This window comes from Felis catus, chromosome A1, assembly GCF_018350175.1.
Source record: "Felis catus isolate Fca126 chromosome A1, F.catus_Fca126_mat1.0, whole genome shotgun sequence".
In the NCBI taxonomy this organism is placed as follows: domain Eukaryota; kingdom Metazoa; phylum Chordata; class Mammalia; order Carnivora; family Felidae; genus Felis; species Felis catus.
The window spans coordinates 116,888,734-117,009,406 of record NC_058368.1 but is presented as its reverse complement, the minus strand read 5'-3'; the positions used below and the strand labels follow the sequence as shown (position 1 = coordinate 117,009,406).

Below are 120,673 nucleotides of genomic sequence, written 5' to 3'. Positions count from 1 at the left end.
CCTTGTAGTTAGGCATGGCCAATTGAATTAAGTTCTCACTAACATTGTGAATAGAATTTTTGTTTGCCACTCCTAGGTCTAGAATAGAAGACACCTGGATGTGTTTCCTCCCTCCCAGCCAACTAGAACCTAGATGTGGCAGTGACTCAGCTACAGTCATGCAGATTATGACATTGCAGTAGGAAATGTAGGAGCAATTACTTGGAACAAAGGACTGTAATGAGCAAAGCTGCCTCGTATACCTAGTCATTTACACTTGAACTGTTTTAAGGAGATACACACTTTTACAAGCCACTATGTAATTGTACTGCTTTGTTCAGCAATATAACCTTATCTAACTTGTACAGAAATCTTCAATCACTTTTACAGTAGCGGTTTAGAATGGTCACAATGAAAATCAGATTGCACTTGGTTGAAAAGAGAGAAGGATAAGGAAGTAAAGATGACAATCCTTTCAAATTTAGCTCCAAAGAAAAAAATTGATAGTCTCTGGAGGAGTCTTGAGACTCAGTAGGGTTTTTTTTTAAACCTAGGGAAGTCTGAACTTATTTAAAATGCTGATTTGTAGTATTCAATAGAGAGGGAGAAAAGAGAAGACTTAAAGTGAAGCCCCTAGAAGGTGGTTAAAGATAGGATCCAGAAAACAAATGAAGGGATTGGACTTGGGTAGAAAGTCATTATAAGTACCGATGCTATCCAGTATGTAGGTTTGGGGCCAGAAATTTAAGAGAATTCCTATCTGATAGATTCTATTTTCTTGATAAGGTATTAAGCAAGTTATCTGCTGAAAGAGGTGGGTAAGTAAGTAGTAGAGTGAGAAATTTAAAGTAAGATAACTAGGTTTGAAGTAGTTGTTATCAAGAATAGAAGAGAAAACTGATTAGGAAAATATAAAATGATTTCTTGGTCTTGAAAGCCCAATTAAGTTTAGATGTGATAAAATTAGTGTGATAGTAGTGATAATTCTCTAACTTTCCACTTAGGGAGTGCAGCATCCCTGACGTGACAGAAGAGGAAGGAGACAATTATATTCATCTGGAGTGGATTTTCATCAGGTGGTTTTTGTGAAGGAAAAGTGAACAAGGGAATAGAGAATATGGGCATGAGGATGATTAGAAGTGGTAGACCAGGGAATCAGCTGAACAGGAGAGAAATTAGAACATGAAGGGAGTTAATATATAGTAAAAGCATCATGGAATAAAGATTCTAATAAGGTAAAGACAAGATGTGACAGGAATAGCAGAATGAGAGGGTTAAAGACATAGTGAATTATATTCTCAGAGAGATATCTGAAATTTTTATTTCATATAAAGAACCAATTTGGGGTGGTGGAAAAGTACAGCACATGGCCAGGGCATAAGGATTGAGCCAGAGGAGAGGTGACTATCTAGGGATTGAAAAGCCATGTTGTTAGATTAACCAGTGGACCTGGGAGTGGTAGCAGGACTTGAGGTAGAAAGGAGATGAGCAGAACAAAGTGTTTGTAAGCTAAAATGTCTTTATATCCTTTCTCATAGTGAATCCCAACATACATTTTTACTTGATTTTTATTGGTAAGGATTTTCAGGGAAATCATCTCTGGGAGGCTGGGCCATCTCTCACATCTCTGTTTTGTAAATGACCTTTTCCCCAGTGGACAATGTATAGTCCTTTGATATAAAATTGGCTGATGCAGTTTGAATTCTATGCATTGGCTTAAATTTAACTATAAATGAGTTATTTGATGCATAAGAACAAAATTTGTTTTTAGTTATACCTTTGAAGAGAATTGGTTGGTTGCTTTTATCTGGGCATCTGAGCTCCTGAAGGCCTGGCCACTCTCCGTTAGAGTCAGGAAACACATAGTTCTTTTTATAAATACACAAGTCCCAAGTCCTCCTGTTCAGATTTCTGGAAAAACTTGAAGCAAGAAAACCTAGTCTTTTTTTCTGCTCTTGCAACACATTAGATTTTCTGCCTGAGCTATTTGAAATTTTTTAATTTACATTTATTTATTTTTGAGAGAAAGAATGAGACAGAGCATGAGCAGAGGAGGGGCAGAGAGAGGAGACACAGAATCTGAAGCAGGCTTCAGGCTCTGAACAAACATTCGGCACAGGGTCTGAGGTGGGGCTCAAACCCGTGAACTGTGAGATCATGACCTGAGCCTAAGTCAGACACTTAACCGACTGAGCCACCCAAGCGACCCGTGCCTGAGCTATTTGAACTGCACTTTCCCCCTCCCATATTATAGATGACAGAAGGCCCATCTAACTTGGGACACAGGCTGCTAGAACCACTCTCACCACTGCTATTAATAGCATTATTGACATATCACTTACATACCAGAGAGTTTTCCCATTTAAAGTGTACAGTGCAATGGTTTTTAGTATATTTCCAGAGTTGTGCAATTATCACCACAGTCTAATCTCAGAACACCTTGCCCTAAAAAGAAACCTGTTACCCTTTAGCCATTCTCCATCCTATACCCTCCCTCCAGCTGTAGGCAACCACTAATCTGCTTTCTGTCCCTATAGATTTGCCTGTTCATAACATATCATATGAATGGGATCATACAATATAGGATATTTTTAAAGTTTATTTATTTACGAGAGAAGGCACAATTTGGGGAGAGGAAGAGAGAGAAGGAGAGAGAATCCCAAGCAGGTTCCATGTTGTCAGCACAGAGCCCAATGTGGGGCTCAAAAACAATGAGATCACGACTTGAGCTAAAGTCAGACACTTAACCAACTGAGCCACCCAGGTACCCCAAGAGAGGAGGTAATCTTAATACTTTACTTTGATTTATAAATTTTTTTATGAATCTTTATTCTCTATGTAAAGCAGCTTTCATTTAGGGGAGGAAAGAACTTGCTCCTAGTTCCACTTCTAAAAATAGGAAATTAGAATTTAATTAGCCTGCAGAAGAAACTTCTGTTCCCTCCATTTGTCTTGAATTCAAAGCATTATGAATCAGTTCATGCAGTTCAGAAGAACTGGTAGTGAAATTGTAGCTTTCAGAAAGTGTGAACATTATTTTGGATATGCTAGAGCAAGAGATTCTGCTTCCCGACATTAACTAATACCTAGCTCTGCTAATTGATAAGATAAAGTTTTTAAATTTATTAAAGAGGCAGTTTCTGGCACTGATTCTAGAGGTACTAGAGGTAACAGAACAATCATTTTCCTCACCCTCACCCATTTCACCCTTTCTGTGCCTACTCTCTCTCTCTCTCACACACTTCCTTTCCTCGATAGCCTCACTCATTTTGTTGCTCTACACGTTCCTTCCACAATGTATAGACTTTGGGCTTATTGATGAGATTCACTGGCAAACTCTTGCCCCAACAATGAAAGCTTTCTCTTCTGTAATGTAGTCACATTACTAAAGCCAAGAGTAGTTTGTTGGTACCTGTGCTGCATTAGACAAAACTTTCTCTTACAATGTGTTCGAGAAAAAAAAAAATGTTTTGAGGGGCCCCTGGGTGGCGCAGTCGGTTAAGCGTCCGACTTCAGCCAGGTCACGATCTCGCGGTCCGTGAGTTCGAGCCCCGCGTCAGGCTCCGGGCTGATGGCTTGGAGCCTGGAGCCTGTTTCCGATTCTGTGTCTCCCTCTCTCTCTGCCCCTCCCCCATTCATGCTCTGTCTCTCTCTGTCCCAAAAATAAATAAACGTTAAAAAAATTTAATAAAAAAAATGTTTTGAATTAGAACCTTAAAGGATTATCGTTTGATATTTCTCAATGCTCTCCAAATACTTACATATATCTCTGAGAAAAGTGGTTTTCACACTTTGGATTACAGTCCATTATTAGTAGGGTCATGAAATCACTTTAGTGGATCATAACCATGCTTGAAAATTAATGAGAATGGAATAATATGGGCAATTTCAGACTTCATAAAAAATCTAATAATTATTTACAAAACATTTCTTTCTATTATGTTTGTATATTACATAATATATACAACATAACTTTTCTGTTGGCTGTCATTTTACGTTTAGAAATTAGTACCCAGGAGCACTGGCTGGCTCAGTCGGTAAAGTGTGCAACTCTTCATCTTGAGTCATGAGTTCAAGCCCCACGTTAGGTGTAGAGAGGACTTAAAAATGAATTAAAAAAAAAAAAAGAAATTGGTGCCCAGTGTGTGTGTGTGTGTGTGTGTGTGTGTGTGTGTGTGTGATTCTGGGAGGATACAGAAAGCAAAAATTATAAATATTAGCACACAGTCCACTTTATGCTATACAAATAATTATTCAGATGGATTCAAGTGGATTGTATCATAGCTTTGTAATATCAACAAGAAATCTGGAAAATTATAACTTCATATTCCAAGACTCTCTGGGTAGCCACAATATTGATATGCTTTCACAATCACTCTCCAGGATGCATGAAGAAGAGATGCTAAAAATTTGGCTCTGGCCCTTTCTAACAAGGTGATTACACTTACAATTCTATTAAGGACATGATTTTTCAGATGTATTTTAAACAACAATAAACATTTTTAAATGTTAATATAAATGCAGTGAATTTAAGGAAACAAAAATTACATTTCTGAATAGTAACCATTACTACACCGCAAGAAAAAAATGCAAGAAAGAATGAAGAAATACTTGCACACTTGAAATACTCTGAAAATGGTCTGCTTTATTTTACCATAAGCATAATTGTGGGTGAAAGTTCAAAATTCAACTGGAGAGAGGGTCATGGACAAAAAGTGATTTGGTTATAACCTAAGGACGCAAACTCATTACACATTAAGACGCCTTGGATTACAAAATAAATTACCATCTCATTACAATCACAAAGATAAACATTCTCTTATTGGGCGCCTGGGTGGCGCAGTCGGTTAAGCGTCCGACTTCAGCCAGGTCAACATCTCGCGGTCCGTGAGTTCGAGCCCCGCGTCAGGCTCCGGGCTGATGGCTCGGAGCCTGGAGCCTGTTTCCTGTTTCCGATTCTGTGTCTCCCTCTCTCTCTGCCCCTCCCCCGTTCATGCTCTGTCTCTCTCTGTCCCAAAAATAAATAAAAAAAAAAAACGTTGAAAAAAATTTTTTAAAAGTAAAAATGGGTAGAATTTGTGACAGTATAAATGTACACTGAATACAATTTAAAATACACACAAACTAGGGGAAATAGCATTGATTTGGAAGGGGCAACAAAAAGTGTCATATGTGGAATATAAAAGCTACTTATGTCACTATATATTGAACCCAAAGCTATTGCCGAAGGTAGGATTTTCTTCCGTTTCTTTCCCAGAGCACTGGGATGGGAGGTTCGGGATAATCGGCTTCAAGAACTTGAATTCATTGGTTCCAGATCCTCCCCGCAGACACACCTCGTACTGGTAGCTCTGGGACAGCGTCCCCGCGCCGCTGACGTCCACCAGGTGGCCCGGAAAGTGGCCCTCGGGCCCCGAGCAGCGACCCGCAGACGCCGCCCGGCTCCGCCTGCACAGCCGCACCGCCACGAACACCAGCACCGAGAACAGGAAGAGCGACGACACGGACGCCAAGGCGACGACCAAGTAGACGGTGAGCGGGTCGGCCCGCGCCTCGGCCGCCGCCACCTCCGGGAGCGGCAGGTAGGGCTGCGAGAAGCCGTCCACCAGCAGCACGTGCAGCGTGACGCTGGCCGAGCGCGGCGGCTCGCCATTGTCCCTGACCAGCACCACCAGCCTGTGCTTGACGGCGTCGCGCTCGCTCAGCAGCCGGGCCGTGCGCACCTCGCCGTTGTGCGCCCACACGCCGAACAGCCCGGGCTCCGTGGCCTTGAGCAGCTGGTACGACAGCCAGGCGTTCTGGCCCGAGTCGCCGTCCACCGCCACCACCTTGGTCACCAGGTAGCCCGCCTCGGCCGCCCTGGGCACCAGCTCGGTGCAGGGCGCAGAGCCGTTCTGCGGCGGGTACAGCACGAAGGGCGCGTTGTCGTTGTCGTCCAGCACCAGCACGCGCACCCGCGCCTGGCTGCTGAGCGCGGGCGAGCCGCGGTCGGCCGCGCGCACGCCGAACTCGAACGCCCGCAGCGCCTCGTAATCCAGGGACCTGAGCGCGAACAGCTGCCCGTTGTCCGCGTTGATGGACACCAGGGAGGCCAGGGGCAGCTGCGGGTCCGCGGGCGGCAGCAGCGAGTAGGTGACCTGCGCGTTGGCGCCCGAGTCCCTGTCCGTGGCGCTCACGCTGCCGATGTGCAGGGCGGGGCTGTTGTTCTCGCGGACGCGCAGGGTGTAGGTGGTTTGGCTGAAGGCGGGGGCGTTGTCGTTGACGTCGGAGACCGTCACGGTTATGTTGTGCTGCGTTTTCAGCCTGGGGGTCCCCAAGTCGGTGACGGTGATGGTGATGTTGTACTCGGCCTGGCTCTCTCTATCCAGCATTTTCTCCGTTTCCAAAGTGTAATAGTTCTCAACTGAAGATTTTAGCATGAAAGGGAGGTCTTCTGGGATAGAACAAATCATCCTCCCATTGTCCCCAGAGTCTCTGTCTCGGATGCTAAAAACCATAACCACAGTCTCAGGCGAATTTTCTGGGATTGGACTGGTAATTGACGATATGGCTATTTCAGGAGCATTGTCATTCACATCCATCACCTGAATTCTGACTGTTGATTTTCCAAAGAGACCTCCCCCATCTGTAGCTTGAATGATTACTGAATATGATTCAATTGTTTCAAAATCCATGGATGCTGTTAAACTGACTTTTCCAGACTTTTGATTAATTTCAAATGTCTTGCGAATATCTTCTGAGGCATGGGAGAAAGAATATGATATTTCTCCATTTTTTCCTGAGTCTAAATCCCAAGCTGAGACGGTGACAATGAGTGAGCCTAATATGCTATTCTCTGGAATCTTCACCTCATAAAATGGTTGCTCAAACTCGGGGGAGTTGTCATTAATGTCCACAACCACCACCCGGACAGTTGCAGTCCCAGACCTAGGTGGAGACCCACCATCCAGAGCAGTAAGGATGAAACTGAGCTCCGACTGCTCTTCATAATCCAGTGCCTTGTCCAGAACCAACTCTGGGTATTTCCTATTGTCCGGATTGACTCGCATTTTAATGTGAAAATGAGAGTTGGGGCTTATTATGTAGTTCTTCAGAGCATTGATTCCTACATCTAAATCCTTCGCACTTTCTAGTAAGAACACAGCACCAACAGGACTATTCTCTGGGATTTCTAGGAGCATTTCTTTTTCTAAGAATATGGGAGAGTGGTCATTTATGTCCGTGACCTGGAGCTCAATGCGTAAAAACTGCAAAGGGTTTTTCATTAATACCTGGAAATGCAGCACACAAGGCTCAGTGGAGCCACAGAGCTCCTCCCGGTCTAGCGATTCGCTTAAGAGCAAATCCCCGGTGTTTTTGTCCAGCTGCAAACGGTTTTTATTATCATTAGAGACCACCTGAGCCCCCCTTGAGACCAGCTCACCCACTTCTACTCCCAGGTCCTTTGCCAAGTTGCCTACAAAGCTCCCACTCTGCATTTCCTCTGCCACAGAAAAGCGCCCAGACTCGGAACCCGCCTGAGATATTCCTAGCAAAACAAAGAGAAGCAGGACTTGCCTTATCTGCAGAGTGTCTGCTCTTCCGTTCTCCATAGCTCCTTTCCTGAAAGCTTCCTGCAGAATCGCTTCAGCTACCCTTCGCAGTTCTGGGAAATGTGCCTCTGATAATGTCCGTCGAATCTTCGGAGGCCTAAGGATTTTAACCCCGCTGAATAGCCTGTGGTTCGCCCTTTGAAGGTGTGTTCTTTTTGTCTTCCCAACGCTCTGTGCGCACTGGGTAACAGGGTCCAGAACATCATCCAATTCAGTTTCTTTTCCCCCGGCGCGGTGTTATCCTGCAGCGCCACCATGCGTCTCCACAGATTTTCAGTTAGATGAAAGCTACCTAAATTCCACTAATATAAATGTCCCTTTAGAAACAAATGTTGTTTTACTCATTGTGTGTAGTGATTAAAAATATATTCTATCTTCCATAAGAATTGTTTTATACTCTTTACAGTTTCTGATGTTGTTAGTATTGTTTTAAAAACAAGATGTGATTCCTGGCCCCCAGAAGTTTGTAGTATTTCTGAGAGGACGGAAAACCTGCAAGAAGATTGCATCATTACTTGGCCTTCTTTCGGGTGTAATGCAAAGGGAAAGTATACATGAGTCACTTTGAGAGTCTTCTCAGAGGATATGAAATTGGATAAACTGTAAGATGGAACACAAATAGATAGTTATTATAGTACAAGAAGGCATCTCTGTAGATTTCCTTAACAGCAGTGAACTGTGAACTGGGAGAAAATGAAGTAAAATATTGGGGTGGAACGCATTATGTAAAGTCATAATTTAGTTCCAGCTTCTCATAATTTACCAAAGTATTTAATAAGCACACAAACATGCTAGTTTTGTTTAAAGCAGGCTTACTCCTAAAGCCACCTTCCCTTAGGTTCACAAGATTTATTCCACCTACAACTATGGTCACCTGCTTTCATTTTCCGCCCCACAAGAGATTCCCATTCCCAGTCATAGAGCAAAACTTAGTTTTACTCTGATTAGACTAATTAAGGTCGTATACCTGCTATTGAAGCAATCATTATTTCATGAGGCAGAGAATTATAACGTGGAGATTTTAGTCTCAGAATCTGAAGACCCATCTTTGGCCTTGCTTTAACTGTCTGGGACCACCTCAGAAGCTTTGGGTGGTCTGAGTCCTAGCCAAAGTGAAAGGTTGCTACATAAGGAGGGAAATTGTTTGGAATAGATGCTATAAATTCAATGATCTCAAAAATGCTCTCAAAAATGGATTAAGGAGGGATCTAAAAAAATTTGCATCTAAAAATGTTAAGTTCAAATTACATTTAAAAAATGTAAGATAGATACGTTATTGAAAAATTGACCACTACAAGGGTAGAAATAGAAAAGTAGGTGGGTTGACTACTCTTAGTTATTCTCCCTCCTTTAAAAATACTCACTAAGGGGCTCCTGGGTGGCTCAGTCAGTTGAGCATCCTATTTCTGTGAGTATGAGCCTCAAATCTCTGCTGTCGGTGTAGAGCCTGCTTCAGATCCTGTCCCTCCCTCTGCCCCTTCCCCAATTGTACTCTCTTTCAAAAATAAATAAACACAAAACCCATAAAATACTAACTAAAATGACAGAAAAGAGGAAAAGTGGTATGAACACATAAAGACTAAGAATGCACAAGTGGACACCCAAAATTTTGATGACAGAAAGCCGAAAGAAGAGCAATTGAGTTAGCAGTTCTAAGAAACATGTAAAGTGCCTGCATTGGAAATGTTCATACAAAACTAGTGGGTTTGTCCTACAGTATTCCATTTAGGTACAAGATTTAGAGGAACCATGTGTAAGAAAGCTGAAGTCAGTTGAGAACTAAAAAGGAAAGTTGGATAGTCTAACCATTTCATCAGCCTATATAGACAGGAAAGTATCTCAGAAGCAGAGAATGGGAAGTTACTTCTTTGGAGAAATTAAATGGGATGACCCCTAGTTTTGGAGACCTTAGGCAAAGCTGAGTAAAAGTTGAAGCGTGAAACTAAAAATAGAGAGGTGAAGCAAAACTTTGCATCCTGAATGATGAAATTTCCAGATCACCCTTATCATGCAATACTCTCCAATTGTAGAACACAGGGTATATACTGATCTCCTGTCTAACTTTCCTTCACACAGCAGATATTGTAGAATTCTAACCTGGAGAATATGAAAAGCTTAGATAAAGATTTACACATAATGGGGCGCCTAGCTGGCTCAGTCAGTAAAGCATACAACTCTTGGTCTCTGGGTTGTGAGTTCAAGTCCCACATGAGATGTGGAGATTACTTAAAAATTAAAAAAATCTTATAAAAAAACATTTACACATACTAATATTCGGAAGGGTCTCCCAAGATAATAGTCTTATCCTAGCATGGTTACATTAGAGTGAAGTCCTACCATCAACAGGCCTCACGCACTCGCAAAGAGCTGACAGGATGGTATCTCTTCGTCCTTCCATCCAAACTTCCTTCCTTCCTTCCTTCCTTCCTTCCTTCCTTCCTTCCTTCCTTCCTTCCTTCCTCTGTCTCTCTGTCTCTGTCTCTCTTTCTCTCTTTCACTGATGCTGGGATGGGCTCAGTCCCACAACCGTGAGATCATGACCTAAGCCGAAATTGAGAGTCAGAGGCTAAGCCATCTGAGTGACACAGGAGCCCCTCTCATCACTCTTAAATATGAGAGCATCATCCTTCTTTAAAGTTTATTTATTTATTTTGAGATAGAAAGAGCACAAATGGGGTAGGGACAAAGAGAGAGGGGAGAAAGAGAATCCCAAGCAGGTTCCACACTGTCAGCACAGAGCCTGATGGGAGGCTTGAACTCATGAACCATGTGAGATCATGACCTGAGCCAAAATCAAGAAGAGTTCGATGATCAACCTACTGAGCCACCCAGGCGCCCCTGAGAATATCATTCTTAATAATGAAAAGATAGCCCAGGACCACAAGAAATTTGAAGAAATACCTATGACATGACATAGCAAGGTAAAACAAAAACAAAAACAAAAACAAGAGGAAATAGACATAATAGAGAAAACAGAAGAAAGTCTTTAAAAATGTCTAATATCCCCAGAGTAGTAAAATCTCATAAGAGCTAACACTTACTGAAAATTTGCTCTGTGATATCCATTGTTCTAAGTGACACATATGCTTTTATTCATTTAATATTAACAGTAACTTCATGAAGTATGTGTTCTTACTATAAGATTGAGAATAGATTATGGCTTAAGTCCCCCTTACTAACTATATAACCTTGGATAAGTTCTTAACTTCCCTGTAACTCACTCTCATTTTAATAATGGATGTAACGGTTTCTACTGCATAATGCATTTTGTGTATAATGTATTTTAAAAGAATAAATTAATTATAGATGAGAGAAGATAATACATTTACATATCTACAAAAGGATCCTATGCAAAACACTCAGAGAACCAAAAGAGCTATTAAAAATATAGTCAGCCAAAAAGAAAAACTTAAATATAAAGGTTGGATTATAAAATAAATTGTCCAAAAAAGTAGAGCAACAGACAGAGAAAATAAGGAAAAAATTTAGTGTCTTAGTGTATCAATCTAGAAGATCCAATATTTAACTAATGAAATTCTGGATAAAGTGAGAATGTAGAAAATTCAAGGGAGAACTTATTATCAAAAGCATAACAAGAAAATTTCTCAGAACTGGAAGTGAGAGTTTAAATGTTAATAGAGTACACCCCTGTGACCAGATAAATAGATAAGTGATAATAGAGTATTTTCAGAATATGAAGAAAAAGTTTCCGATTCTTCCAGAATGAAAAACTAGGGGTGACATTAAAAGAGGTCAGAATTAGAAGGGACTCAGTATTCTGAACAGGAACTCTAATTGCAATCAGTAAAAAGAACACTGCTTTCAAAATGTGAGGGAAAATTATTTTCAACTTAGAATTTTACACCCAAAGTACCACTCAAAAGAAAAACAAGAGTGCTTTACTAAGCAAATTGTCAAAAACTTTCACCTCCTCTGAATCATTTTTATGAAACTAGTGAGAGATGTGTGTTAGTTAAGTAAAGAATACACTAATAAAAAAGAATATATTGGATCTTGTAAAAGGGGACCAACACAAGAAAGTAATAAAGGAAAAAGTTCTAGGGTGACAGCCATTAGAACAACCAATATTGGAAAAAATTAACAAAACTAAAAGGCAACCTAAGTGATGGGAGAAGATATTTGCAAATGACATATCTGATAAAGGGTTAGTATCCAAAATATATAAAGAACTTATACAACTCAACCCCCCCCCCAAAAAAAAAAAGTTTAAAAAGGGGCAGAAGACTGAATAGACATTTTTCCAAAGAAGACATTCAGATGGACAACAGACACCTGAAAAGAAGCTCACCATCATTCATCATTGGGGAAACATAAATCAAAAGTACTGTGAAATATCATCTCATACCAGCCAGAATGGCTAAAATTAACAAGACAAACAACAGGTGTTGGTGAAGACACAGGGAAAAGAGAACCATCTTACACTGTTGGTGGGAATGTACACTGGTGCAGACACTCTAGAAAACAGTGTGGAAGTTTCTAAAAAAGTTAAAAATAGAACCACCTTATGATCCAGCAATTGCACTACTGGGTATGTATCCAATGAATACACAAATACTAATTTGAAGGGATACATGCACTCTCATATTTATGGCAGCATTATCAACAATAGCTTAATTATGGAAAGAGCCCAAGTGTCCACTGACTGATGAATGGATAAAGTAAGATGTATGTGTGTATGTATATATGGAATGGAATATTACTCAGCCATAAAAAGAGTGGAATCTTGTCACTTGCAACCACATGGATGGAGCTAAAGAGTATTACGCTAAGCGAAATAAGTCAGAGAAAGACAAATACCATATGATTTCACTTGTAAGTGGAATTTAAGAAAACAAACGATCATAGGAGAAAAAAACCAAAAAACAAACTCTTAACTATAGAGAACAAACCAACGGTTACCAGAGGGGAGATGGGTGGGGGATGGGTGAAATAAATGATGAGGATTAAGAAGGGCACTTGTACCAATGAGCACTGGGTGTTGGATGGAAACACTGAATCACTAAATTTTACATCTGAAACTAATATTTACTCTGTATGTTAACTAACCAGAATTTAAATAAAAAGTAAAAATTAAAAAAAAGAACAACCAATGTTAATGAATCAGAGATACAAAAGGTTCTGGGTGAAAGATCTAAAATAAATTGATAGGTATCTGGCATTTTTTAATATTTAAGAGAATTATTGTTATTGAAATGAGACTTAATGTGAAAAATCAATAAGAGTAAATAGAAAATGATGCAAGTAAAAACGAGGATCAACTCTAGGAATTAAGTTTTTCAAGAAAAGAAATGTAATCATTACACTAATGTGTATTTTGAAGTAATTTTTGCAATATACATAAAAACTACTAGTTTAACCTAAAAAAATGACAGCTCTATTGGGAGAACAGGAGAAAGGGCACATGCAATGTTGTATGTGTATTAGTTGGAAAGTAAGGAAGTGAAATCGTCTTTTGTCATATGAAGGAGTGATTAAAGTATAAAACTGTTAAGATATAGTGCCATACATATTACTTCAAAAGATGATCAATTCTAGAGAAACTACTCCATAAGAGGGGCCAGACATTGAAGAATTTATTGTTTTTCTTTGTGATTTTTAGTTCATCGTGATTTAAAAATTTCATAACAACTAAAATATATTTATAAAATGAAATGAAAAGTGAGTACCTTTCCAACAGTCCACAAATATTCTTCACAAATTTTCAAAATGCTTTTATTTATTTTCATGCAGGTTATTACATTTTGTTGCCATTAAGAGACACGACCTATTTTTTAACACATGTCAGCAAAAGTGAACACTAGAAAATAGTAAGAGTAGTGTATTTAAAGGAAATGGAATAATAATATGACTACAAGATATGACTGTAGTCCCATATCACTCACAAAATGATCTCTCTCATTTTCTCACGAGCAGAGTAAGAGAGAAATATCTTTAAAATGCTAGATGACATGATTTTTTTTCACATGATTAAACAGAATGTTAGAGAAGATCAGAAGTGGAGGGATGTCTGCTGACATGAAGGAAGTACAAGGCGATGAGGACAGAGATTAGTCTATGAAATATACTAAAAGGAAAAGACAAATTTCGATTTTCTAGGTAAGAATAACTACATCCTTGTACATTTTGAAATGATTAAACCTTAAACTATTATTTACAAATGGGTGCTAATTAAAGCTACCTATTGATTAAATGCAAAAAAGGATGAAATGACATTGTAAATCAGAGATATATAGTACTTAAAATTAGGCTTAAAATAACTAGGAATTTTAAAACTAAACTGATATTGATATGATTGTACACCACTTAAAAGTGCGTGAAAATATAAAAAAGAATTTTTACTCTAAGTTAAATCCAAAGCTATTTCGAAAGGTGGGATTTTCTTCGCTATGCCCCCCAGAGTCCTGTGCCTGGATATTGGGGATAATGGGCTTGAGGAACTTGAACTCACTGGTCCCCGAGCCTCCCCGCAGACACACCTCGTACTGGTAGCTCTGCGACAGCGTCCCCGCGCCGCTGACGTCCACCAGGTGGCCCGGAAAGTGGCCCTCGGGCGCCGAGCAGCGACCCACAGACGCCGCCCGGCTCCGCCTGCAGAGCCGCACCGCCACGAACACCAGCACCGAGAACAGGAAGAGCGACGACACGGACGCCAAGGCGACGACCAAGTAGACGGTGAGCGGGTCGGCCCGCGCCTCGGCCGCCGCCACCTCCGGGAGCGGCAGGTAGGGCTGCGAGAAGCCGTCCACCAGCAGCACGTGCAGCGTGACGCTGGCCGAGCGCGGCGGCTCGCCATTGTCCCTGACCAGCACCACCAGCCTGTGCTTGACGGCGTCGCGCTCGCTCAGCAGCCGGGCCGTGCGCACCTCGCCGTTGTGCGCCCACACGCCGAACAGCCCGGGCTCCGTGGCCTTGAGCAGCTGGTACGACAGCCAGGCGTTCTGGCCCGAGTCGCCGTCCACCGCCACCACCTTGGTCACCAGGTAGCCCGCCTCGGCCGCCCTGGGCACCAGCTCGGTGCAGGGCGCAGAGCCGTTCTGTGGCGGGTACAGCACGAAGGGCGCGTTGTCGTTGTCGTCCAGCACCAGCACGCGCACCCGCGCCTGGCTGCTGAGCGCGGGCGAGCCGCGGTCGGCCGCGCGCACGCCGAACTCGAACGCCCGCAGCGCCTCGTAATCCAGGGACCTGAGCGCGAACAGCTGCCCGTTGTCCGCGTTGATGGACACCAGGGAGGCCAGGGGCAGCTGCGGGTCCGCGGGCGGCAGCAGCGAGTAGGTGACCTGCGCGTTGGCGCCCGAGTCCCTGTCCGTGGCGCTCACGCTGCCGATGTGCAGGGCGGGGCTGTTGTTCTCGCGGACGCGCAGGGTGTAGGTGGTTTGGCTGAAGGCGGGGGCGTTGTCGTTGACGTCGGAGACCGTCACGGTTATGTTGTGCTGCGTTTTCAGCCTGGGGGTCCCCAAGTCGGTGACGGTGATGGTGATGTTGTACTCGGCTTGACTTTCCCTGTCCAGCCCTCCTTCTGTCATGAGGATGTAAAAATTTTCCACAGAGGGTTTCAGAAGGAATGGCAGATTATCTTGAATGTAGCAGTGCATTTTTCCATTTTCTCCAGAGTCTCTGTCTTTAATTCTAAAAACAGCCAGTACCGTCTCAGGAGAGTTCTCAGCGACATGGTTGGAAAGTGATGACATGATCAGTTCTGGGGGATTGTCATTGATATCTAATACTTCCACCAAGACGGTACATGTTGCAGTAAGACCCCCTCCATCCATTGCCTGTATATTTATTTTGTAAGACTTTACTAGCTCATAATCAAGCAACACTATGAGGACAATTTCTCCAGACAAAGGATTGATTTGAAAGGTTTCTCGAATATCTTCAGAAGCATCAAAAAATGAATAGGATATGTCTGCATTGACTCCAGAATCTATATCTCCTGCAGAGACTTTTGCAATAAGGGACCCTACTGGGCTGTTTTCTGGGGCCTGGGTCTCATACATTGTCTGAGAAAACTGGGGAGCATTATCATTGATGTCCACAATCACAATTCGTATTGTGGTGGTCCCAGACCTGGGTGGAGACCCACCATCCAGTGCCGTGAGTGTTAAACTGAGTTCGTGCTGCTTCTCCCGGTCCAGTGCCTTATCCAATACTAGTTCTGGATATATCATGCCTTCATCACTGTCACTAATTTTAATATGGAAAAAAGGGTTTGGGTTGATGATGTAGCTTTGTATACCGTTAAGTCCTCCATCTGAATCCTCCGCTCTTTCTAGTCGAAATGCTGTCCCTTCAGCTGTATTTTCTAATATTTTTAAGACTGTCTCTTTGTCCCGAAACATTGGTGAATGATCATTTATGTCCCTGACCCTCAGCTCAGCCCGGTAAATCTGAAAGGGGTTATCCATTAAAATTTGGAAATACAGCAAACAGGGCTCTGTGAGGCCACACAGCTTTTCCCGGTCCAGTTTCTCATTTGTGAGCAAATCTCCAGAATGAGGATCCAGGAGCAAGTGTTGTTTGTTATCAGACACCACCCGGGCTCCCCTTGAAACCAATTCCTGGTCCCCTAGCCCCAGATCCTTTGCCAGATTAACCACAAATGATCCTCTCTCTGTTTCCTCTGTCACAGAATATTGTCCAAACCCAGAACCTGCTAAGGATACTCCCCCAAACATAAAGAGAAATAGGACTTGCCTTTGTCTTGGGCAGCACAACATTCCAGCCTCCATTGCTTTTTCAGAACACGTCTTTTGTCAATGTTGGTCACAATCACAGCTCCCAGCCTACAGAACCAGCAGTTGCAACCCCCAGACCTATGCCATTTGTAGCAGGAGTCTGGGTTTTTTTCCTTTTCCAATCTTGGGCCAGTACAGGTTTTCTCCCAGCTCATCTGCCTTGATCCTTTTTGCTAATGCCTTCCGCAGCATTCTCAGTTCATGGTCGATTTTTTTTTTTTTTTTTTTTTTTTTTTGTCTTTTTAGCCTGCAGCGCCACCGCGTGGCCTCCAACAGACTCAAATGGCTCTACCCAATTTGTGTGTGTATTTTCAATTTTTTTCTTTAGTGGCTCATTTAAGTATTTCATTTTTCTTTTCTTTTGTTTGGTAGAAAGTAATGTTGAGATAGAATACTGCTCACATTGTTGAGATTTTTCACTGATTCATGGGAAAAGTTAAAAATTCAAAATTTGGAAAATGTTTCTAGCAGTTAACTCTGTCCACCTCAATGTGCCACATTTAGTTCTGTAGTAGGCCTTTCACTCCTGAAACTACTCCCATGCAATGTCATGAACCAAAGTGGAAAACAGTGGTGACCTCTGGGACCAAAATAACAGATTTTACTTTTCCAAAAACATTGACCAAACTGAAAAAAGAAACTTGTTTCACACATTCTTCAACAATTTCCTTAAAATCTAATCATATTGCCTAAATATAATCATCCAGAGGGAAGGGTTTAGGCTTTCCCTCCTCTGTGCTCCCATAGAAACTTGTATAATTGCTCTGTACATATTACTGCTTCCTGTTTCATGCCAATTTGTCCCTTATTCAAGTCAACCTGTCCCTATGTAAGGATGGAAGGATGCCTTAATCATCTTAAATTCACAAATCAGACACTCAATGCTTGCTATATTAAGGAATGGATAAATAAGCTCTACTTACTAGGATATGAAACGACCTTCTGTGCCTTAAATCCATACCATTTGAAAATTGTATTCTTTCACTTAACTCATTCTTATCAACTTGTTTCTTTTTTTCATGTCTTTGTTTTTCTTATATTAGCTTTAAAATTACTTACAAAATTAAAGAAGGGACTGGTCTTTATTTTAAAGTTCCTCTTAATTAAAATCTGGTGGGATCTAATTTCTCTGTACCAAATAAAAGGGAGGGAAAGAATAGACCAGCATAATGCCTATCCAAACACTACCGACAGTAAGAAAAGCATAACATCTACCTCATAGAGAATTTTATTCAAAGGCCTAATATCCAGAAATAACTCTGTTTTTCCTCTAATAAGCAAGAGATAGAGATTAAGCTGAAGGACATTGTAGAGGGAAAGGGCTAGATACTGCCAAAAACTCTAACTGCTAAACGAAGAATCTATACCATATAAACTTCTGACGATTTCTACAGTTTTTTTCCAACTGAATGGGACTGCTTTGTTAGCCATTAAAAACTTAACAGGAATCTCTGTTTTTTTTCATACAGGATTTAAAACAAATGATTAAATATTTCTACATGATGCTATAAAACACCTAAACATTGTTTTTGTCTCCAAACTTAAATACATACACACACACTCAGTATCTTACAGAGGTGTTTCTTCTTATTTTACATAAGACTTATTAGGGATTTATTTATCTTATCACACAATGTAAATACTTTAAAGATGCAAATACCAATAACGGGAAAACAACTTTAAAAAAGTAATAGTTTTAAAAATCGCTATAATAAAAATTGAGGTCGATAAACCAACAAAAATACCAGTTTTAAAATGGAAGAGAAGAACTACCAAATAGGAAATGCATAGATCACATGCACATTATTTTCATAACTGAAGAAGCTCTGGAAAGAAAACTAAAATGAAAATTGTAAGTACAAAGCCAATAAAGACACTTATTCATAAAGTAGTAGAAAATGTTAATGGTATCATCTTTGAAAGTAGAACTTATTTCACTTACTGGGATTCTACTGAAAAATACTTCACTGGACTAAAATATGAGGGTAAAGAAACCTGTGAAGACAGGTATAAAATTGGAAATTGAGGATGAACCAAATAGAGAAAATTAAACAACACCTTATTTGTGGTGGCAGGCATAAACAATTTAGTCAAGAAAAAAATTAGAAGTTAATGTCTTTATTAAATAGGTTCCTAGCAATAATTAAATCCCAAAATTATTCTGGAAGGGGGGATTTTCTTCCACTTCCTTCCCCGTGCTCTGAAACTGCAGATTAGGGATAATGGGCTTGAGGAACTTGAACTCACTAGTCCCCGAACCTCCCCGAAGACACACCTCATACTGGTAGCTCTGGGACAGCGTCCCCGCGCCGCTGACGTCCACCAGGTGGCCCGGAAAGCGGCCCTCGGGCGCCGAGCAGCGACCCGCAGACGCCGCCCGGCTCCGCCTGCACAGCCGCACCGCCACGAACACCAGCACCGAGAACAGGAAGAGCGACGACACGGACGCCAAGGCGACGACCAAGTAGACGGTGAGCGGGTCGGCCCGCGCCTCGGCCGCCGCCACCTCCGGGAGCGGCAGGTAGGGCTGCGAGAAGCCGTCCACCAGCAGCACGTGCAGCGTGACGCTGGCCGAGCGCGGCGGCTCGCCATTGTCCTTGACCAGCACCACCAGCCTGTGCTTGACGGCGTCGCGCTCGCTCAGCAGCCGGGCCGTGCGCACCTCGCCGTTGTGCGCCCACACGCCGAACAGCCCGGGCTCCGTGGCCTTGAGCAGCTGGTACGACAGCCAGGCGTTCTGGCCCGAGTCGCCGTCCACCGCCACCACCTTGGTCACCAGGTAGCCCGCCTCGGCCGCCCTGGGCACCAGCTCGGTGCAGGGCGCAGAGCCGTTCTGCGGCGGGTACAGCACGAAGGGCGCGTTGTCGTTGTCGTCCAGCACCAGCACGCGCACCCGCGCCTGGCTGCTGAGCGCGGGCGAGCCGCGGTCGGCCGCGCGCACGCCGAACTCGAACGCCCGCAGCGCCTCGTAATCCAGGGACCTGAGCGCGAACAGCTGCCCGTTGTCCGCGTTGATGGACACCAGGGAGGCCAGGGGCAGCTGCGGGTCCGCGGGCGGCAGCAGCGAGTAGGTGACCTGCGCGTTGGCGCCCGAGTCCCTGTCCGTGGCGCTCACGCTGCCGATGTGCAGGGCGGGGCTGTTGTTCTCGCGGACGCGCAGGGTGTAGGTGGTTTGGCTGAAGGCGGGGGCGTTGTCGTTGACGTCGGAGACCGTCACGGTTATGTTGTGCTGCGTTTTCAGCCTGGGGGTCCCCAAGTCGGTGACGGTGATAGTGATGTTGTATTGGGCTCTTTCTTCTCTGTCTAGTGCTCTCTTGGTTACCAAGGTGTAAAAGTTCTTGACTGAAGGTTTTAGAAGAAAAGGAAGGTCATCCTGGATGGAGGAAACAGTCTTCCCGTTATCCCCAGAGTCAGGATCAGAAACACTGAAAACAGCAACTACAATCTCAGGTGAGTTCTCCAGGATAGGGCTGGTGAGTGCAGACATGGTCACTTCTGGGGGATTATCATTTACATCCACCACCTGGAGGAGAAGAGTGCATTTTCCTGAAAGGCCTCCCCCATCTGTGGCCTTGATGTCCACCTCATAAGATTGAACTGTTTCAAAATCTACTTGTTTTCTCAGTTGAATTTCTCCTGTTACAGGATTCACCTCCAAAGTTTTGCTAATATCTTCTGAAGGCTGAAAGAGCGTGTAGGCTATTTTTCCATATACTCCGCTGTCTAAATCTCTGGCAGAGACAGTGACAACCAAGGAGGCTACATGGCTGTTCTCAGGAATTTGCACCTTGTAGATGGGCTGCTCAAACTGAGGGGCGTTATCGTTGCTGTCCACCACTTCAATGCGCACCTGAGCGGTCCCATACCGAGGTGGAGAGCCGCCATCCAGAGCCGTTAGAGTTAAAACGATTTCGGGCTCCTCCTCCCTGTCTAGCTCTTCTTCCAACACCAGCTCAGGGTATATTCTGCCGTCACTGAGTTTGCGGGTTAGAACCCGGAAATGGGAGTTGGGGCTGATTTTATAGTTTTGAACATTGTTGCTTCCTACATCCAAGTCCAGAGCATTACTCAGAGGGAATGCAATTCCTAGAGGACTGTTTTCAGGTATTCTTAGAATCATTTCTCTTTCGGTGAACACGGGAGAATTGTCATTTATGTCTTTCACCCTCAGTTCAGCCTGAAATATCTCTAAGGGCTTTTCCATTAACAGTTGGAAATATAACAAGCAAGGGTCAGCTGGACCACATAGCTCCTCTCGATCTAGTTTCTCGTTTATGAGCAAATCCCCAGTCTGAACCTTGAGCTGCAAATGCTCTTTGTTCCCCTGAAAAATGATCCGAGCCCTGCGGTTGTACATCTCTGTCAATCCCAACCCCAAGTCTTTTCCTAGGTTTGCCACAAAGGAGCCTTTCTCCATTTCTTCCACTACTGAATAGGGACCTAACTCGGCACCCACCCCAAACATGCTCAGCAAAACAAAGAAAACTAGGACTTGCCTTTGTCTCAGATAGCACATCCAGCCAATCTCCATTGCTCTTTCATGAAAATTTGGTTTACAGGAGCTTTGTGTATGTCCAGGATCCTGGTAGTCTGGTCCTGCAGTCCAGATATCAAAACTATGCCACTAAATATAGTTTTAAAGAGATTTCAGATTCACGTTTGCTGTGGCCAAGAAAAACGTACTTTAGCTTCCAGGCAATGTGAAATTGTTTGGCTGGATACTGGAGCTGCATAGGCAATTCTGTTTTTCATCATTTAACCTGCAGCGCCACCATGTGTTCTCACTGAGTCTTATATTTTCCACAAAATACTCCTAAATGTACCAAATAAGTTGTGTAAAATGTGTTCTGTAATATAAAACAATGAGCTCTATTTTCATGTGATGTGTGTGTGTTCAGATAGAGCTCTGTGTTGTTGCACAGGAGGAGTACAAAGATCAAACTCACTTATGTTACTGTTAAAACCTGTTGAGAGTTCATGATTAAATAAAATAATTAACATTTAAGCTGAAAACAATGTACATTTAGGAGCAAAATGTTTTTGAATTACCATGGGAAAAGTTTCACAAGTAGATCATTTTCATGGTACACATTACAGAATTACAAATGAATGGACACTGCAAAATTGCAATTAGTGACAGTTCTAAAGATATTATTTAACCAATGCGTTATTAAATTGCATACTTCCTCTTCTTTACAACACTGAAGACTGAGAGCTGTTTTTGCAATTTTCAAGTTATTGAAAAATTATTTCCCAAATACATAGATCTCAAGATTAGGCCTGCCATGCTTTTGGATTCTTTTAAAATATATATATAACAAGAATAATTTGTTATATTTAAAAAGCTTTAATGACATATAACTCACATACCACACAGTTCACTCATTTAAAGTGTACAATTCAGTGAATTATAGTATATTCACAGAGTAGCACATCCATCACCATAGTCAATTTTAGAACATTTTCATCACCCCTCAAAATCCATACGCTTTAGCAACAACCCTAATACCCTATCCCTCCCATGCTGAGCCCTAATCAATAACTAATTTACTTTCTATCTCTATAGATTTCCCTATTCTGGACTTTCATATGAACAGAATAATTTAATATGTGGAGTTTTGTGACTGGCTTCTTTCACTGAGCATGTTTTCAAGGTTCATGTTGTAGCATGTATCAGTACTTCATTCCTTTTTATGGATGAATAATATTCCATTGTATAGATATATATCACATTTTGATTATCCATTCGTCTGTTGATAGACATTTGGTTTGTTTCCACCTTTTCACTATTCAGAGTCCTGCTGCTGCAAACATTCATATACAAGAGTTCATGTGGACATAAACTTTCATTTCTCTGGCAGAATTGCCAGGTCATATGGTAGCTCTATATTTTCCAAGGTGGCTGCACCATTTTACATTCCCATCAGCTTTGTATCAGCATTCCAGTTTTCCCACATCCTTCCAACATTGGTTATCTGACTTTTTGATTCTACCCACTCTAGTGGGTATGAAGTTGTATCACATGATTTTAATTTGTATTTCTCTGATGACTAATGATGTTGGGCATCTTTTCATGTGCTTATTGTCCATTTGCATATCTTCCTTAGAAAACCATCTATTCAGATCTTTGTCCATTTTAAACTGGATTATTTATCTTTTCATAATTGAGTTACAAGCGTTCTTTGTATATCCTAGATACAAGTCCCTTTCAGATTTGTATGTATTTGTTCAGACTTTCCATTTCTATAATTTGAATTGAATTGCAGTAAGCTTCATATCTTTATCAATTCAGTGTTTTTCTTAGTAATTCTTAGAAGTTTGTTAAATACCTTGTCTGGGATTAAAGCATCTAATCAATGAGGCCTAAATTCCTGTTATAAAGACCTTTATGTGCTTTCCATTGGCTACCAGTGGTATTGCTAGACTGAATGATTTTCTTCCAAGCAGCCAATCTGTGGTAGATAGAATAATGGCTACCCACCCAAAGACATCCGAATTCCCCAAATCTGTAAATATGTATCTTACATGACAAAAGGTTTATAGATGTAATTAAATTGAAGATCTTATGAAGGGAAGATTATCCTGGATTATCTGGGTGGGAAAACTTTTGTTGGGAATGGTCAAAAGGAGATATGATTATGGAATAATCTGTTTAAGAGATACAATATTTGGTTTTGACAATGGATGAAAGGTGACATGAGTCAAGTAATGTAGGCAGCATCTAGAAGTTGGAAAAGACAAAGAAACAGATTCTTTTTTAGAGCCACCAGAAAGACATGCACTCCTGCCAACACTTTGATTTATCCCAGTGATACCTATACCAGACATGAGACCTAAAAAGCTGTAAGGTAATACATTTTTTTTGTTTTAAGCAACTTTGTGGTAATTTTTTATAGCAACAATGGAAAAAAAAATATGGTACACAAGTATGGATATTCATGCACCTCACAGCTGAGTCAACAACAATTTATCACTCTACAAGAATAGTTTCCCAAAGCAATTGCTGGAAGATGTCTGATTCAGCTCCAGTAAGCCATCCTTTCAGAATAAAGTCATTTATGACTCTCTAAATTTTTTGCAGCATAATTTTTTTCTGGAGTTGCCAAAGATGTGGTTAATTTTATTTTTTTTTTTAATTTTTTTTCAACGTTTATTTATTTTTGGGACAGAGAGAGAGCATGAACGGGGGAGGGTCAGAGAGAGAGGGAGACACAGAATCGGAAACAGGCTCCAGGCTCTGAGCCATCAGCCCAGAGCCTGACATGGGGCTCGAACTCACGGACCGCGAGATCGTGACCTGGCTGAAGTCGGACGCTTAACCGACTGCGCCACCCAGGCGCCCCAATGTGGTTAATTTTAACAGAACATAGCTGGAGCCTATCAGTTTTGTTCCTACTAAATTTCCAGAATCTCTAAATTATTCAGTGAAAAAAAATCTTCCACATCATTGCCTATACTTCTCTGAAATTAGTTATTTCATTTAAAATTAATGCTAGAATATGAGGGGCACCTGTGTGGCTCAGTTGGTTAAGCATCTGACTTCAGCTCAGGTCTCATGAGTTCAAGCCCCCCATCTGGCTCTCTGCTGTCAGCACAGAGCCTGTTTCCGATCCTCTGTCTCCCTCTCTCTCTCTCTCTCCCTCTGCCCCTCTGCCATGCTCATTCTCCCTCTCTCAAAATAAAAAAATAAGCTTTAAAAAATAAAATTAATACTAGAATATCAATTGCTTTCAAATAATAGTGTGCTAAAATAAATACAGTGTATTTAATCTGCATAAGGGACTTAGAAAAAATGTAAATAATAAAGTGAATTTCAACTTTCTAAGGAAAATAAAAATTTTATATTAGGACTGACAGAAAACAGACTGAAGGGCTAAGTACAAGAAACTCAAGAAACATAACCATAAGGTAACTTTATTCCTTATTCAGGGCATTCATTACTGCAATAATGAATGGGATATGTTGAGACGGTACAGGAAAATGATCAGGCTGTATTACTCCCAGTGAAGATTAACTGTGGTGTCTCACCCAGATAGTAGGTCAGTGCTTCTATAAGAACTTTGGATCTACTGGTCCAGAGTAGTATTTTAGTCTATAGTAAAGAAACAAGTACAAACTGTAGACTAAAAGCTACATTTCTACATAAGGTTCAGTTTATGGAATAGATGGATTTCACTTTCCTTAGTTAGGAAGACAATGCTACCAGTTAATGCCTGCCATTATAACACATGGATTAAGAACTGGAGTATTCAGTTAAAACAGATATTCAAATTTCTCCTTTTATTACTTTATAATTGCTAGCAAGTTACTAACCTTTCTAAGCTTCAGTTTTCTCATATGTAACTTAGAAAGTTTCACTTTATTACATACATTTTTTCTAAGTCCCTTATTCAGACCTTAGAGTTTGGCAGAGGACTAAAAAGATAATGAATGTAAAGCATTCTAGTCTACTATTTTTTTTTCTGTACCCTACTTTGAACTAAATTAGAAATCATGAATAAGAGCTTTAAGAGATCAGTTATATCAAATTATACACTTAAGATCTGTGCATTTTACTGTCTTACATAACATTTTAGTTTTAAAAAATCTTACTGTTAAAGCCTTAGGATTGGATTCCACTGGAGGTAGCACAAAAACTAAAATGATGGTGCTGAAATGAGATAGAAGTTCTTTCATCTCTGGGGCGCCTGGGTGGCACAGTCGGTTGAGCATCCGACTTCAGCCAGGTCACGATCTCACAGTCCGTGAGTTCGAGCCCCGCGTCGGGCTCTGGGCTGATGGCTCAGAGCCTGGAGCCTGTTTCAGATTCTGTGTCTCCCTCTCTCTCTGACCCTCCCCCGTTCATGCTCTGTCTCTCTCTGTCCCAAAAATAAATAAACGTTGAAAAAAAAAAAAAAAAGTTCTTTCATCTCTCAAGTAAAAAAAGAAATTCAGAAGTAGGCACTCCAGGGGTGATATGATGACTCCATAGTTACCAGGGACCCTCATTTCTTTTAAGTTTATTCTACACTGACTATCTTTGTACAATATTTCCATCCTTAGTGTTGTTCTATGGTCCAACATGGCTAATTGTGTTTCAGCTATTACTTACACATTCCAAGCCATAAGAAGCAGTTAGAGAAGAACAAAAAGGTACCTCTCCCTTTAAATAGCCTTCTTGGAAGTCTCCTACAACATCTGTATATACATTCCATTGGCAATAACCTAGTGAAATGCTCCATTCCAGCTGCCAAGGAGGGAAAAAGTATTTTTTTTTTTTTACTAAACTTGCTAATGCTCTACATGTAATTTGTGATGTTACTAAGGAAGAAAAAATAAATGGATATTTGGTGGCCAATGCATTTACTGTCATCCATGCTCAATGTTTCTCAAATAGAAAAAGTCCATTTCACTACTATGCTATCTTATGTCACTGGATGAACACAATGTAGCTATTTTTCCTCCAGTTAACAGCAATGAAACTTAATAGAAAGCAATTAAAATAATTATATTAAAATTAACACTACTATATGAATGAAAGGAAGCACAGTTAGTATAACATTTAAGAGAAAACAATATCAGAGTTAAGAGCTATGAGAGCAGCTTCCCTGAATGCGCAGAGTCTGTTTGGGATTCTCTCTTTTCTGCCCTCTCTCTGCCCCTCCTTCGCATGCATGTGTGCACACATCCTCTCTCTAAGTAAATTAAAAAAGAGCTATGAGAGCAGAATAAAGCAAGAGCCAGATTCTCACTGTACCAGTTATTTCCTTCTCCACCAGGCATACTTCATGTGTTAGTGTATTACTGCTTTTATTTATCTAATGATTTAAAACAAGAAAAGGGAATACAATTGATTGTATAAAATGAACTTTCCACTATTTTTTCCTAATCCATTTCTTTTTTCAAGCTCTATTTAAAAAATGTTTAGTCCTTTTTGAGGGGGAGGGGCAGAAAGAGAAGGAGACAGAGGATCCGAATGGGGCTCCCACAGCATCCAGCCCTATTCTGGGCTCCAAGTCTGGAGCAGTGAGATCATGACCTGAGGGGAAGTTGGGATGCTCACCCGGGCTACCCAGGTGCCCCATCCTAATCCATTCCTAAACTATTCCACAGCAACAATTTGTACAACTAATGACCTCATCAGTGTTTTGAGGGCAAAATTTAAGACCAATCATCTCATAGTGATGAAAAAAAGACTATTCTTTATAACAAAGGGGTAATATAAAGTATTTTGCAGGCAAGTTTAGTGTGATTTAAAAAGTCTTAACGGATTGCCAGGAAAGCTATATCTTGAACTTACCAATTTTAAATATCTGGAATATGAAAAACAATACAATCACTGAATACTAAAACCAAAGTCATTCCTAAAGTTGGCGTTTTCTTCTATTTCTGGCCCAGGGGAGTGGCCCTGGAAATTGGGCACATTTGGCTTGAGGAACTTGAACTCACTGGTCCCCGAACCTCCCCGAAGACACACCTCATACTGGTAGCTCTGGGACAGCGTCCCCGCGCCGCTGACGTCCACCAGGTGGCCCGGAAAGCGGCCCTCGGGCGCCGAGCAGCGACCCGCAGACGCCGCCCGGCTCCGCCTGCACAGCCGCACCGCCACGAACACGAGCACCGAGAACAGGAAGAGCGACGACACGGACGCCAAGGCGACGACCAAGTAGACGGTGAGCGGGTCGGCCCGCGCCTCGGCCGCCGCCACCTCCGGGAGCGGCAGGTAGGGCTGCGAGAAGCCGTCCACCAGCAGCACGTGCAGCGTGACGCTGGCCGAGCGCGGCGGCTCGCCATTGTCCTTGACCAGCACCACCAGCCTGTGCTTGACGGCGTCGCGCTCGCTCAGCAGCCGGGCCGTGCGCACCTCGCCGTTGTGCGCCCACACGCCGAACAGCCCGGGCTCCGTGGCCTTGAGCAGCTGGTACGACAGCCAGGCGTTCTGGCCCGAGTCGCCGTCCACCGCCACCACCTTGGTCACCAGGTAGCCCGCCTCGGCCGCCCTGGGCACCAGCTCGGTGCAGGGCGCAGAGCCGTTCTGCGGCGGGTACAGCACGAAGGGCGCGTTGTCGTTGTCGTCCAGCACCAGCACGCGCACCCGCGCCTGGCTGCTGAGCGCGGGCGAGCCGCGGTCGGCCGCGCGCACGCCGAACTCGAACGCCCGCAGCGCCTCGTAATCCAGGGACCTGAGCGCGAACAGCTGCCCGTTGTCCGCGTTGATGGACACCAGGGAGGCCAGGGGCAGCTGCGGGTCCGCGGGCGGCAGCAGCGAGTAGGTGACCTGCGCGTTGGCGCCCGAGTCCCTGTCCGTGGCGCTCACGCTGCCGATGTGCAGGGCGGGGCTGTTGTTCTCGCGGACGCGCAGGGTGTAGGTGGTTTGGCTGAAGGCGGGGGCGTTGTCGTTGACGTCGGAGACCTTCACGGTGATGTTGAGCTGCGTTTTCAGCCTGGGGGTCCCCAAGTCGGTGACGGTGATGGTGATGTTGTACTCGGCCTGGCTCTCTCTGTCCAGGGGTCTCTCTGTTACCAGGGTGTAAAAATTTTCTAAGGAAGATTTCAGGAGAAAGGGTAGATCGGCCTGAATTGTGCAATTTATTTTCCCATTTTCTTCCGAATCAAGGTCTGAAACACTGAGAACTGCAACCATAGCCTCAGGCGAGTTCTCAGGTATGTGTCTAGTAAATGCAGACATGGTGATTTCTGGGGCATTGTCGTTCACATCCAAGACTTGAGTCAGGACGGTGCATTTTCCAGAAAAGCTGCCAGAATCTCTGGCCTCAATATTGACTTCATAGAACTGTATTCTTTCAAAATCAAGTTGTTTTTTAAGTCGAATTTCTCCCGTCATGGAATTGATTTCAAAGGTTTTGCAAATCTCTTCAGAAGCCTGGAAAAGTGAATAGGAAATCTCTCCGTTGACTCCTATGTCTGCATCCGTAGCAGAGACTGTGACAATCAGGAAGCCTATCGGACTGTCTTCAGGAATTTTCACCCTATAGAGAGACTGCTCAAATTCAGGGGCGTTATCATTGATGTCCACGACTTCAATGTTGATCTGAGCGATGCCAGACCTGGGTGGAGAGCCGCCATCCTGAGCTGTAAGGGTTAACCTGAGCTCCGGTTCCTGCTCTCGATCTAGCGCTTTATCCAGCACCAACTCAGGATATCTGCTGCCATCACTGCTCTTGCGGGTGAGGACGCGAAAATAAGAGTTGGGACTGATTATATAGGTCTCAATATTATTTCGGCCTACGTCCACATCCTGAGCGTTCTTCAGTGGAAATGTAGTTCCAGGTGGACTGCTCTCTGATATTTTTAGCAACATATCTCTGTCTACGAATACTGGGGAATGGTCATTTATGTCTATTACTTGTAGCTCAGCTTGAAAAAACTGTAAGGGATTTTCTAGCAACACCTGGAAACGCAGCACACAGGGGTCTGTGTGACCGCACAATTCCTCCCGGTCCAGTTTCTCATTTAGCAACAAATCTCCAGTCTCCCGATCCAGCTTCAAATGTAGTTTGTTCCCTTTGGAAATAACCCTTGCCCCACGCTTGGAGAGTTCCCTCTGACCCAGACCTAGATCCTTTGCTAAATTGGTTACAAAGGAGCTACCCTCGGTTTCCTCCACCACAGAATAGCGCCTAGGTTCCATACCCGCCTGAGATAAGCCCAAGAGGACAAAGAATAAAACGACTTGCCTTTGTCTGCAAATGAACTTCCCACTGGCCTCCATTGTTCTTGTCTGGTAAAGCCTCCCTCCAGGGTGGTTCTGCTGAACTGTAACGACTTCAGTATCCGAGACTGTGGCTCTGTCACAGGATACCTCAGAAATATTCCAGTGAGTGGTCCTTATCAAAGGACCCAGTCCTCCTCCAGTGGCATCCAAGCTTCCCGTGGGCTTCCAGGTTCTGTTGCTTAGTTTTGCCTGTTAATGGTGCTGCAGCTGCGGTGCTGGTTTGTACCGTCTTATCCTGCAGCGCCACCAGGCGTCCTCATAGGATCTTACATTTTCTGGGATGAAAAATGATGCAGTATTCCCAACTCTTGCCTGTATGTACTATACTGAGTCTTACCTTTACTATCCCTGGACTTTACGGTGCAGACAACTGTCTGAGAGCCAAAAAAGAGAAATAACACTAGTAAGAACTTTCTACTTTCAATAACGCTAAGTGAATTTGGAGCAAAAAGAAAATATTTATGTAACAGCCTGGCTAAGAAGAAAACATATACAATTAAAATATACAACTGGAGGGGTGCCTGAGTGGCTCATTGGTTGAGCGTCTGACTTCAAGTCATGATCTTGTGGTTTGTGAGTTAGAGCCCCACTTTCGGCTCACTGCTGTCAGCACAGAGCCTGCTTCAGATGCTCTGCCCCTGCCTCTCTGCCCCTATTCTGCTTGTACTCTCTCTCAAAATTAAACTCATATATATATAGTATATAGTATATGTATTATGTATATATATATACACACACATACATATACATACACACACACAATTGGAGTCATACAGAAAACTCTCAGAGTTACATATTTTTATTGCCAAGAACTATGGAAACTGCTAGCTATGAAACTTGGACAAATTATTTAACCTCTCCCAGTTTTCTCACTTGTAGGATGGAGATAGTAATAGTGTATACCTCATAGGGCCGCCTTGAGTTTCCTCACTTTACAGATGAAGATACTGAGACAGAGAGAGATTAACTTTATACACACACACACACACACACACACACACACACTAAGCATGTAATTTGATGCCATCAGGTAGCAGAGTTTACATGAGTCCATTGCCGTAACTTGAAAACACCCAAGATTCATGTGGTAGAAGAATGTATGAGCAGGATTACTCAGAAATTATCATCTCAAATGATGAAACAAGGAAAGGCTGGAGAGTTTATCTAAGAAAGATATAATCTGTAACTGCAGTGGTGATTCCACATCTCAGATGGATGTCCTAATTTCATTAACTTCCCTTCTTACAGTGTCAATTGTAAAAACTTTTTATTATGAAAAATTTCAAACCCCATAAGGAAGAACTGTATGATGAATCTCCAGGTACTCATCACTAGCTTCAACAGTTCTCAATATTTTGCCATTATTGCTCACTCTATCTGCCCATCATTTTCCGATCCCAAACTAAGTTTTCACCCATAAATACTTCATTATAGATCTCCAACTTTTAATACTTAAAAAAATAAAACAACTATAATGCCATCCCCACACCTAAGAAGTTAGGTTAGCATTATTTAATATCCACTTAGATTCAAATTTCTCTAATTCTTTCAGTTGTTATGGTTGTTTGAATCAAGACCCACCAAGCATTATATTTGCTTGGTATGTGTCTTAATTTCTTTCATTGTGTAGAATTCCCTCCTCCCTTTTTCCATTTCATTGATTTGTTGGAAAAAGGATAATTTTACCCTGACACCATGAAAGCAATTTAGGATTTTACTGCCATGAGGGGTTTTTCTTTTGCCCTTAGACTTTATCCCATTAGTAATTCATAGTAGCAGTACTATTTTAAGAGTTACCAACTTAGCATATAATACATTCAGAATACAGCTATGTAGAAATTATCTGAATAGTTGTTAAAGAAAAAGCAGTGGCAGATTATTATAGCAAGCAAAACTTCTCATTAACTTTCCAGAATCTCTAAGCAATTTAATGACAATTTGTTTCTTTAATATGACATATTTAAAACTATTCTTTTTCTTATATTTCCCTGATTCATCACTGCAATATATTGAATAGGAAGTTTTAAAAATTAACTTTAAAATTAAGGAAGGAAAATGTGTTTTAAAAGTAGGTAGGATGGGGCGCCTGGGTGGCGCAGTCGGTTAAGCGTCCGACTTCAGCCAGGTCACGATCTCGCGGTCCGTGAGTTTGAGCCCCATGTCAGGCTCTGGGCTGATGGCCCGGAGCCTGGAGCCTGTTTCCGATTCTGGGTCTCCCTCTCTCTCTGCCCCTCCCCCGTTCATGCTCTGTCTCTGTCCCAAAAATAAATAAACGTTGAAAAAAAAAAAAAAAAGTAGGTAGGGACCACTGTAGAAAAGTTATTGCAATGTGAGGAAAAATAAACTAATGAAGCAATCAAACTGATGTATTATTTCTATTCAGAGTCATTAAGTTTTCTGTGATATGAAGGTCATATGTTCAGATAACAAGGAGAAAGCACAAATGGATCCTTCAATATTTTTTAACTTAAGCTTTGGTCAGATCACAGCTCTAATAATAATAGTTGAATAATTGATCCAGAAAAGCTGGCTTATTGGTATATGAGAACATATAACCACAGACCACTACACACATTATTATCTCCAAACGTAGAAAACACTCAACAGGAATACTAACCTGAGAAGATTCTTCTCCTTAATTAGGAGAAACTTGCCAGGTGATATCTAATGACAGAAAGCTGTATAGCATCATAGCAAGATCCCAGAGTCAGACAGATCTAGGAGAGATGCTCAGCTCTACTATTTATTAGTTGCTGACCCTAGTGAACTCGCTGGGCCTCTATGAATATCTATTTGCTCATTTCTAAAACACCTTACAGATTTACTTCTAATATTAAAAGTGTTAAAATTGTGTATGATGCATAGCAAGCGTTTTTTAAAAAGCTTTAAAAGATACTATCTATACTTCTAAAACTAAGAGTAGGTATACTACAACACTCCAACTCAGAAAATAAGAGTAGCAAAATTTTAAAGACAAAACCAACTTAAAACATCATAAACAAGATTAATCACGTAATAGGCTGCAAAAAATGCACAATTGTTTGAGATAAAATATAACACATATACATTGCCTGCTTTGTGGAAGTTTCCTAGGGCTAAAGCTGGATCCGTTTCTCCGTAAAGAAATTTACCCTGACTTTAAATAATATTAAAGCACTCCTCTACAGGTAACTCAGGACGAATTTCATAATAGAAAAATATTTACAGACACAATATGGACATTTATGTTCCATCCCTTATCAGAAACCCAAATCATTCTGAAATGAGGGATATCCTTCCACTTCCGTTCTTGTACTTTGAAACTGCAGATTAGGGATAATGGGCTTGAGGAACTTGAACTCACTGGTCCCCGAGCCTCCCCGCAGACACACCTCATACTGGTAGCTCTGGGACAGCGTCCCCGCGCCGCTGACGTCCACCAGGTGGCCCGGAAAGCGGCCCTCGGGCGCCGAGCAGCGACCCGCAGACGCCGCCCGGCTCCGCCTGCACAGCCGCACCGCCACGAACACGAGCACCGAGAACAGGAAGAGCGACGACACGGACGCCAAGGCGACGACCAAGTAGACGGTGAGCGGGTCGGCCCGCGCCTCGGCCGCCGCCACCTCCGGGAGCGGCAGGTAGGGCTGCGAGAAGCCGTCCACCAGCAGCACGTGCAGCGTGACGCTGGCCGAGCGCGGCGGCTCGCCATTGTCCTTGACCAGCACCACCAGCCTGTGCTTGACGGCGTCGCGCTCGCTCAGCAGCCGGGCCGTGCGCACCTCGCCGTTGTGCGCCCACACGCCGAACAGCCCGGGCTCCGTGGCCTTGAGCAGCTGGTACGACAGCCAGGCGTTCTGGCCCGAGTCGCCGTCCACCGCCACCACCTTGGTCACCAGGTAGCCCGCCTCGGCCGCCCTGGGCACCAGCTCGGTGCAGGGCGCAGAGCCGTTCTGCGGCGGGTACAGCACGAAGGGCGCGTTGTCGTTGTCGTCCAGCACCAGCACGCGCACCCGCGCCTGGCTGCTGAGCGCGGGCGAGCCGCGGTCGGCCGCGCGCACGCCGAACTCGAACGCCCGCAGCGCCTCGTAATCCAGGGACCTGAGCGCGAACAGCTGCCCGTTGTCCGCGTTGATGGACACCAGGGAGGCCAGGGGCAGCTGCGGGTCCGCGGGCGGCAGCAGCGAGTAGGTGACCTGCGCGTTGGCGCCCGAGTCCCTGTCCGTGGCGCTCACGCTGCCGATGTGCAGGGCGGGGCTGTTGTTCTCGCGGACGCGCAGGGTGTAGGTGGTTTGGCTGAAGGCGGGGGCGTTGTCGTTGACGTCGGAGACCGTCACGGTGATGTTGTGCTGCGTTTTCAGCCTGGGGGTCCCCAAGTCGGTGACGGTGATGGTGATGTTGTACTCGGCCTGGCTCTCTCTGTCCAGGGGTCTCTCTGTTACCAGGGTGTAGAAATTCTGTACTGAAGGCTTCAGGACGAAGGGGAGATGGTCTTGGATGGAGCACACCATCTTTGCATTGTTCCCTGAATCTCTGTCTCTAATCCTAAAAACAGCTACTACTGTCTCAGGTGAGTTTTCTGCAATTGGGCTAGTAAGTGATGACATAAGCAGTTCCGGTGGATTATCATTTATATCTGTTACATGGACCACCACTGTACATTTTCCAGAAAGCCCTCCGCCATCTTTGGCCTGAATAGTTAATGTATAAGTTTGTATTGCCTCGTAGTTCAATTCGGCTTTAAGATAAAGCTTGCCAGATGTTGAATTGATTCGAAATGTTTTGAGAATTACTTCAGTGGCATAAAAAAATGCATAGACTATTTCTCCATTAGTTCCGGTATCTAAATCTCTAGCTGACACAGCGACAACCAGGGAGCCAACAGGGCTGTCTTCAGGCACCTGCACCTTGTAGAGGGACTGTACAAATTCAGGGATGTTATCATTTATGTCCAAAACCAGGATGCGTATGAGGGCAGTCCCGGATCTGGGCGGAGACCCGCCATCCAAGGCTGTGAGGGTTAAATTGAGCTCAGAAACCTTTTCACGATCCAGCACTGCATCCAGGACCAATTCAGGGTAAACATTCCCCTCCCCACTATCACGGACATTAATATGGAAATAGGCATTGGAGCTGATGGTGTAGTTTTTCAGGTTGTTGATTCCAACATCTGAATCCTGTGCACTTTCTAGGAGAAATGTTGCCCCTGGATTGGTACTTTCTAATATTTTCAAGGTAGTCTCTCTATCTAGAAATACTGGAGAATGATCGTTGATGTCTCTGACCCATAGTTCAGCACGGAAAATCTGAAAAGGCTTTTCAAGTAACAACTGGAAAGGTAGCACACACGGCTCTCTGGGCCCACACAGTTCCTCTCGGTCTAATTTCTCATTTAGAAGTAAATCACCAGTAAGCGGCTTGAATAGTAAAAATCGTATGTTCTCATCTGAAATGACTCTAGATCCCCGAGCTGACAGTTCCCCCACCCCCAACCCCAGATCATTTGCTAGGTTGGCCAGAAAGGTCTCTCTCTCCGTTTCCTCCGCTACAAAATACCGAAGCGGTTCTGTGCCAGCCCAAGACATTCCCAGAAATACACAAAGAAAAAACACTTGCCTTTTCTGCACTTCAGGCATCACTCTGGCCTCCATTCTTCGTTTAAACAATCTTTCAAAACCACGTTCGCTCGGCCTCAAGCAGTTCTCAGAAATGGCAGAAACCGAATCCTTAGAAATGAGTTGGTATGTTTGTGGGGAGGGGTCCTACTTTTCCCCAACTCCAACACCACGGTTTCCTTTCTTCTACTTTTCTTGTCTGGCCAGCTTTCCTCTGAAAACTGGAGTCTGTAACATCCTTTGTGCGAATATTTCCCCCTCTTTTTAAGCCTGCAGCGCCACCTTGCGTTTTGTGGATGTTATTCCCACTTTCAAGAATAGAACAAAAAGATGGCGGATTAAAGGAACTGCAACAGGAGTAGCTTCCCCCCCCCCCCCCCAAGTGTCTTTGCGGTTTTATTACCATTTACCTTAAATGGTCACAGTAATGTTAGTAAGGGCCTATATTGTTTACCCCTCTGATAGTCTGAATTAGTAGAAAAGTAAATTTGTTGTTTTCCTTAATCTGGGAACAGGAAATTAAACTCTGGCTTCCCACCAGAAGTAAATCTTAAACCTTTCTCCAATTTTTTAATGGATTGGGGGTTTGGTGGCTTTGCTGGTGGTAAATCAATGACTATCTTTTCCATTTCACTTTTGGTTATCTGTCCAGGTTTTGTTTAGTTTTAAAGTAATTTGTATTTAATTTTAAAAACTAGTCATTTTATCTGGATTTGCAAAATTCATTGTATTTTTTATCTTTGGTTATAGCCTTGTTCTTATTAGTAATGTTTAATTTTTTATCTCCTTTTTATTCTTGGGGAGACTTGTAAGGTCTCTATTTTGCTGATCTTTTAAAATGCGGTTCTTTTTTCAAAATATGTGACCCTTGGTTCAAAATCAAATAGTACTAAGTGGTTTAGAATAAAATCTTTGTCCTCCTTTGTTTCCTTACTTTCCTAGATCCCTTCCCAATAGGCAGTCATTTTAAACTCCTTTAGTTTTCTCTTCTGCCTTATTCTGTATTCTGCTGTATTTTTATTAATTTTAGGCATTATCAATTGACTCATTATATTGGATTAGGTTTAGCTCTTGTACACTCAAGGCCCTTTCATGCCTTCCTTTAGTTGTAGTACTATTTCAAACATGGTTGTATACTAATTATATTTTCTTTTTCACTGTTTTCTTGAAGTTAATAATTGCCTTGCTTTTTCATTTACTTGATTTTCTTTATTATTTATCACATGTTCTTCCCATACTTCCAATTGCCTCTCAGTAGAATTTTCCACATGGTCATTCCCATATCTCCCGAGATACCAATTTTCTTTAAATTGAGTGTTTGTTTTCTACATCTGCTGCATTGCTATCTTCCTGGAACTTTCCTTTGCTGTCATTCTTGGAGTTCTCTTTGTCTTTTATTCTCGTTGGATTTCCTATTTTAGGATTTTATTTCTTCCTCTTTTTTTGATTTACTCCATGGCTTTAATAGATTCATCCTATAATAGTTTCATCTGAAAAGATGTCAGGAGACTTGATGATGATATCCTCCAAAATGCCTGTCTCTTGAGTTACACAGCTCCAAATTGGACTAGTTTGCACTTGAGACACAGTTGTCATCCTGGGATTATTTTTGGACATCATTTGAAGATTCATTTCATTTCTTTTTTTCAATATTCTCTTCTCTTTTTATTCTGACTTCCTCTCTTGGATTACTCTATCATTTTAATAGATATATTCCAGTAGTCTCCAGAGAAGAATGTATGAGAGTTACATTTTGTTGTGACCTTGAGGGTATTAAAATATCTTTAGTCTGCCCTCAAACTTGATTGGAAATTTGATGATAGAGTTTGAGGTTGGAAATATTTTTCTTCAGAATTTTAAAATATTTTGTCAGTGAGCTCCCTAAAATCAATGTGCTTGCTAAGAAGTCTAAAGGAAACCTTATTTTATAGTTTCTATATAACCTGTATTTTTACTTCTTGGAGTATTTCATCATTGTGCTATTTTCAAATTAAACACTGATGTGTCTTGGTTTGGGTTTAAGTTCATGCATTGACAATTGGTAAGCACTTTCTACTAGGAAACTAATTTTCTACAGCTTTTAGAAATTTTCTGGAATTAGTTCATGGGTAATGTTATTTTTTTTTCTCTCTCTCTCCTCTCTCTGTCTCTCTCAATTACTACAAATAAGATGTTGGACCTCTGGTATGATCTCTAATTTCCTTATTTTTTCTCACCTTTTTGCCATTTTAAAATACTTTTGCAATATTTCCTGGAATACTTTCTCAACCTTACCTTCAAGCTCTTCTATTGAGATTTTCATTTATTATGTTCATATTTTACAAGAGCTCTGTTTTTTAAGGAATTTTTCTTTTTTTTAATTTTTTTAACATTTATTTATTTTTGAGACAGAGAGAGACAGAGCATGAACAGGGCCGGGGCAAAGAGAGAGGGAGACACAGAATGGGAAGCAGGCTCCAGGCTCTGAGCCATCAGCCCAGAGCCAGAGGCGGGGCTCGAGCTCACGGACCGGACCGCGAGATCGTGACCTGAGCTTAAGTCGGAGGCTTAACCGACTGAGCCACCCAGGCGCCCCTTAAGGAATTTTTCAAGAGAGTCCTCTTTTTGTGCTTATTTCATAGATGCAACAACTTATCTGATGATATTAATTTTAGGGTTTTTTTTTCAAGTTTTCATCTCTGAAAACTTTATTTTGTCCAATTTACCTTTTTTCCCTCTTTGCCTGGTTTTTGTTTCAGTTTTTCTTTTTAGAAGCTTTCTTCAGGGGTTTCATTCAGGTGTCTGTTCTTAACTTAGTTTGGTAGCCTAAGGAGTTCAGTGCTAGCTCTAAGCATGTTGGCAGGGCTTGTCCATTTTGATGTGTGCTCTAAGGTGAACTGGAAGCACTTGTGGTTGGGGAAACCCTAGTGTCAGTCGGAATAGGTCTTTGCCACTTGGACTGGTTAGATTCTTCAACTCTATAAAATCTCCTACTCAAAAGGAAAAGGTATAAGTTGAAAAGGTAAAGGACTGATGGAGGAAGACGAGTGGATATCTGCATCACTCAGGATATGATAGGTAATGCTTCAATATCAAACAACCCCTCCAAATCTCAGAGGCTTAACACAATGAAGGTTGATTCATTTCTCACACTATATATCCTATACAGTTCAGCATGGAGTCCTCATGGTGCTCAGCCAGGGATCCAGGCTTCTGGAGACTCCATCTCTAACTATGCTTTCAGGATCACTGTATTGGAGAAAGTAAATGTGTTAAACCATGTGCAGTCTCTGAAAGCCTTAGCCCAGAAGTAACATATATCATTTATTCTCACATTTTATTGGCCACATGTAATTTAAAGAAGAAATACAATTAAAATTCTGCCATGTGTCTGAGAATGGAAACATCTGTAATTGGTCCCAATGACTCTCATTGCATTTTAACAATCCGTCAGCATACAATGTTTAGATGGTCATTTATTTCTACTACCCATATGACCCCTGCTCTCAACTTTGCCAGTGGAACCTCTAATATAATGACTCTCCTTTTTTGTGGTGATGAGAAATCAAAACTCTAGAATTAATGCTAGGATCAGAGAAAGAGGTTGCTCATTGACTACTTGGGGAAAAGTTATCTGCTGTAAATTTAACCACTTTTCAGGCAATTTTAATGTGACCCTCCATATTTGGCATGCTATCATCATTTCCATAGTATCTAGGGCTGATGGCTCTGATGCTTCTGAAAATCCTGCAGCCTCAACAGGATTGGTTCTCAGCTTTTCACACTTCAGGATTTGGTAGTTGGTTTGTCATTCCACTAAGTCATTCATTTACTTTCCAACTACTAAGATTTTTCCCTGTTGTCCTCTACCTTCTTCTTTCCATTATTATAAGTTTATATTTTTGAAAATATCTCTTTACTTTCATGTTAGTGCATATTTAGAGGAAGCCAAATTAAAGGTATATGTCCAACCCACCAATTTAACTCAAAATACCCTTGAATTTTTCAAAGAAATAGACTTATGTTTTATTGGTGAAATCTTCTGTGGTTATTATTCTACTTAATTAATTTACTTTTATTCCTATAATCAATTCATTTTTAAAAATTATTTTTCTTAAATCTTGAGCTGTTCCTTCTTTGATTATCTTAAATATCGTTTTGTTAAAGAAGCTTACTATAACAGCAAGAATTATGTTTTAGGTAATTTCTATATATAAATATGTTCTCTATAATTTCAACCTGATATTATAGAAGAAACCATAACAACAATGGCTTCTCCAAAATATAATTTTATTTTCTCTTATAAAAGGATAGTGGCTTGAAATGCATTCAGTGCTATCTGGGATAGTCACTTTCCATCTTGTTGTTTTATCACCTTCAAATCATGGCCTTCACTTTACAGTTCAAGACCGCTGTCTAATATCCACCCTTTATAGCTCCATTAAGACCAATAAGTAGGAGAAAGGGAAGGCTTTGTCTTCATTTTTAAAGACTACTTCCATGAAATATTCCATGGCACTTGTAGTCATGTCTCAGTGGCCATAACTTTGGTACAAGACCACTTCCAATCACAGCAGAAGTTGGGAAATATAATTTATAGCCCACATATCCACATGAGCAACTAAAAAATGAGAGGTCTATTAGTAAAAAAAAAAAAAAAAGGGGATAACATATATTTGGGTGAAATGAGTAGTCTATGTCATACCCACTCAAACCACACCAATAGTTCCCATTGTTCACTAGAAGCAGATAGGGTCAACTAACTTGCCTGTTTGGGTTGGTTATTAGAGGAGCATATGATTGCATTTCTACATATTGGTGGTGTGATTTGTAGCCAAAAGAATTTTTGTTCCACTGAAAACTTAGCCCCAAAGCAATAAATGAATTCATTTGCTGAGACAAGATTCTCTTTGAACTAATGATGCTTCCTCAGTGGGCTCTTGGCAACTGTCATCCATTCCTACTTCTTTTTATGATTTTTAAAAAATTCTGGGTCCAGATATCTTAAAATTTAATTTGAAGGACTCTGAATTATTATTCTGGATGAAAATTAGGTTTTACCAATGAGATGGCTTCAGATGATGAGCCTGAGAAGACAGGCAAAGGTCATCTACCCACTGTCATTGCTATTAATCAGCAAGGTCAGAGAGATGTGAGTGCTTGCAGCCAAGTCAGCATTTCTGTGTCAAGCCATCAGTTTCAGAAGTAATTGGAGGCCATTGTGGCAGCTAGACACTAGGTTCCCCTGAATTTTCACCAGTTTTAGAGGTGATGACGGGAGAGGACATTGTAGGAGCAACAGTTTTGATAGTAGCAGTAGCAGTGGCTTCCTGATTTCTATACTACAAAAATGGTAGTATGGCTTCAAAACCAGGAGTTAATTGCAGGCTCTCTCATTTCTGCTTGTCCAGTTCTTCTGATTCTGTAAGCATCTAATACCTTCTAGCAAATATCTGTTATTGGTTAGATATACATAAAGTGGTTTCTATTTTTTTATTGTGCTGAATTCTGAATAATTCACTCAAAGTCACCCAAGGTCAAAGTCAAAATTGCATACCTTCACTCAAATTATAAGGAATAGGAGATTGTCAGAGTTTGTAAAGGAAAAGAAGTAAGGTATAAAATCATCAAGCAATTAAAGTGTTCCCTTATGCTAACACATCTTGGTTCAAAAATAGGGCAGAATAAAAAATTACAGGTGCATTCCTGAGAAACTAAGGATAAAAATGTTTAATAATCTAATTATATATATATAATTAGTTGCATATATATATATGCATATATATGTGTATATATATATATATATATATATATATATATACAGTCTGAAACTGAATCTTAGACTCTTTCTCCCCTTATGAGTAATACAATAAATAAAATTAAATTTCATTATTTGTGAATAAATATGGAAAGTGCTCAACATATCATACACTTTACAAGATGATAGTTGGCTCACATATTCTAAATGATAAATCATTCTTTTTTAAGTTTTATTATTTATTTATTTTGAGAGAGAGAGTGTGTGTGCATGCACATATTAGTGGGGGGAGGGGCAAAGAGAGGGAGAGAGAATCCCTAGCAGGCTCTACACTGTCAGCATACAGACTGATGCAGGGCTTGAACCCATGGGCTGTAAGATCATTATCTGAGCCAAAATCAAGAGTCGAACACCCAACCACTGAGCCCAGGCACTTGTAAATGATAAACTGTTCGGTGAACGAAACAAATGTCAAATAGTGTAAACAGTACATGAGCATTTTATAAAAATAGGTAATTTTTTGTTGTAGTTTATAAGTTTATAAAGCCAGATGATAAAATAACACACTAATTCATTAATTCAATAATTTATTCAACTCTCATTCGTCTATATTTACTTCAGTATGTATTTTCCTAAATGTAATAGAAAAAGAGCTCTCTCCATGAGATTAAAGTTTAGTGAGGAAAGGAGATCATTTGCCTGGGCAGGGTACCCAAAGAATGAAACACCGGATTCAAAGAAAAAATAGCCTCATATATCATTGGAATGATGGCAAAATTGAATCTGCAAATTGAAACATTAGGCAAAACTCCCCATTTCTGAAATGGATGGTATAGATAATTCAGATGACTTTCCCATGGAAAACAATAAAGAATAATGGACAAGACTTTTAAAAAAAAAAACTACTTTAAAAATATTGAAGAGCTAGGGGTGCTTGGGTGGCTCAGTGGGTTGAGCGGTTGAGCAATTCCCTCTTGATTTCAGCTCAAGTTATCATCCTGGAATCAAATCCTGCCTCCAGCTCCACACTAAGTATGGAGCCTGCTTAAGATTCATTCTCTCTCTCTCTCTCTCTCTCTCTCTCTCTCTCTCTCTCTCCCTCTGCCCCTCTCCCCACTCGCTCTCTCTCTCTCTCTTAAAAAAATTGAAGAGCTAAAAACATAGTAGAAAACACAATGGAAAAAAAGCCCAATTTTTGATGGAAGCTTGTAATGGAGGAGTAAACCGTGTGTCAGAACAACAAAACTCATTATTCCCTCAGGGCAATTAAAAATATTTGCCCTTGGACTTTGATTTGAAGCTATTCATGAGATTAAATATAAATCAAGACTCAGGGTCAACCAAATTTGCAGCATATTCTACAAAGATCCTCCCATTTTAAGAGATCCCCACAGGGCTATATCCACTATATATACATATGTTTATACAATGTAAACATAAACAAATCTAAAGATGCTCCCTCACCCCAAGTTCAGGGAACTATATGGAAGCGCTCCTGATGTTAAGTAGAGCAGAAAAAAAAGAAAAGATGCCTGGGAAATTATAGCTACTGACTGGTCTTCATGTGTGTTTAATTTTCAATATGCATATGTTGAGTTGTGAGATACATCAAGCCATAAAATTGGTTTGCAGTGGTTCCCTACTGAGAGTGATTTAAGAATCCTAGCTGAACCCAATGAAAATACATTTTGAAGGATGAAACATGCAACCTAGGCTTTGAGGACATCCTACAAGTAAATTTTTCAAGGGCAATCAACCATATGAGTCACACAAAGAAACAAAGATAAAACCAATAAGAAAAATCAGTAACAATACAGCAGAAATAGGCGCATACAAACTTCAGCTATCAGAAGTATCAGACAGGTTTAAAAACTAACTATGCTTACCATATGTAAATAAATAAATGACTGCTTGAACATATTTGCATGAAACAGAGTGAAAGGCTACACTGACTTTGAAAACATAAAAAGTCTAAAAAATCATGGGGATTATCCTTTAAAAATACATTGTAAATACTATAAACATTGAAAAGGTACTATATATAACAAAAAGTATAAAGTAAGGTGAGGGGGCATGTATTACAGGATGCCTCATTTTTTAGCAGGCAGTTAAGTGATGCTAATATCTTACTATGCATTATATTCTTGTGTTTTAACCTTATAGAGATTATTTATCTAAGCTTAAGCAAAATCTATAGTTGCATATAATTTTTGCTTTATTACATTCAGGTGAAACATGATAGTTTTAATTATGAATCTATGATGAGCACTGGGTCTTGTATGTAAGTAATGAATCACTAAATTCTACTGAAACTAATATTACACTCTATGTTAACTAATTAGAATTTAAAAATCTGAAAGAGAAAAAAATTTTGTTTTCTATTCATACTGAATATGTTTGAATCATGTAACTTTCTATTATTTTAAAAGAATGAGAATCATTATTTACATACCCAAATCATTTATTTTGAAAAAGTAATCGTAAGTTTACCAACATTTTTTCTATTTAACAGGGATTGAATTCTTTAAAATTGTATCAGATGGTATAGTCCAAAGAGATCAATTTTGAAAGACAATACTCAACTTAGACGACACCCAGATAAAATATTAGTTCCTTTGAGGCAAGACAAAACACTTACTACAGAAATCTAACAATTTCTAACGTGACAAGTTTTTTTTGTATAAATGAAAAGTATAATTCATTTGTAAAAATGAAAAGTATTTTTAAAATTGGAAGTCATGATTTACAATACTCTATGCTAATGATAATCAGAAAACACAATTCTCTTAGCCATAACAAGATATTAGTGAACAAGCTCAAACATCAGGAACCTGAAACCATTTCTGACCTCCAAAAATCTTACCCCCACAAAACAGATACACCATTTCTCCCCTATTGTATGAACATGCAAAATGTGAGCTGGCTAAAAACACCACCACCACCACCAACAAAAACCCAGAGATTCAGAACGTAAAATACCTCAATAGGCTGAAATACCTATAAATATGACAATAATTATTGTGTGAATATGTAGTTCTTTATGTGAATGAACAGGTTGCGAACTAATACATTAGTTAGTATTATCATATATCTCCCCTTAAGGTGAGATGCCTAAGTGAACCCAAAATTATTTGTAAAATTAGAGTTTTCTTCGGCGTCCCTACCAGCTGCTTCACCCACGAAGTTGGGGAAAATGGGCTTCAGAAACTTGAACTCACTGGTCCCCGAGCCTCCCGTCAGACACACCTCGTACTGGTAGCTCTGGGACAGCGTCCCCGCGCCGCTGACGTCCACCAGGTGGCCCGGAAAGTGGCCCTCGGGCCCCGAGCAGCGGCCCGCAGACGCCGCCCGGCTCCGCCTGCACAGCCGCACCGCCACGAACACCAGCACCGAGAACAGGAAGAGCGACGACACGGACGCCAAGGCGACGACCAAGTAGACGGTGAGCGGGTCGGCCCGCGCCTCGGCCGCCGCCACCTCCGGGAGCGGCAGGTAGGGCTGCGAGAAGCCGTCCACCAGCAGCACGTGCAGCGTGACGCTGGCCGAGCGCGGCGGCTCGCCATTGTCCCTGACCAGCACCACCAGCCTGTGCTTGACGGCGTCGCGCTCGCTCAGCAGCCGGGCCGTGCGCACCTCGCCGTTGTGCGCCCACACGCCGAACAGCCCGGGCTCCGTGGCCTTGAGCAGCTGGTACGACAGCCAGGCGTTCTGGCCCGAGTCGCCGTCCACCGCCACCACCTTGGTCACCAGGTAGCCCGCCTCGGCCGCCCTGGGCACCAGCTCGGTGCAGGGCGCAGAGCCGTTCTGCGGCGGGTACAGCACGAAGGGCGCGTTGTCGTTGTCGTCCAGCACCAGCACGCGCACCCGCGCCTGGCTGCTGAGCGCGGGCGAGCCGCGGTCGGCCGCGCGCACGCCGAACTCGAACGCCCGCAGCGCCTCGTAATCCAGGGACCTGAGCGCGAACAGCTGCCCGTTGTCCGCGTTGATGGACACCAGGGAGGCCAGGGGCAGCTGCGGGTCCGCGGGCGGCAGCAGCGAGTAGGTGACCTGCGCGTTGGCGCCCGAGTCCCTGTCCGTGGCGCTCACGCTGCCGATGTGCAGGGCGGGGCTGTTGTTCTCGCGGACGCGCAGGGTGTAGGTGGTTTGGCTGAAGGCGGGGGCGTTGTCGTTGACGTCGGAGACCGTCACGGTGATGTTGTGCTGCGTTTTCAGCCTGGGGGTCCCCAAGTCGGTGACGGTGATGGTGATGTTGTACTCGGCCTGGCTCTCTCTATCCAGCGCTCTTTCAGTCACCAAAGTGTAGAAATTTTCTACAGTAAGTTTCAGGACGAAGGGGAGATGGTCTTGGATGGTACACATCATTTTGCCATTTTCCCCGGAGTCTGGATCTGAAATTCCGAAAATCGCGACGACGGTGTCAGGCGTGTTTTCTGGGATATCACTGATGAGTACTGACATTGTCAGTTCGGGGGCGTTGTCGTTTACATCCATCACTTCTATGGCTATAGTGCATTTTCCCGAAAGACCCCCACCATCTGAGGCCTCAATTTCCAAACGATAAGATCGAATTTCCTCAAAATCCAACGTTTTTTTTAATCGAATTTCCCCCGTGACTGCGTTTATTTCAAAGGCCTGAATCACTTGATTTGAGGATTGGAAAAATGAGTAGGATAACTCTCCATAGGTCCCAGCATCTAAATCTGTAGCAAACACGGTGATGACGAGGGAACCTACAGGGCTGTTTTCTGGGACCTGGACCTCATAGAGCAGCTGAGCAAATTCGGGGGCATTATCATTTATGTCTAGGACTACAATGAGAACCTGAGCAGTCCCAGTTCTTGGCGGTGACCCACCATCCAGCGCCGTGAGCGTTAACCTGAGCTCTGATTGCTCCTCACGGTCCAGCGCTTTGTCCAGCACCAGCTCAGGGTATCTCCTGCCATCACTGTGATTTAGAGTGAAAAGGTGGAAACGGGAGTTGGTGCTAATAGTGTAGTTCTGAACTGTGTTACTGCCCACGTCTAAATCTTGAGCTATTTTCAAAGGAAATGCAGTCCCTGGATGGCTGCTTTCCGAGATTTTCAGGAGGATTTCATTTTCCAGGAATTCTGGGGCATGGTCATTTACATCCAGTAGCTGTAGTTCACCTTGAATAAAGTGCACTGGGCTTTTTAGTAACACCTGGAAATGCAGTATACATGGATCTGTGTCACTGCACAACTCTTCCCGGTCCAATTTTTCTTTTAGGATCAAATTCCCACTCTTCTGCTCGAGCTGCAAATACTGTTGATTCCCTTTGGAAAGAATCCGGGCGTCCCGTGCCTCCAGCTCCCCTAAGCCAAGCCCCAGATCTTTTGCAAGGTTGGCCACATAAGAGCCGCTTTCCCTCTCTTCTAGAACCGAATATTTAATGGTCATACCGTCCACCTCCCACAGAATTAATAGTATTAATACAATAATAATGGCGGTCACTTGCCTTTTCTGTGGCGCTTTGGGTAGCTGTGTTTCCATCGTTCCTTAGGGTCCAAAAGATGCAGTTATTTAATCACAAAATAATTGCTGTGCAGCCAACTCCGCTATCTCGGTTCAATAATCTTGAGTTAGTTCTTAACACTGATTGATATGGCGATAGCTGCCTCTCAGAAACCTACTATCCTCCTAATGGTGTAAAACACTTCCTTTTTGAGCAGCTAGAAACTGCTCAGCTATTATGGTGCCTGCAGAGATAGTTTTTTACTTTCTTAGCCTGCAGCGCCACCAAGCGTCTTGCCTTACAACTTCAGGGTTTTTTGTTTGTTTTTTTCCTTTTCAAAGCATCATGCAACAGTTAAAACAAATAGAAAGCCTTTTGGGTTATAAACTCTCTTCCACCCAATTGCAGGTAACAGGTAACTAACAATATTTGTGAGAGCAAAAGTAATACCTATATATCTATGTCTATATTCATCTTTGTTAAAGGTACAAGGTACAAGTTCAGTAACACAAAACTCTGCTCAAGACAAAATCACTTACCCATTTAACGAGTATTTCTCCATGCAGGCATTTTTCCAGCTTCTGGAGATTAAGTGGTAAAATAAACACAAAAGTTCTTCCTCATGGGTGCTTACATTCAATTACAAAAATACTAATTTGTTGTATTGTTGGAAGAAGTTACAAATTTTAAAATTTACTTTCCACTCCCAAAGTGAAATGTGCCTGTAACCCCTGAAAAAAATTAAAATGCGATTTCGTGTCAATCTCCTGGACTACATAGCCTTTGGCAATTTTTTTTCCTTCATAAAATCACTCCATGCAATGCCCAGTAAGACTAAGAGGAAATGGCTGTTTGATTTGTTAGAAATCAATATAAGTTCAGGATTCAGGCAGTGTCTTTTCTACAAAGATGAAGAAGGAAAAAAAACGTCAATGGAGTTAAAGATACACTTTCTGGGGAAGTGTTTTAACCTGTCAACATTGGACAGGGGTCCATCTCAGTGTATATCCCCTGGGATTATGGAAATGAGTATACCGAAAAATACCACGGCACCAACGAAAGCCAAGTGGTTGCAGTGACCTAGCAGGAAAAGTAGTTTCCCCCAAAGAAGAATGCTATTCTGAGGAGCAGGGGATAAATATCTAAGAATGCAAAACAGTAAGTGTTCCCTACACTCATTGAACCACCTAGTAATAATCCATGATAGTTCACTTATTTGGACACAAATCACAGCCAAATATAATTTAGTTAAGGCTAGTTCCATTTTAATTAAGTATAAAAATAAAATATTCACTCAGCTGTCACTTTAGTATAAATTGCCTGACTTTGATGGGAAGGTGAAATGAGAAATTTTTCTTAAAATACTACAAATAAAACCAGCACAAGACAAATACGGGCTAAACTGTGCAAGTAAATGATTTTATGGTTAATAAAGATAAATGACAGGGTGGCTGGCTGGCTCAGCTGGTTGAGCAACTGACTTGATCTCAGCTCAGGTTTTAATCACAGGGTTGTGAGTTCAGAACCTGCACTGGGCTCCACACTGAGCGTGGAGCCTACTTAAAAAAGAAAGATAAATGATACTTACACAGCACTAGAACAGAAAATCTGACATTACCTAATAACCTGATACTAATAGCTTACTTAGGTCTTGGCAGGTATCACATATAAAAAAGCTTTAGAAGCTAGGAGGAAGGTATTTTTCAATATAATTTGGATTTTACTAAATAATACATTTGAACTTTCAGCTTGTTAGACAAAGACAAGGAGATGAAATATACTCTCAACATTTTATATTCTGTAATGGAGTTTAGGGTGCATGGAGGGTGTTTTCTGTTTAGAAAGAAAATAAAACAATGATGTGTAGTTTCACTTACTGACAAAGGTACTTCATTAGCATTTTTCTGTATTCCTTGAAAATTAATTTTTAAAATTCACTATTGGAATGTTAATAACTTTCAACAAATATTTATTATGCACTTATAATTGGGTTGGTATTATTAAAAAAAGACTATCATGGGCTTACATGAAGCTCACAAATTGGAGTTTAATGTACTGATACTTTTGTAAAGTTTATATGCATAGAAAAATGTATTGACTATTATGGTATGTTGAATTACCCATAGATATGAATGGCTATCCTCGCATTTAGCCATCTTTAGTATTTATCTTTAGTTATTCACACTGTGGCAGTCACCCCAAAATGAAACTTAAACAAGCAGATTAAATATCAACCAGTCACATTTTATTCTTCTTCTTTTTTTTTAAAGTAGGCTCTATAACCAACATGGGACTTGAACTCACCACCCAGGTCAAGAGTCGAATGCTCTACCAACTGAGTCAGCCAAATGCCCCAAACACTCACATTTTAAAAATTTCCTTACATAGCTATAGTGATGACCATTGTCACTAATAGTTATACAATCCTACTTAAGGACTTTGCATTACAATTTTTGTAAAATGAATAGATGATTGAGTTTCAAAAATTTTAAAGTATTCAAATAAAAATTTACTTTTTATTCAGACTGTCAAATATAGTTGAAAGTAACAAAAATCTACTAACCATAGCATAGGGAAAATACTGTGTATACTCAGTATCTGATTTTTTCTCAATCTAAGGACGTGTCGTAAATAATTAAAATCGGACCATCAATAACATGTAACTTTGAGTTAAAAGAGATTTTCAAAAGAGCTGAATAGAATACTTAACTGAATAAGAAACTATCCCGAACCGTGGGGCTTTCCTCCATTTCCTTTCCAATGCCCTGGGGAGGGAAGTTCGGGATAATCGGCTTCAAGAACTTGAACTCACTAGTCCCCGAGCCTCCCCGAAGACACACCTCGTACTGGTAGCTCTGGGACAGCGTCCCCGCGCCGCTGACGTCCACCAGGTGGCCCGGAAAGCGGCCCTCGGGCCCCGAGCAGCGACCCGCAGACGCCGCCCGGCTCCGCCTGCACAGCCGCACCGCCACGAACACCAGCACCGAGAACAGGAAGAGCGACGACACGGACGCCAAGGCGACGACCAAGTAGACGGTGAGCGGGTCGGCCCGCGCCTCGGCCGCCGCCACCTCCGGGAGCGGCAGGTAGGGCTGCGAGAAGCCGTCCACCAGCAGCACGTGCAGCGTGACGCTGGCCGAGCGCGGCGGCTCGCCATTGTCCTTGACCAGCACCACCAGCCTGTGCTTGACGGCGTCGCGCTCGCTCAGCAGCCGGGCCGTGCGCACCTCGCCGTTGTGCGCCCACACGCCGAACAGCCCGGGCTCCGTGGCCTTGAGCAGCTGGTACGACAGCCAGGCGTTCTGGCCCGAGTCGCCGTCCACCGCCACCACCTTGGTCACCAGGTAGCCCGCCTCGGCCGCCCTGGGCACCAGCTCGGTGCAGGGCGCAGAGCCGTTCTGCGGCGGGTACAGCACGAAGGGCGCGTTGTCGTTGTCGTCCAGCACCAGCACGCGCACCCGCGCCTGGCTGCTGAGCGCGGGCGAGCCGCGGTCGGCCGCGCGCACGCCGAACTCGAACGCCCGCAGCGCCTCGTAATCCAGGGACCTGAGCGCGAACAGCTGCCCGTTGTCCGCGTTGATGGACACCAGGGAGGCCAGGGGCAGCTGCGGGTCCGCGGGCGGCAGCAGCGAGTAGGTGACCTGCGCGTTGGCGCCCGAGTCCCTGTCCGTGGCGCTCACGCTGCCGATGTGCAGGGCGGGGCTGTTGTTCTCGCGGACGCGCAGGGTGTAGGTGGTTTGGCTGAAGGCGGGGGCGTTGTCGTTGACGTCGGAGACCGTCACGGTGATGTTGTGCTGCGTTTTCAGCCTGGGGGTCCCCAAGTCGGTGACGGTGATGGTGATGTTGTACTCGGCCTGGCTCTCTCTATCCAGCGCTCCTTCAGTTACCAATGTGTAGAAATTCTCCACTGATGGTCTTAGAAGAAAGGGGAGATTGTCATCTATAGAGCAAACAATCTGTTGATTTTGTCCAGAATCTGCATCTGATACACTGAAAACTGCCACTATGATGTCTGGCAGGTTTTCGGGAATGGGACTGGTGAGTGAGGACATGGTCAATTCAGGAGTGTTGTCATTTACGTCCAGAACCTTGATGACCAAAGAGCATTTTCCTGATAGTCCCCCGCCATCCGTAGCCTCAATATCCACATGGTAAGATTGAAATTCCTCAAAATCCAAAGTCTTTCTCAGTCGAATTTCGCCTGTCATTGCGTTTATTTCGAAGGGCTGATTAATGTCATCTACCTGAAATAGGGCGTAAGCTACTTCCCCAAAAGATCCAGCATCTAAATCCCTCGCTGAGACGGTGATAATCAGAGAGCCCAGGGAATTGTTTTCAGGGATTTGCGCCTCATATTGCTCCTGAGCAAACTCGGGGGCGTTGTCATTGATGTCCAAGACCAGTATCTGAATCTCCGTGGTTCCAGAACGCGGCGGAGACCCACCATCCAGTGCTGTGAGGGTAAGCCTAAGCTCGGGCTGCTCCTCCCGGTCCAAGGCTTTGTCTAGCACCAGCTCCGGGAACTTCCTGCCGTCGCTGCGATTGCGAGTGAGAACGTGGAAATGAGGATTGGAGCTGATTATGTAGCTCTGAAGACCGTTGCTACCAGCGTCTAAATCCTGTGCCATTTTCAAAGGGAATAGCTTTCCTGGTGTAGTAATTTCTGATATTTTTAGTAGCATTTCTCTGGTTGGGAACTCTGGGGCGTGGTCATTTATATCTCTGACTCGTAAAGCAGCCTGAAAAAACTGCAAGGGATTTTCCAGTAATACTTGGAAAGGTAGCACACAGGGCTCAGTGGAACCGCACAGCTCTTCCCGGTCCAGTTTCTCATTTAGCAGCAAATCATAAGTCTGTGGGTCAAGCTGCAAATGCTGTCTGTTCCCCTTGAAAACGACCTGAGCACCCCGCTCAGCCAGCTCTCCTCTCTTGAGTCCCAGATCCTTTGTCAAATTGGCCACAAACGTGCCACTTTCTGTCTCCTCCAGTACAGAATATTGAATCGATTCTGAACCCACTTCCCACAAAATCATCCATATAATGAGGATAGTCACTTGCCTTTTCTTGCGATGTACTTTTGTTTGCGCCATTTCTATTAGGTCTGATTCCGGAGGAAAAAATCCTTTTCCAGTCCCAATCACCACGTCCATCATCTACCCTCCGTAATCTCTTTGCTGTTGAATTTCGAATTTGTCTTATAACTTCTCTGGTGACGACTGCCTTCCTGAATACTTCTAACTTTGCTCTAGCTGTAAATGTGTCCTGTATTTGAGGGGAGAGGGGGTCTCTGAATAAAATGGAGTCCACCGAATCTGCAGAGCTTTATTCACTCTCTTAGCCTGCACTGCCACCACGCGTTCAAATTGATAACTTCAATATGATAACATACAGGCAATAATATTCCCCAAATCTGAGCGTTATAAAGACTTTGAGATGGAGTCCGTGTTTCTCAAACCATAGTGTGTGAACCATATGCATAAATAATTACTTGGGAGTCTTGGGTTGTTTTTTTTTTCAAAGTCAACTCCTGGTCTTCCCTCTAGATCTTCAATCAAATTCTCTGGGGGTGCTAACTGAAATCTGAACTTCAATCTTTGTCTTTAAGTGATTCTCATGCATACTAACGTTTAGAAATCACTACCCCAAATAATGTAAATTTACTATAATCATCTTGTATTCTTTGGCAATGAAATTTATCTCTGACGAATAGTGTGATTTGTGAATTCAAAATGTACATTATTTGTCCCAACAAACAAATCAATAAACTACAAAATGTAAATGTTGGTTAGCAACACCAATTATAAGATAAAAAACTATTTCTCTAAGTTATATGGCTCATAAAATGACATAAACAACAGACCTACTTTATTTTGTGCTTATACCTGCAAAATAAAGGAAAGAATTAGGCTATTAGAAGGAAAACTGAGGCCAAGAAATACTTAAGATAGAAGTACCTAATCAATTCAATTATTTAAAAGAGGAACTAGCAACAATCAATAGTCTGTCATGAGTACACATCTTGGGATTTTACTTCATTTTGTACAGGTAGAATTAGTCATGATTTTTATTAGGATTGTTTATATTATTGTAATTTTTAAATCAAATTTAACTCCTATAGTAATTAATCGAGGCCCAAATATATTATCCTGTTGTAAGGACATAATGCAATGCAGAAAATAAACATTCACCTCTACCAACCCTCCCACAACAAAGATGACATGAGTTTCTATAAATCAACATCAAATAAGGTAATGTGAAAGGTGAATTACACTTGAGTGGATTCCACAGAATTCACTGATGGTTCATCATGGCTTTATCCATTTCTATCTCCTCAGTTTCTGTTCAGATTAATAGGAAAACATGTCTTTAAACATCCTGAAAATACATGAACTGGGTCAGTGCACATATAACAACACAAAATGCGCCAAGCATAATTTCATTTCAGATTGATTTCATACATATTGAGAGATTAAATCAACTGAGTTCAACCAAACTTCACTTCAGGTAAGAGCCAAAATGATGAAAGATTAAAACTGAGGATCTTTTTCAAAATGTTTCAACTCTAGGTAAAATAAGTAAAGCTAAATAAAATCTAAACTCTGACCATATGAAATAATTTTGTACTTAAAAAGCACTCTAGGGGCGCCTGGGTGGCGCAGTCGGTTAAGCGTCCGACTTCAGGCAGGTCACGATCTCGCGGTCCATGAGTTCGAGCCCCGCGTCGGGCTCTGGGCTGATGGCTCGGAGCCTGGAGCCTGCTTCCGATTCTGTGTCTCCCTCTCTCTCTGCCCCTCCTCCATTCATGCTCTGTCTCTCTCTGTCCCAAAAATAAATAAAAAACGTTGAAAAAAAAAAAGCACTCTATCTATCCAGAAGGATAAAAAAATAAGATCATGGTGACCAGTCTCTATGGTTCACTTGATAAATGTTACTGAGAATAGATTTCCTTGAGGGTATGAATGACAAAGTAAACTGATGAAATAAAACCAACAACCATAAACACATTAGATGGGTGTAGTTTCTTCTTTGAAACAGAGCTATTTCTAGCCCAACCCTAAAGATTCCCTTCCTTCAGTGGATATTCTGATTCCAGCTTAATGGCATCCCTGACATCTGTGCAATCCTTTATTTACTCTCTTGACCTGCAGCGCCACCACACATCTTCACAGATAGCTTACTGAATAATTATTCATTTTAAAGCAAATTTTACTAGCAGTACAGCATTTGTAGAACTCAGTTTAGATCACTGAAATATCTTGGAGAACATTGCTTTTTATTATAGAAAGAAGAACAGAATATCTTAATGTATCCTTCAAGGGTGTCAGTTGGTATGTGAAGAAACTGCCTTTTTATGGAAATGGATTACTTTAGATTCTTTCAGGAGAATGCGTCTCTGCTTTACTCTCTTTTGTTTTGCTTTGCTAGAGTAGAATTGAATTGACATTTATCAACTTGTCTCACAAGTAATAACTCATTAGCATTTATTGTGGAACAAGTTCAGTACATACAAAGCAAACAGCATAACTTCCATGTACACATCACCCAGCTTCAAAACATCTTGTCTTGCTTCATCTATATCTTTCCCTCCACCCTCCGCCTCCCAGTCAATGTTTATTTTTGTATAGTTGTTTTAAGGTAACATTTACCCAAATTGAAATGCACCAATCTTAACTGTGCCATTTTAACAATGGATCCATCCATGTAACCCACACCTCTTTCAAGATATAGAACGTTTCCTTCATTCATTGGGAACCTTCTTACTCATATTCCAGCTTAATTTTAATAATTAGGTGGCAAAAGCTTGGCTTCCTCTAGACACAACATGTAAAGGTAAATAATGTAAAAAAACACCATTTCCAATACTCATGCCAATACTTATTATGTTCGTGTATGCTTATGTGAAGTGACAGATCATTAAGATTAACTGATTATTATCAAAGAGCTGAAATAATACTTTGATGAAACATTATAAAGTATATTAAACTTAATTTTATTTAGTTAGCTTATAATTATTGCATAGCTGATCAAGCTGATTTCCATTTTTATGCTACAAATGTTTGTTTTCCTTTCATTCCATTATACATTTTAAAAATTCTTCAAGTTTACTAAAAATGAAAGATAAAGACTAACCCTCATGGTTCATCTTAGAACTCTTTAATTTTGTTATAAATCTCTTAAAATCTCATTTAACTATATGCAAGGAAAAACAATGACTCAGGGCAAAGATGCAGATATGTAAGCAATCACTTAACGCTCTCAATTGATGGGAGAAAGAAATGATGCATAAAAGTCTGAAAATATAAAGGAATTGATGCTAAACACATTTGAAATCTCAAATGTTTGGGGAAGACTTCCTTGTTAGATGTCTGTCAGTTTTATTTTTTCAAAGAATCAACTTTTTATTTCATTGGTTTTCTCTATTATTTTTATTTGGAATTTAATTGGTTTCTTCTATTATTTACACTATTTCCTTCCTCCTGCTTCTCCTGCTTGCTTTGGGTTATTTTTCTCTTATTTTTCTAGATTCTGGAGGTGGGAGATTAGATGATTGGGACTTTTCCTCTTTTCTTTAAAAATTTTTTTTAAGTTTGAGAGAGAGAGAGAAACATCACATGTGCACAGAGGCAGGGCAGAAAGAGAAGGAGAGAAAAAGAATCCCAGACAGGCTCCACGCCATCAGTGATGAGTCCCACGCAGGGCTGGAACTCAACGAACTGTGACATCATGATCTGAACTGAAATCAAGAGTCAAGATGCTTAACCTAGTGAGCCACCCAGGCGCCCTTTCCTCTTTTCTAATATGCATTTAGTGCTATAAATGTCCCTCTGCACTGCTTTAGCTGTGTCTTATAAATTTTAATTTGTTGTCTTTTCATTTTTAGTTCAGCTTGATGTATTTTTTATATTCCTTGAGACTTTGCCTTTGATCCATGGATTAATTAGAAATGTTTCGTTTTCAAGCATTTGAAGATTTTCCTGTTACTTTATGTTTTTTAGTTTGATTCTATTGTGAATGGAGAACCCACACTGTATGATTTCAATTCTTTTAAATGGATTGAAGTTTGTGTATGGCCTTGTTTACACAGTCTATTTTGCATATTTTTGGGAAGCATTTGAAAAGAATGTGTATTCTGGTATTTTTGGCTAGGTGTTCTGTAAATATGGATTACATCCATCCTGTTGAGGGTGTTGTTCGCTTCTGTGTTCTTGCTGATTTTCTGTATTGAAGTATCCAACTTTTATTGTAGATCTATTTCTCCTTTCAGTTTTGTCAGTTTTTGCTTCACGTATTTTGTACCTTTGTTGTTTGTAAATATGTATACGTATTTAGGAATGCTATGTCTTCTTTTATCATTACCTAATGTCCTACTCTGTCTCTGGTCATTTTCTTTCCTCTGATGTCACTTTATCTGACATTAGTATGGCCACTCCTAATACATTTTTATCAACATTTGCATAATATGTTTTCCATCTTTTTACATTCAACCTGCCTATATCATATTTGAAGTGAAGTTTCTTGTAGACAGCATACAGTTGGTCATTTTTAAACACATTATATCAATCTCTTTGTTTTGATTGGTGTGTTCAGACCATTTGCATTAAATGTAATTACTGATATGTTAGACCATTTACATTAAATGTAATTACTGATATGTTAGAGCCTAAGCCTGACATTTTATTTTTTCTTTTATATTTGTTCTGTTTTTTGTTTCTGTTTTCTTTTTCCTGCTTTTCTTGTAGTTTATTAGGACACTTTTTTTAGAATTCCACTTTGATTTATCTATAGCATTTTTTGGTGCATCACACTGTATAGCTTTTATAGTAGTTGCTCCATACTTAACTTATTACAGTTTACTGGTATGTCATTTTACCAGTTCAAGAGAAGGGTAGAAAACTTACCTCCCTTTAACCTCCCCCATTTAAAGCTGTCTTAAGTATTTCCTCAATATATACTTAGAACTAATCAGACATAATCATATATAATTTGGGATTCAACCATCAAACATAATTTAGAAAACTCAAGAGGAGAAGGAATGTCTATGGCATTTAACCATATTTTTATTTACTGTGTTCTTCTTTCCTGATGTTCCAAGATTCTTTTTTTAATTGATTCCTTTCTGTTTGGAGAACTTCCGTCAGCCAGTCTTTTAGGGTAGGTCTACTGGCAACAAATTCTCTTCCTGAAAGATATTTTCACTGGATATATGATTCTTTTAACATTTCTTTTCTTTCAGCACTTGAAAAATATGTGTCACTTGTTTCTGACTCCCATGGTTTTTGGTGAGAAATCTACTGTCACTGCCATCAAGATTTTTTCCTTCTCTTTAGTTTTCAGAAATTTGGTGTGGATTACCAGATTTGACGTCATGAGGGTTTTCCCCTGTTTTCAGCATGTCACTCTTCTGCTGTGAAGTTGCCAGGATATCCCTGCATCCTGTAGCAACAAATATCAACACTTCTCCTAGGGGAAGAAACAGAAATGCTCAAAATAAAGTGAGGGACTCACTTTAAAAGAGGATGGAGAGGAAAAACCAAAGATGTAAAATAAAGGAGAAATATAAGAAACTAGAGATATTATTGAGAATGTTCAATAACTGACAAAACACAAGGCTGAGAAAAAAATAAAGTTAGGAATACAGTTATTAAGGAAACAATAGTAGAGATGAAATGATCCCAGATATGAAAAGGCAGGAATTTTTAGAATTTTTAGGACATTACATGACATATATACTATATAGCACATCAATGAAGTGTAAAAGAAAACTAAATGCATTTTCAGACATGCAGAGACAGAGTTTATTTTTCATGTGCCCTCTCTTAGGAATCCACTTGAGGATATACTGTAGCACAGAGAGGGCTTTAAAAATAGGAGATAAGTAATCTATCAAACAATGGGCTTAACTAGGAGAGGTATAAAAACAAGATGATAGTTTTGTACACATTTAGAGATCATTTACTCCAGACAGAAGCAGAAAGAGAGCTTCAGGTAAGAGTTATGGGAACCTGAATTATTTAGAAATATTTGAAGATATGGTAAAGCCAACTGATGGAGTCTAAAATGGTGAATCTGTAGCACCTGGGTGGCTCAGTTGGCTAAATCTGACTCTTGATTTCTGTTCAGGTCATGATCCCAGGGTTGTGGAATCAAGTCCCACATCAGGCTCTGTGCTAAGTATGGAGCCTGCTTGGGATTCCCACCCCCCCTCTCCCTCTCTCTCCCTGTGCCTCTGTCCCCCACTTGTGTGCTCTCTCTCTAAAAAAGAAAAAGTAACCTAAAGTAAAGTAAAATAAAATAAAATGGTGAATTTATTTTATCTTGATTCTAGGAACACTGTATTTTCAATGGCACAGGAAACACAACAGTATATCAAAGGAGCAGAAAATACAGTCCTTAAGTAATATGGCTCTGCAATGAGCAATGTATTTTACTGCGGTTAAAAAATGTAACACAAAATTTACCATCATAACCATTTTTAGGTATACAGTTCCATAGTGTTAAGTACATTCACATTGTTGAGAAGCAGATCTCCAGAACGTTTCCATTTTGCAAATCTGAAACTCTATACCCATCAAACAAAAACTCTCCTTTTCCTCCTTGCCCAGTCCCTGGTAGGCACCATTCTACTTTCTGTTTGTATGAATTTAACAAACTTGGATACATCATATAAGTGGAATCATACTGTATTTGCCTTTTTGTGACTATCTTCTTTCACTTAGAATAATGGCCTCAAAGTTCATCCATGTTGTAGCACGTGATAGGTTTCCCTTCCTTTTTTAAGATTCCATACATGGGTATTTGGGTTGGTTCCACCTCTGGCCAGTTGTGAATACTGCTGCTATGAACATGGGTGCACAAGTATCTTTGAGACCCTGCTTTCAATTCCTTTAGGTATATACCCAGATATGGGATTGCCAGATCATATAGAAGTTCTCTTTTACACTTTTTTGAGAAGACTTCATACTGTTTTTATAGCAGTTGCACCATTCTACAATCTCACCAACAGTGCACGGAGGGGATAGTTTCTCCACATCCTTTTGAACACTTGTTATTTTCTGTGTGTTTTTTTTTTTTTGATAGCAGTCATCCTAATGTGTGTAGGGTGACACTACATTGTGGTTTGGATTTCCATTTCTCTGATGATTAGTGATGTTGAAGATTTTTTCATATGTTTGTTGGTCATCTGCATATCATCTCTGGAGAAATATCTAAGTCCTTTGCTCATTTTTTAATCAGGTTATTTGATTTTTTTTGTTATTGTTGGGTTGTAGGAGTTCTTAAATATTATGGACATTAACCCCATATCAGATATAGTATTTGCAAATATTTTCTCCCATTCCATAGGTTGCCTTTTCACTGTTGATGGTGTTCTTTGGTGCACAAAATTTTTTAAGTTTGATGTAGTCTCATTGGTCTATTTTCGCTTTGTTCCATGTGTTTTGTTGTGAAAGCCAAGAAATCACCACCAAATTCAATGTCATGAAGCTTTTCTCCTATGCTTTCTTCTAGGAATTTTATAGTGCAATGAATTCTTTGAGAAAATCAGTCTCTTATACATAGGAATTGGCGTGGCACTCACAAATAGGCCATGATCTCCTGTTGAATATAAACAACTTCACAGAACAACATCATTAAAGAGGGATTGTGATCAGATGGAACAAAATTGCAATAAGATGACATCATGATCATGCTTGAGCACAGTCAAAAACAAGAACATTGTATAAACCAAAACAATGCCCAGAGTACTCTGTCCTGGCTGATTATGATTGAATGCTGGTTTTTAAAAAAACAATTACATTTTAATCTCCCTTTGTTCTTCTCATTTCCTGAATAAAATTCAATAAGATACCCTATAATAGAATTACTCCCATTCACTGGAAGCTTCCAGTCCAGGGCTACTTCCTTGAGCCCTATGCAAAACTACCAAACACAAGCCTTATACTTTTTTAAGGAGCTATTACTAAGGTGACCAAAGCTTTCCCAGAATGTGCAGTCTCCCTTGTTACAACAAGTCAATAAACTCAGCTTTGTTCTGATCCAGTGTGTCCTTGTGATCTTTGGTTACAGGGCATTCATAATATAATGGTCATTAAAAGTGAATTTTTAATAGTGATTTCAGATTCTACAACAGATATATAGACAAAGGGGGAATTCTATTCTTAGCTATGGTTATAGAGTAAAAATGTCATCAATCTGGACTATATAAAAGTGTAAGTTAATTTGACAGAGGTTGTAAAGTGTAAGGGAGAAAGAAGTAAGAGAAAAAAGTAAGAATTGTATTTTTTTTCTGTCAGACAAGTAAATGAAAGGAACTGTTGTTATGAACAATAAATGGAGGGTTTCAGCTTGTTCAGGGAAGTACTGGAAAATAGTGACAGAGCTCTATGTAAAGGATGAATGAGAGAAGTTTTAAGTGTGCTAGGTACTAGACAACAGTAGCAGGAAATTAAGGAAATTGTTTAGACTTTATGAAAAGGTTACAAACATACTCTTTAGTAATAAAAAAAGAATATAAAAAGGACTACAGATAAAAGGTTTAAAGGTACTTTCCAATGGGATAAAATGAAAGTGTTGGCAAAAATATGGAGGAACTGGTACATCCAGACAGTACTGAGAGCAGTGTAAACTGGTACAACCACTTTGGAAACTATTTGGAAGAATCTACAAAAAGGGAACATGTACTTACTAAATGAGCAGCAATTTCACCCCTAGGTATATACCAACAGAAATGCATATACATGTTTGCCAAAGGACGTGTATGAGAATGTTCAAAGTAGTACTATTCAAACAGGCAAACTGTGCACCAACCCAAATATCCGTCTATAGTGGGATGGGTCATAAATTGTAAAATATTCATACAGTGGAATACTATACAGCAATGAGAATGAAAAACTAAAATTAAAAGCATTGTCATGGACAAATATCATAAACATAATGTTGACTGAAATCAGCCAGACACAAAGCAGTTCATACTCTACTATTCCAATTATATAAATTCAAAACAGGCAAAAGTAAATCATAGTATTGGAGTCAGGATATTGTTATACTTGGGCTGGTAGTGACTTTAAGGGGTAATCTGTGTGGCACCTGAAATGTTAGCAACGTTTCATTACTAACCACCAAGATGCTGGTACCAAGTATGTTAACTTTCTGAAAACACATTGAAATTATGATTCGTTGCCTTTTCTGTATGCATAATTCAATAAAAATTGTTTAAAAAATGTTTGCCAGTATGGATGAAAGCTAGGAAAGAAGAGTAGTTAGAACATTGTTGTTGCTTTTTGTCAAGTTTTCTCACATAGTACATTCATTATCATTTGCATGTATTCCTTTGAAAACAAAATAAAATTATGTAAAACCTTTTTATTTTTGCTATTTAGCATCAAAAACAGTGTGATGAAACAGAATGGACAGAATACAGAGAAAAACAGTATTTGATTTCATTAAGACAGCTTATCCTGACAAATACCATCAAAAGCAAACATTTTAGGAAAGTCAATAGCATGCATAGGTTTGGGATGGCACTGTGTATACATAGATGCAGTGACAGAGAATTCAGTTTTCCCAAAATTGGGCAAGATAAAGTTGAAAAGGATAAATTCAGGGAAATCATACCTGAAGGTGGGATTTTTCTCCATGACGCTCTCAAACTCGGTATTTGGGGAAATTAGAGATAAATGACAAAACTCACGGCATTGTGATCAGATCCCTAATTGAATCCAAAGCTATTCCGGAAGGTGGCGTTTTCCTCCATTTCCTTTCCAATGCCCTGGGGAGGGAAGTTCGGGATAATCGGCTTCAAGAACTTGAACTCACTGGTCCCTGAGCCTCCCCGAAGACACACCTCGTACTGGTAGCTCTGGGACAGCGTCCCCGCGCCGCTGACGTCCACCAGGTGGCCCGGAAAGTGGCCCTCGGGCCCCGAGCAGCGACCCGCAGACGCCGCCCGGCTCCGCCTGCACAGCCGCACCGCCACGAACACCAGCACCGAGAACAGGAAGAGCGACGACACGGACGCCAAGGCGACGACCAAGTAGACGGTGAGCGGGTCGGCCCGCGCCTCGGCCGCCGCCACCTCCGGGAGCGGCAGGTAAGGCTGCGAGAAGCCGTCCACCAGCAGCACGTGCAGCGTGACGCTGGCCGAGCGCGGCGGCTCGCCATTGTCCCTGACCAGCACCACCAGCCTGTGCTTGACGGCGTCGCGCTCGCTCAGCAGCCGGGCCGTGCGCACCTCGCCGTTGTGCGCCCACACGCCGAACAGCCCGGGCTCCGTGGCCTTGAGCAGCTGGTACGACAGCCAGGCGTTCTGGCCCGAGTCGCCGTCCACCGCCACCACCTTGGTCACCAGGTAGCCCGCCTCGGCCGCCCTGGGCACCAGCTCGGTGCAGGGCGCAGAGCCGTTCTGCGGCGGGTACAGCACGAAGGGCGCGTTGTCGTTGTCGTCCAGCACCAGCACGCGCACCCGCGCCTGGCTGCTGAGCGCGGGCGAGCCGCGGTCGGCCGCGCGCACGCCGAACTCGAACGCCCGCAGCGCCTCGTAATCCAGGGACCTGAGCGCGAACAGCTGCCCGTTGTCCGCGTTGATGGACACCAGGGAGGCCAGGGGCAGCTGCGGGTCCGCGGGCGGCAGCAGCGAGTAGGTGACCTGCGCGTTGGCGCCCGAGTCCCTGTCCGTGGCGCTCACGCTGCCGATGTGCAGGGCGGGGCTGTTGTTCTCGCGGACGCGCAGGGTGTAGGTGGTTTGGCTGAAGGCGGGGGCGTTGTCGTTGACGTCGGAGACCGTCACGGTGATGTTGTGCTGCGTTTTCAGCCTGGGGGTCCCCAAGTCGGTGACGGTGATGGTGATGTTGTACTCAGCTTGGCTTTCTCTGTCCAGTGGCTTTTCTGTAACTAGGGTGTAAAAGTTCTTGAATGTGGGTTTCAAGAGAAAGGGAAGATCGTTCTGGATGGAGCAAACCATCCTACCGTTGTCCCCGGAGTCTGGATCAGAAACACTGAAAACAGCAACTACAGTCTCTGGGGAGTTTTCTGGGGTTGTGCTTGTGAACGTTGACATGGTCAGTTCGGGGGCGTTGTCATTCACATCCACAACTTCTATAGCTACAGTGCATTTTCCTGAAAGGCCCCCACCGTCTGTGCCTGCAATTTCCACGTTATAGTATCGAGTTGCCTCGAAATCCAGTGCCTTTTTCAGATGAATTTCTCCTGTTACTTCGTCTACTACAAATGGTTGAATAACTTGATTGCCTTGGAATAGAGTGTAGCGTACATTCCCATATGTTCCTGCATCTAAATCTTGGGCAGAGACAACGACAACTAAGGAGTTTGGCGGGCTGTTCTCCGGGACCTGTACCTCATAGAGCGACTGTAAAAACGCAGGGGCATTATCATTGATGTCCACGACTTCAATACGGACTGCAGTGGTCCCGGACCTAGGTGGATCCCCACCATCCAGCGCCGTAAGGGTTAAACTGAGTTCAGACTGCTCCTCCCGGTCCAGCGATTTGTCCAGCATGAGCTCTGGGTATTTTCTGCCATCTCCGCGATTATGAGTGACAACATGAAAATGGGAGTTGGGGCTGATTGTGTAGTTCTGAACAGTGTTGCTACCTATGTCAAAGTCCTGAGCTATTTTCAAAGGAAATACAGTCCCAGGCTGAACGCTCTCTGGGATTTTGAGGAGCATTTCCTTGTCTAGGAACTCTGGGGAATGGTCATTTATATCTGTGAGCTGCAGATCAGCCTGAAAAAACTGCACCGGGTTTTCCAGTAATAACTGGAAGTACAGTATACAGGGATCTGTCACTCCGCACAGCACCTCCCGGTCTAGTTTTTCATATAGCAGCAAATTCCCGGTTTCTACATCCAGTTCCAAGAGCTGTTTGTTTCCTTTGTAATGGATTCGCGCGCCTCGAGTAGCTAGTTCCCCCACCCTGAGCCCCAGGTCCTTTGCCAGGTTGGCCACAAAGGAGCCACTTTCTGTTTCTTCTGGAATGGAATACCTAATTGAGTCAGAGCCAGCCTCCCACAAAAGCATCAATATAGCAAGAAAGAGAACTTGCCTTTTCTGTGACGTTTTTGCTAGCGCTGTCTCCATTGTTCAGACCAAATTCATGTGGTGCAGTTTCTTCACCTCTGTATACGGTCGACCCAGATGATTTGGTTAAATAACCTTGAATTAGATCTTTCTGACTGACTCGCCCTAGAATGATGTCCTCTCTGAAGACATCTGCCCCTAGATCTTACCTAAAATACTTCCGTCTTTCAGGAAGCATTCATTATTCTGAGTCCCAGCTTAATGGCGTCCGGCATAGTCACAGAGCTTTTCATTCATACTCCTAGCCTGCAGCGCCACCAGGCGTCCTTATTTACTATTGCATATAGTATTTGCCATTTCATTCCCAATTATAACTGCTGTCATACCAATGTCCTTTTAAGTCACAGAAGTGCGCCCGATCGTTTCTCCAGTTCTTAAGTAGTGGAAGTTCGAAAGAAATATCTGTTGGGTTAGCTTTCAGTAAAAGAACATTTTCCAGAACAAACTGAAATGATATATTAGTGTTCCTCATAAAATACATTTTGAGAAGAAACTTTCTCTTGTGGGTTTGATTATATTTAAGAAAGAAGTGATAACTGATGTTTACAAAAGTTTACAATTTTTAAAAAGTCACTATTTTGAAATATATATCAGAAAAGGGTACACATTCTAAGTGTACAACTCAATACATTTTCATGAAGTGAGCACACTTGTAAAAGTAGAACCTAAATTAAAACTGTAACCAAAACCCTTGAAGCCCCCTTCTGTTTTTGTGTGCTCATTACCCTCCCTGCTAAATGTAAGCATGCTTCTGACTTCTATTATCATAGATTCGTTTCTTTTTTTTTTTTTTTTACTTTTTTTTAACGTTTATTTTTGAGACAGAGAGAGACAGAGCATGAACGGGGGAGGGTCAGAGAGAGAGGGAGACACAGAATCTGAAACAGGCTCCAGACTCTGAGCAGTCAGCACAGAGCCCGACGCAGGGCTCGAAATCACGGACCGCGAGATCGTGACCTGAGCCGAAGTCATATGCTTAACCGACTGAGCCACCCAGGCACCCCTCTTTTTTTTTTTTTTTTTTAACTTTTATACAAATGGACTTATGGAGTATTTCTCTTTTATGTTTGGCTTCTTTTACTCAACATTATGTTTGTAAAATTCATCTGTTACACACTATCCTAATTAATTTTATTCTCAGTGCTTTATATTATTCTATTGTATGACTGTACTACTATTTGTTTATTCTCCAATTGATTGGGTGCTCCAGTTTGAGGGTATTTTGGATAGTGCTGCTATGAACATTCTTGAACATGTCTTTTAGTGTCTATGGGAGCATTTATGTTGAATATATTCCTACGAGTTAGACTTCTGTGTTATAAGACATGAATATATATTTAGCTTTAACAGATATTGCAAAAGTTTACAAATGTGGTTCCACGAAAACCAGCAAAGAATGACAGTTCCAGTTGTTCCATGTCCTTGTCAACACTTGATATTGTCTTTTAATTTTAACCACTCTGATGAGTGTGTAGTGATATCATATTGTAACTTTAGCAATTCCTTGATTAATTAAACTGAGCACTTTTTTTCACAAGGTTAATGGTTATTAGGACACATTCTTGTGAAGTGCTTGTCTTTGGTCTATCTATTTAGGGCATTTGCCTTTTTTTCTTATCAATCTTTAGAAGTTCCTTATTATATTGAGTATAAGCACTTTTTCAGAAGTAAGTATGGCAAATATCTTCTCCTACTCTATGGCTTGCATTTTAGTTCTCTTGTGCTATCTTTGATGAACAAAACTTCTTATTTTTAGTCTAATTTATCAATATTTTTTAATTTATGGTTTTAAGACTTTTTGTGTTCTTGGGTTGGCTCAATCAGTTAAGTATCCCACTCTTGTTTTTGGTTCAGGTCATGATCTCATGGTCTGTTGGAATGAGCCCCTAGTCCGGATCCATGCTGGGCATGGAGTCTGCTTGGAATTCTCTCTTCTCTCTCTGCACCCCCCCACCCACTCCTGCACTCACTCTCTCTCTCAAAATAAATAAACATTAAAAAAACACTTTTTTGTGTTCTCTTGAAACGTTTGCACATCTCAAGGTCATGGAAATATTCTTGTATGGCGTTTTTGAAAAATCAATTGCTTTACCTTTCACATGTAGAGCTATAGTATTCCAGAATTTTTTTCCTATGAAGTTAGGGTTACATCATTTTTCATAAAAATATCCAGATTTTGCACTATCTTTTGAGAAGTTTCATTCCCCTTTGTTTTTGAAGTGTCATTTTTGTTATAAGTCAGGTGACCATAGGTGTATTCAAGACTCTTCTTTCCATTTTTCCCTTAATTTATCCTGCAATACCATATTTTCTTAATTACTATAGCTTTATAATAGTCATTATTATTGGGGCATCTGGCTGGGTCTGTCAGAAAAGCTTGTGACTCTTGATCTCAGGGTTGTGAGTTCAGGCCCCATGTCAGGTATAGAAATTACTTAATAAATAAGTCCTCCACTTTCATTCTTTTTCTTCAAGATTGTTTTGGTTCTTCTTGTCCCTTTGCATTTCTATATAATCTCTAGATTTGGCCTGTCAATTTTTACAAAGAAATCTGCTGAAATTTTGTTTAGAATTTTATTCCATCTATAGACTGGGGATAATTGACATATTCCCAACATTGAGTCTTCCAACTATTGAAAATTATATATCCTCTATTTATTTAGATCTTTAACCTTTCTCAATATTTTATAGTTTTTCAGTATATAAGTCTTACACATATTCTGTTAGTTTCTAGATAATTGATATTTTTTAAACTATTGTAAATTATACTTAAAATTTTTAATTTTAGGATTTTTGTTGCTATCAGAAATACAATTTATATTTTATGCTACCTTATAACCAGTGGAATTGCTAACTAGTTTATTTATTAAGCCTAATCATCAAGAGATTCTTTATGACTTTTTATATGTACAATCATGTCATTTTTTAAAGTTTATTTAGAGAGAGAGAAAGAGCACAAGCGGGGAGGGTCAGGGAAAGGGAGAGACAGAATCCCAAGCAGGCTCTGCACTGTCAGCACACAGCCTGACATGTCGCTCAAACTCATAAACATTGAGATCATGACTGGAGTGGAAATCAGGAGTCAGATGCTTAACCAACTAACTGTCACCCAGGCGCCCCACAGTCTGAAAACTTTTGGTTGTTTAATTGATTATTTAATCTAATCACGATTGATGTAATATTTGATAATTATTTATATTTACCATCTATTTTTTTCTATTTGTCCCTAAAGTTTTGTTATTTTTAGACTATTCAGATATTTGTTATTTTTCATTTTCCTTCAGTTAGTTTTTTAGTTAATTTTGTAGTAATTATCCTACAGATTAAAGCATGTGTCTTTGATCTACAAGAGTCTGACACAAACTTTTTAATTTTACTACTTCCATGATCATTCTTAGAACCTTAGAACTCATTGACTGTATCTATATCATCTTCCCCTTTACATTATTGTTGTCATGAATTTAAATCTTGTATACATTTTAAATCTTTTAAGAAACTGTTTTTGCCTCGTATAATCAATATTAATTTATATTTATTCTTCCTGTTGCTCTTCGTTTCTTCCTGCAAGTCTGATTCCTTTAGGACTGTTCTCCCTCTACCCAGTGAATTCTACTAAAAACATTTGTTTTGGTGCAAATGTGACTATGATTAATTCTCTTGGTTTTTATCTGTTTGAAAACTTTATTTTTGAAGGATATTTTCTGATGATAGAAGAGTGCTAATCTGGTTTCTTTTTCCCACGACCTTAAAGACCTCATTTCTTTGTCTTTTGGTTTCATGATTTATGTTGAAAAGCCAGCTCTCCATTTTATTGTTGCTCCTTTAAGAGTAATGTGTCATTTTTATGTGGTTGCTTTTAAGATTTTCTCCTTGACGCTGGTCTTCAGCAGTTTTCCTATGATATTTCCTAGTTGTATTTTGTATTTTATTTCTCTTTTTAAAAAATTTTTAATGTTTATTTTTGAGAAAGAGAGAGAGAGAGACAGACAGACAGACAGACATGGGAGCATGGGAGGGGCAGAGAGAGGAGACACAGAATCTGAAGCAGGCTCCAGGCTCTGACCTGTCAGCACAGAGCCCAACATGGAGCTGGAACTCATGAACCGAACCATAAGATCATGACCTGAGCCAAAGTCAGAGTCTTAACCAACTGAGCCACCCAGGTGCCCCTGTATTTTATTTCTATTGACTGGGTTTCCCTGAGCATTTTGAGTGATGAAGGATTTGTACAAATTCTTCGTCATTATCTCTTCAAACATTGCTTATTCTCCATTCCTAGTATCTCTTCTCCTTTTAGGATTACAGTCCTATGTATATTAGAGTTTTTCATTATGTTTCACTTGTCAATTATGTTCTTTTCTGTATCTTTCTTTCTTTTTTATATGAAATTTATTGTCAAATTGGTTTCCATACAAAACCCAGTGCTCATCCCAACAGGTGCCCTCCTCATTGTCCATCATCCACTTTCCCCTACCTCCCACCCCCCAACAGTTTATTCTCAGTTTTTAAGAGTCTCTTATGGTTTGCCTCCTTCCCTCTCTGTATTTTTTCCCCCTTCCACTCCCCCATGGTCTTCTGTTAAGTTTCTCAGTATCCACATAAGAGTGAAAACATATGGTATCTTTCTCTGTATGACTTATTTCACTTAGCATAACACTCCAGTTCCATCCACGTAGCAACAAAAGGCCATATATGTTTCTGTATTTTTCAATATTTTTTCCTATGCTGCTTTTTGGATATTTTATATTGGCCTGTCTTTCATTAATCCTGTATTCCTTTATATCTACTAAGTCATAAACTACCTTAATAGCTTTTAATTTCAGATATTATATTTTTCTGTTCTGTAATGAATTTCTATTTTAAATATCAATTCTCTGGTGAAATTCTTTTTTGTTTTCTCTATTCTTTTTTTTTAAATTTTTAAAAATGTTTTTATTTATTTTTGAGACAGAGAGAGACACAGCATAAGCAGAGGAGGGGAAGAGAGAGAGGGAGACTCAGAAGCTGAAGCAGGCTCCAGGCTCCGAGCTGTCAGCACAGAGCCTGACGCGGGGCTCAAACTCACAGAGTGTGAGATCATGACCTGAGCTGAAGTCAGACACTTAACCGACTGAGACACCCAGGTGCCCCTATTTTCTCTATTCTTTACAATCTATTAGTCATACTTATTTTAACATCATTGTCAGTAAATTCTAGTATCTGTTTGTATTGTCTGTTTTTTCTCTAGGTTTTTTTCATGTCAACCAGTTTTTTGTATGTCTTCCTAGTAGTTTTTTTATTGAATTCTCAATATTTATGTAAAAAGCTGTCCAGGATCCAGATGATATTATCTTTTTCCAAAAAGAGTTCACCTTTTCCCATTAACTTGAATCATGTAAAATCCAATTTCCTTAATCCAAACAGGCACTGTAATTAGTCAAGCTGCTTTGCAGTCCTAATAACACCTAACCCTCCAGCATTACCAGTTCAGAACTTAGTGTATTGTCCACAGTCCCTTCCCATGGCAGTTTCTAAACCCTAATCTTTTTTTTTTTCAACGTTTATTTGTTTTTTTTTGGGACAGAGAGAGACAGAGCATGAACGGGGGAGGGGCAGAGAGAGAGGGAGACACAGAATCGGAAACAGGCTCCAGGCTCTGAGCAGTGAGCACAGAGCCGGACATGGGGCTTGAACTCACGGACCTCAAGATCATGACCTGAGCCAAAGTCGGATGCTTAACCGACTGCGCCACCCAGGCGCCCCTCTAAACCCTAATCTTGATGCATCAAGACTATCAAAAGTGCACTCTGCTATTCAGAGATTTTTTTTTTTACTTAGGTTTTTAGTCTTCTAAAAGACTAAATGGAATGTCCCTGAGTTTGACAAGTATCCTGAGGGGAAAACTGGCCTTGAGCTTGAATCTTCCAGTCTGCGGAAGGCTAATGAATGTGCTCTACCCCTAGCAAGAGCCTTTTGTCTGTTCTAAGACAAATTTCCTCAGGGCAAATCAACTGTAGAAGTCAGTTCACAACTAGAGGATTCTCCTTTTCAGAAATCTTAGCCCTTTCTGTTCTTATTATAACACCTGCTGTCTGTTGCTTCAAACAGATAATTTCTGAATTTTAATGAGTTTTTGTGGTTGTTTCTGCTGTTAGATAATACATCCAGTCTACCTGTAAGCAGAATTCCACCAAATAAGTGTATAACTTTTAACCTCAGGCTTTTTAAAATCTGTATTTTGTAACTTTGGTAATAAAGGAAGAGGGGTCCTTAAAGTGGTTGTAAAGTCCTATACAATGCCTTCAGTAAAATTTCTGCCCCCAAAACAGCATATGTTAAACTGACTATATGCTGTGCCTAAAAACAGTAAAGTAACTGTAAAAGATGTATGTATAACATAGAAGTTAGCTGAACCTATTATGGTAATCATTTCACATTATGTGTAATTCAAAGCATCATGCTGTACACCTTAAATTTACAGTGCTGTAAATTATTTATCAATGAAAATTATTATTATTATTAATAATGAAATTATTTCTCAATTATTTATCAATAACACTGGGAAAAGTATGCACTTATAACAGAAACATGTGAGAAACATAGAATTGAAATGAACAATGTTATCAAGATATTTGGCCTCCATTCTTTATTTTTGTTTTGCAACAATAGAACTGGCCAATTTTTCATAATGTAGGCATTTGTGCAAGTTATTTGGATCATATTTACTACTAAATTGTAATGACTGATTTTCAAAGTCTGGTGTAAGGAATGACCTATGCTTTATGTAAGGAATGATCTGTGCTTTATGAATACATACAGAAATCCATAAAATAATATACAAAGTAATTCACAAATTTACCTACAAAATCATAAAGGTGGGTTCTGGGTGTTTATTTAGCCAGTCTCATTTGGGCAATTATACAATTGGGAATTTTGTGACATAAACAAAGAGAGAGAGAGAGAGAGAGAGAGAGAGAGAGAGAGAAAGTCAACTTGGATTTTCATAATGGTGAAATACACTGGTGAAAGCTTCACTCAGATTTCTTGTCACCATACACAAAGCTATTCATATAATAGCTAATCAGTAGTTGTTAAAGTTGACTACCAAATTTATGTCCATATATACTTGTGCTTAATTTTGTTCTCATTTTTATTGCTTTCTCATTTCAATTTTTAGACTGGATGAAGGCTAAAAGTTATGTTTCAAGAATAACTTAACCAGTAATTCCCCTTTTTATGTCACTTTACCCTTAGAGAAAAAAGTAATTCAAGGTTAATAAGTACAAGTAATTAAATTCCATAGAATGACCCATGAGATTTAAAAATATTTAGACTATGAAACAGACTCTTTAATTGCTCACATTGTACCAAAAGTTCAACTAAGAGGTCTTATACTTATGTCCATATAAATTTAGTTGGAAACCACATGATCAGCTTACTAGGCTTACTGAACACAACATAAAACAATGACACTTAAGATAAGTTCATTCTTATTTAATTTCTATTTCTGTTCTTATTGTCCAAAATGGCAAAATAATGCTTATTTCCTACAATGAAAGTTTAACATAAAACTGATAAATTGAAATAAAATACCTCAAAGCTACATTGAAGAGAAGATAACTTGGACATCAAAGGTAAATAATTATTTGGTTGATAACGGATGTTCATGTCTGCAAAGTAATTTAAAGTGAAAATCTTGTACCAGCCAATAATCAAACCTGAATAGGATAAGAGAAACTCAGAAGAAATTCTTTCTTTTGAAAGGTGAGGAGAAGCTGCAGGAAAACCAAAAGAAATATACATTATACTTGAACTTTTATTTACAGAGGAAAAGGAAGGACAAGGAAGTAATGATGCCTTTCCTGTTTTGCATCCTTTGAAAGGATCTAAGGTGTATTTAAGGTTCTGAAATAGTTATAAAGGATTTTACCAAGTAGTGACTTAGTTTTGTTTAGTGAACCTGATACCAAATTATGGAAGATTTTCTCTTCAATTATTTATGAGAATAATTTTTAAAATTTATTATTAGTATTTATGGAATACATACAGTGTACCATGTAAGTATCGATCAAATACATTTTTTAAATTCTAGCATACATGGTGTGCACAACAGAAAGTCACAATTTTAGTGTATTAATATTTTAATGGAAGTGCATGTTTATGTACAATCTGAGAGAAACAAATAAGTTATATGCTTATGGTTATTCAGGGAGGAGCCTGGAGAGCAATGAACAAAGCCTAGGTATTTCAAACACTCTACAGATAAAGTTAATGGTAAAGACAAACACCACAAATATAGAGAAATGCATAATTACATAAAAGCTTTAGGACATTAAGAAGTCGATTTAAATAAAATTTCTTCTTATGCTACTTGAGTAATTTATAGTTATGGAAAGATTAATCACCAAGAGAAGGTCAAATATGGAGAATATACATACTTAATCAGTTTTAAAATGCCAAGTCCAATGAATATTAATAAAAGGAGAAAAATTTGGCACAATCAGGGACACGCATAGGTTGGAAAAGAGGTGTACATATTTAGACAACAAATTTTTTTTAAAAGAAAGGTGTTGCAATGGGAGTTAGGTTGACCAAAATTAAGGAGAGGCTGACTTGACCAAATACAATCCTTAACTGAATACAAAGCTATTCCTGCAGTTGGGGTTTTCTTTTATTTCTCTCTCAGTGTCTTCAACCAAGAGGTTGGGAAATATCGGCTTCAGGAATTTGAACTCACCAGTCCTAGGGTCTCCCGTCAGACACACGTCATACTGGTAGCTCTGGGACAGCGTCCCCGCGCCGCTGACGTCCACCAGGTGGCCCGGAAAGTGGCCCTCGGGCCCCGAGCAGCGACCCGCAGACGCCGCCCGGCCCCGCCTGCACAGCCGCACCGCCACGAACACCAGCACCGAGAACAGGAAGAGCGACGACACGGATGCCAAGGCGACGACCAAGTAGACGGTGAGCGGGTCGGCCCGCGCCTCGGCCGCCGCCACCTCCGGGAGCGGCAGGTAGGGCTGCGAGAAGCCGTCCACCAGCAGCACGTGCAGCGTGACGCTGGCCGAGCGCGGCGGCTCGCCATTGTCCTTGACCAGCACCACCAGCCTGTGCTTGACGGCGTCGCGCTCGCTCAGCAGCCGGGCCGTGCGCACCTCGCCGTTGTGCGCCCACACGCCGAACAGCCCGGGCTCCGTGGCCTTGAGCAGCTGGTACGACAGCCAGGCGTTCTGGCCCGAGTCGCCGTCCACCGCCACCACCTTGGTCACCAGGTAGCCCGCCTCGGCCGCCCTGGGCACCAGCTCGGTGCAGGGCGCAGAGCCGTTCTGCGGCGGGTACAGCACGAAGGGCGCGTTGTCGTTGTCGTCCAGCACCAGCACGCGCACCCGCGCCTGGCTGCTGAGCGCGGGCGAGCCGCGGTCGGCCGCGCGCACGCCGAACTCGAACGCCCGCAGCGCCTCGTAATCCAGGGACCTGAGCGCGAACAGCTGCCCGTTGTCCGCGTTGATGGACACCAGGGAGGCCAGGGGCAGCTGCGGGTCCGCGGGCGGCAGCAGCGAGTAGGTGACCTGCGCGTTGGCGCCCGAGTCCCTGTCCGTGGCGCTCACGCTGCCGATGTGCAGGGCGGGGCTGTTGTTCTCGCGGACGCGCAGGGTGTAGGTGGTTTGGCTGAAGGCGGGGGCGTTGTCGTTGACGTCGGAGACCGTCACGGTGATGTTGTGCTGCGTTTTCAGCCTGGGGGTCCCCAAGTCGGTGACGGTGATGGTGATGTTGTATTCGGCTCTGCTCTCTCTGTCGAGGGGACTCTCCGTTACCAGCGTGTAGAAATTCTTGAAAGTCGGTTTCAGAAGGAACGGCAGATTATCTGGAATAGAGCAAATCATCTTTCCATTGTCTCCAGAGTCTCTATCTCGAATTCTGAAGATAGACACTACAGTCTCAGGAGCATTTTCTGGGATGGAGTTGGTGAGTGAAGATATGGTAAGCTCAGGGGCATTGTCGTTCACATCCACCACGTGTATGACTACAGTGCCTTTTCCAGAAAGGCCTCCGCCATCTATGGCCTCAATTTCTACATGGTAAGATTTAATGTGTTCAAAATCCAATTTCTTTGTCAGTCGGATTTCTCCTGTGACTTCATTAATTGAGAAGGTTTGTTTAATTTCATCTGATGCTTGGAAAAAGCCGTAGGAAACACTCCCGAAATTTCCAGAATCTATATCTTTAGCTGAGACACTAAGTACTGGGGAATCTAGGGAGCTGTTTTCCAAGACCTGTACTTCATATGGGGTGTGCACAAACTCTGGAGCATTGTCATTGACGTCTGTGATCAGGATTCGCACTGTGATGGTGCCAGACTTAGGTGGAGATCCACCATCCAGTGCTATGAGGGTTAAGCTGAACGCAGGCTGCTCCTCTCGATCCAGCGCTTTGTCCTGCACCAAATCTGGGTATTTCTTGGCCTCACTATGATTTCGAGTTAGAACATGAAAATAAGAATTGGGGCTGATAGTGTACTTTTGAAGGCCATTGCTACCCACATCCAAATCCTGAGCTAATTTCAACGGAAACAGAGTCCCTGGCTGGCTGTTCTCCGGTATTTTCAAGAGCATTTCCCCAGTCGGGAATACTGGGGAGTGGTCATTTATGTCCTGGATTGATAATTCTCCTTCAAAAAATTGCACCGGCGTTTCCAGCAACACTTGGAAATGCAGTACACACGGTTCAACAGAGCCACATAGTTCTTCCCGGTCTATTTTCTCCCTCAAAAGCAAATCTCCAGTCTGACGATCCAGTTGCAAGCGCTGCTTGTCATCGTCAGACACCACCCGGGCTGACCTAGCGGTCAGTTCCCCAATTCCCAGGCCCAGATCTTTGGCCAGATGGGCTATAAAGGAGCCACTCTCTGTTTCTTCTATCACAGAATAACGAATAGGCTCAGGGCAAGCCTGGGACAAGAACACCATCAAAATAAAGGCCACCACTTGCCTGTTTGGTTGAATTCTCTCTGGCGTCTTCATGTTGGAGTCCGGGCGCTTACATCCAAACCTTCCTAGCAACCACAAAAAAACTGGAGATACTAAATTCTGGTTTCTTGTTTGGTAGAATCCTCATAAAGTTGCCTTTAATCTTAAATTCGTTTATCCCAGCCCAAACTCGCTGGTAACCCAGTATGGCTGGCAAAGCTTCTTCCGTGTATTTGATTCCTTTTTGCAACAAAGGAATACGGAGCTTTTTACAGCTCTTTATTCACACTCTTAGCCTGCAGCGCCACCCTGCGTCTTGATTGGGAAATTAATATTTTCAAGTCAAAGCATATTTTGTTAAGGGTCCAAATGTAAACTATTTTTTAAGGTGTATATAACTTTTACAAACCTTTTTATTCCATCCAATTGCATAATATATAAGGTTACTTCATTATATTGCATGAGCTAGAGTAATTGTGAGCACAAAGCAGGAGGATACCCTGATCTCCCCACATTCTAATCAGTGTAACTTCAAAGAATTCCATTTTCCCTTTGCATAATCTAACCAGGGGAGATAAATTCTCATAAAATTATAATTCATAATAGTTACATTTGTTTATTTCCAAGTATGGAGCAATTAATGATGATGCAAAAGCTTGTTAAGGTGTTCTGCATCACAAGGTCTCAGGGAGACTATTTTTCAAAGGAAAGTTTCTATGTCGCTACACTGGTACAAACAGTAATATAGTTGAATGAAGAGGGATCTTGATTTGTTATGAATCCTTTTACAGTGTGAACCCACATTAAATTAAGAAGGAATAAAAACGTATTAGAATTTGATTCTATTCTCTCCAAGTAATAGACTTGGAGAGTAAATGAAAGGAGTTTTATCGATAAGGAAACTGAAGGGTATAGGATTTGATTACTCTACTTGACTATTAGCAGGATAATATAAAGACAAAATCAAGTGAATAAAAATCATAATATTTTGTTAAGATAAAGGGTTTAAGTTTAAGCTTACTTTGTTAGATAGATATCTATATTTTATGTTTGCTTCTTAGCACATTCATCCTTTGTATCCCAGATACTATATTCTTCAACCAACTCACTGCGGGGTGGGGGGTGGATAGGAAATCTTGATTTAAAACATTTTAATCTGTGAACAAAGGGTGCCTCAGGCCTTGTCTATTCATATATCATAAAGAGAAGAAACGTATTTATAAAATGGGTTCCAGCACAGTGTGCAGCTATTGTAATTGCCCTGATACAGTAAGTTAACTGAGATACAGTTAACCAGTTTGTTGGTTACAATTAGTATATTAAGTGGAGTGCCATCTATCTTGGCACATACAGGATTTCCCCTCCTTAAATATCCTGTCATTTTATTTAATTACTTAATTAACTTAATAAATTATAATTCATGTAGAATGAGTTATTTTAAAAGCATGATAATCTTAGATTCTGTTAGTGACAGAAAGTATTATAAAAATATTTTGGGGGGCACCTTGGTTAAGTGTCTGACACTTGATTTTGGTTCAGGTGGTGATTCGATTTGGGAGCTCAAGCCCCGCATTGGGCTCTGTACTGTGAGTGCAGAGTCTGCTTGGGATTCTCTCTCTCTGTCTCCACTTCTCCCTTGTTCGTGCTCGCTCTCTCTCTCTCTCTCTCTCTCTCTCTCAAAAATAAATAAACCTAAAAAATATTTTTGAAAGAAGCCTGGATTATGGTGATCATTAAAAAATATCAGTTGAATAAATAAATTAATCCACTCTAATGATCATGTTTCTATATATGTAAGATTATTGCCAGATCATATATGCAGCTATGAACATGTCTGAAAATAAATATAGAATTCTCAGAGATGAGGGTATAGTACATGCTAAGTACTATTCAATTAAATTTACTTTGAGTCTAGTTCTATTAATGAATTCCTATAAGAGATACAGCATTGGCAATAATAACATTAATACACTTTAGAATTCTTTTACATTTAAGGCAAATCAGAGGAGATACAATATATATATGAACATTAAGTGAAATAAATACTGAAAAGAATAAAAAGCAAGAATATTATTTTAGATATAAATGGAAAACAAATATCCTGGGCAAAACAAAGAGCAAATTGTATACAATATAATAATGAAGTTCTAGTTAGATTCAAATTAAAGTGTTCAGAACAAATCTGAAACTATATTTCATTTGCTTATTCCTATTTGTTGACATTCAAACAGTGTTGCAAACCAGCTCTTTTCAGTTCCTTTTGTCAATCCAAAGCAAATGAAATCTAGATAATATTAACACAAATGTGTCTCTATATGCCATTCTATGTAATACTCTAAGCAATTACATATATTAATTCATTTTATCTCCCAACAACCTTATGAGGTGGACACTCTTATCATCTGCATTTTATAGATGAAGAAATTTAGGTTTAAATAACCTACCCATAATCACACATCATATGAAATGGCAGAGCTGGGATTCAAACTGTTGTTTGTGTGTGGCTCCAGAATCTATTCTCTTATCTACATAAGTGGAATTGGAGAAGTGGGCAACTTTTTAGATAATGTAGATCCAAATTTAAGTCTTGGGTACATAGACATCATAGGTGAGATATATTTATGTTCAAGTTTGTAGTTAACCTAAGATGACTATCTTCAAGATGGTCTGTCTTCCTTTAGAGTTAGAAACCAGCAAAAAGAGGTGCTTACAAAACTTAGGAATTGGAGGGGAAACTAGTAGTGCTTTGTTGTGACCATTAATTAGGTAAAAAGTAAAAATTAAGAATGACATATTTAATGAATTCCCTATAGCCTTAATTATTGGAGAAAAAGATATCTATGTATGCTCTTTTGAAATGTTACTAGTATGTGAAGTTAAAATCAAGAAAGATGGCCTAAAAGGACTGTCTAACATATTACATCATAGATTATTCCCCCCAAATAAACTGCTAAATTTAAAAACAGACTATTGTATTTTCCCTGCATGGAGGAGGAGTTAATGATATAAATAATGATCACCCAAAAAACCATTCTATTCCAGTCAGGAAAGTTGCATTATCCATTCTGAAGGATTCATACAACAATTTACACAACTTTTGCAGGACCTGAAATATGACATTTAAAGTATTTTTTCCATTTTGAGTATACAAAGAGAGAGAGAATAGTTTTAATATCTCCCTGGTAAAATATAGGCAAGACCTTTAAATTTCATTGAAGAAAAGGTAAAAATCATTTTAAAGGTATTTGAATACCAGTAGATGGAAAATTCAAAATGCAAAATCCATACTCTGAAGTTTTGAATACTCTCACTTGTTTTAAAACAAAAGTAAGAATTTTTTCAAACTTCATGATGACTTGAGGGCTGTTTTTAAGGGGGAAAGCAGAAGGAGTTTGAACATTAATTGTTGAGAGAAAGAGAAATTAATTGGTGAAATAGGTATTAGATTTTAATTAGTATTTTTAGTTCCTTAAATTGCACTTTAATAATATTATTTCAAAATATTAAACTAACATTAATAATTGGTTAATATTGATGGTTTGTGGATTTTGTAAGAAAGTCTTATAAATTTTTGAGATTTGTTTCTACTAGATAGATAAATTAGATACCTCAGGCTTGCCATTTGAGTGAAATAACTATAAAGCAAACAATACAGCTCACTGGTGAAAGCAAACTAAAATTATTATTAATATCAGCTAAAATTCCAAACTAAATCTATAAGATATTTTTATCACATGTATTGAAATGCAAATTTAGAAAGGAGATATTTGAATAATGAGAATTTGGCTTGAGAAATTTATGATGTAATCTAAGACAATTTCTAATAATTCCTTGTAGGACATACTAAATAAAGAGATTATATGTTTAATGTATCAAAAATTTCAAACATCTAATGTCTGCCTCACAATACATCTTTAAACTCAGGAAGTATGTGTCTTCCAAATCTGTTGTTCTTTTTCAAAGACTTTTTGGCTATTCTGGGTCCCCTATATTTCCATATGAATTTTAAGGTCAATTTGCCAATTTCCAAAAAAACAAAAACAAAAACAAAAACAAATCTGGCTGGGATATTGATAGGGATTGCATTGAACCTGTAGACCAATTTGGCAATTTGGGAGGTATCATCATTTCAACAATGTCGAGTCTTCCAGTCCATGAACACTTTCCATTTATTTAAGTCAGCTTTAATTTCTTTCAATGATGCTTTGTTGTGTACAAGTCTTGCACTTGTTTTGTTAAATTTGTTCCTAAGCATTTTATTCTTTTTAAAAATTTTTTTTCAACGTTTATTTATTTTTGGGACAGAGAGAGAGCATGAACGGGCGAGGGGCAGAGAGAGAGGGAGACACAGAATCGGAAACAGGCTCCAGGCTCTGAGCCATCAGCCCAGAGCCTGACGCGGGGCTCGAACTCCCGGACCGCGAGATCGTGACCTGGCTGAAGTCGGACGCTTAACCGACTGCGCCACCCAGGCGCCCCAATTTTTTAAACATTCAATAGAATTCTAGTCCTGGGACTTTCTTTGTGTAAATTTTTAAAAAAATAGTATTATTTTTTTAAGTTTATTTATTTTGAGAGAGACATAGAGAGTGCAGGGGAGGGACAGAGAGACAGGGAGAGAGAGAGTCCCAAGTAGGCTCCATGCTGTCAGCTCAGAGCCTGACACTGGGCGCAAACTCAGAAACCATGAGATCATGACCTGAGCCAAAATCAAGAGATGGATGCTTAACCAACTGAGCCACCCAGGAGCCCCTGGAAAGTTTTTTGATTACTTATTAAACCTTCTTGAATAGGAAAACATTCAAGATGAAAAAATTCACTTCCCTAGATATAAATTTAGGCAAAACAAATCTGAAAATGACAATAGAGAACACAATTTTAATTTTTGATAAACCCCAAATTGTTCTAGAAGTTGAGTTTCTCATCAAAGCTCTTCCTCATAGACAGCCCATATTATCTGGAGCCAAATGACTTTAGAAATCTGAACCCATTTGTCTCTGATATTCTGGTCAGAAACCTCTCACATTAATAGTTCTGCAACTAAGTCCCAATGATGTTGATATCCCCCAAATACTCAAAAAATGGCCTTATGAGAAGTAGTCCACTGAAGGTTCCCTGTTAGTCCTCCACAACAGGAGCAGAAAACCGAGAGTGGAAGATGGCTGAGTCAACTCAGTGATCAAGAGGATAGAGAACCTGTCAGCTGAGTAGACTTATGTGGAGGTTCAGGGAATGACAGGTCAGGCTGGGATAGGTCCTAGACCATGTCAAATGGAGGTGGCTTATAGTCCTTAATAACAGCAACAGCTTGTGCCTGGCTGTGCCTGTCACTTAGGAGCCTAGTAGTTATGCTTCAGTGCTCCATACTTCGACATGTAAACATCAAGTACTCTGAAGCTTTGAATCATTGATAAAATAGTCCTGAGTTTTAACTCAAGTTACATCCAGGTTACCACCTTGTTTTACGTGGCACCAGCTCAATGCATAATATAAGATAGTTTTGCAGCAAGTTTTTCTGGCCATCCAGCAAGTATGTGTGTCATCCAGGATTACCATGTGCAGCAGTGTCATATATATTAATAAAGACTATGATTTTTTTCCTGTAGGTAAACCCTATGTATCAATTACTTCAGCTACAACTTGATTTTCCTCAAAATCAGTTTGTTTACTCTGAAGATTGAAAAGTAAAAAATGTCTCCATTAGCTCCCAAGTCTACAGCTGTAACAGACACCAAGATAAACAAGAGGCAGAGGGTGACACTCCCTGCGTTTTTGCCTCATGGAGCAAATGCAGAGTAGGACCACCTACTCTGTAGTAGGGAGAGCAGGACCAAATCAAACACATCATTAGGTGTTGGTCTCAAACTTCTGTGTCTGACAAAGTTGAGCTAAGCTTCTTAATTAAGGCTTGGGTTTGTAGAACCTGGGACTGGAACCACCGTGAGACTCCTCTTTCCTCCCCTCAATAAGGCTACCAAAACCAGTACTGGTGTGAGTGAAACCTCCAGTAGGAGAGGAGTGATCAGTAAAGTATCACCAAGCATATGAGGAAGACTAACAGTGTGAAAAATGCACTCAACAGATAAAAGAATGTATACATAACAAACACAGATTCAGAACAATATGGAAAGAACTTAAGAGTAAAAGACATTTAATGTCCTCAAACAAAAAATAAGTTGTAAATAAATAACAAGCTGTTATGAAAACTTATCAAATGGAAATTTTGAAAAGAAAAACTATAGTTTTTTTTTTTTCAGTATATTGGGTGAATCTCAGGCTGAGACCGAGAAAGTACCAGAACATCGGGATAAAGGTAAAAAATCTAAAACAGAGTAAATAAGGGGCTCTTGGCTGGCTCAGTTGGTAGAGCATGTGACTTTGATCTTGGGGTATGAGCTTAAGCCCCATAGTGGGAATAGAGATTACTTTAAAAAAATAAAATAAAGAAGTTTACAGATAAAAAATGGCAACTATACTGAGTTCATACTTTTAATCAATAGTGTTGAATATCAAAGAACAGAAGGAAAATGAGTTTAGATTTAAATATCTATGTTCAACCAAACTATTGGCTAAGAAGAGAACTATTAGACATAAAAGTATAGATTTCTAGCTTTAAAATATACAGCAAGCTACCCTAAGAAGCAAGTATAAATAGAGAATAAAGGTAGTGACATGTACAGAAAAACTTGCATTAAAAAAAAAAAAGTCCTCATTTACAAGGAAGCCATATTTAAGGATTAAGAAAGAGTTCTAAAAAGTATGGTAACTTACTTCATTAGTTTTAATGAGTGATACTTGAATATAGTTTAGTTTTTTAACCTACATAAAAGTTTTAAATTCATTGTCATTTCTTTGCTTTTAAGTGTTAAAAACTAGATTGTGAATGTCAAGAAAATATTTAAGTTATTTATCAATTTATGTTTTCAGAGAGGTAAAAGAATGTACACTATCTAGAGTTACATTTTGAAAATACATTAATGATTGACTACTTTAAAGTTTATTCAAAGACTTTCAGATCTTGCAAATTTCACTTAATTTTTATACCACGAGGACTAACCAGAGTTCAAGAGAATAATCGATTAGAGGCTAGTGAATTTAAATACAGATTTCAGGAAGTTAATTTGGTAAACAGAAGGTCTGGGAAGTTGACAGTGCTTTTATAAATTACTTTTATTTCATTTCTTCTTTATTGCTGAAATCAAAGATGTGAGCAAGTGCATCTGGAACCCAACTGGAGATCAGTACATTGTTTTACAATTCTCTGAGTTTCCAGAAATCCCCACACAAGTGAAGGAAGACAACTAAATAATATATTGGTTCTATGGAAATTGGCATTATCAATCCCCAGCCCTTTCTGAATGTAGCTAGTTCTTTTGAAATTCAGTGTACAGATAAGTACCAAGTAAATGAGGTCTTGAAAAATTCATTGATTTCTCAAATATTTTTTAAAAATTACTCATTCAGCAAAAGTTATTCAAGCATCTACTATGTGTGAGGCATAATGCCATGTGTTGGAGATACAAGTCTGAATAAAACAGAAACAGATTCTACTGTCAAGTTCCTTAAAGTCTAGTAAGGTTATTTAGTATATTTGGGCAGAGGAGCCATTTTAATTTCTCTTACTTTTTGAAAATTAGAATATTAGAGATCAATTTGGAAATAATTCACAGTAATGAACTTACTATTCCTCACAGAAGACTACTAAAAATTATCATTAACATAGAAGGTCATCGCTTTTACCTTGTACCAGACTTTCAGTATGGGAATTCCAAAAAGTGGCCACAATACATAGTACTATACATATGGTACCTTCTCTGTCCTGTACTTAATATCTGGATAAAGAAGTTTTTGGAAATTGTCTTTAAATAAAAGGGAAAAACTTTCCAACAGCATAGAAATAAAAATCAACTTTGAAACAAGAGTAAGGTGTAATTGTTTCTAATCTTCAAATTTAGTCTAGAAGATCTTTTCTGGCTTTACTAAATTCTGTTCACTCAACAATAGGTGAATTCAATGGATCTACCAAGTTACTAACAGCGTCTGTTCTTCTGTCTTCTGGGTCTAAATGAGTGCTCAGCATATAGCTCCTCCAACTTTAGTCCCAGATCATATACCATATTGGCCAAAAAAAGAACTGCTTTCTATACTTTCCACAATGGAATAGTAGCTCTGATACTACCTAGGACTAAGTCAGCCAAACAGAGAAGACTTGGTCACAATTCTTTGATCTTTTCCTCTCTTAATAAAAATTCAGCCAATTTATGAAAAGAAGAAAAAAAAAAAGATCTAAACAGAAGAGCCAGATTAAAATATCTCTATAAAGTGCTTCATCAATGAAAGGAAATACTCTTTCCCCTGATTATTAAGGATTCATGCATTTGATCTCAGTTATGTAAAATGACACCATTTATAGCTGCACTTTAAAATATGACTGAAGGCATGTCAATCTTAAATTCTTCTTCTCTTTTGGGGATTTTCAAATTTGTTGAGAAACTTCAGTTTTCTCTCTTCTAGTCATAAGTATTCAATTCTTGGAAAGTTCTGTCCTTCTGGATGAGAAAATGCCTTCAAGAAGAAAACCAATTTTTTTCCTAATCAACTTATTTAACTGGGGACTAAATATTTTATCACTTAAAAATAAGTTTTTCTCTTTCACTCAAAATAGCCATAAAATGTGACTTTGGTTGCTTCCAGATTTTATTCATAGTTATAGCTAATTTAGACTTTCACAATGATACTGCTCTTTTAGAAATTTTTCAATGTTTATTCACTTCTGAGAGAGAGAAAGAGAAAATGAATGAGTGGGGGAGGGGCAGAGAGAGAGGGAGACACAGAATCTGAAGCAGGTTGGAGGTTCTGACCTATCAGCACAGGCCCAAGGCTGTGCAAGGCTCAAACTCACAAACTGTGAGATTCATGACCTGAGTCAAATCAGTCATTCAACCAACTGGAGCCACCCAGGAGCCCCTTGCTCTGTCTTCTTTAGAACTACCTATTCTTGTATATCTTTTAATTACATTGTAGGTGGTAGAATGCTAGTGTGGATGGACAGTCCTCAGAAGGACCATCTATAATCCTGGGTCATGTCAGGTTGAAATCAGGAGAAGAGAACCAAGACAAAAAACAAAAATTACATATATATGTATGTATACATATATATAATAAAATTATATAATTTTATAAAATATAATAAAATTATATAATATACATATATGTATATATTATAATTTTTGTTATAGATTTCCCTCATATATCACCATCTAAATGCCAAGTAGATATTAATTTTAAAAGTAGGATTGGATGGGACACTACTTTTACATAAAGCATTTAGAGATCATACATGTATGTGCTTTCTTGAAATTATTAAAAAACGACTCTTAGGTTGATAACTTCTCTCAGAATTTACACACTAAATTGTCATAGCATCAGATGCCCCACTAAACAACATTTTCATGCAAAATGTAAAAGCACAATCTGTTTTTCAAAATGCTGTAGGTTTATTTTTTTTCTTCAGTCTTCATGAGAATATTCTAGCCAAATCCAAGAGTAATTTGCCTTATAGCCTGTATTTTGTGTGTATTTATGACAACGTAAATGTAAAAATATTGAAATATTAATTGCAAATGTCAAAACATAAATTGAACTAAATGAATTGTCCCTAAAAACATGGTGTACCTTGAAGAAGGTACAGCTTAGAGAAAACACATTTTAATCTATCCACAAACTTCATTAACTACAAAGCTGCTTTAAGTATATTATAAAGAACATTATCTGACTGTATTCAACACGGTAAATTACAAGATTACTGTTTTGGAACTCTATCTACATTGCTTTGGATAGAGAATTTGAGATAGTTCCTTAAAGTAAACTTGTTTGAAATCACCATTAAAAGATAATGAATCTATTTTTGCTCACCTATTAGAAAAAGAAAAGAGGGATTCAGACTGCATTACTAAAACAGGAAGCAGATAAAAGAGAATACACGAGGATTAACAAAACCCACAAAGTAAAATCAATATTTAAAGACAATATTACATCAACTAAAGATTCTTGATTATTAAAGAAAACAATCATAGCCAAACAATTACTTTTTGACCTAAACTATCATTAAAATTGGAGCTTTGCTTTAGTCTCACTCAGTGTCTTGAACCAGACCATTGGTCATAATCGGTTTGAGGAACTTGAACTCATTGGTCCCCGAGTCTCCCGTCAGACACACCTCGTACTGGTAGCTCTGGGACAGCGTCCCCGCGCCGCTGACGTCCACCAGGTGGCCCGGAAAGTGGCCCTCGGGCCCCGAGCAGCGACCCGCAGACGCCGCCCGGCTCCGCCTGCACAGCCGCACCGCCACGAACACCAGCACCGAGAACAGGAAGAGCGACGACACGGACGCCAAGGCGACGACCAAGTAGACGGTGAGCGGGTCGGCCCGCGCCTCGGCCGCCGCCACCTCCGGGAGCGGCAGGTAGGGCTGCGAGAAGCCGTCCACCAGCAGCACGTGCAGCGTGACGCTGGCCGAGCGCGGCGGCTCGCCATTGTCCCTGACCAGCACCACCAGCCTGTGCTTGACGGCGTCGCGCTCGCTCAGCAGCCGGGCCGTGCGCACCTCGCCGTTGTGCGCCCACACGCCGAACAGCCCGGGCTCCGTGGCCTTGAGCAGCTGGTACGACAGCCAGGCGTTCTGGCCCGAGTCGCCGTCCACCGCCACCACCTTGGTCACCAGGTAGCCCGCCTCGGCCGCCCTGGGCACCAGCTCGGTGCAGGGCGCAGAGCCGTTCTGCGGCGGGTACAGCACGAAGGGCGCGTTGTCGTTGTCGTCCAGCACCAGCACGCGCACCCGCGCCTGGCTGCTGAGCGCGGGCGAGCCGCGGTCGGCCGCGCGCACGCCGAACTCGAACGCCCGCAGCGCCTCGTAATCCAGGGACCTGAGCGCGAACAGCTGCCCGTTGTCCGCGTTGATGGACACCAGGGAGGCCAGGGGCAGCTGCGGGTCCGCGGGCGGCAGCAGCGAGTAGGTGACCTGCGCGTTGGCGCCCGAGTCCCTGTCCGTGGCGCTCACGCTGCCGATGTGCAGGGCGGGGCTGTTGTTCTCGCGGACGCGCAGGGTGTAGGTGGTTTGGCTGAAGGCGGGGGCGTTGTCGTTGACGTCGGAGACCGTCACGGTTATGTTGTGCTGCGTTTTCAGCCTGGGGGTCCCCAAGTCGGTGACGGTGATGGTGATGTTGTACTCGGATTTGGTCTCTCGGTCCAGAGGTGTGTTTGTCAGTAGGGTGTAAAAATTCTCAACAGAGGGTTTAAGGATGAAGGGGAGACTGTCCTCGATGGAACACATAATTCTTCCATTTTCTCCAGAGTCTAGATCAGAAACACTGAAAACAGCCACCACAGTCTCTGGAGAGTTCTCAGGGATAGGGCTGGTAATTGAGGACAATGTCAGTTCTGGTGGGTTGTCGTTCACATCAACCACCTGAACTATCACTGTTGTTTTTCCTGAAAGGCCTCCACCATCTTTGGCTTCTATGTCCAGTTCATAAGTATTCATCTCCTCAAAATTCAAATATTTGACTAGCTGGATATCACCAGTAATTGGATTTAGCTGAAAAGTTTTACGAATTTCTTCAGAAGCATGAAAAAATGCATATGATACTGTCCCAAAATTTCCTGTATCTAAATCAGTAGCCGAGACAGTGACAACAACAGAGTTAAGGGGGCTGTTCTCTAGAATCTGAACCTCGTAGAGTGTCTGTGTAAATTCTGGGGCATTGTCGTTTATGTCTAAGACCAGGATGTGGATCTTGGCGATCCCAGACCGGTGTGGAGAGCCGCCATCCAGCGCGGTAAGAGTCAAAATGAACTCTGGCTGCTCCTCACGGTCCAGAGATTTGTCCAGCACTAGTTGTGGGTACTTTCTTCCATCCCTACGACTGCGTGTGAGAACGTGGAAATGGGAATTAGGAGTGATCGTATAGTTTTGGAGACTGTTTCTTCCCACATCCAAGTCCTCAGCATTTCCCAAAGGAATCATGGTTCCTGGTGGCGTGTTTTCCAAGAGTTTCAGCTGCATTTCATTTTCAAAGAATACCGGAGAATGGTCATTTACATCTATGACGTGAAGCTCATTTGTAATAACCTGCAAAGGGTTTTGCAGTAATATCTGAAAATGTAGTATACATGGCTCCGTGGGGCCGCATAGCTCTTCCCGGTCCAATTTCTCACGCAGGTGCAAGTCGCCAGTTTGATGGTTAAGCTGAAAATGCTGTTTGTTTCCTTTAGACACAACTTGTGCACCCCTCACAGCCAGTTCCCCTTCCCCAAGCCCTAGATCATTTGCTATGTTGGCTATTAAAAAGCCCCTCTCTGTTTCCTCAACCACAGAGTAGCGTCTTGACTCAGACCCAGCCAGAGACCCACCCAGAAAAACAAACAGAAACAGGACTTGCCTTTGTCTAAGAAAGCGCTCCCCTCTGGCCTCCATTGTGCTTTCGGCCATGCTCTTCCTGGAAATATTGCCAAGCTAAGCCTCTGGCAGTGCTAGGAAACGCAGTCTTTTGCCTTCCAATCTTTGAAGAAGGCCTAGCGAATAATTCTTTCCAGGGCTCAGTTTTGGTTGCTTAAAAATCTGCCCAGGCTCACAACCCCTAGTTTACGGCACTGGATCTGTGCCTTACGCAGTGCGCACAGTTCCTGTGGTTTAATTCGCCTTCTTAGACAACAGTGCCACCATGCGTTCGCTGGCAGTTTAAAAATCTCCGGAGAAGGTGTTTTGTTCGGGCGAGAGGGGGGTGGGTGTTGTTTCGATATTTTAATCGCTTATTCCCCTTATCAAACCCATATGACGCTGTTGGAGGAGGTTCTTGTGTTATATCAGTGAAACTAACACAACCGAGGTAAATGAAATGTGCTGTTATCTAAAAAAAAATCCCACGGTCTCTGGTGGAGTCCTCATTTACATGATTTTGATTATTTATATGATTTCGCTGCTAGGGCTACTCTGCCTGCCCTTCTGTAATTATTACACGTAAACCTTAAAAGATTGTTTTTTAAATTATGACATGCTTTATATCCTATTTGCGTTTTTCTCTTATTTTCCAGAGTTTGTATAATGCGCATCAGTTGCATTTATACTCAGAAAAAAATACTATGAAAAGATTATCTCATGCAAGGTGACAAAAAATGATAATAGATCATGTCAGGGGATATTATCCAGAGACCACAAATGCCTAATTTCTATCAAATTTTCATAATCACTCAAGGAACACAGATTTCTCCTTTTTATAATTACTGGTTTCATCTATATTAACTGTACAACTGTATTTCATCTGTGGAAATAGCTATTTGTTGAGTTTGTGGAAGTTAAGCATCTAGTGGTAACAGGACAGACTGTGTCTATATGTCTTATATGGTTTTCAATCTAAGGGGGTAAACAGACTTTAAATATATGTTCAAACAAACAAATATAACAGTTTGTGCTATATAGGAAAGGTACTGAGTGCATGAAAGTATGCAATAGGGGACCTGACCTAATGAGTTGGGGAGTGAAAAAGTTTTGTCAAAGTTGTGCCATTTAGTCTGGAACATGAAGGATGTTTTCTAGGCTTGGGATGCCTGGGTGGCTCAGTGGGTTAAGCATCTGACTCGATTTCTGCTCCCGTCATGATCTCATCATGGTTAGTGGGACTGAATTGGGCTCTGTACCTACAGTGGAGGGCCTGCTTGGAATTCTCTCTCTCTCTCTTCCCTTCTCCCACTCATGCTTTTTCTCCCTCTTTCTCAATAAATAAATAAATAAACATTCAAAAAAAGATGTTTGCCAGGCTAAAACTGTAAAATGGGAAGAACCCATAAATGAAAAACTGATATGTAAAGGCCATGCAACAGTAAAGTATAGCTATTCTAGATAATAAAAGGACAGTGCACCTAAAACTTAGTGTCTCAAGAGTAAGTGGGAAGAGAAGGATGGAGAAATAAACTGAGGGCAAATAATGGATTTTATTCTAAGAATAAAACAAAGATATTGCAAGGTTTTAAGCAGAGAAATGAAACAATGCAAATATCACGTGTTCAATCTAGCATCTTCACAATAATTAGGAATGCTACATGAAGGATCCTCTATTAGGTTTACTCTTAATATTAGTAACGCTAAAAATAACAGCGATTGCACTTCTATATCTTTGTATTACCTTAGTCATGATTTCAAGTTACAGAAATAGCTGTTATCCTTTTGACAGGACAGAAATTATGTGACGTGTCCAAGATTCTACAGGTAACAAGTTGGGTAATCAGAGAATTTTGAAAGTAAGATAGTGCTCTACATTGCTAATCTCAATAGGACACCTTTAAAATTCATATTATAATTTTAATAGTATAGCTCATTCAAATAAACATAATATACAATAATTTAAAGACAGATTGAAGAACATTAAGAATTAAAAATGTGTTTTAATGTATGGATCAGAAATTGAACTACAACAAATAAATAAAGTTGGATGAATTAGGGAATTATACACTGAAATTTAAATTATAAAATAAAAAAAACAGTTTCTCCATATGTATTCCTTAAGTTAGAAGGCAGGAGAGAAGACTCCAATTAAGCAGAAAGGGACAAGCAAAAATATGTTGAAGGAGAGAGACAGGGGACTGAAACTGCATATTGTTTGAACAACAGTGATCATCGGTTCAATTAGTAAACAAAAATTATATATGTAATTCCTTAAACATCAGAGAGCATTTAATGCCAGCAAAATTTTGTCCTATGAGTATCTTAGTGTCTTTAAATATCAAAATATCACAGGTGAAGAAAAGACACTTTTTCCTTTCAATCATTTAAAAATTTTGTTAAGAACCTATAATCTTCCAGTTACTACACTAGTCATGCAATAAAAGGGCAGCTAGTGAGACACATATTCAAGCACATAAAAAGAAAAAAGCTTTGGGGCACCTGGGTGGCTCAGTTGGTTAAGCTTCCAACTCTTGATTTCAGCTCAGGTTGTCATCTCACAGTTAGTGGGTTCAAGCCCCAGAACCGGCTTTTATCTGATAGCCTGCTTGGAATTCTCTCTCCTCTCTTTCTGCCCCTCCCCCCATCACACATGCATTCTCTCTCTCTCTCTCAAAATAAATAAACTTAAAAAAAGAAAAGAGCTTTGAAAACCCTAGAAAACTGAACAGGGAAAAATAGTGGTGCAAAAAAAAAAAAAAAAAAAAGAAGAAAACAAAATAATGGCCAGACCAAGATAAATCTTTTCCTCACAGGCTTATTCCCCAAAAAATTATAAACAATCCAAAATTTTTGGAACATGCAATGCCAAACTACATTTGAAGTTTCTAAAATTTGGTGAAGGACAAAGACATGTTTATTTCCTCATATCTTTTGGATTTTAAGGACTTGCTCAAAGTTAATAGATGTTTGTAATTGCTAAACCTAATATTTTAAAGGGGGAATTGATGTGAAAAGTTTAAAGAAAAAAATTTTAATAGAAAGCATTAAGAATTACATGGCTTTGAAAACGACTGGACATATGCTACTTATTTAACTACATTTGAGAATATTAGTGGTTGATTTATTGAGCATTTTAATATGAATGGTTTGTAGAATCCAACAGTCAAGGTTGTCACAATCTCAAAGGAATCATAACTTCCATTTAAGGATACTTTAAGGAAATACATATTTAGAAAAATGTGAGACATTGCTTTAGTGTTCATGAACATACATATGTTAAAAGTTTTAGCCAATGTGAGTGAAGAGAATTAAAGTTATACTACTTTAAGAGAATATACAAAACACAAATATTCTGGAAAAAGAATAAGCTTATGTAGTGATTGCAAACATTTAAAAAACGTTTTAAATTTTAAGTTCTGCAAAGTAACCTAGGAACTGTGGAAGGTGAATTTGGAAAAAGATGCTCTAACTTAAAAATTAAAGACTTCAGAAAATACAAAGTTTACTTTCACACTTTAAGTTGAATTAAGTTACAGTGAGACTAATCAACAAAAAGAAAAAGAAATCTGCATTCCTTACACCACAAACGAAGGCATTTAGAAACACCAGTAACGGGGCGCCTGGGTGGCGCAGTCGGTTAAGCGTCCGACTTCAGCCAGGTCACGATCTCGCGGTCCGTGAGTTCGAGCCCCGCGTCGGGCTCTGGGCTGATGGCTCAGAGCCTGGAGCCTGTTTCCGATTCTGTGTCTCCCTCTCTCTCTGCCCCTCCCCCGTTCATGCTCTGTCTCTCTCTGTCCCAAAAATAAATAAACGTTGAAAAAAAATTAAAAAAAAAAAAAAAAACACCAGTAACATGCACTGAATTGGAATAGGATAGCTACACACCAAATAAAAAGAACCCAAGTGGGCAAGGCAGTACAAAAAGACTTTACACAAATTAACGGAGACGAGGTTCAGTAGACCCTTAGTAATTAATACTTAACTGAATTTAAAGCTATTCCTGAAACTGGGGTTTGCTTCATGAACCCTCTCCTCACCGAGACCAAGGAAATTGGGGAGAATCGGCTTGAGGAACTTAAATTCGTTGGTCCCAGATCCTCCCGTCAGACACACCTCGTACTGGTAGCTCTGGGACAGCGTCCCCGCGCCGCTGACGTCCACCAGGTGGCCCGGAAAGTGGCCCTCGGGCCCCGAGCAGCGACCCGCAGACGCCGCCCGGCTCCGCCTGCACAGCCGCACCGCCACGAACACCAGCACCGAGAACAGGAAGAGCGACGACACGGACGCCAAGGCGACGACCAAGTAGACGGTGAGCGGGTCGGCCCGCGCCTCGGCCGCCGCCACCTCCGGGAGCGGCAGGTAGGGCTGCGAGAAGCCGTCCACCAGCAGCACGTGCAGCGTGACGCTGGCCGAGCGCGGCGGCTCGCCATTGTCCTTGACCAGCACCACCAGCCTGTGCTTGACGGCGTCGCGCTCGCTCAGCAGCCGGGCCGTGCGCACCTCGCCGTTGTGCGCCCACACGCCGAACAGCCCGGGCTCCGTGGCCTTGAGCAGCTGGTACGACAGCCAGGCGTTCTGGCCCGAGTCGCCGTCCACCGCCACCACCTTGGTCACCAGGTAGCCCGCCTCGGCCGCCCTGGGCACCAGCTCGGTGCAGGGCGCAGAGCCGTTCTGCGGCGGGTACAGCACGAAGGGCGCGTTGTCGTTGTCGTCCAGCACCAGCACGCGCACCCGCGCCTGGCTGCTGAGCGCGGGCGAGCCGCGGTCGGCCGCGCGCACGCCGAACTCGAACGCCCGCAGCGCCTCGTAATCCAGGGACCTGAGCGCGAACAGCTGCCCGTTGTCCGCGTTGATGGACACCAGGGAGGCCAGGGGCAGCTGCGGGTCCGCGGGCGGCAGCAGCGAGTAGGTGACCTGCGCGTTGGCGCCCGAGTCCCTGTCCGTGGCGCTCACGCTGCCGATGTGCAGGGCGGGGCTGTTGTTCTCGCGGACGCGCAGGGTGTAGGTGGTTTGGCTGAAGGCGGGGGCGTTGTCGTTGACGTCGGAGACCGTCACGGTGATGTTGTGCTGCGTTTTCAGCCTGGGGGTCCCCAAGTCGGTGACGGTGATGGTGATGTTGTACTCGGATTTGGTCTCTCGGTCCAGAGGTGTGTTTGTCAGTAGGGTGTAAAAATTCTCAACAGAAGGTTTAAGGAAGAAAGGAAGATCATCTTCAATGGAGCAAACCATTCTTCCATTGTCTCCCGAGTCAGGATCTGAAACACTGAGTACAGCAATTATGGTCTCCTGCAAGTTTTCTGGGATGTGATCGATAAGTGTTGACATAGTCAGTTCCGGAGGGTTGTCATTCAAATCCATCACTTGGACAAACACCATGCAACTTCCAGATAGGCCTCCACCATCTGTCGCCTGAATATTTAATGTATAACTCTGAATGGATTCGAAATCCAGTCTCTGTGTTAAAATGAGTTCTCCTGACTTTGCATTTATTTGAAAAGTTTTGCGAATATCTTCAGAGGCTTGGGAAAATACATAAGATATTTCTCCATAGGTTCCAATGTCCAAATCTCTAGCAGAGACTACCGCAACCTGGAATCCAATGGGACTGTTTTCCAGAACTTGCACCTCATAGAGCAGCTTTGCAAACTCGGGCGCGTTATCATTGATGTCTAAAACTTCAATGCGGACCAGGGCAGTGCCAGACCTGGGTGGAGTCCCGCCGTCCAGCGCAGTGAGAGTTAACCTGATCTCAGCCTGTTCCTCTCGATCCAGCGCTTTGTCCAGCACCAGCTGTGGTAATATGCCGTCGGAACTGTCTTGTAATTTAAGATGGAAGTGGGAATTGGGACTGACCGTGTAACTTTGGAGACTGTTGCTTCCCACATCTAAGTCCTGGGCACGTTCTATTAGGAAAGTAGTTCCGGGAGTGATACTTTCTGAAATTTTCAAAAGTATTTCTTTGTCTAGGAAAACCGGGGAATGATCATTTATATCTCTTATCCATAGCTCGGCCTGAAAAAACTGCAAGGGATTTTCCAATAATACCTGGAAAGGTAGCACACAGGGCTCGGCAAGGCCGCACAGCTCCTCCCGGTCCAGTTTCTCGTTTAACAACAAATTCCCTGTCTGCCTATCAAACTGCAAACGCGTTTTTTTCCCTTTGGAAACGACCCGAGCCCCACGCGCAGCTAGGTCATTTACCTCCAGCCCCAGGTCTTTTAACAAATTGGCCACAAAGGAGCCACTCTCCATTTCCTCAGCCACTGAGTACTGCTTAGGCTTGGAAGCAACCTGAGCTATGCCCAGCAAAACAAAGAATATCAAGACTTGCCTTTGTTTTAGAAAGCGTTCTTTTCCCTCTCCGGCCTCCATCGCCTTCCGGTCTCCCAGCAAACTTGACCCAGCTTCGGCTCGAGTTGTCGCTCTTATCTCCCAGTATCTCCTAGATGGTGGGAGAAATGGAGACGCCTAGGGCCCTGATTTCCCGGAGCAACCACCTTAGAATGCCTCCCCTTCCTGCTTGTTTCCTCAGCGGAGCATTTGGCTCAAGGAGCGCCAGCTGGTAGCTCTCTTCGTTCTACTTATAATGCTGCAGCGCCACCCAGCGTCCTTCCTGAGTGTTTAGTTTATCCAAAACAGGAAGAAAATCCTAATCCTTTCTTTCAAGACAGATGGCCATCTAAAGGGAGTATTTTCAAGTAATATCTCAAAGTCTTATCTGCGTCTCCAAAGGCTTTTTCATTGCATCCATAACAACCACGGCAAGCATTGACAAATTTCCGTTCCAGTTTTCTCACAGATCGAAAGGGCTCTTTTTAAATGAGAAAAAAAAAATCGACTTCGGAAACTGGAAGGGAGTAACTTCAGTCCCAGGAGGAAACAAGGCTTTGAGTAGGCAGTTCCCAGTTTTATTTAGAAGTTGGGCATGTATGCATCTCTGTGGTGTTTAGGTTACCATCCTCACACCCCAAAGAAACCAAAAACTATAGAAACCCAGGACAAGCACAGTATTCAAATGAGAACATTCTCTTAGGACGATGAAATATTCCTCTTACTCCTCTTTCTCTGGGGACCACTTTCAATTCACATTTCCCTGAAATTTCATGCATTTGGGCCACATGAAAATCTCCAAAAGTAGTCGGAAAATGTCTTCATGTTAATGTATTAATATTTTTATTTTCTTTTTTTAATGTGGTTTTTTTTTTTTTTTTTTTGAGAGAGAGAGAGAGAGCACTCGAGCAGGGGAGGGGCAGAGAGAGGGAGACACGAATCCAAAGCAGGCTTCAGGCTCTGAGCTGTCAGCACAGAGCCCCATGCAGGGCTTGAACCCACAGACTGCAAGATCATGACCTGAGCCGGAGTGGGAGGCTTAACCGACTGACCCACCCAGATGCAGCAGGAGCATTTTTTACATAACCTCAAATCAGCTGTCACATCTAGCAATGCCAATAATTTCTTATCAAATAGTAGGTAGTGAATTTTTCTCAATTATCTTTTAAAATGTCTTTTTAGAGATAATTTGTTAAATCAGGTGCCAATCAAGATATATATGTTGCAATTTGTTGTTAGGTGTTTAAAGATGGTCTCTTTGTATTTAAAAAATGTTTATAAAAAGAAGTGTTATCAACCCAAAAAAGACATGTAGGAAATGTAAATGCATATTGCTTAGTGAAAGAAACTAGTCTGAAAAGGCACATACTCTATTTCTGCAACTACATGACATTCTGGAAAAGACAAAAGTAAAGATACATTTAGTGGTTGCCAGAGGGAAGGAGAAGGAGGGGAATTAGGAGGTAAAACACGTGAGATCTGGGAGGCATTGAAACTTTTCTTTATGATACTGTAATGGTGAATACATGACATTAGGCATTTGTCAAAACCCATAAAACTACACAGAGTGAACCTGGGTTTAAATTACAGACTTTAGTTAATAATAATGGGTCAATATTGATTCATCAATTATAATAAACAAACCACACTAATGCAAGATATTAATAGAGAACACTGTGAGGGAGAGAAAGTGGGTATATGGGAACCTTTTGTATTATCTGCTCAATGTGCTGTAAAACCTAAAACTTCTCTAGAATATTGAGTCTACTAATTAAATATTTGTATTGAGAAATGTTTCAAATACATAGAAAAGTTAAGAGAATTATACAAACATAATTCTAACCTCCATCCAAATTTAAAACTTATTTTTACCATATTTATTCTGTCTACATATTTTTTATCTTTATATATTTTTATTCTACACACAAATACCCCCTTTTTTGCTTACCCATTTGAAAGTAATTTGAAGACATCATAATACTTCACCTCTATATATTTCAGCAGGCATCTCCTAAGTATAAAGTCATTATCCTACATAATTATAATCCTATTAGCACATTTAACAAAATTAATAATTCCATAACATTATCTAAAATCCAATCCCTATTGAATCTCATTATTTTTCTATTATCTTTCCTCAATGTCTTTAACTGTAGTAAGAATTCATATGCACTCTTGATTTCCTTTTACAAATGCACTTACTTTCTTGACCACCTGTTATAAAGAATGTCTTAGATTTGTTTTTTAACAGTTTCATGATTGTATTGGTGTTGCATCTATTTATTGTAAAACAGTCCCCTGTCTTTTATGATACTGAGTTTTTTTTTCAGTATCCAGACTCATTGTCTTGTAGGTTGTTCTACATTCTGAATTTGTCTGATTGTTTCCTTGTGGTATCATCTGACCTGTTCCTCTATCCCCTGTATTTCCAGAAAACTGGAATGGATGATTTATTAAATGTAATCATGACATAACACTTTTTAAAGTTCTCATTTATTTTCTGTAATTACGTAAAAAAAAAATTGGGCAATCACAGGTTCCTTAACATTTAGAAAATAAATGCCTACTTTATTCTGTTGATATTAGTTTTTCTTTTCATAATTATGTTTATATTAATATTATAACAAAAAATTTAAATTCATTTGATAGCAAGTGTTTTGGCACTTATCCTAATGTGGAAATTGTGGGCCTGTGGTAATACTCAAACAATTTGCTTTTGAATTACTAAGGATGCAAACAACTAAGTTTTTCCATAATCCATTAAGATATATATTTTACAAATCTCAAGCAAGTAGGATTTCAAAATAAAGGTGATTCGAGTGGGGGATATGAAGATGCTGTTTTTTTGCTTCCCCCAGAATGAATGTGCAACTAATGGTTGGGAAAGGGACACTTGCATAAGAACCTTGGCATTTTTTGCTTTAGGAGAATTATCATAGTCTACTAGTACAAAGTGTTCCCTTGAAAGAAAGTCTTGACCAGGCATTGCCATGGGTTCTGGCTAGTATTGTGTATATACTGGACTACATCTCTTTCTCTCTCTCTCCTAGGGATATGTATATATGCGTACATATGTATATATATGTTTTATATGTTTTCATATACTCTATATGATTTTTTTCCCAAGAATCTCAGATATCTTCTCTCCCATTATTAAAATAAGCTAAAATTTGTATCAGGTTTTGGCAGTCTGATAGATGATTGCATTTTTACTAAGAGCACAATTAAAATTTCATTTTATTTTATTTCATTTTAATTCCAGCATAGTTAACATACGATGCTATATTAGTTTCAGGTGTACAATATAGTGATTCATCAATTCCATACATTACCCAGTGCTCATCAGGACAAATGCATTCCTTAATCCCCATCACCTATTTCACCCATCACCCGTCCACCTCCCCTCTGGAAACCATCAGTTTGTCCTCAGTAGTTAAGAGTCTGTTTCTTGGTTTCTCTCTCTCTCTCTCTCTCTCTCTCTCTCTCTCTCTCTCTCTCTCTCTCTCTCTCTTTAAATTTAATTGAAGAATAATTGATATATGCTATTATATTAGTTTCAGGTATACAACATAGTGACTCAATATTTATATGCATTACAAAATGCTCACACGATAAGTGTAGTTACCATCTGTCACCATACAAAGTTATTACTGTATTACTGACTATATTCCCTATGCTGTACTTTTACATCCCCATGACTCATTTATTTTGTAACTGGAAGTCTGTACTTCTTGATTCCCTTCATCCATTTTGCTCATCCCCTCACCCTGAAATTTCATTTTAGAAAGAAAATATGCCTAAGTGTTTTTTAACTACCAAATACAATACAGAAAAGTAATGAATAATGAAGTCTAAAGATGTAAGGGAAGGCAAAGAATATGTCAACAGGAAGGAAACCTGAGAATCTGACTACAAAATACAAAGCATAAATTACCAATTTAAATGTGATAAATATATATAAGGAAATAATATTTGAAAATGAGAAAATGCAATTATGAGTGTACTGTCACATTAGGGTACTTATTTGAACACACACCATGAAAAGGAATAGGCAGATAAGATAGCTGAAGAATACTAGCTCAGAATACTGAGACCACAATAATGACCAAGTAGATGCTAAGTGAGGAGTCTAAAACTTTTCCTGGCACCTGTTAAAATATGGTCAGTAGAGCTGAAAAAGACAACTGACCAGCAACAGGTCATAGTCTGAACATGGAGTAAGGTGGCATCTCAGTGTCCTTGACTATAACCTTAAGTCAGATCATGGCTAGGTTGCTATTACTCAGAAACTTGGTAGTATATACTTCCCTGTCTTGGGATTTCATGTTAAACATACTGAGATTCAAGCCTATAAATAGTTGATAACACACGAAGGCCTTCCAGACCTAATCTCTGTTCACTGCTGCCACCTTCAACATCTTTCTGCATCCGGTATCTCTTTCTGCATCAGGTAAAATATGAAGGGTAAGTTGCCATTGTCATCAAACACTATCACTCACACTGACACCATGCTGCTCAATTTGAGACAGCTGCTCTTTCCCTTATGCAGAACTTGATTCTTAGGGCCTTACAATTCAGAGATGTCAGAGCAAACAGGTTCTTTGTGTTCATTTTGAGGGAGGGGCAGCAGGAGGGAGTAGTTACTTGGGCAGTTTTCTAAGTATCTACAGCAGCTACATGTGCTACTAGAGCACATGCTCTCAGAAGCTGTGTTCTCTTGCTTGTTAAGTAGAGGCCATTTGGTGAAAATAAAGATATGGTTATATTACATTTCATTTTCAGCTTGAGAAACTCCTGATTTCTGGCAGTGATAATAGAATTGTACTTGTATTTTTAATGTCCATCTCAACCAAAGGTTTTAGGGTGTAGGGAAGGTATTATGAAGACAAAACATCTCTATTGTTTATCTGGTTTGGATCTGAAACAGAAAACAGCAACTAAGGTCTCAAACTAGTGCCCTGGGATGTAGTTCATAATTAATGACATGATTAACAGGAATGGAGTCCTCTTTACATCAGGACAATATACGTTCCAGAAAGTCCTTCATAATTGATGATCTCAGAATACACACTGTACTTTAGTATTGCCTTGGAATCTATGGATTTTATTAATGGGTTTTTAAAAACCATTATCTATGTTTATTTAAAGTTTATTTATTTTGAGAGTGTGTGTGTGTGTTTATGAGTGGGAGAAGCAGAGGCAGAGAGAGAGAAAGAGAGAGAGAATCCCAAATGCGCTCTGTGCTATCAGTGTAGAGCCCCACGGGGGGCTCAATTCCACAAACCATGAGATCATGACCTGAGCCAAAATCGAGTCAGTTGCTTAACCCCCCCCCCCAATATCTATGTTTTATCAGAAGTTTTCCTTAAGTCTTTAGGAGCCCAGAAATACCTTAAAAATATTTCTCTATTGTATCTTACATTCCAGTCTCTGACAAAAATGGTGATAGCCAAGGAGAGAAAGCTTTCTTCTGGGATTAACAATTTACAATACAGCTGAGCAAAATAACTGACAACCAATAACTTTTCCAATGAAGACCAGTGCAGATCTGGGTCTGGCCAACAATACTGATCATCCAATATTGTTATGGTTAAGTTAAACCCAACCCATTTCTTTCCACTGAGAAATCTGCCATTCCAGCTCTGGATATTTCTTGCCACCACTGTCCTGGCAGTTGTCAAAAGTAGACATGAGAATTGGGATTCAAGGTATACTTATGAATACTATTGTTTATATCCAAGTCCTGCCACCTTTATGGACTTTGGTTAATATAGCAATGCTCTAATGGATTTTTTGCAGCATTCTCAAGTCCAAGAAGACACTGGTGAATGATTGTATCCGTGAATCTCAACTTGGAAAAATGCAAAAGATTTTATTTTAGCAACTGAAAATTCAGCGCCCGTGTCTCACTTGGTCTGTACACCAACTCTGGATCCAATTTCTATTTAGCAGCAAATCCTGAGTCTGTTGGTTTGAAAATGCTGTCTTTTGTCTTCAGAAATATTAATTACCCTCTCATCCCCACCCCCCTCAACCACCACCCATAGCTTCCCCACTCTCAGGCCCCAAATATCTGCTAAATTAGCAATGAAGGAAGTGCTCTCTAGTGCCTCTGGAACAGAATTCTGTAGGAGTTCAGTTTCCTCAATGTTATATGCTAAAATAGAAACAATCAAAGTTTGTTTTAGATTGGGCTTTAAGTATTCCATTATTCCTTCTTCTAACACCTTCTTAGCAAATACAGCTTTGAATAATCAGTTTTATCACACCGATCTTTGTGTTCTTTATGCCACCAGAGTCTCAGGCTTCCAATACACTCTCAAAGTCAGGGTAGTTTAATATGGAGCATACAGTGTATATTTGCAGTCAGGTTGCTCTACCATCTGAGCCTGCAGTGTAATCACCAGGCTTCTCTTAGTTTTTCAAACTCTCCAGAAAGAAGAAAAGTATTTTAGGGAGACAAACATAAATATCAAATATTTCATATTTATGTAATAGGCTTATTATCTAATGTATTGAATAATGTGTATTTTTAGTTTCTCAGCAACTATTACAAATACATTAAAAACCAGCAATTAGATCTCATTTGAGGCATATCATGCTTTTGCATCTGCTGTCTTTGATTATTCTAAACCATACCAGAGACTATTAAACATTGATGCAAAGAGAAGAAAGATGAGGTTATTTCACCACTCCATATTAAATGGCATTCTGTTTCAGTGTATTGGAGATGCTGGGATATTAATTGTTAAAGCATGAATTATTTTTTATCTTAATAAGAAAACTTAGTAAAAATTAACACATACAAATTTAGCATATCAATAAATAAGCTTCACAGCGACTCAGTGGATTACACCGTAAATAACGAAGGAGACATTTATTTCTATCAATTACTTTTCTCCTGAGGTTTGATATCTGCATTTGATTTTGTCTCATCGATGTCATCAAAATAAAGTGACTTTATTTCAATAAAAAGTAAAAACTACATAATAGTAATCAAATAGTTATTTGAATTTAGCAGATGGACAGGAGTCTAGCTGAAAAGTAAACTATCACAATTTATGGGCCATCATCTATGAAATATCAAGAAAATAAAAGATGACTTTAAAAGAAATAGCCCAGCTTTGCCTGGGAATACTTCCCTCTTAAAGATTATCATTTTATGGATAGACTGGGATGAGTTTCCTGGTCACGCACTGGGATACCTCCTAGGATAGTGTACATAAAATTTTAGGGGTAACTTACCTTTATGAAAGATCAAAGGAAATTAGGTCTGCACAGAAAACAATGCATTCTTTTTCAGTACTTAATATAGAAGTTACTGGCTTCTAAACCAAGACCATTATGAGGTAAATAAAAAGATAAAAATAGCTAAGTTATCAGTACTTGTTGACTATAAATTAACCTTAGCTATGCCTCCGAAGAAAACACTACTAAAGGTAGAGCCGTAAAACAACTATGATGCTATTCAGAAAAGGGATGTTTTCCTCTGCTTTTTATCCAGAGGCCCAAAGCAACAATACCAAGGATGATAGCTGTATCTACCTATTGTCTTGTTTTCAGCTTCAAAGAACTTAGTTTCACTGAAGATAAAGTGATGTTGCTTGCATGAATCTCTCTTCTCTCTGTCCTGCATTAGGCTGGCAGAGTATGGAATATTTTGAACATTTAATGGAAAAAAAATTCTGGAAGGAAGGATCAAGGCATTTTCTTTTTAGTCCAGAGTGCTTAGATTATGATCCTTGAACAGGTGAAGTCTGTTTCTGGAAGTTTTCCAGGATGAGCAGATTAAGTGTCAACATGACCAATTCTGTAGAACTGTGATCCATTGAGATTGTCATCCAACATCCTTCACAGGGAGAAAGATTTCTGAAACTGTTTCTGCTGTAAATTTTCTAAGTATTTAGCACATAGCCCTGAAACTGCCTGGTAATTTCCTTGCAGTGCATATTTACCATGCACAGATATCAGCAGTAATTAAAATGTTCCCGAGTAGTTTCCAGATATTGGAGGATTTAGTGAGCTCAGATTATTCAGCGAGCCGTTTCTTAATTATTAAGACTAAATCTTCAGCAGAAACTTCTGACAACCAGGTTGCCGAGGGGAATGCATCAAAAGGGTTGTCGCTTGTTGTCATTATTTGGACCTAGGAGGTCCCAACTAGTGCTGATAACTACCATTCCTCTCTGTGACAGTCAGACTTACCTTGGGTTGTTCTTCATCCAGAGATTTCTTTTGCCACGAATGAGTAAATTACTTACCCCACTATTGCATCGCACTTTATTGTGAGAATGGATATTGAACTGATGGTGTGGTTTCCAGTTACGGAAAATTCACCCAAATCTCACGCATGTCCCCCGTGCACATTCTGCAACGTTCAGAAGAATTTTTCAAAGAAGGAACATCTTAGACTCATAGCTTTTTCTCAGAAAACCAAAAAGAAGTTTACAGGTAATACTTGGAAACGCTGAACTCCTACAGGTCTGGTTTCCTGTTCGGGAGAAAAGACTCTTCTGTGGGTGGAGCTAAAATATTCTTGGATTTGTTTGGAAACCACCCTGCTCTTGTCTGTCCTCCCGCAGGTACACGGACGCTCCCCTTCCCGCAGCCGACGCCAAATCTCCGGAAACTCTGGCCATTAATAGGCACCTTCCTTTCCCAGGGCCGCCTGCAATACGCTCAGGAAGAAAAGGAAAACTCACCACTTGCCTTTTCTGCCAGATTTTCTCTCCCACAATTTCCTGCACATCCTCTGAAGGCGCTGTCTGTAACAAACGAAGCCTTCGGGAGTCTGTAAGAGGAATAACGTCAATTTATGTCTAGTTCTCATTCATTTTAAGAAAGGTCTGCAATCCGAGCTTGCAGCCGACACTTTCCAAGCCGCGTCCATCCCCAGCACCTTTCAGGTTTTGTCTTTTCTAAAATGGAGTCTGCGGCAAATGTCAGGCTCCTCCTCCTACTTTTTAGCCTGTAGCACCACCAGGCGTCCGAACTGAAAACCTGATGTATATACCAAGCTTTCCGTCAGAAACTGTCAAAATCTGTTCTTCGTCATGTCCGTCGTCTGGTGGCACAGTTCTTAAATTATTTCTTCGGGCTACTCCTCGGGTTTTTGGTTTAACCAATGTGAACAAAAACAATTATTAATTGGTGCACGGTTTTATTATATTTCTAATTATCAATTATTTTGTTATACTATCATAGCTGTACAATTTTCTTTTGAGAGTAACTTGAACTGGATTTCTTCCATTTCAGAGAGGCCACCCATTTGGCCATGCATTAATTGAATTTATTAATTCATCGGCAGGTGTTTGGGATTATATTCAGGCCGTGTGAAAGATACTGAGGGTAGAAAATGGAATAAAGCCTGGTGCCTACACCCCAGGAGGTTACAGCCTAGAAGGGGGACCCAGAGACAATGACCTTAGTGGGAGCTAAGGGCTAACATAAGAGATTTGCACAGGCACTATGACTACTCAAAGGGATACTAAGTAAGAACAGAAATGGGCTATGAGGAAGATTCCAGACGAGGTGAGGTTTGAACTAAGTTGAATTTTATGGTACCAACTTAAACACAAACCCAGTGAAATTATTTTCTACTCCTGATGAAGTATTTCTGATTTTATGAGAAATGAGATTTTCTCAAAAGATGGGAACATTAGGGCTTATGTGAAATTCAATGCAGTCTTTCAGTGAGTGAACAGCACAGAGACTTTATGAAGTATTGTGGGTTGACAACTAAAAGACTAGGGATGGGCCCTTTTTTCTGATTTGAATTTGGTACAGATGTCTAATACTCAATTTAAAGGAGAGTCCTGCAACTTGAGTTGTATGCACATGTGAGTAATTTGTTGTGTTAACAATATCAGCTTTTTAAAATGTTTATTTACAGAGAGAGAGAGAGAGAGAGAGAGAGAGAGAGAGAGAGAGAGAGAGAGAAAACACATTCAGGGGAGTGGCAGAGAGGGAGAGAGAATGCCAAGCAGGCTCCACTCTGTCAGCAAAGAGCCTGATTCACACGCTGGATCCCACAAACCATGAGATCATGACCTGAGCTTAAACCAATGAGCCACCCAGGCGCCCCTCCCTTTTAATCCTTTTGATATCTCCAAGGTCTGTGGTAATGATCTGTTTCATTCCTGGGATTAGTACTTTGTGTTTTCTCTTTTTCTTTGAACTTCTCTAAGAACAAGCTCTCTGCTTCACTAATTGTTTCTATTATTTTTCTGTTTTGAATTTCATTGATTTCTGCTTTTATTATTATATACTTCCATCTCCTTGCTTTGGATTTGTTTTGTTCTTCTTTGTCTAGGTTCTTGAGGGTAGGCTTAGACTATTGATTTGAGGCTTTTCCTCTGTCTTAATGTTTACATTTAGTACTATACATTTCCCTCCTAACACTATTTTAGCTGTGCCCCACAAATTCTGATATGTTGTATTTTCATTTTCATTCAGTTCAATGCACTTTAAAATTGCCCTTGGCACTTCCTCCTTAATATGTGCATTATTTATATGTGTATCATTTAGGTTTGAAGTGTTTTGGATAGTTTTACCTTATCCTTCTATTAGTGATTTCTAGTTTACTTTTATTGTGGTTGCTGAGTGCCTTCTCTATCATAATAATTACTTTAAATTTGTTAAGATTTATTTAATGGTCCAGGATATAATCTACTATTTTGGTACATGTTCTGTGAGCACTTAGAAAGAGTATAATTCTGTTCTTCTTGGGTAGAGTGTCCTATATATGTCTATTAGATCCTGTTAGTTGGTTGTCAAGTTCTTGCTGAGTTTGTCTACTTCTGTCAATGGCCGAGAGAAATGCTGAGGTCTCCAAACTACAGTTGTGAATTTGTCTGTCTCTCCTTTCTGTTCTATCAGTTTTGCTTCACATATTTTGCAGCTCTGTTGTTCCACACGTGAGCATTTAGGATCACTATGGCTTCTTAGTGAACTGACTTTCTTACCACTATATCATGTACCTTTCTGCCTCTGATAATTTTCTTTCTCTGAAATTTCTGATATTAATATGGCCACACCTGCTTTATTTTATTAACATATTTATGATATATATTTTCCCATACTTTAACTTTCAACTAACCTGTATTGTTGTATCTGAAGTGAATTTATTATAGACAGTATATATTGAAGTCATGTTTTTTAATCCACTCTGCCAACTTCTGTCTTTAACTGGTGTGTTTGGATCATTTACATTAAAAAAAATCTTTTAATGTTTATTTTTGAGAGAGTGACAGAGTGCGAGCAGGGGAGGGACAGAGAGAGAGGGAGACAAAGAATATGAAACAGGCTCCAGGCTCCGAGCTGTCAGCACAGAGCCCGCTGCAGGGCTCGAACCCATGAACGGTGAGATCATGACCTGAACTGAATTCGGATGCTTAACCCACTGAGCCACCCAGGTACCGCTGCATCACTTACATTTAATGTAATTATTCATATGCTAGGGCTTAAGTCTGCCATTTTAATTTTTGGTTTCTGTTTGTTTCTGTTTTCTTTTTCTCTATCTTTCTGTAGGTTACTTGACCATTTTTAAACATTTGATTTAGATTTATCTATAGTGTTTCTGAGTATATTGCTTTATAAGACTTTTTAGTGGCTGCTTTAGGTATTACATTATATATAGATAACTTTTCACAGTCTACTTATATCATTTCATCTGTTTGAATGAAATATAGTTAGTTATTCCCTCTATATACATTCAGAACCACATCAGGCAGTGTTGCCATTTTTGTTTCAACATAATTTAGGAAATTCAAGAGGAGAAGAAAGCCTATTGTATTCACCCATTTTTTACTGTGTTCTTTATTGTTTACTGATGTTCCAAGTTTCCTTTTTAAAAATTTTTTTTAATGTTTATTTATTTTTTGAGAGAGAGCGAGAGTGAGAAAGGGCAAGTGCGAGCAGGAGAGGGGGAGAGAGAGACAGAGACACAGAATCTAAAAGCAGGCTCCAGGCTCTGAGCTGTCAGCACAGAGCCCAATGTGGGGCTCAAACACATGGACTCCTAGATCATGACCTGAGCCAAAGTTGGACGCTTAACCAACTGAGCCACCCAGGCACTCCCCACAGTTCCCTTTTAAATTATTTCCTTTCTGTTTAGAGAACTTCTCTTAGTCATTCTTTTAGGATCAGTCTGCTAATGACAAAGCTCTCAGTTTTCCTTCACCTGAGAATGTCTTGATGTCCTCTTTATTCCTGAAGGATCTTTTAACTGGGTATGGGATATTGGGTTGACAGTTCTTTTCTTTCAGTCACTAGAAACATTGTGCTACTTGCTTCTGGCCTCCATCATTTCTGATGAGAAACCCCCTATCATTCAAATTGGTTTTCCCGTATAGGTCATTTTTTAGTGTCCTTTTTCTAGCTGCTTTCAAGACTTTTTGTCTTAGTTTTCAGAAGTTTGACTATAACATGTCTTGGTGTGGATTTCTTAGTTTTTTACTGTTTGGAGTCTCAGTTTTTTTTAAGTAGGCTTCATGACCAGCGCAGAGCCCAACATGAAGCCTAATGCAGGGCTTGAACTCATGACCTTGAGATCAAGACCTGTGTTGAGATCAAGAGTCAAAGGCTTAACTGACTGAGCCACCCAGTTGCCCCTTGCTCAGCTTTTTAAATATCCAAGCGTATGTCTTTAGCCAAATATGGATAGTTGTCAGTCTATCCCTTTGCATACTTTTTTAGCCCTATCTTCCTTCTCCTTTCCTTCTACACCTCCAATGACACAAATATTAGATCTTTTGTTATTTTCCCATATATCTCTGAAATTCTGTTCATTTACTTTAAAGTATATTTTCTTTCTTGTTCAGACTGGGTAATTTCTATTGTTCTGTATGCCAATTAACTGATTCTTTTGTCTATTTCCTCCATTCTACTATTCAGCCTATCCACTAAGCTTTTTATTTTAGTTATTGTATATTTCAGTTCTAAAATTTCCATTTAGTTCTTCTTTGTATTTTTTATTTCTTTACTGAGACTTTCTTTTTTAAATTTTTATTAAGTTATTAATCTTAATTCCAGTATAGTTAACATACAGTGCTATATTAGTCTCAGGTATACAATATAATGATTCAACAATTCTATACATTACTGAGTGCTCATCATGATAAGTGTACTATTTAATTCCCATCTCCTATTTCACCCATTCCCCCACTGACCTCCCCTCTGGTAACCATCAGTTTGTTCTCTATAGTTAAGAGTCTGTTTCTTGGTTTGTGTCTCTCTTTTTCTTCCTTCGTTCACTGGTTTCTTAAATTCCATATACGAATGAAACCATATTTGTCTTTCACTGACTGACATATTTTGGTTAGCATTATACTCTCTAGCTCCATCCATGTTGTTGCAAATGTCAAGATTTCATTCTTTATATGGCTGAATAAATTCAAGTGTGTGTGTGAGTGTGTGTGTGTGTTTCACCTCTTTATCCATTCATCTATCGACAGACACTTGGACTGCTTCTAATTATTGTAAATAATGCTGCCATAAACATAGGGATGCATATATCCTTTTGAATTGGTGTTTTTGTGTTCTTTGGGTAAATTCCCAGTAGTGTGATTACTGGATCATGGAGTAGTTCTATTTTTAATTTTTTGAGGAACTTCCATGCTGTTTTCCACAGTGGCTGAACCAGTTTGCATTCCCACTAAGAGTGCATGAGGGTTCCTTTTTCTCCACATCCTTGCCAACACTTGTTTCCTATGTTTTTGATTTTAACCATTCTGACAGGTATGAGGTGATATCTCATTGTAGTTTTGACTTGTGTTTTCTTGATGATGAATAATGCTGAGCATCTTTTTATGAGTCTTTTGGACATCTGGATGTCTTCTTTGGAGAAATATCTGTTCATGTCTTCTGCTTATTTTTTAATTGGATTATTTGTTTTTGGGGTGTTGAGTTGTATAAATTCTTTATATATTTTGGATACTAACCCTTTATTGGATACATCATTTGCAAATGTCTTTCTCTCATTCAGTTGGTTTTCCATTAGTTTCGTTGTTTCCTCTGCTGTGCAGAAGCTTTTTAGTTTGATCTAATCCCAATAATTTATTTTTGCTTTAACTTCTTTGCCACAGGAGATATATCTAGAAAAATGTTGCTATGGCCAATATCAGAGAAATTACTGCATGTGCTCTCTTCTTGGATTTTTATGATTTTAGGTCTTACATTTAGGTCTTTAATCCATTTTGAGTTTATTTTTCTTTATGGTGTAAGAGAGTAATCCAGTTTCATTCTTTTGCATGTAGCCATCCAGTTTTCCAAACATCATTTGTTGGACTGTCATTTTCCTATTGTGTGTTCTTGTCTCTTTTGTTTAGGATTAACTGACCATATAATCATGGGTTTGTTTCTGGGCTTCCCATCCTGTTCTATTCATGTATGTGTCTATTTCTGTGCCAATATCATACTGTTTTGATTATTATAGCTTTGTAGTATAACTTGAAATCTGGAATTTTGATAATTTCAGCTTTGTTTTGTATTTTCAAGATTGTTTAGGCTATCTGGGGTCCTTGTGGTTTCACACAAATTTTAGGATCACTGGTTCTAGTTTTGTGAAAAATGCTGTTGGTATTTTGATAGGGATTGCATTAAATCTATAGATTGCTTTGGGTAGTATGAACCTTTTAACAATATTTTTTCTTCCAATCCATGAGAGTGGAATATATTTCCATTTGTGTGTGTCATATCTTCAGAAATTTTTGGCAGTGGTTTTTCAACCTTTTTTTCATGAGCAAGATAGACCTATTTTAGCTTCTGGCTCTAAGCAGCGACCCCAGCTTTTATTTTCCATCTTGCATGGAGAACATTTTTCTCCCAATAGCCCATCAGAGCCAAACTTATGACAACCAATGCCAGCTTCCCATCCTGTAGCTCAGAAATATAAGGGCTTCATCCTTGTTCGCTATTTTATGTTTGTTCCATTTTGTTTTACACATTTTCTAATTTTTAATTTTTATCTATTTTTTTGTGTGTTCATGCGAGCAGGGCATGGTGCACAGAAGTATAAGCTTGCTTCACCAGCTTAAGAGAAAACTGGGTCATTTTTACTTTTTAATATTTTATTTCAGTGTTATATAAACACAACCAATACTTTAGTAATATTTTTAAGTGTTACAGAAATTGTAAATGAAGTCAAATTTTTGGTTGAAAAATAAGTGTCTGATTAGTTGCATACTTTAATGATATTCAGCTGTACAGAAAATAGGCCTTTATATAGGAGACTTACATGGATGAGTTCTGCTTCCACAAAGGAGACAAATTCATCTTTAAATAGAAACCAACACGGGCACTTGGGTGCCTCACTGGTTGAGTGTCTGACTTCGGCTCAGGTCATGATCTCGCGGTTTCTGAGTTCGAGCTCCACATAGGGCTCACTGCTGTCAGAGCAGAGCCCACTTCAGATCCTCTGTCTCCCTCACTCTCTCTGCCCCTCCCCTTCTCATGCTCTCTCTCTCAAAAATAAATTTAAAAAACATTAAAAAAAAGAAACCAACAACAGCAAAATACAGAGACATTGCAGAGAAAGCAATATATTTACTTATTTTTAGGAGAATTAAATAGAACCAGACAGACCAATTCCATTTCTTGTATATCTGTATGTCTAATTTCAGCATATAAATCTATGTCTTAACTGACAACTCTATTAAACATAGCTTATAAATATATAAACATGCCCACATAATAAAATTTAAAGTTTTCATAGTTTACTGTTTATTTAGTAGTTTTATAACTGTAATGGAAATTTTAAATCAAATTAATATAATTTTTATTTGAAGTTAAAACATCATTATGAAGAAACTTTAACAAGATTTAAGAAACTTATACTTGTTTAAGATCATACAGAATATAGAGTTACAAAGAAATACTTATTTTGGCCAAATGTGTTCTATGTGGATAATTCCAGTCTTATAAATCTGCTTTTCATCCCAGATAAAAAGACTTCCTGAACAACAAAATAAATAATAATAACATTGAATTATAACCCAAATAAAAAGGTAAATATCCATGAGACTATACATAAAGAAATGACTACCTAATAAGTAAATAGAGGAGAAATGACAAGATTTCCTTATAGGAAAATTTCAATTAATTAGTGTAAAAGGAATCAGGGAAATAGAAAATTACCATCCAAATGCCACAGTGTTAATTGCCATAGGAAATATCCAGCAATGGATACAAAAATTAATGGGCAAAAGTTTAAGCAGAAACATGATATTGGTATTGTTTCAAAGCGTCTCTCTCCAAGTATTTATTAATTACAAAGAGAGAAATAGTAACTTTACAGTGGAGAAACTTGACAGATATTATATTAAGCAAGTGTTGGAGATTAATATCACCTTAACACTACTGAACTGTACACTTAAAAATCTTTAACATGGTAAATTTTGTGTTATTTTTAACCACAATTGTTTTAAAAGATTAATGTCACCAGTCAATAGGACACATTGACATCATGTACCCCCTGATAGTGATGTACTGAGAAGGATACAATATCATTTCTGCAGTATTCTTCCCAATAATGCATAGCATCAATAATCTATGGGGTGCCTGGGTGGCTTAGTTGGTTGAGTGTCCGACTTTGGCTCAGGTCATGAATTCATGATCTTATGGTTCATGGGTTCAAGCCCTGCATCGGGCTCTGCGCTGACAGCTCAGAGTCTGGAGCCTGCTTTGGATTCTGTGTCTCCTTCTCTGTCTGCCCCTCCCTCACTCACACTCTGTCTCTCTCTCAAAAATAAATAATAAACATTAAAAAAATTAAAAGGAAAATAATCTACAGAAGACAAAGACAATCTCAAATTGAGGGACATGTTTGTTAACTAAACTTATTATGGTAATCATTTCACAATACATGTAAATCAAGTCATTATCCTGTATAATATACAGGATACTTTAACATATACAGTACTATATGTCAATTATATCTCAATAAAACTGAAAAAAGTTGAGGAACATTTTTACAAATAACTGACTAGTACTCTTCAAAAGTCTTGAGGTCATGAAAGACAAGGAAAGGTTAAGAAACTATCATGGATGGTAGAAACTAAGGAGACATAATTAAATGTGTTGTAGGATTTTGCATTGGATCCTTGAAAAGAAAAAGGACACTAAGGAAAAAAGTGGCGAAACCTAAGTAAAGTCTGTAGTTTAGTTAATAGAATTGTACCAAGGTTAATTTCTTAATTTTGATAACTGGCAACGGTTATGTAAGATGTTAACATTAAGGGAAGCTAGGTGAAGGGAACTTTATACTACTCGTGGTTTTGTAAGTCTAAAATTATCTCATAACAAAAAGTTTCTAAAGGGCTTAAATTCCTTATAACTTAAAACTTCCAATATAAATGTAAGTCTATATATATTTCAAAGTTAAATAGGTTATTGAAGCAATTTGCCCAGATTAGCTATTTTTAATTGAATATTTATCATGGCCTTTTTATACAAGAGCACTTTAAAGCACTTGAATTAGGTCTTTGACTAAATACATAGTTATAACGTCACTTGACATTTGAGGGAAGGTAACTGTCCTAATTATTTCCATTCTTTATTTTAATTTGCAGATGGAAATCTGACTTAATCTCAGCTGGTATATAGAGTGCTCTCCAAATTCAAATGGCTCACATCACATTCAGCAAGTTGATACAGAGATGTTTTTAGTTTTTAATCATCAAGTACAATTGGAATTTTCTTAGAAACTTGAAGTCTGAATAAAAATGACAGATCATCAATTAACACAGTGGTTGTCAATCTGAAGTCAATGGCAAAAGTTTTACTGGTCTAAGGCAAAAATGAGCCCAATAATGGCATAATACATTTTTCATAAAATGACGTTTTTAGTTTAGAGGACAGTTTCCTTTATTGGATCACTGTATTATCATTTTGACATTAAAATGCCATTTCCTTTGTGAAATAATGTTACAAATTAATAGTGTTTGTTTCGTTTTAATTATTTTTCCATACATGGAAAAAGAAAAAGTTGACAAATCTACATTTTCCATCCATTTTGTGTATTTGTGTATGTGAACTTTACTATTTGAAATTCAAAGTCTTAGGGGCACCTGGGTGGCTCAGTCAGTTAAGCATGGACTCTGGATTTCAGCTCAGGTCATGATCTCACAGTTCATGAGTTCGAGCCCCACGTTAGGCATTGTGCTAATGGTGGGGAGCCTACTTGAGATTCTCTCTCTCTCCCTTTCTCTCTGCCCGCTCTCTCAAAATAAATAAATAAACTTTAAAAAACTGAAATTCAAAGTCTTAAAATCACCATTCTATACAATTTTCTTTCCTTATTCTTACCATCAAGCCAGAGTCTTGCCATTGATTATGGTCACATCATGAAATGTAATCAAATACAGTTAATCCATGCCAATTATTTAATCAAATGCAGTTAACCCAGAGGCTTTTAGTTAATAATGTTTTAACTAATTACTATTTACCCAAAAAAGAATTCTATCTTCTTTCTCACTTAAGGCCTCTGATTTCAGCATACCTTAACAATCCTAACGTAAATATACTGAAACACTATTCCATGTTTTGTTCAAGAAAGACCTTTACTCCAAATGAGCAGATTATAACATGATTTATGGAAAACAGTTAATATTAATAAAAAAAGACAATTCATTGGTATTCCACATTTGATTTATCCATTCTCAAAATATTAAGGAAAATACTGAAGGCAGACATAGGTTATACCAGTTCTTCCCTAAGCATTTCTAACATTTTAAAAATAACTTATTACTAAATTTTAGTATATCTTGGTCACCAGGTAGACAGCCAGATAGTACCGTTCGGAGTCAGTCGTAATTCTATGAATGAAGCTTATATCAATGAATATGATTTAAGAAGCATTTTAAGAGATACTTCTGTACCCTAAGAAATCCAGGTACAAATATTGTGCTCTCCTGTACAGGACATATCCTCATGGGTCTGAATTTACACACATTTAAATAAAATAAGGCACATGATTAAAGTGTCATTAAAGCAAACTTTAAAAAAAACTTTTAAGGCAAGTTAGTAGTATGGTTAGCATCATTGAAATATGTTAACATTTTAATATTAGTTTTTTTTTTAATTTTAGAATGAGAGAAATTAAAATAGCTTATGAAGGCAAAACCATGATAATAAAAAAAAAAGCCTAACTTCTTTCATGATTCCATTTCATTTTATGAATGATTTACTAGGAAGTACCTTTTTTCTGTTTCCATGACATCACTTCAGAATCCTCAGAAGGGAAAATGGCCTAAAATCCAATCTGGTAATATCTGAAAATCTATCTTTTCTTTTTCTTTTTTTTTTTTTTTTTTAATTTTTTTTTCAACGTTTATTTATTTTTTTGGGACAGAGAGAGACAGAGCATGAACGGGGGAGGGACAGAGAGAGAGGGAGACACAGAATCAGAAACAGGCTCCAGTCTCCGAGCCATCAGCCCAGAGCCCGACGCGGGGCTTGAACTCACGGACCGCGAGATTGTGACCTGGCTGAAGTCGGATGCTTAACCGACTGCGCCACCCAGGCGCCCCTGAAAATCTATCTTTTCTTAAGGCCACTTAATTGGTATTATCACTTTTTCCTTTAATATCTTTTATTTTGATAGCATTTGTTAACGACAATAAGCCTTACTGATTTTTTTCCCCTCATCTACCTTTTATTCTCCACATTCAAATAACTGTTCTCTGATAAGTAAGGGATAGACACCTGTATACAAAGAGAGGTTTCGGCTTGCCTAAGGCCTAAGCGACCATTAAGAAATCCCATCTAACTTAATTTTGGAGAACATTCCTGAACTGAATCTCTTTAGTCTTTCTACCCTTACTCACATTCTCAAATAAGTCAATTCTTTTTTTTTCTTTACCTTTCCTTTTACCTGATTATCTATGAGGACCATTCACCAGGCATTTGTGTCCTTATGATTCAAAGATGATCTCCACTTACTAAGGAATAAAAATCTAGAAATTTCTGAGTAATGATAAGCTATATATCTGTTTCTCAAACCTAACTGCTTCCTGATGTATCAAAACTAGAAGCTAGTTTTCTTCCTCATGCATACATAACTGTCTACTAGAAAACAATTTAAAGGCAAAATAACAGGATATCTCTGTGGAACTAAGCATTTCCAGGTCCAGAACTAATGAACTTCCAGAGGACACATGAATAATGATTACTTATAGCTCATGAGCAAGAACTACATATAGTCATCAGGTACTTGGCCATGGCCCTCTGACCCCCGAGACCTATTCCTACCACAATCTGGGGGTAAACTGGAGCCAGCCTCTGTTTTTGCCTCTCCAGTGCCATGTGGAAAGGGGAAGTTGGGCATAAAGCGCTTAAGGAACCGAAACTCACTATTGCCCGTGCCAGTGGCCGAGCACATTTCATAGGGACATGGCTGAGATAAAGATCCATTGGCTCCTTCTTGTACCAAGTTGTTAGGGAAATTACAGTCATCATAGAAATGCTCTTGAACTGTGAACTTTTCTCTATATTTAACCTTCTGGTAGATGTGTATAACAAAGATCACTGTGACAGAGAGGAGAAAGAGAAAGGAAAGCACAGCCAGAGAAATGACCAAATATTTAGTGGATGGATTTACCCTTGTAGGATGCTTGGATGGATCCCGAAACTGTAGATAGGGCTCAGAAAACCCATCTACCAGCAAAATGTTGAGTGAGGCAGTAGTGGAAAGAGGTGGTTGGCCATGATCCTGAACAAGAATTGTAAGTTTCTGAACCACGGGGTCTCTTTCAGCTATCTGCCGCAGTGTACGGATTTCCCCATTTTGTTGTTGAACAGAGAATAACCCAGTGTCAGTGGCCTTAAGGAGATGATATGAAAGCCAAGAATTCTGACCTGAGTCACCGTCCACAGCCACTACCTTGGTCACCAGGTAGCCTGCCTCTGCAGACCTGGGCACTAGGTCATTGCAGGGCAAGGTGCCATTCTGCAGTGGGTACAAGATCATTGGGCGGTTGTCATTGTCATCCAGAACAACCACTCTGACAGTAACCTGGCTACTCAGTGACAGGAAGCCCCCATCAGTTGCCTTTACCACAAACTGAAATTTTTGAATGGCCTCATAATCCATGGTTCTCAGTGCATAGAGCTTCCCATTGTCTGAATTTATGGAGATGTAAGCAAAGACTGATAAATCTCCACTTTCTGGAGGAAGCAGAGTATATGTTACTTGGGCATTCTCACCCAAATCTAGATCCTCAGCATGAACTTTGCCAATAAAAATTGCAGGGCTGTTGTTTTCTCGAACAGTCAAAATGTATGAGTCTTCCTGAAATATTGGGGGATTGTCATTAATGTCAGATATTAGCACCTCAATCACAGTTTCTGTGAACAGACTGGGTGGCCCAGTATCCATGGCAACAACGGTGATATTGTAGCCTGAGACCTCTTCCCTATCCAAGACTCTGTCAGTAACCAGAGAGTAAGAATTCCGGAAAGTAGGTTTGACTGCAAAGGGAAGGTCTTCTCTGAGGAAGCAGATGATTTTTCCTCCCACTCGAATGTCCCGGTCTCGGATAGAGAAAAGGGCCACTACAGTCTCTAATGGGGAGTCCTCAGGGAGAGGGCTGGACACAGAGGAGATTGTCACTTCAGGAGGATTGTCATTAACATCCACCACTTCCACCAGGACTTTGCTGTGGGCAGAGAGGCCCCCTCCATCGGTGGCTTGAATGTCAATATCATATGTTTCAATTGCTTCAAAATCTAGGGGCCCTCTTAGTCGAACATCCCCAGTCTGCGAGTCAATCTGAAACGTCTGGAGAATTGCTTCTGGGTTTTGAGCTAAGGAATAAGTTATATCCTTGTTGGAGCCCTCATCCAGGTCTGTGGCACTCACAGTGACCACCAAAGAACCATTGGCACTATTTTCTAGTACCTGAGCGCGGTACACCAATCTGGAGAACTGAGGCACGTGGTCATTGACGTCCAGAACGACCACACGGATGTGAGCGATGCCAGATTTGGGAGGGGACCCGCCATCCACCGCTGTAATTGTCAAGTTGACTTCAGGCTGCTCCTCTCTGTCCAGGGGCTTATCCAGCACCAGCTCAGCGTATTTGGGCCCATGGCTGCGAAAGCGGGTATGCAGGTGGAAATACGTGTTGGGGCTTAAGGTGTAGTTTTGGAGACCATTGAGGCCCACGTCCAGATCCTGGGCACTCTGCAGAGGAAAACGTGAACCCAAGGGGGTACTCTCCGGAATCTTTAAAAGCGGCTCCTTGTTTAGGAAAATCGGGGCATTGTCATTGATATCAAATACCCTGACCTCGACACGAAAGGACTGCAGTGGCTCCACCAAGACTATTTCAAAATGCAGAACACACGGGTCAGCTTTGCCACAGAGTGACTCCCTATCCAGTTTCTCCTTCACGAACAGATCCCCTGTCTTGCGGTGGAGCCGGAAGTGCACTTTGTTGCCCTCGGAAACCAGCCGCGCCCCGCGCGCAGCCAGCTTCCCTACTTCCAGCCCCAGGTCCTTAGCCACATTAGCCACAAACGAACCGCTCTCCATCTCTTCTGCCACGGAGTAGCGGATGGTTGCTGCACTTCCCACAGATATGCACACAAAAAAGAGAAGAGACCCTACTTGCCTGTTCTGCATGAGCTTTCTGTGCGCAACCGCCATCCGGTCTCGCAAGCGCACTCTCTGCAGCAGCCGCCACCTGTTGCGGGTATACTTCACTTTTCTGCCCACAGATTCTTGGAACTGCTGCTCTCGGCTTTGCTCCTCTGTAACCGCAGCACCGGGCTAGCAAAGCCCGGTAAGCTGTTTTGCACTTGGAAGAAAATTTGCATTGAGCAACTCAACTCCCCAGTCTATCCAGTGTATTAATAGATATGTTCTCATTCTGGAGAGTTAGGCAGAGGATGAAAGTTGTTGCCAAAGCAACGCAGAGTCTTTAATTCCCTTTCAGAAAAAAAGTCCTTGGGAATTAAGAAGCCAATGAGGATAGTCACTTAAGCTGAAGTCACCAATCTGGGAGCCGGCTGGGGCTGCTGCAGCAACCGGCAAACAGCGAGGAGTAAGCAAGCTACCTTGCTTGTTCAGAGATCAAGGGAGAGTCAAAAAGGCAGCTCTTTTTGCCCACGGGTCCTGTCCCTGTGTTTTAATACAATCACCTGTTTTGCACCAAAAAATGTGGGGGGGGGGGAGTAAAAAAGATCCTGCAGTGTCTTTTGGAGCCAGATGGAAGTCAGGAAGGGGCAGGGGTTTGGAGAAAGTGTCAGCAGGAAAAAGAAAGGGGACAGACAGAGGTTTTTCTTTCAGGAACCTGGTGTCCAGTAGGTACATTGATAGGAGAACTGGCCAACTAGGCTCTTGATATGCACAAATCCATTCCTTTCCTAGAACCCTCACCCTCAAGAAGCAGTTGGCTTGGCACTTAGGATTATAATGATAGTAATATTTACTGGGTATGGTTTCTATATAGCACTGGGACTGTGTTAAGTGGTTTACATGCATTATTTAATCCTTGCAACAGCTCTATTAAGTACACATTATTTCTTTAACATTTTTTAATGTTTATTTTTGAGAGAGAGAGAGAGAGACTGTGAGTGAAAGAGAAGAGACATAGAATCCGAATCAGGCTTCAGGCTCTGTGCTGTGGGAACAGAGGCCAACACACGGCTCGAACCCACAAACTACGAGATCATGACCTGAACCCAAGTCCGTGTGCTTAACCGACTGAGCCACCCAGGTGCCCCCCCCCTTTTTTAAGACAAAGAAACAGACTGGAGAAGTTATGTCACTCTTCCAAGACCCCCTGCCTCATAAGGATTAGAGAAAGAATTCAGTTTAATTTTGTCTGACTCCAGAGTCTCTGCTCTTAATCAGTATATTACTGTGTTTCCCAAATAACATAATGGATAAATGAAATGAAAATGTTTGGCTTTGGATTTGAAAGGAAATGAAATAACAGACTACTTAGATATATTGAAAATGACCTGATAGAAATTTGGGGGATACTTGTTCAGAGTTTCGTTTACAATCATTAGATCATAGAATGTTTAAGAATGATGAACCACCTCAAAAAAGATAGGGTCCAATACTCCCCTCGATTTTTTTAAAGATTAAGAAACTAAGGCCCAAATGATGAAATTACTTGCCCAGTTCATACAGCTATTCCTGGCAGTAGGAACTAGAACCTGTCTTTTGACACTCTCATCTCATGTCCATCAAAAGCATTTGGCGAGTCCCCATTTGTGCTCAGCATTTTCTATGCTAGGTGCTATAGAAAGAGTTACTGCCACTTATGAGAAATCTAAGCCATATTTTCCAAATGAGAAAAAAAATGACTGAAAAGTGTATATAATGTTATTGACATCCTGACATGAAGGAGTTAATGGATCCCCCAATCTCCATTACCTAAATTAATATCCAGCTTAAGTGTGCAGCCCTAAACAGTTTAATTTTGCCTCTTTAAAAAACTGTATATAGGGGTGCCTGGGTCACTTAGTTAAGCTTCCGACTTCAGCTCAGGTCATGATCTCACGGTTCGTGGGTTTGAGCCCCGCATCAGGCTCTATGCTGACAGCTCAGAGCCTGGAGCCTGCTTCTGATTCTGTGTCTCCCTCTCTCTCTGCCCCTCCCCTGCTCACACTGTCTCTCTCTGTCTCTCAAAAATAAATAAATGTAAAAAAAACTGTATATAAAAGTACATACAATAAAATGTACAGAAGGTAATATTTTCACTATGCTAAAAAAAACCCTTAACATTTATGATGAGTAATCTTTTAAGTCTAGTTTCTTTCCTTCATTATTTAGCTCCATGTGAGACTGACATTTTTGTGTTTAGTTCTTGTTCACCCATTTCCATTGCTGTATAGAATTCCAGAGTATTGTCAATACCCTTTGGCCATAGAGCATCAGGAACGCACCTGTAGTTGAAAAGAGCTGTATTTTCTGACTCCAACAAGGGAGATTGCATACCACAGAGAATCATGGGGAATCACAGTAAGAGGGTGTCGGAAAGGACTTAGAGTATTTAGTCTTGTGCAGGGTGATCTGGGGTGCTATGAAGAAGGACTTTACTCTGGATGGAATGCTATCAGCAATGGAGTTGATACTATAGTTGGGTGTATTAATAATTCTTATAATTATCTTATATCTTATATAATTCTTATATCTTCTCTATAATTCTTACATAGAAAAGCAGAAAGGAGAAGGTAAATCTGTGATTGGCAAACAAGCTGTGATTGGTAAATCATTTTAGCACAGAGGGATATTTGATCATTTTTGTGGACTGGACAGTGTCTTTTCTGTCTATATTCAGGCATGATTAAGGTGTGCTCTTGTTTTAATTTTGATCTATCACATTACACAGCCTCGTGTAATGCTGGAGTTCCATGAAATTGTTTTCGTTCCACCATGGCCCAGCCTGGAGTATCAGGGCTGCTAGCAGTCAGGCATTGCTTTTGTCTTTTTCAGTATGAGTGCAGCAAAACTCATTTACTCATTCTATTGTTCTACTATTCACAGCAGTGTGCCCTTCTATATGTCACCTTGTAGACCTGTGTACATAATTTGGGGGAGGGGACATATACCTAGAAGAGGCATCGATGTCATAGGGTATGTTCTTTTTCGCTTTACTTCATATTGCCAAACTAAGAGGTTGTACCAATTTACACTCTCATCAGCAGTGTAACCTCCAGCTGTGCAAATTCTTACCAACACCTAGCATTACTCATCTTTTTAAAGTTTAACCATTCTTGCTCTCCCAGCGTGGGTTTAATTGCATTTCTCTGATGATTAATTACTGATGAGGCAGGGCACTATGTAATATGTCTTTAGTCACCTGGTTATCCTTTGGGTGGGGGGGCGGTTGTTCAGTTCTCTTCCCCAGTTTTTACATTGAATCACTTATCTTTTTTCTATTGATTTGTAGCTCTTCATATATTCTGAATATGAATCCTGAATATCTCTTTATAAGAAAATGAGACATATTTACCCTTAGTTGATATATATCTACAGAATTTTTCTTTAAAAAGGCAATATTTCTCCCAGTGTTTCACACATTATGTGAAAACTTATGGCCTCCTAGGGAATTTTTCAAAAACTGAGATACAATTGACATGCAACATTATATTAGTTTCAGGTGTACAACATAATGATTCGGTATTTGTATGATTATGAAATGGTCACCCCAGTCAGTCTAGTCAACATCTATCACCATATGGAGTTCCAATTTTTTTTTGTAATGAGAACTTTAAAAAATTTTATTTTAATTCCAGTCAACAGTTATATTAGTTTCAGGTGTACAATATAGTGATCCAACAATTCCATACATCACCTGGTGCTGAGAACTGTTTTACCATGCAAAGTAAAATACGTTTACTTGCCATCTTTAATTCTTGTTAGGTGAAGTGTCTGTTAAGGTCTTTGACTCAATATTTAGTTTGTTTATTTTCTTGTTGAGTTTTAAGAATTTTTTGTATATTTTAAATATATATTTATCTTGCTTATTTATCAGATATGTCTCTTGCAAATATTTTCTCCTAACTTGTGATGTGTGTTTTTGTTCTCTTGAAATTGTCTTTCACAGATAAGAAATTTTTAATTTTAACGAAGTCAAGCTAATCAAGTATTTCTTTCATGGATCATGCCTTTGGTATTGTACCTAAAAATTTATCTCCACACTCAAGTTCATCTAGATTTTCTCCTATCTTCTAAGAGTCTTATGGTTTTGTGTTTCTATTTTACTGTAAGATCCAGCAGTTGCTCTCCTTGTTATTTACCCAAAAGATATGAAAACTAAGGTCCATGCAAAGCTCTGCACACAGAGGTTTAGAACAGCTTTATTCATAATTGCCAGAGCTTGGAAGAAATCAAGATGGCTTTTATCCTTTTTTGAGATAATCTGTGAAGAGTATAAGGTCTACGTCTAGAATTATTTTTTGCTTGTCAATGGCCCGCTGTTACAGCACTCTTTTTTGAAAAGACCATGTTTTTTTCAATTACATAGCCTTTGCTCCTTTGTCGAAGATCAGTTGACTGTTTTTACATGGGTCTATTTCCGGGCTTTCTATTCTAGTCTGTTTGTCTATTACTTTGCCAATACCACGGTGGCTTGATCAGTGTAGCTTTATAATAAGTCTTGAAGTTAGGCAGTGTCAGTCCTCTGCCTTTGTTCTTTTTCAATATTGTGTGGGCTCTTCTGGGTCTTTTACCTCTCCATATAAACTTAGAATCAGTTTGTCAATATCCACAGAATATCTGTTTGGGATTTTTATTTGGATTACATTGATTACACATCAAGTTGGGAAGAACGGACTTCTTGACAATATTGAGTCTTCCTATCCATGAACATGGAATATCTCTCCATTTATTTAGTTCTTTGATTTACTTCATCAGAGTTTTATAGTTTTATTGATCTTGTACATATTTAGGCTTAGGTTTATACCAAAGTGTTCCATTTTTTCAGGGATACTAATGTAAGTGGTATTGTGTTTTCAATTTTAAAATCCACTTGTTCATTACTGGTATATAGGAAAATGACTGACTTTTGTATATGAACATCATATTCTGCAACATTGCTATAACTGTTTATTAGTTCAGGAGTTTTCTTTTAATTGAGTCTTTCAGATTTTCTATATACAGTATCATGTAATCTGTAAACAAGGTGTTTTTTTTCTTCCTTCCCAATCAGTACACCTTTTGTTTCCTTTTCCAGTGCAATGTTTAAAAGTAGTAGTGAGATGGAACATCTTTGCCTTGCTCCCAATCTTAGTGGGAAAGCCACAGAGGATTTAGGGTAGTAAAACTATTCGTTTGATCCTATAATGTAAATATTGGTCATCATACATTTGTCAAAATCCATAGCATGCACAACACCAAGAGTGAACTTAATGTAAACTATGGACTTTGGGAGATAATGATGTATCACTGTTGGTTCATCTGTTGTAACAAATGCACTACTATATGCTTCAAGATGATCATAGTGAGGGAAGCTGTATATGTGTCAGGGCAGGGAATATATGGAAACTCTCTGTATTTTGGGCTCAGTT

General features: G+C 40.2%; 11 protein-coding genes across 13 annotated transcripts; all 11 read right to left on the bottom strand.

Moving 5' to 3' along the window:
- Positions 1-4,924: 4,924 nt before the first annotated feature.
- LOC111556276 (protocadherin beta-11) lies at positions 4,925-7,576 on the bottom strand. The gene has a single exon (XM_023256035.2). The coding sequence runs from the start codon at positions 7,569-7,571 to the stop codon at positions 5,178-5,180; it is 2,394 nt and encodes a 797-aa protein (XP_023111803.2). The 5' UTR covers positions 7,572-7,576; the 3' UTR covers positions 4,925-5,177.
- A 460-nt stretch (positions 7,577-8,036) lies between these two features.
- Positions 8,037-23,488, bottom strand: PCDHB16 (protocadherin beta 16). The gene is made up of 2 exons (XM_023256043.2): positions 18,603-23,488; positions 8,037-8,171 (listed from the first exon to the last, which is right to left on the bottom strand). The coding sequence occupies exons 1-2, from the start codon at positions 20,856-20,858 to the stop codon at positions 8,148-8,150; spliced, it is 2,280 nt and encodes a 759-aa protein (XP_023111811.2). The 5' UTR covers positions 20,859-23,488; the 3' UTR covers positions 8,037-8,147.
- LOC109502269 (protocadherin beta-10) lies at positions 13,289-16,522 on the bottom strand. Its single transcript, XM_023256023.2, has one exon. It carries the CDS (start codon positions 16,319-16,321, stop codon positions 13,928-13,930), a length of 2,394 nt encoding a protein of 797 aa, XP_023111791.1. The 5' UTR covers positions 16,322-16,522; the 3' UTR covers positions 13,289-13,927.
- A 1,751-nt stretch (positions 23,489-25,239) lies between the features above and the next one.
- On the bottom strand, positions 25,240-29,592 carry PCDHB8 (protocadherin beta 8). Its single transcript, XM_023256016.2, has one exon. The coding sequence runs from the start codon at positions 29,037-29,039 to the stop codon at positions 26,643-26,645; it is 2,397 nt and encodes a 798-aa protein (XP_023111784.2). The 5' UTR covers positions 29,040-29,592; the 3' UTR covers positions 25,240-26,642.
- Positions 29,593-31,313: 1,721 nt separating this feature from the next.
- Positions 31,314-37,025, bottom strand: LOC109502212 (protocadherin beta-7-like). Its single transcript, XM_023256012.2, has one exon. It carries the CDS (start codon positions 34,667-34,669, stop codon positions 32,282-32,284), a length of 2,388 nt encoding a protein of 795 aa, XP_023111780.2. The 5' UTR covers positions 34,670-37,025; the 3' UTR covers positions 31,314-32,281.
- Positions 37,026-41,910: 4,885 nt separating this feature from the next.
- Positions 41,911-52,503, bottom strand: LOC101094981 (protocadherin beta-17). Its single transcript, XM_045060315.1, has 2 exons — positions 50,571-52,503; positions 41,911-45,506 (listed from the first exon to the last, which is right to left on the bottom strand). The coding sequence occupies exons 1-2, from the start codon at positions 50,994-50,996 to the stop codon at positions 43,482-43,484; spliced, it is 2,451 nt and encodes an 816-aa protein (XP_044916250.1). The 5' UTR covers positions 50,997-52,503; the 3' UTR covers positions 41,911-43,481.
- A 3,014-nt stretch (positions 52,504-55,517) lies between these two features.
- Positions 55,518-63,730, bottom strand: PCDHB5 (protocadherin beta 5). 3 transcript variants are annotated; one of them, XM_045060259.1, is made up of 3 exons: positions 60,686-63,730; positions 60,533-60,610; positions 55,518-56,304 (listed from the first exon to the last, which is right to left on the bottom strand). In XM_045060259.1, the coding sequence occupies exons 1-2, from the start codon at positions 62,936-62,938 to the stop codon at positions 60,551-60,553; spliced, it is 2,313 nt and encodes a 770-aa protein (XP_044916194.1). In that variant the 5' UTR covers positions 62,939-63,730; the 3' UTR covers positions 55,518-56,304; positions 60,533-60,550. The 3 variants fall into 3 exon arrangements, with proteins under 3 accessions (XP_044916194.1, XP_044916190.1, XP_023111762.2); XM_045060255.1 differs by having other exon boundaries at positions 60,533-63,730; XM_023255994.2 differs by lacking the exon at positions 55,518-56,304 and having other exon boundaries at positions 57,132-60,610; positions 60,686-63,729.
- Positions 63,731-69,787: 6,057 nt separating this feature from the next.
- PCDHB4 (protocadherin beta 4) lies at positions 69,788-75,441 on the bottom strand. The gene has a single exon (XM_023255991.2). The coding sequence runs from the start codon at positions 73,933-73,935 to the stop codon at positions 71,548-71,550; it is 2,388 nt and encodes a 795-aa protein (XP_023111759.2). The 5' UTR covers positions 73,936-75,441; the 3' UTR covers positions 69,788-71,547.
- Positions 75,442-81,033: 5,592 nt separating this feature from the next.
- Positions 81,034-86,518, bottom strand: PCDHB3 (protocadherin beta 3). Its single transcript, XM_019833383.3, has one exon. It carries the CDS (start codon positions 86,369-86,371, stop codon positions 84,014-84,016), a length of 2,358 nt encoding a protein of 785 aa, XP_019688942.3. The 5' UTR covers positions 86,372-86,518; the 3' UTR covers positions 81,034-84,013.
- Positions 86,519-87,851: 1,333 nt separating this feature from the next.
- On the bottom strand, positions 87,852-93,458 carry PCDHB2 (protocadherin beta 2). The gene has a single exon (XM_011282592.4). The coding sequence runs from the start codon at positions 92,690-92,692 to the stop codon at positions 90,299-90,301; it is 2,394 nt and encodes a 797-aa protein (XP_011280894.2). The 5' UTR covers positions 92,693-93,458; the 3' UTR covers positions 87,852-90,298.
- Positions 93,459-112,213: 18,755 nt separating this feature from the next.
- On the bottom strand, positions 112,214-115,482 carry PCDHB1 (protocadherin beta 1). The gene has a single exon (XM_003980856.4). The coding sequence runs from the start codon at positions 115,293-115,295 to the stop codon at positions 112,839-112,841; it is 2,457 nt and encodes an 818-aa protein (XP_003980905.2). The 5' UTR covers positions 115,296-115,482; the 3' UTR covers positions 112,214-112,838.
- Between the last annotated feature and the right edge of the window lie 5,191 nt (positions 115,483-120,673).

What these genes read in the sequence shown, in the direction of transcription:
- PCDHB1 (XM_003980856.4), bottom strand. Translation starts at nt 115,295, where the DNA reads ATGGCGGTTGCGCACAGAAAGCTCATGCAGAACAGGCAAGTAGGGTCT.
- PCDHB16 (XM_023256043.2), bottom strand. Translation starts at nt 20,858, where the DNA reads ATGGAGATTGGCTGGATGTGCTATCTGAGACAAAGGCAAGTCCTAGTT. An exon ending in CCCAGAGCTACCAGTATGAG is followed by an intron (nt 8,172 to 18,602) that starts GTGTGTCTTCGG and finishes TCCATCTTACAG; the next exon opens with TTTATCCAATTTCATATCCT.
- PCDHB8 (XM_023256016.2), bottom strand. Translation starts at nt 29,039, where the DNA reads ATGGAGGCCAGTGGGAAGTTCATTTGCAGACAAAGGCAAGTCGTTTTA.
- LOC109502212 (XM_023256012.2), bottom strand. Translation starts at nt 34,669, where the DNA reads ATGGAGGCCAGAGTGATGCCTGAAGTGCAGAAAAGGCAAGTGTTTTTT.
- PCDHB5 (XM_045060255.1), bottom strand. Translation starts at nt 62,938, where the DNA reads ATGGAGACAGCGCTAGCAAAAACGTCACAGAAAAGGCAAGTTCTCTTT.
- PCDHB2 (XM_011282592.4), bottom strand. Translation starts at nt 92,692, where the DNA reads ATGGAGGCCGGAGAGGGAAAAGAACGCTTTCTAAAACAAAGGCAAGTC.
- LOC101094981 (XM_045060315.1), bottom strand. Translation starts at nt 50,996, where the DNA reads ATGATGGACGTGGTGATTGGGACTGGAAAAGGATTTTTTCCTCCGGAA. An exon ending in TTTTTCAGGCTGCTTTACGA is followed by an intron (nt 45,507 to 50,570) that starts GTCAGAGATATA and finishes GGTGAACTACAG; the next exon opens with CTACTGGATGTAAATGACCA.
- LOC111556276 (XM_023256035.2), bottom strand. Translation starts at nt 7,571, where the DNA reads ATGGAGAACGGAAGAGCAGACACTCTGCAGATAAGGCAAGTCCTGCTT.
- LOC109502269 (XM_023256023.2), bottom strand. Translation starts at nt 16,321, where the DNA reads ATGGAGGCTGGAATGTTGTGCTGCCCAAGACAAAGGCAAGTCCTATTT.
- PCDHB3 (XM_019833383.3), bottom strand. Translation starts at nt 86,371, where the DNA reads ATGGCCGAAAGCACAATGGAGGCCAGAGGGGAGCGCTTTCTTAGACAA.
- PCDHB4 (XM_023255991.2), bottom strand. Translation starts at nt 73,935, where the DNA reads ATGAAGACGCCAGAGAGAATTCAACCAAACAGGCAAGTGGTGGCCTTT.